The 116,719-nt window shown below is 43.2% G+C and overlaps 2 protein-coding genes across 2 annotated transcripts; both read left to right on the top strand.

The window, feature by feature from the left end:
* Nucleotides 1-15,669: 15,669 nt before the first annotated feature.
* On the top strand, nucleotides 15,670-31,742 carry RPL11 (ribosomal protein L11). Its single transcript, XM_082244726.1, has 6 exons — nucleotides 15,670-15,790; nucleotides 19,646-19,793; nucleotides 21,466-21,572; nucleotides 23,113-23,244; nucleotides 26,836-26,946; nucleotides 31,667-31,742. Exons 1-6 carry the CDS (start codon nucleotides 15,785-15,787, stop codon nucleotides 31,694-31,696), a joined length of 534 nt encoding a protein of 177 aa, XP_082100852.1. The 5' UTR covers nucleotides 15,670-15,784; the 3' UTR covers nucleotides 31,697-31,742.
* A 4,396-nt stretch (nucleotides 31,743-36,138) lies between these two features.
* Nucleotides 36,139-97,036, top strand: ELOA (elongin A; the record flags this gene model as incomplete). The annotated part of the gene is made up of 11 exons (XM_082248528.1): nucleotides 36,139-36,258; nucleotides 66,987-67,043; nucleotides 69,063-69,175; nucleotides 69,284-70,199; nucleotides 73,139-73,247; nucleotides 73,349-73,510; nucleotides 76,599-76,696; nucleotides 86,371-86,551; nucleotides 95,166-95,277; nucleotides 95,365-95,549; nucleotides 96,093-97,036. The coding sequence occupies 11 exons, from the start codon at nucleotides 36,139-36,141 to the stop codon at nucleotides 96,152-96,154; spliced, it is 2,115 nt and encodes a 704-aa protein (XP_082104654.1). The 3' UTR covers nucleotides 96,155-97,036.
* Between the last annotated feature and the right edge of the window lie 19,683 nt (nucleotides 97,037-116,719).

Here is a 116,719-nt window from a genome sequence, read left to right as displayed (position 1 = left end):
CTGTGTCTGGCAATGAACGATAGAGAAAACTGGATTTTTGACTTACAGTAAAAGTCCTTTTCTCTAAAGTTCATTGACAGACGCAGCACCTGCCCCTCTATTGCTGAGTGGATTGGGGTTTTTTACTTCTGACACTGCTTGCAACAAAACTGAATCCTATAGCAGAGTGAGTGGGTGTATGCCTTCAGGGACTGCCCCATAGGCGTTGTAAAGTTTTTTCCTACTCCTGTAGGGGGCAGCATAACCCAATGGTTAAGAAGAATAGGGAGCTGCGTCTGTCAATATGATCAGAATATGGTCAGAGAAAAGGATTTTACGGTAAGTCAAAAATCCATTTTTTATACCTTCTGCTATAAAACACAGCCAATAAAAAAGAAATTAAAAAATCAATTTTTTTCATTAGTTTAGGCCTATATGTATTCTGCTACATATTTTTGGTAAAAAACAAATCAAATAACCATCTATTGATTGGTTTTCGCAAAACTCTACAAACTAGGGGATAGATTTATGTCATTTTTATTTATTTTTTTAATGGTAATGACGAGGATCAGTGATTTTTATCGGGACTGCGACATTGCGGCGGACAGATCAGACACCTAGCTGACACTTTTGAGGGGACCAGTGACATTACTACAGTAATCAGTGCTAAAAATATGCAGTTACTGTTCTAATTACACTGGCAGGGAAGTGGTTAACACTAGGGGCAATCAAAGGGTTAAGTGTGTCCCTAGGCGGTGCTTTCTAGCTGTGTGGCAGATGTACTTACTAGAAGAACATAGATCCCTGTGTTCATCCGTGACAGAAGGGCGGTCTGCCTTGTTTATATAGGCAGACTGCTGTTCTGTCTCTATGGGGAGCAATTGCGGGTGGCCGGCAGACATCGTGTCCACCGGACCCGCTGATTGGCCAGAAAGGGAGCCAATCAGCGCCCCCACTGGCTATTACACGAAACGATGTACAGGTATATCGTTTCGCATAATAGAGCCCAAGTGTGGCGACTGGTTGGCAAGAGAAGGACGACTCCAATACTGATTAGACTGATTTGGGTGTAGTAGGCAGGAATTCCTTTGTAAATATAGGCAGAGTTGAAATGTGTAGGGTGGGGCTTGTGGTGATGTAACTTCAGCTATTTGGAATACAGGTGGAACGCAAACTGGCGTTCCTGCTTTTAATTTTTTGTGGCTATTTTGGAAGTGCAATACTAACCCTATGCAACTTTTAATAAAAATGACTGCACTATATACGGTATGGTTTTCCCCCATTCTCTCTTAATGGTGCAATGTCGGGCAAGTATTGAACACCTTTAACGGGACGAAGGCATCGCAAGACCTTAAAAGAGTGGGGCTCAGAAGCTGACATTTAAAGGGAGCTAATACCACCTTTGGTTACGCATGACAAACCGAAAGAAAAGCACTATTTAACTTTCCTCGGCACAAGGCATGTTTATATATTCTGTATGGATGGATGATGTGAAGGCGCCTTGTTCTTAGGGGATTTTTTTGGATTGTAGAACCTGCTGCCCTTTTAATTGAAAGATGCAATACAAGCTAGATTAAAATGGTAAAAAGGCGCTGGTATCCCTGATTATAAAATAGATATCAATGGTGCACCAATTTTCTGAAAATTATATAAATGTGTAAAATACAAATATCTGTGACAAATTAATTAATGTTATAAAATAAAAAAATGAATATAAGGTGCAATGCCTGAAAGGTGCACCTTTCAGCACCTTATTGGGTTTGCACAATATATTCTGTGGCACTAACACTTTACAAAAAGGTTTATGATGGTAAATATGATAAGTGGTTATAAGATTTAACCTACATATCTTTTACCATTTTTTAAGAATAAGTTACTATTTACCTTAATTTATTCCTTGTCAAAAACAAACACCAGGCATTGCACCTTATATTCATTTTTTAATTTTATAACATTAATTCATTTGTCACAGATATTTGTATTTTACATGTTTATATATTCACATGAGCACTTTAATATTGTTAATGTAAGTACAATACAGTACTGATTTTATTAAATCCCCCCCCCCCCCAAAAAAAAAATATTAATTACTACACTACAGTATATGTGGTTAAATTTTTCCATTCTTCCCTTGATGGTTATAGCGTGGGACAATACTGACTATCCCTAAAGGGACCGAGAGATACCACAAAAGGCCTTAAAGGAGAAGAACCCCAGTTGGTGATGCTTAAAGGGACTACATAACACACTGATGTAAAAGCGCTATTTGACTTATTTTAACTTAGAAGTCAGCAACATCTGTTGAGTGCGGTGTGAGTGTTTTATTTTAAAGACACAGAGAAAATGACTAGGTATTTAGCCTATGTGGGTCCAATCCTGGCATTTTAGTGCACCCAGGAGGCACAGGTGCAGCATCTAGCTTCACTGCTTGCAGCCTCTCAACATCTATTGCAGGCTGAAATACGCTGTGGCTGGACAAGGCTGAATGCTGTACAGAGTAGTACATGCATTTAGCAACGTAAACATTCAGGGACATATGCGGCTAGTGCCAGCATTTTGTATTCTGGGCATATGTCCCATAAGTCATATGGCCCTAAACGCGAATGACACTCAGTACAGCATTTAGCCCCATCCGGTTGCAGAGTATTTCTTCCTGCTGTATGAAAAACATCTGGGGTGGGCCAATGCACCAAAAACTACACCACAGTAAGTCTACATATAAGAATAGTTTTTTTTAATATACACCATTAAAAAGCAGGACCAAAAAGTTCAAGTAGTTTGAATAAAAACAAGTATGCACAAAAAAGATCATTAATGTGTATTGAATACCATCACACTACATCTATGTCTATTTTAAGTCAATTAGCCCAACGCGTTTCAACATGACATAAAGTAGGATGAATACATTTCCAAAAAGAACTCAAGATGTAAACTTAGTATGGCAGAAAGAATGCCCAAACTTACGCCTATAAGGAATCTGCCCCCCTAATGAGCAAACAGGATAAGTAAATAAACAAGATATATGCCTCAAAAATGAGTTTGGGTTTAAATAAAAACAATCAGAAGTTACTATTGACACTTAGAAAAAAGAAGTGATGTGGCCAGAGAATTCCACAGAGCAGGGTTGGTAAAAACTCTATCAAAAGAAACATGATACTGATATAAGTGGGGGCTCCTAAAAAAAATGGATGTGTGAATGTAAATAGTGCATGAAGACACTACCCCTATTAGTTATAGTGAGTAATTTACCATGAACAATGCAGACCCACACATCGTTATCCTAGGTGTGTAGGTCTAGATTCTTCCAGGTAAATGACTGATTATAACTAATAATTAATGTCTTCATGCGCTATTTACATTGACACATCGCTTTTTTTAGGTGCCCCCACTTATATCAGTATTATGTTTAGAGTTTAGAAGCTGAAAAACTTTTAGTATTCTTCTCCTCATCCGAATCATCAAGGGGTATGGAGGGGGAATGTGCTTCCTGCATGCAAGATCCCCCAGGCTCTATACTAAGAGGAGCAGAAGACTGAGGGATGAGTAAAGACTCTAAAAGAGTGGAGCTTGCAGGATGGGAATACCCAATAGCATGGTGCAAAAAGATTGAAATGCGTCAACGCCCATTCTTGATTGATGAAATCGGATCATTACACACATTCGAAGATTCCTCCTTAACAAGTAGAGCAATACAGTCTTTTCACATGTATCCCTCAGCTTGACCCAGTGGTGCTAAAACTTTCATCCAATTTCTAAATTGCTGTAAATTTGAAAAGACAGTATAAAGGAATAGTAGTAAATAGTGGTAAAAAAAAAAAAGCACTTGTGGGTTTAACAAATTTTTTTTGTTTAATTCTCCTTTAAGGGGGCGCCGCAGGGGTGTGTCCTATGACTACATACTTTTGCTAATAGATGTCCGTCATTCCCATTTCAAAAAGTTATGAGGTATGCCTACCTGGGCTTTGCTGGTGCCAGTGCCTGTCCCCACTGCTGCCAAGGATCCTGCTTCCTTCATCCTGCAGAGCCTGCAGTACAAATCATGGCTTGGAATGCCAGTTCTGGAGTCCTGATAGGCCACTCCGCCAGACCGAAACTGAAAATAGGTACCAGCCGGGTCTTGCCTCCTCTGCCTGCATCCTTGTTGCTAGAACTAACAACGCACTACTGACCCGGACATCCCACCCCTTCATAAAAGACAAAACTGCCGCCGTACATGGCCAAGACCGCACCTCAGCCACCAGAAACATAGTGCCGCCTCAGCAAAGAACTAGCAGTACCGTTTCTGAGACAAAATTGGGACAAGGGAACTGGCCAGTACAGGCTCTCCCCGAGCACAGAAAGGGGAGAAGGACCAACAATATCCTCCATAGGGGATGTTTGGGAAAACAAAGAAAAATGTATGGGCTTTGGGAGCGAGCGCGCGCCGCCGGATGCGCGCTCCCGCTCGGTCATGGACCCCCCCGCGCGTGGGCCCCGGCGGACCCGATGTCCGCCGGGCACTCGCGATCGTCCGTGACAGCGGGAGAAAGGCAGGTGGCTAGTGTAAACAAAGCCGCCTGTCAGTCTCCCCTGTGTAAGAATGGTGATCAAACGGTTCTACTATGTAGGACCGTTGATCACTGTTCTTACACATCAAGCCACAGTTAGAAACACGCCCCTAGGGACACACTTAACCCCTCCCTCTCAAAAAAAGTTAACCCCTTCACTGCCAGTGTCATTTTTACAGTAACAGTGCATATGTATAGCACTGATTACTGTAGTAATGTCACTGGTAACCCCAAAAGTGTCAAAAATGTCAGTCAAGGGTCCGATCTGTCTGCCCCGCCACAGGTGATCAAATACCACCAAAAGAAAGCTCTGTTTGTGGGAAAAAAAGGACACCAAATTCGTTTAGGCACAGCGTCGCACAACCGCGCAATTGTCCATTAAAGTCACGCAGTGCCGAGTCACAAAATAGGCCCTGGTCAGGAAGGGGGTAAAATCTTCCGGGGCTTAAGTGGTTAAGGGAGGAGCTACAATCTCTCAGGTGCTGTCCTGAAAGATGTTGGGATTTTTGGTTTACAATACTTGTAAAAACCTTTTCTTGGAGTGTGTCACAAGGACACAGGCTATCTTCATGTCCAGAAAGGTTGGTGCGCTAAACTTAAATTCCACAAATATATAAACAATGCATACAAATGTAAATATGGTGAAAAAATCAAAAGTCCATTCTCTTGTGACAACGTGCAAATGAATAAACTTTGAAGTGACTTGAAACGAATTGTGATTCCTGTAACTCGATTAAATGTGTATGACCACCACGTGAAACGATCCCCACCACCGACAAGCTGTTCTTCTTACCAGATAGACAGATATATACGTGAGTTGATTGATAATACAGCTACTCACTCCCCATGCAGCTTCACCCAAGGTGTGTGTGTAAGCCGCTTACCAGATATCAATATGGTTGAGCATGGGAATACAATCTCATCTCTTCAGAATCGAGGCTGTCTGTTGGTGTGGCGATCCCAATACAAAGTATAGTGTCTCCTTGTGACTCCCAGTTTTAGTTGTATATGTGGCCAGGTGACCATGGTCTGCCCAGCTGTGCACGGTCTCTGTCATTCCATGCTCTTGAAACACGGGCTGTAGATCTTTGATAATAGCATTTCCGTCAGCTTTACAATCACTTTAAGGAAATCTATGCATTCAAATAAAAAAACCTTCATTGTGGGGTTCCCCTCAGCCCCCGTAATACTTAACGTTAAGTATTACGGGGGCTGAGGGGAACCCCACAATGAAGGTTTTTTTATTTGAATGCATAGATTTCCTTAAAGTGATTGTAAAGCTGACGGAAATGCTATTATCAAAGATCTACAGCCCGTGTTTCAAGAGCATGGAATGACAGAGACCGTGCACAGCTGGGCAGACCATGGTCACCTGGCCACATATACAACTAAAACTGGGAGTCACAAGGAGACACTATACTTTGTATTGGGATCGCCACACCAACAGACAGCCTCGATTCTGAAGAGATGAGATTGTATTCCCATGCTCAACCATATTGATATCTGGTAAGCGGCTTACACACACACCTTGGGTGAAGCTGCATGGGGAGTGAGTAGCTGTATTATCAATCAACTCACGTATATATCTGTCTATCTGGTAAGAAGAACAGCTTGTCGGTGGTGGGGATCGTTTCACGTGGTGGTCATACACATTTAATCGAGTTACAGGAATCACAATTCGTTTTAAGTCACTTCAAAGTTTATTCATTTGCACGTTGTCACAAGAGAATGGACTTTTGATTTTTTCACCATATTTACATTTGTATGCATTGTTTATATATTTGTGGAATTTAAGTTTAGCGCACCAACCTTTCTTTACATTCATATCACATATACATCTTGGTAGCAGCTTTACGCACGTTTATCAGCGCACCTTTAATTTTTCACATATCTTCATGTCCAGCCCAATAGCTTTATGCTGCCATCTTCAGACTAAACACTGGCAAAAAGGAAACAGGAAATCCTCTCACAGGCATAACCTCTCCCTGCCTGGCATAGTCTCACTAAACGCAACAAAGGAAGAGGGATGGGGATCCCCGTCCTGCTGCAAGAAAAGGATTTTACAGATGAAGTAAAAATCACATTTTCTTTATTGTACATTCCAGGACAAGGGGTATCTTTGTTTTCAATACGATAGGGATGTCTCGAAGCACTGGTTATGAGGGAACAGAAACAGACCCCAAACAACTAAACCACAACAGGTTAGAACCTCATGCAGACACCTGCAAGACCAAAGGTAATGTTCTCAGAGGCTTAAACCCAGTACACACGCAACGATTATCGGCCGACCGATCGTCCGACTTTTGTCCAAGTTGTGTTTTGTTGGTTGGAATGTGCCTAGACTGCACACAAATTTTCTTGGCCAACAAAATTCTACTTTAGAAGTTATGTCATGTGTTGGTTTGCTTTGTGTTCTTTCTTCACTGAGCATGCCCAGACTTGCTCATCAGATTTTTCCCTGTCGAAATCTATACTGACTGCACGAAAATCGGCCGTTGTGTTGACGGCCAACAAAAATTTTATAGTCTGCACACCAGATTTTTTTCGGCCGAAAAGTCGGAGTTGGTTGTCAGAAGCATCATACTAACAAGCCGAAAATCGGCAGATCGGACGTTGGCCGAAAATTCACTGCCAATTTTCGACGCGTGTGTACAGGGCTTTAAACATCCACTTGGCCCTCACATTGGGTATACGCTTAAAGTGGAACTTTACCCATAACAACTTGATAGAAAGATGTTCTTTAGCAAGAAGCATACATTCCACATTAATAATTCTGCTACCAAAATGAGTGTGTGCTGTAAATTGCCTCCAGCATTTTTTCTGTTTCCTCTTGCTGGAGGCTGCCATTTTTGCTGAAGCCCAGAGCCCCTGAACAGCAGAAAATAATAAAGCAGAGCTAAACCCACCGAGTTAACTGTTTAAAAAAACAGTTACATTCCTCGAATGCCGGGATTGCTAAATGCCGGGACTGCTAACTGTCACATTTGCAAACTGTCAAACAATCAAATGGCTGGTGTCATAACTGATCACACGTGCAGCACTATAGCAGTTGCAGATCAAACAGCTTTCTTGGCTGTAAAGGATAGGAGGGTTTAATTCTCTACAGTGCCTAAAAATGCCCATAAATGGGGAGCAACTGAGCATGTGCAGAGCAGGGTGAGACAGTGTATTACTGGATTTTAAACAGTATGGACGCTTACTTTTAATGTTTTACATGTACCTGCAAAAGGGACCAGCTTGAAGTCATCTAGCAGGATTTCATTTTCTTACTAAAATTCCACTTTAAAGCTGAGTTCCGCCTCCCCCTCCACCCCCTCCAAAAATTAAAAGTCAATAGGTACACATACTGTAGCTGCTGACTTTTAATATTAGGACACTTAGCTGTCCTGGAGTCCAGCGATGTCGGCACCGCAGCTGATGTTTGCATCGGCTGTCGGGTGCTGCCCCCGCCATTGCCAGTAAGGGAACCCAGCAGTGAAGCTTTGCGGCTTCACGGGCGGGTCCCTACTGCGCATGTACGAAGCTTGCTGCGCATTTGGATTGGCCAGCCGGTGGGGGAAGGAGGAGGGGACCAAACTTCTGAGGGACGGCGCCATGGCGCCGTTCCCGGAAGTGGGGAAGGGTACCTGTCAAAAACAGGTACCCGTCCCCCCCTCCCACCTGAAAGGTGCCAAATGTGGCACCGGAGGGGGGGAGGAAGCAAAAGAGCGGAAGTTCCACTTTTGGGTGGAACTCCACTTTAAGTACGTTCATGTGACTGAGGGCTTAAAAAATTATTAGCATGTTGATGAGGGAGGAACCAGGGAAGTCAAAATATAGGCAGATTGCAGTTCAGTTTTAAAGCTTTAATGCGGTAGTATAATCCGCTTTTTAACTTTTACCTACAGGTAAGGCTTGCCGGAAAGTGAACTCCCGCGCGCAGAGGGAACATTTCAGCTCCCTCAGCGGTGTCTGGGCAACCGTGACGGGGCTTCGATCTAAGGTAAATATTTCAGAATGTGCTAGTATGTGATGCATACTAGCTCATTATGCCTTTGTCCTGCAGGGTTTGTTTTTTTTTTTTGTTTTTTTGTGAGGATAAAATCACTTTAAGAGAAGCCTCTGGTCAGATATAGAAGAAAAAAGTTAAAAGTATATACTATAAATACTGTAGCTGCTGACTTTAATATACAGACACTGGCCATCATAGAGATGCAGTGCTATCATCACCTGGGCCAGTTTTTTGCTGGTCTTCTCGTCCCCAGTGCTGCTATCTTACTTGGATGAAGCTCGCTGTGACTTCTTTCTGCTTCACAGCTAGATTCCTACTTCTCATTGGTCTTACATACAGTCAGGTCCATAAATATTGGGACATCGACACAATTCTAATCTTTTTGGCTCTATACACCACCACAATGGATTTGAAATGAAACAAACAAGATGTACTTTAACTGCAGACTTTCAGCTTTCATTTGAGGGTATTTACATCCAAATCAGGTGAACGGTGTAGGAATTACAACAGTTTGTATATGTGCCTCCCACTTTTTAAGGGACCAAAAGTAATGGGACAGATTAACAATCATAAATAAAACTTTCACTTTTTAATACTTGGTTGCAAATCCTTTGCAGTCAATTACAGCCTGAAGTCTGGAACGCATAGACATCACCAGACGCTGGGTTTCATCCCTGGTGATGCTCTGCCAGGCATCTACTGCAACTGTTTTCAGTTCCTGCTTGTTCTTGGGGCATTTTCCCTTCATTTTTGTCTTCAGCAAGGGAAATGCATGCTCAATCGGATTCAGGTCAGGTGATTGACTTGGCCATTGCATAACATTCCACTTCCTTCCCTTAAAAAACTCTTTGGTTGCTTTCACAGTATACTTTGGGTCATTGTCCATCTGCACTGTGAAGCGCCGTCCAATGAGTTCTGAAGCATTTGGCTGAATATGAGCAGATATTATTGCCCTGAAACACTTCAGAATTCAGCAGTCACATCATCAATAAATACAAGAGAACCAGTTCCATTGGCAGCCATGCATGCCCACGCCATGACACTACCACCACCATGCTTCACTGATGAGGTGGTATGCTTTGGATCATGAGCAGTTCCTTTCCTTCTCCATTCTCTTCTCTTCCCATCACTCTGGTACAAGTTGATCTTGGTCTCATCTGTCCATAGGATGTTGTTCCGGAACTGTGAAGGCTTTTTTAGATGTTGTTTGGCAAACTCTAATCTGGCCTTCCTGTTTTTGAGGCTTACTAATGGTTTACATCTTGTGGTGAACCCTCTGTATTCACTCTGGTGAAGTCTTCTCTTGATTGTTGTGTCTTTTAGGGTGTTTTCTTCACCAGGGAAAGAATTATTCGGTCATCCACCACAGTTGTTTTCCGTGGTCTTCCGGGTCTTTTGGTGTTGCGGAGCTCACCGGTGCGTTCTTTCTTTTTCAGGATGTTCCAAACAGTTGATTTGGCCACACCTAATGTTTTTGCTATCTCTCTGATGGGTTTGTTTTGTTTTTTCAGCCTAATGATGGCTTGCTTCACTGATAGTGAAAGCTCTTTGGATCTCATATTGAGAGTTGACAGCAACATATTCCAAATGCATAGCACACTTGAAATGAACCCTGGACCTTTTATCTGCTCCTTGTAAATGGGATAATGAGGGAATAACACACACCTGGCCATGGAACAGCTGAGCAGCCAATTGTCCCATTACTTTTGGTCCCTTAAAGTGGTAGTATACCGCTTTTTGCCACTTTTAACTACAGGTAAGCCTATAATAAGGCTTACCTGTAGGTACAATTAATATCTCCTAAACCGGCATGGTTTAGGAGATATTTGCACTGCATGCAGCCGCTCACACGAGCGGTGCATGCGCTCTGAAGGTCTGGCGGACCTTCAGGTTTCCTTGCCGGAAGCTTGCCGGAAAATGACTCCCGCGGGCATGCGCGGGAGTGACGTCATCGCGGCTCCAGCCAATCACAGCGCCGGAGCCGCCGAACTCGGAAGAGATGCCGAGGGAACATGTCAGCTCCCACAGCGGTGTCCGGGGGTCCGTGTCGGGGCTTCGTTCTAAGGTAAGTAATTCATAATGAGCTAGTATGCGATGCATATTAGCTCATTATGCCTTTGTCTTGCAGGGTTTTTTTTTTTTCTTTTTTTAAGTTTACAACCGCTTTAAAAAGTGGGAGGCACATATACAAACTGTTGTAAATACCCTCAAATTAAAGCTGAAAGTCTGCAGTTAAAGCACATCTTGTTTGCTTCATTTCAAATCCATTGTGGTGGTGTATAGAGCCAAAAATATTAGAATTGTGTTGATGTCCCAATATTTATGGACCTGACTGTATCTCCCAACTTTTTGAAATAGGAAATAGGGATACCTATTAGCAAAAGTATGCAGGCATAGGACACGCCCCCTGCCCCTTAACCACCTAAGCCCCGGAAGATTTTACCCCCTTCCTGACCAGGGGGTATTTTGCGATTCGGCACTGCGTGACTTTAACGGACAATTGCGCGGTCGTGCGACGCTGTACCCAAACGAATTTGACGTCCTTTTTTTCCCACAAACAGAGCTTTCTTTTGGTGGTATTTGATCACCTGTGCGATTTTTTGATAATGCGCTATAAACAAAAAAAGCGTCAATTTTGCAAAAATAACAATATTTTTCACATTTTTTTATATGAAATTCCCCAAAAAAAATGTAAAAATCAAAATTTTATAAAATTTTCGGCCAATTTGTTTTATGCTACATATGTTTGGTAAAAAAAATCGCAAAAAGCATATTTTGATTGGTTTGCGCAAAAGTTATCGCGTTTACTAACTAAGGGAAAGATTTTTGTAATTTTTGTTGTTTTTTTTTTTTTACGCGTAATGGCGGCGATCTGCGTTTTTTTTTGCGGTACTGCGACATTGCGGCGGACAGATCGGACCCTTGACTGACATTTTTTACACTTTTGGGGTTACCAGTGACATTTCTACAGTAATCAGTGCTATACACATGCACTGTTACTGTAAAATTACACTGGCAGTGAAGGGGTTAACTTTTTTGAGAGGGAGGGGCTATGTGTGTCCCTAGGGGCGTGATTCTAACTGTGATTGGCTGTGGCTTGAGATGTATGAACAGTGATCAACGGTCCTACATAGTAGAATCATTCATACACCGGGGAGAATGACAGGCGGCTTGTTTACATTAGCCGCCTGCCTTTCTCCCTCTCCCCCCGACCATCGCCGAGTGACCGGCGGACATCGGGTCCGCCGGTCACACGCGCGGGGGGGTCCGTGACCACTCGGGAGCAGGAGCGCGCCTCCGGCAGTGCGCGCTCGCTCCCTGGACCCTCACAGGCTAGCGACGTAGACCTACGTCACTCTGCCTGTGAGGGGCTGACCGCCGCAGTAAATAGTCGTGCGGCCGTCGGCAAGTGGTTAAAGGAAAATTATACCAAAAAATAACCCACAAGTGCTTTTTTTTTTACCACTACTATTCCTTTATACTAGATTTAGAAAATTTATAAATGCAGCAATTTAGAAATTGGATGAAGGGTTTAGCTCCCTGCTCTGTCCCCTCCTCACTCAATAAAGCGCTGGGCTGTGGAGGGGGCGGGGAGCAGCCGTGTGAGCCAGGTGTTGGTCCAGGCACCTGGCAGATCCCGACTTCCATTGTCGTGATGATGCCGTGCCTGGACTGACTTCTGTGAAGTCAGCAGAGAGCAGATTTCTGCCTGCTCTCTGTTGAAAATGGTTTACAGGAGTACAAAACGATCTGCACTCCTGTGATCCATAGGAGATGTACAGCCAAACGAGCTTTGGCTGTACATTTCCTTTAAGCCAGTCATACATAGATTAAAATTCAGCCGGTTAAGCAGGGAGTGGCTGAATTTTGATATATGGACAGGCTAGTTGTACAGATCTCTCGACTGACTTCAGTACAATCAGCCTGAAGTCCTTTTTGCTACATCAGTTCCGTTGACTATAGCCAGCAACCCTGATCATAGTATTCTGGCAGTAAGGAACTCTCCTCACTAACAGAATACAATATCTCTGTGTGAAGGATACACTGTGTTGATGTGAAAATCAAATCTTTTTTTTTCAACCTAAAATAATAATTTATGACCAGCCTTACTTCCTGTCCTGACAACACTGCACAGGTAAGGTTATAAAGCGGAGCACCACCCAAAAGGGGAAGCTCCCCTCATCTGCTTCCTTCCCCCCTCCGGTGCTGCATTTGGCACCTTTCAGGGAGAGGGGTAAATGGTTTCGACAGGTACTTGCTCCCACTTCCGGGTTATCTCGCCATGGCCCCCTCCTCAATGCCCCACCGCCGGGCCGTTTAAGAAGCTCAGTGCGCTTTGCACATGTGCGGTAGGGAACCGGCTGTAAGCTGCATGGCTTCTCTGCCCGTTTTCCTTAGGAGCAATAGCGGTGGCAGCACCTAATAGCCGATAGAAAAAATTGGCTGGGGTGAATGCACCGTGGGATCCCTGGACAGGTAAGTGTCCTAATATTAAAAGTCAGCAGCTACTTAAAGCGAAATTCCAGCCTGTAAAAAAAATATAATAAAAGTCAGCAGCTACAAATACTGTAGCTGCTGACTTTTATTATAAGAACACTTACCTGTCCAGTGATCCTATGATGTGGGCACCCCAAGCCGATCTGTCCACCGGACCCGGGTACAGGCAAAGACATCCTCATTAAGGGAAACAGGACGTGAAGCCTTGCGGCTTCACAGCCTGTTTCCTACTGCGCATGCATGAGGTGCATTGTGCTTTTTGAAGGGTCCCGCTGTCTTCTGGGAACTGCGTGTCTCCCAGGAGGGGCCAGAAATTTCGTAGATCGCCGGACAACAATTGCAGCGATCTTCCCCCCGGAAGTGGGAGCTGGTACCTGATTTTGACAGGTATCTGCTCCAGGGTTGCCATATTTTCTTTAAGCCAAACCCAAACACTTTAGCAGTGCACAGCAAACATTTACACTATAGGGTTGTAATAGACCTGGGACACCTTTGGGCCCTCCACAGAGAATAGTAATGCGGTGTGCATAGCGCCCCCTAACCCTCCTGTCAGAATCTGTTCCAAGTCATGTTCCTGTCTGAAAATTGTGTCCGGGTTTCAGATTCAAAACCCGGACTTCCAGGCGAATCCCAGACAGGTGGCAACCCTAATCTGCTCCCCCCAGAAAGGTGCCAAATGTGGCAGCAGATGGTGGGAGGAAGCCAACAAGCAGTGCTTCCTCTTTTGGGTGGGTCTCCGCTTTAGGCCTCTTTCACACTTGTGTGACCTAAAATTTGCGCGATTTTGACTGGACTCAAAGCAATGCCTGTGAAATCTTGAGGTCTATAGACTAGGGTGACCAGATGTCCCTGGACTGGGGACACTGTCCCCGGACCAAGTCTGTCCCCGATTTTGTCCCTGGATTCAGGGCCAGATTAACGTAGACAAGGCATCCCATGCTGGCTGAGAAAAAGCCTGGTGGCTTGGATGCTGACACCCCCTGATGGAAGATCTCTGTGTATTATGTAGTCCTGTGCCCAGCGCTCTGCGTATTATGCAGTCCTGTGCCCAGCGCTCTGCGTATTATGCAGTCCTGTCTGTGCCCAGGACTACAGTCTATTATGCAGTCCTGTACCCAGTGCTCTGTGTATTATGCAGTCCTGAACCCAGCGATCTGTGTATTATGTAGTCCAAAACCCAACGCTCTGTATATTATGTAGTCCTGTACCCAGCGCTCTGTATATTATGCAGTCCTGTACCCAGCGCTCTGTGTATTATGCAGTCCAGTACCCAGTGCTCTGTGTAATATGTAGTCCTGTACCCAGCGCTCTTTGTATTATGCAGTTCTGTACCCAGCACTCTGTGCATTATGCAGTCTTGTGCCCAGTGCGCTGTGTATTATGTAGTCCTGTACCCAGCGCTCTGTGTATTATGTAGTCCTGTACCCAGCGCTCTGTATATTATGCAGTCCTGTACCCAGCGCTCTGTGTAATATGCAGTCCAGTACCCAGTGCTCTGTATATTATGTAGTCCTGTACCCAGCGCTCTGTATATTATGCAGTCCTGTACCCAGCGCTCTGTGTATTATGCAGTCCAGTACCCAGCGCTCTGTGTAATATATAGTCCTGTACCCATCGCTCTTTGTATTATGCAGTTCTGTGCCCAGCGCTCTGTGCATTATGCAGTCTTGTGCCCAGTGCGCTGTGTATTATGTAGTCCTGTACCCAGCGCTGTGTATTATGTAGTCATGTACCCAGCGCTCTGTGTATTATGCAGTCCTGTGCCCAGTGCTCTGTGTAATATGCAGTCTTGTGCCATTTGCCAATAAAAAAAAAAATATGTCCTCGGATTTCATTTTAAAAATCTGGTCACCTTACTATGGACCTCAAAATGCATCAAAGTGCAGGGACTACTTTGAAGTCGCAGACATATGAATGGTACTCATTGGAAATAATGGAGTACGACTTGTCATGTGACTTCACAGTCCCAAGTCACAGAAGTGTGACCTTAAAGCGGAATTCCACCCATTTGCTTCATCCCCCCCCCCCCCTTCGGTGCCACATTTGGCACCTTTCAGGGGGGAACGGGTACCTGTTTTTGACAGGTATCCTTCCCCACTTCCGGAAACGGTGCCGCTGCAAAGTGAAGTCCCCTCCTCCGCCGAGCCAATCCGAATGCGCAGCTCGCTTCGCTCATGCGCAGTAGAGACCTGCCTGTGAAGCCGCAAGGCTTCACTGCTGGGTTCCCTTACTGGCAATGGCAGCACCCAACAGCCGATGGAAACATCAGCTGCGATGCCAATATCGCTGGACTCCAGGACAGGTAAGTGTCCTAATATTAAAGCTCAGCAGCTACAGTATGTCTAGCTGCTGACTTTTAATTTTTGGAGGGGGTGGAACTCCGCTTTAAGGGCTCTTAAGGAGAATATCTACAACCCCAGCAAAAAAAGTGTAATCTAACAGAGGTTCCACCTCCTGTCCATTCTATCCATCTCGTGCACCTGCACCACAATTTCCATTTTTTTTAACGTGCGCCTGCCACGGGAACAATCTTCAGGCTTCCTTCCACAAGCGAACCTATGCGCTATCTATTCTGAACGTTCAGCACAGCAGTGTGTTACTTGGATACCATAACTATCCCTACACCACTCAACTTCCTGTCAACTCTTAGGAACTTCCGCTAATCACGTGGTACTACAGGCTAACGAGAAGAGCGACTTCGCGCACTTACGTCACAGTGCGGTATAAAAGGTAGAATCGGAAGTCTCGCGATCTCTTCCCATCTCCCAACATGGCGGTGAGTGTACGCGGTAACGGAGGACACCGGCTGCTTTAATCCGCTGCAATCCTCCTGCTGTGATAATACCGGGCTGGTCGGCTTTGTGTTACTGCTGTGTAGTCTCCTGCTGGCCTCAGGCGCCTCGTTATTGTTTGGCTGGGAGTGAGGAAGGGGGTTGTAGTGAAGGTTGGGCCTAGTATGTCTCTCGCTCTGTATGTGTCTGTATATTTCACATCTCATGACACTGCACCTAGTAATGCCTCCCTATATCTCCTCTGTTCCGAGGCTGGAAGCTTGTCTTGTTGGGCTGCTAGCCTGGAATGAAGGCCTGCATTAGGTTTATTAGTTATTGGAACATGTGCTGGTTTTGTGATTTGTAACTTTAGTGTCTGTATAGATTGGGTAAAAGCTGAACCTTTAGACATGGGGAGACAGAATGATGACCCCCTTTATACATGGGGAGACAGAATGATGACCCCCTTTATACATGGGGAGACAGAATGATGACCCCCCCTTTATACATGGGGAGACAGAATGATGACCCCCCCTTTATACATGGGGAGACAGAATGATGACCCCCCCTTTATACATGGGGAGACAGAATGATGACCCCCCCCTTTATACATGGGGAGACAGAATGATGACCCCCCCTTTATACATGGGGAGACAGAATGATGACCCCCCCTTTATACATGGGGAGACAGAATGATGACCCCCCCTTTATACATGGGGAGACAGAATGATGACCCCCCCCTTTATACATGGGGAGACAGAATGATGACCCCCCCTTTATACATGGGGAGACAGAATGATGACCCCCCCTTTATACATGGGGAGACAGAATGATGACCCCCCCTTTATACATGGGGAGACAGAATGATGACCCCCCCTTTATACATGGGGAGACAGAATGATGACCCCCCCCTTTATACATGGGGAGACAGAATGATGACCCCCCCTTTATACATGGGGAGACAGAATGATGTGTTCTTGTATATGTGCTGTGGGCAGGTTTCTGATGTGTTGGTTGTGCTGTCCTGGTCCCCTGTTCTGCAGATGTGATGTTATCAGGACATGACCAGGCTTGTCCCATACTACAGTCTGCATGTTGCTGGAATCAGACACTTCCTCTGGAAGCAGCAGTCTCTGCTCAAGGCATAGCTCTGCTAGGATTGTGTCTGTGTTTTTTTATTTTGGTATAATGTATGAATTATTGCAGCTTTAGCGTCCTTTGACACCAGATGCAGTGGGATGTTTTGGAACGCATTCCCACTGCATGGATAGGGTAAAACACCGCACATAAAAGCCCAACCAGAGTGATCTCAAAGGAAATGCAAACAAACACATAAAGTGATTGTAAAATCTCGTGTTTTTATTTTTTTTATATAAAAATAACAAACATTCTTGTCTTCTGTGCAGTTGGTTTTGCACAGAGCAGCCCAGATCCTTGCTGCTCCTGGCCCCTCCCTCCTGTTGAGTTCCCCCCACAGTAAGCAGCTTACTCTGGGGGCACCCGAGCAGAGCCACAGCTCCCTGTGTCCATTCAGACATGGAGCCCCAGCCCCGCCCCCTCTCTCCTCATTGGCTAACTGACTGACAGCAGTGGGAGCCAATTGCACTGCTGCTGTGTCTACTCCAAGCAGATGAGTGTCCCGGATGGCCACGGCACCCGTGGACATCGCGGAAGCGAGATGGTGCTGAGGGAAGTATGAGAGGGCTACTGCACAAAGGTTTTTAATCTTAATGCAAAGATCGCATTAAGATATATATATTGCCTTTGCAACCACTTTAGGAGAACGCACTGCACTTGTGTGTCAGTGTGCACGGCAAAATGTGTAGTTTTTAGAGATGAACCAAAATCGGTCCAAATTGGTGTTTATGCCATCTCTCTCCGATGGAGACGAAGGTGCCCATAATGGCGCAGAGAACTCTTATTCATAGGTCATGTAACGGGTGTGTTATTGATGCATTGCTGCTTTTTCAATGAATTTCAGCAACTAGGTGTTTTGGGTGGGGTTTTTTTTTCTTTTAACAAAAATGCAGCAAGTTTTTTTTTTTTTTTTTAATGGATCAGTGTGAAGACATAGAATTTAGAGGGATGCATTTTTCTTGTGCTAAAGGTACTGACAATGAATTTATAGCCCAGTCCCAGCCACCGGTCAAAAAAGACATCTTCACTTTGGGCACCCGGCTGTGACAGCTTGCGGCTTGGCCACTGTGCATGCGTGAGTCGTGCTGTGCCATGTGAATGGTGGATGCAGTCTTCTGGGACCTGCCAGTGTCCCAGAAGACTGCAGGGGGAGGGAAGAAGAAAACTTGCGTTGCTGAGCACGAAGCAGGTACCTGTCAAAATCGGGGTCCCCCTGCTCCTCAAAAGCACTAATTGGGAAAGAGGAGCGGGAGGACGAGTCCTTCAAATTCATAAAATTGTCATAATACAATTTCAAATTTTTTTTTTTAAACCTTTTCGCTTTCGGTCAAATGCATCCTGAATTTTTGATTTTGGTACCAAATTTTCTTTTCAGGGCATCTCTAGTAGTTTTTACTCGGAATGGTCGCTTACCCTTATCTGTTTAAAGGGTATCTTCACCTTGTAAACAGCCAACTGCTTGCGGCTTCACAGCTGGCCACCCATTGCAGTCTTCTGGGACCTGTGACATGTCCCGTGAGTATGCGGGGGGGAATAAAGGGTAAGGTTTGCCCCGTCAGTGTGGGAGCAGGTACCTGTCAAAATTGGGTACCTACTCCCACCCACACAAAAAAGACAAAGTATGGGAATGGAGGAGGGGGGGAAAAAACGGAACTTCCTCTTGTGTAAAGTTCCGCTTTGAATAATTCTGATATTGGTGTTAATTCTAGAATTGCCTTACAGTATAACTAAAGTCATAACTTTTAGTTTTGGATAGAGTGGGGGGGAGTTAGAACACCTGTCAGTTTTTATTGTTGTCTGTGCCTCCGTTAAGGAGATTTGATTTGTCATGTTCACGATGATCATATTAGAAAATCCCACATTTCGGGTTGTCCCCAGAAAAGTAAGAGTAGAAATGTTCCAATGGGGACACTAGTTCTGGTGACCTTGGGGGGGGCCCACAGGATTTTATTTTTTTTGCAGGGATTTCCTTTCACTTCTTGTTTGGCTATGGGATGGGAAGTGAAGGGAAATCTCAGAAATGGAACATAGATGGCAAAAAAGTCTGAGGGGTTATAACCCTCCCTTACTCTGTCCAAAATAAAGAAAAAAAAAAATGTTTTGCCTATAGTTCTACTTTTAATTTGGAGTTTCGTCTAAAACGGGAAGTTCCACTTATTCCCCTACTCCCACCCCAACCCAATCATTGCAGACTTGTTCATAGGGAGCAGGTACCTATTTCTGACAGGTACCAGCCCCTACCTCTGCTCTTCTTGCCCTTGTGAGAAGCAGAAGTTTTGCCCCCTTTCCACCTGGGACATGTCACGTCGCAGGGGGCCATTCAGAAAGCACAGCACATCTTGCGTATGTGCAGTATAAAGCCTTTGAAACAGTCACAGCAGGCTTTCCACAAGCAAGATGGTGGCACCAGGGAACCAAAAACTGTTGAACCAGCCTGGGTGATGACGGCATTGGATCCCTGGGCTGGTAAGTGTCTATCTAAAAACTCAGCAGCTACAGTATTTGTAGTTGCTGACTTAGAATTTTTATATAAATGAATGTAGATTCTCTTTAATAGCCTTAATTTTATGTAGAGCAGACTGTTGAGATGCCTGGTATATTAAAATTCTTTATTGATCATGCTAAACGGATATAAGCTGGTTTTCAATTCGGTATATTATTCCACAGCTTGAGGGTAAAGTTGTTTTTTGTTTTTTTAATAAAATTGATATTCTCTTCCCCAGGACAAAACAGAGAAAGAAAATCCTATGCGTGATCTGAGAATCCGCAAGCTCTGCCTCAATATCTGCGTTGGAGAGAGTGGTGACAGACTGACCCGGGCGGCCAAAGTGCTGGAGCAGCTCACTGGGCAGACACCTGTCTTCTCCAAAGGTAAGCTACTTGTCCTGCCAGGAGGTCAGTTTTGCTAATTGCATGAAAATGCTTTGCTTCTTCTGGAGTGCTGCAGAATGGGTGTGCAATACTGTTAGCCATGTCTGTTCGAGGGGGAGCTATATGCTGTGGCTAACATATTTTTAGAAAAGTTTGGGGTTTACCAAAAAAAATAACTTTATACGCGCCTAGGTGGATGCGGTATCAATCGGATGCTGCATCTGTCCTCTGCCACCTCTGTACTGAACTTAGCAATTAAACACAGCTGATCACTCAATTCTCCCCTCTGCTCTGAGCAGAGAGCCGTGACTGTCTGTCACCAACTCTGTTCTGCATCTCCATGGGTGCTTGGGAGGGAGCGGCAGTGGCAGAGCTGAGGCTGATCTAGCTGCCGATCCAGGCATCTGGGTGAATCCCAACTTTGAAGTCTGGATCGGCTTGGTGACATCAGCCGACAGCAAAGCCTGCTGTCAGCTGAAAATGGGTTACGAGTGCAGAATGAATTGTACTCTTGTGAAGTACAGCCAAAAAGCTGTGAACATACTTCTTAAAAGTAAACCTTCACCCATGGAGTAAACTTCCTTTTTTTTTTTTTCTCTGCTTTGCCCTGGTCTGTATAATGATGCAGTGTTTCAGTGTAATTTATCATTTTAATCCTGTGTATACGCAGACATGCATCGGTCTCTGTCAGGGATTTGGCACCTATCAGAGACCTGTTAAAAGCATGAAAATCAGTAAAAAACATGAGAACATGAGTTTAGAGATGGTGTGGAAACGGGCAAGGAAGGACTTGACTCCATGAACTTAAGCAATTTGTGGTTTGATTTTGTTTTTTTTAATCTTGGAGGATAGCCATTTGAGAGATGATTGGCTCCACTTTTAACAGTAAACACAAGCACAGAAAAACTGGTTAAGGCTTTAATAACAACATATAGGCGTTTTAGATTGTGGGCAGAATTGCCGCGATTCTGCCCGTGATCCCGAATCATTGCAAGTCCCGGGACGCCCGTGCAATTCCCGTAAAATACAATGACACCCCAAACGTGGCGCGATTTTGCTGTGATTGTCACCCAACAAATCACGCAAAAATTTGCGCCACGTTTGGGGTGTCATTGCAAGTCAGGGGAATCGCACAGGCATCCCGCGACTTACAATGATTCGGCATCACGGCCAGAATTGTGGCAATTCTGCCCCCTATCCGAAAAAATCCGTTTTTTTCGTGTATAAAGAAATTTAGTTTATTTGGATAAAGTGAAGGTCTTCCTCTTTAATCAGGTGTAATAAAGCCACAAGAGAATCTCTAACTTCTGGAGAGGGATGATCTACAAATCTGTTATACAAAGTTGGGTGTATGGGTACATGAAGCCTTCAAAACGAGTTGCATCACATGAATACGAAGGTGGTAGTTCCATAATCAGTTGTATATGATTAAAGGGAATATACTAAGGCTTGCATAGTAGATCTTTGCTATTGTGGCATTCTGACACATGGAAATGACCCCGCCTACTAATTTCCAAAATGGGAAGATCATTGCTTAGTTTACCTGATTTTTTTTTTTTTTTTTTATGTAGTTGATGTTGCTATTGGCCAGACCTATTTAGTCATCTGCTGATTTTTGGACATGTTGCAGTGGCTTGAATGTCAGTGTTGACTTTTTTATTTTTTTCTACAGCTCGTTACACCGTTAGATCTTTTGGAATTCGGAGAAATGAAAAAATTGCAGTTCACTGTACTGTCAGAGGAGCCAAAGCAGAAGAGATCTTAGAGAAAGGGCTTAAGGTAAACCAAAATCAAAATTTCAAATAGGCTTGATATGATCTTGTGCTTTAGTGCAGTTTTCTGAAATATGTTGTGGTCATAACATGAAGCGTAACTAAAGGCAGTTTATACTCCTTTCCTAGAACAGTCCCGTCCCAAGCCGGTGTCTTCGTTGTTGGTTTTTGGCCATCTTCAATGGCTGGCATGGAATTACATCACTGTGCAGGAGCTGTCATTCTGGCACATAGGGATAGGGCCCGCAGCTGTTTAGATGCTAAGGGATGCTGCAAACAGGCAGATAAGTGTTTTTATTGCAGATGGGACATTACGTGTCTCTTATGCAGCAAACAAAAACCTGCCTGCAACTAGTGGAACTTTAGCACTCAACAGTTGTGGCTGAAGATGAAAGCACTTCTGACTTCTATACTTGGCTAATTTCCCATGCTGTTACCATACCCCCCCAAGGGCAAAACAAAAGGTAAAGCGGACCCATGCCTTTAGACCTGGTGGAAAAAGTATGTAGATATTTAAAGAGATAATAAAAGGATGATTGGGGTTGTGAACGACTTGAGTCTTTAAAGTGTCAGAGCTTGATTCTGGCACCCCACCAAAAAATGATTGGCTGAACGCTGGTGGGCGGTCTCAAGGGCCATATGTATTTGAGGCAGGTGTGGACAAATTTATTAACTACTAGGAAATTTATAGTGCTGAAAGCATATAATACTTGCCCTATGCTTATAAATGTGATAACACATCGTGCAATAACTATATAACAAAAGTCAAAGTGATCATGTGTGTCCTAAAGACAGTTAAGTGGTGAATGGAATAGAGGTTTCCACCACCAATTTTAATATGCAATCAAAGTCAAATAGTGAATTGACTCATATTTCCATCACCAAGTGATCTTCCAAATCATAAAGACTTTTTACAGTTTGTGCCCTTCACTGCAGTTAGTAACTGCTCTTCAAGGATTGCATGCATTTCCTTTTACAGATGATGCAAATGTGTCTCCCAGTAGGACTGTGCTCTCAGAGTAATGCTATTTAAATGCTTAGCTTAGTCTTTCTCCAGCTCCACACACATCCTCAGGTGGACATTTTGCACAATAGAGAAGCTTACATAGTGTAAACATCCCATTAAATGTATTTAACACCATCAAATATATCCACATAGAGTGAAGTAAACAGCAGGTAAAAGTCAATAATCCAAGGTACTGCTGACTGCCAGTAACTACAATCTCCACAGTGCTCCCTGCTCAATCCACAGCTCAGTAACATCCAAACAGGCTGAATGGAGATTTAACACAGGTTTCCTGCCTGCAGCCTTTCTCAGCCACTGTAGTTGCTGGGGGTTTCCATTACCTTACATCTTGCTAGTTCAAGACTGTCAGCTCACTTAGGCTTTACTGTTCCTTGAGCAGCAATCATAGAATAGTATGATTTGTAAAAAAAAAAAACATTAAATATGCTAGCTTTGCTATGCATGGGTGTAAAATGTGACATTTTAAGTCTTAATTTCAATGGTCACTTACACTTTTTTTTTTTTTTTTTTTTGTATACAGGTCAGAGAATATGAGCTGAGGAAGAATAACTTCTCAGAAACAGGAAACTTTGGGTTTGGTATCCAGGAGCACATTGATCTGGGTATTAAATATGACCCAAGCATTGGAATCTACGGGCTGGATTTCTATGTGGTATGTATAATTCGGTACACATCTATGGTCCTTAAAAACAGTTTACATTATCCCCCTTTTTGTGTATGGATGATGGCACTCTAGTTTTGATTTTTAAAAATTTACTCTCCCAGTTGATACAGCTGTCTTGTGACCCAGCTCTTTCCCAGCCTGTCTGCAGGGAAAGTCAATCTAAATCTGCTATTGTCTCTAATACTACTTTCTCCCCACATTGACAATGCTTGCTTGCCCAAAGGTATCTCTTGCTCCAACTAGAGTGGTGATGCCCTAAGATAGGAAGTGTTACTGAGGGCAGCCACCACATTAAGGAATAGCAAGCTGCAATCTTTTTAATTTTGGGTTTACTACTGATTTTAGCAATGGCAGCTTAGAATGTTTGTACACAGTACAGGGTTCTTTTGTGAAATCTTAAAGCAGAAAACTGAATCAGTTCGAATAGCGCTTGATGTACCCAGATCAACATAGCAGTTTCAGCTAGTTGTATACCAACCAAAGATACATAAAGTGATGGTAAAATGTCTATTGTATATTATTTTGGTTAAGTTTGCAGAGCATGGTTTGGTAGTTGACCCTGCTAAATGAATAATGCATTGGTAAATGGGATATTACCATCTTGTGCTAAAGTCCAGAGAATGGCTATGCAACGAAAAGGGGGGGGGGGGGGGGGAAGCCAACTTGCTATTTTATAGTATCTACATATTCAAGATTTTTTTGTCTGATAGTCCCCATAATGAGGAAGTTGTTAGTCCCCATAATGAGGAAGTTGTAAGAGTCAGTTATATGAATCTATTAACCACTTCAGTCATTAGGACATACCTGTACGTACTTGGGTTAAATTGGTTATACCAGGGTTGTGGCTGCAGCCATAATCCTGTTATCAAAATTTGTAGCCGGTGATGGGCTTTCATGTTAAAGTGATCTGAGAGGCTCTACAACCTCCCAATTCCTTTCACTGGGCTGGGGAAGAGGCCTCTGTCACCCTTTCTATGCTATTCTGTTCCACAGTGGAGCCCCGGAACCGCATTTTTTGTTTGCGGTATCTTGAGGATTAACTGCGTAAAAAGTGGACAGTCCCACCTGTAGTGTACTCGCTGGTTTCCAGGTCAAATTGAGTTACCTTCATCCTGGTTGAGGAGATCCCAATCTTTACAGGTACAGTTAATGAGAGGACGGATGCTCTGGCCCCGCCATATGTGCGCTGTGGCAGGTTCAGCAATTAGGCCGGTAAATACTATTGCCCTGGTGTCGCAAACTCTGACCGAGTGGGCTAAGCTTTTACGCCGGAACCTGGAGGGAGAATGGCTTCCCCCTGTCTTTGCAGGGCTGGCGGACCGGTTGGTCCAGGGGCTACAGTTTAATGTCTCTTTGGATGCGACTCCTTTGATTTCTAGGCTGTCTGTATCAGCAGGGGTCCTTCGGCATATTGTCTGGCTGAAATGCTGGTCTGCGGACTAGACTTCTAAGAAGGCCTTTTCTGATCTCCCTCTTGTAGGGGATTGCCTGTTTGGAGTTTCCTTGGATGACCACATTAAGGGCGTCTATCCTACATTCTAATATGTGCAGGTCACCAGTGCCTCCTCTGTTTTACTGTGGATGAGGAGCATTATCCGTTTGTGGCGCTGACCTTTAGTCTCACCTCTTGCACCTCAGGTCTTCACAGGCGTGTTGGTCCGGGTGCTGGCATTAAGTCAGCGGGGGATCACGTTACTGGGGTACCTGGATGATCTTCTGCGAGTGGAGTTCGGTTGGATCCTAAACATTCAGGAGTCTGCTTTGGTTTTGTCCACAAAAACTGGACTATCTGGGTCTGACTCTGGACTCAGCCTCAGCCAGAGTGTTTCTCCCTGGGGAAAAAAAATCCAGACATTGCAGGAGGCAATTTAGCTGCTGTTTAGCAGATTATCATCCCTCTGGGCTTGCATGCGTGTGCTAGGCCTGATGATGTCCACCCTCGTGGTGGTCTGTTTGCAGTTCCACACAAGATCTCTTCTAAAGTTTCCGGTGAAATGAAGTATCCACGGTCTCTAGAGGTGCTTTCGCTCCCTGGCACTTCGACAGGGAAAAATCCCCTCCCCCGTACTGGATGGTTGTCTCCACGGAAGCTGGCTTGTCCCGGTGGGGATGCGTTCTCAGCACAGATGTGCTCAGGGGGTATGGACTCTTAACAGAGCCCAGACTGACAATTTTAGTGTACTGGAACTCTCGAGTGATCAGACTGTCTGGCTCATTGGACTATAGTCTTCAGGGGTGTCTGGTACAAATTTATTCGGACAACGCCACGACCCTGGTCTGTCAATCACCAAGGGGCCACAAGAAGTGTCCTGGTGGCTTGGTAAGCAGCTGGCATTCTAAGGTGGGCTGACTGAGTCGTTCCAGCCCTCTCAAACTTCTGCCACTACTCCTGTGCAGGATTCAGGCAGAAGGGAATTCGGGTCATTGGCCAGGACTTGCTGACAGGCTCCCGCTTTGTACAATCACAGCGGGGGTGCGCATGCCTTCCCTAGACTGGAGGGAAGGGGGTGCTATTGAACTGGAGCTATTCCACCAGTGATCAGGCAGGAAACTGGGAAAGGAGGAGAGCTGGCCGGATCAGAGCGGGGTTCTCCCACTGTAACCGCTTGTATCTGAAATGCTGGTGATGTCAGTCCCGGCTCCTATGATGGACAGCGCACTGGTCCAATGCCAGGAAATTGTAGTGTGACGTCGTTCATGGGAGCCATCCAGGAGGCTGGGACTTTGACAGCAGCTGGCATTGGAAATCATTCTGTCTGGCCGCCTCTCCTCCCTGTGATTTCCCCCTGCACTGATAGTTAATCTTTTGTAACTTCTGCATAAAACATTTAAGTGTCCTTTCGTGAGATTTACAAGGGCTTGTTTAGGGGCGGAATTACAGGCAGGGTAGTGGTTGGGTCGGCCAACTGGTGGTGAGTAATTCTTAAGACCTGGCTAGTAGCTCAGGATTTTACATTTTGAGCTCTGTTCTAGAACATGTTTAACAGAAGCTAGGACTTGAAACCTTTTCAGAACAGAAGAGCCCAGGGTCCCATTTGTCTTAAAAGCAAGTATGCACCTAGTTGTGCCAGTCATTGGAACTCCACTTAAAAAAAAACTAAAAGTATAAATTGCTACCTGGTTCACAAAGTCCTGTTGAAATTTTTGCTTTTCTCAGAGCCTGTTCAGTAGTGGCTAGTGCCATTATATTTTGCAGGAATAATTTAGATTCTTGGAACTTCATAAGACTTTAATTCAGTGAACAGTGCAGGTTTTCAACCGAAGTACTCCCAACAGATGTTTCTTGGATTTTCTTCAATTTGTACAGATGTTTAATCCACATCAATGGCTTGGTATTTGACAGCTTCTTTTAAGGGAATCTCCTGAAACATGGCCCTATTGAGGGGTACCTAAAGGACCGATATTGGAAACCATTGCATGTGGTTTGTATAAGGTAGATTCCTGGTTGTTTTTTTTTTTTTTTTTTTTTTTTTTTTTGTACTGGGCTATGCTTTTGGTCCTTGCAGCTTATTTTTAATACAAAAAGCCTGTTTGTACACCACGCTTTAAAGTTCTTGGTGGTTTTGACTCTTCCTGTAGGTCCTTGGCCGTCCAGGCTTCTGCATCGCTGACAAAAAGCGCAAGACTGGTGTCATTGGTGCCAAGCATCGGATTGGCAAAGAGGAGGCCATGCGTTGGTTCCAGCAGAAGGTAAATTGTTGTAGAGATTTTCAAGTTTAGACTGCAAGTATTGTATAGTTCTTTTTATACATCTTATGTTTCCACTAAAGACTTTTTTTTTTTTTTTTTTAAATGTAGTCAAATATTGAAATGCAATTTTATTTTTCTGCCTGTAGATGGTGCTCTAGGCTCCCCTTAATAGTGTTTGGCTATCCTTTGCTACTGTGCTGAAATAACGATTTACAGAAATTTGTTAGTTGCTAACATTTAAACTCCTTACAATGAATATTGTAGACACGCTCCACATATGGGCCTATGCAAATTGCTCTGTGTAAATTTAAAACTGCAGAATGATACATGCTATGTTCATTTTAGAAAACCTATTACCAGGCTTTGAATAGAGGAATGTTAGGGGTAATTTTGATTTAAAGGGGGGTGGCACCCTATTATGTGCCTTTTATATCACACTTGGAAAAATCTGTATCTGCTTTTGAAAATTGTGTATAGTAGTAAATACTTCAAAGTAATGTATAGAATATTCAACTGACTTTTGAAAGAGGAACTCTGGAAGCTCTGCCAAAAAAACAGGCAAAGGAACTAGTCACCAGGATTACTTGTGGTCTCCCCTCAACTGATCTTTCTGACTGAATTGCCATGCTATGTGGCTCTGGAGTTAAATGGATTTACTTTTAAATAATCCCATGTCAGGTGAAAAGTCTTTTTAGGTAAATTCTGTTCAGTACACTCACAAGGTCACAATACCAAGCCTAAATTTTGTCCCCTATTAGTATGGTCCGGTATTGCCAAATAGAAACATGAGCAGCAATAATTCTGACTTAAAGTTAAATAAGCTACATAAAAGTATGGTTTATTTGCTTGGCGGTTTGTATGTTAGTTACTGAGAACTTTTGTCGCATTGCGTTGGTGGTTTGTGAAAATTTCCCATTTTAAACACAATGTTGGCTGCTTTTAAAAGATGCACTGAAAATTATAAAGATTTGGTCAGAACAGTGGAAGCCTTAGAGATGGGGAGAAACTACCTTACTTCTAGGCATGACTGCAATAAAGGGTGTTTGCCCCTCTTTTATAAACTTGTTCTCTTAAGCCCATGTTCACATTGGTCCGATTTGACTTGTCAAATCTGAGCCAATTGCACTGTCCAAATCGTTTTTTGCGGCACTGATTCCCAAAAGTAGTTTCTGTACTATTGGCAACTTCGGGGGACTTAAACATCTGTGCAGAAACCCGCACAGATGTCTGTGAAATCTCCTCTGAAGTCAGACTGAAATGCTGGGTTGAAATCGTGCGAGTTAATTTAAAAAACAGCCTTAGTGTGAACCTGGGCTAAATCATACTCTTAATAGAGGGCTGCTCCAAGAGTAATACTGGTAATCTTGGTTTCCTCGCTTTCAAGGCAAGCCATACATATGTTTCTGAGAGGCCATTCACATTGGTGCAGTGCAGTAAGATGTTCTCTCCTGCATCTACTCTGGTGTGTCATGCTTTGTGTGGCATCCCGAAGCACTGTGTAGGGCGCAACACACTACAGTGTACAACATGCATTCCTTGTGTTGTAGTGAGTTGCATTGTTAATGGGTAATGTGTTTTTTTTTTTTTTTTTTTTTTTTTTTTTGCAGCCTTTATCAACCAGGGTGCCCAGGCACCCTGGGGTTTCTTCGGGGGTGCATTTGCAAAATGCCTAACACTTGCCCACAAATTTTCAAGCCAGTGGGTGGCTCAAGCTTATACATTATACAAAGCCACAAGTTTTCATTGTGTGCCAATGTTTAGTTTCAGTTTTTTTTTTATTACAATGTTGAGGTACAATTTAATGCAAAACTTTTTTTCCAATTTGGATAGCGTAAAGCGGAGGGCTAGAACACCTCTAGGATTTAGTTTTGCCATGGGTCCCATTGGGGAGGTTTCCTTCACTTGTCAGAAGATCCTCTAAAACAGTGATGGTGAACCTTGGCGCCCCGATGTTTTTTAACTAAATTTCCCATGATGCTCATGCACTCTGCAGTGTAGTTGAGCATCATGGGAAATGTAGTTCCAAAACATCTGGGGTGCCAAGGTTCACCATCACTGCTCTAAAAGAAGGAAATCCCTGGTTGTGATGAGAACAAGTGCCCCCATTGGAAGATATTACTGCTATTCCTGTTCTGCGAACAACCCACAGTTTAGGTTCTTTCACTTTAGTGATTGTTAGCGGTGCTAAAGTGAGGGTAACACAGATGGCAATAAAAACCTGATGGGTGTTCCAATCCCTCTCCACTCCATCCAAAACTAAAGTTTTGCCTTTTTAGTTATACTTTAAAACTTTATGAGCAAGTGCAGAGCCTGAAATCAGGTAGTGTTTTCATTTATACGTTTTTTCCGTTTAGTTACAGGTCTTTAGTGCTGCAAGTCTATGCTGCACTTTACATATTGTACTTTCACATATTTAAAATTTCACCTTTTGTGAGAGGGTGTTAAGAGGACCCCCCTGCCTGCTGTCACAGGGAGAGGGGGTTGCAAGCTAAACATGTTACCTGTTACACCCTAAATACTTGTGTAACCTGTTCAGGAAGGTGAACCAAGGCTTTACCTTATGAATTGTACAGTATGGCTTTGTTGGTTTGATCTGCTTTCCAATTAAATTTTGGTAAGGCACACTAGGAACCAAATCATTAATTCAGGTTATATTAATCAATGAACTTTCATTTGTTAATATAGTTGGTCCTTGCACACAGCTTCAATTTTATTCTGGCATTGTGTTCATGCAAGTGTTTGGGTTTTTTTTTTTTTTTTTTTTCAGACCGCTTTAAAGATGGGTTTTTGCCTTTAGTGTTTGTTTTTTACCTTTTTTACATTTCTGTGAAGTTAAATAATCTACGCACACCCTCTCCACCCCAAGTTCCTGCTTTACTTATCTGAGGATGCTGAGCAATTGGAACCCCTGCAGCCCATCCAGTGGTCTGAGGATATGAAATCCCACTCTTCTGTGCAGCACTTCAGGACAGACCAGATAAATTGATTGGTTAGCACTGCCAGTGAATTGCTCTGATCTGCCCTGGAAACACTGGACTTTATGGGTGGGGTTTTTTTTTTTTTTTACAACCCTTTCAGTAACCTTTAACTTCAGTTTGGGGGTGTTGAATAGATCTTGATAATGGGACTGCACCTGGTCACTTTAAAAGCATTTAAAGTGTAACTGTGTACCATACCTGGCTAATGCCCCTAAACTGGAAATCACTGATGTAAAAAGCAGCTACTTCAGTGATCTCCACTTATCTCAAGTGGAGCGGGCCCTGTGTTGAGCAGCTGGCCTGATGTGTTGAGAACAGAGGTCAGCACAGGCACAATTGAGAATACTTTGCTTTTTCTGGCTGAAAGCAAAGCATTCGGTTTCTGATTGGATGAGGTGAAGCAGTGATGACACACCCTCTACCCCATCCAATTAGGGAATCTGCTTTTATTAAGATTAATGTAAAAATTTACTTTACCTGGAATTTGCTTTTTAGAAGGCTTCAGCACTGCTTGTAAAAAAATCCTATTAGCAGCTTGTTCCAATGGGGAAATAATTATTATTATTATTATTATTATTATTATTATTATTATTCAGGATTTATATAGCGCCAACAGTTTGCGCAGCGCTTTACAATGTGAGGGAAGACAAAAGGCGCTCCCTGTAAGATGTTTGACATCCCAAACTGGAGTAGAGTAGAATGTTGCTTTTAGGAAACCTGCTTTTGAAGGGTGTGCAAAATTAAATGTAAGGAATGCTCTTTTAAAAAATAGTTTGTGTGAAAGGTATTAATGATTGGGTTCCTTAAAGCGGTTGTAAACCCTATGAAAAAAAAAATAAAAAAAAAAAACCTGCAAGACAAAGGCATAATGAGCTAGTATGCATCGCATACTAGCCCATTATGTTTAACTTGCCTTAAAACGAAGCCCCGACACGGACCCCCGGACATCGATGCCGGCGCTGCCATGATCCCTCGTCGTCTCTTCCGGGTTCGGCGGCTCCGGCGCGCTGATTGGCCGGAAGAGACGGCTCCAGCGCGCTGATTGGCCGGAGCCGCGATGACGTCACTCCCGCGCATGCGCGCGGGAGTGATTTTTCCGGCAAGCTCCCGGAAAGTTAATTGAAGGTCCCCCTGGACCTTCAGAGCGCATGCGCCGCTCGCGTGAGCGGCTGCATGCACTGTAAATATCTCCTAAACCGTGCCGGTTTAGGAGATATTATTTGTACCTACAGGTAAGCCTTATTATAGGCTTACCTGTAGGTAAAAGTGTCAAAAAGCGGGATACAACCGCTTTAAGTACATTTGGGTACCCAGCTTACTGCATTGGCAACCCTGATTATGCCTATTCAAGCAGCACCTGAAATTGCCAAAAATAGTGCCGTAACTGCACCGCAAAGTCAGCGTCACACCAATTTGAACAGTTCCATTGCTGACAATGGGTGTGCTACTTGTCATGTGATTTGGTACTGTCAGATCGCATGACAGGTCGCAACGATGTGAATGGGGGCTAATGGGCAAAGACTTCTGATGAGTAGAATTTAACTACTGCTAAACAAAGCATCAGTTGAATAGCCAGGTGACTTCCATTTTCAGGCCAGGAATGGCAGCTTTGTATTTCTCATAACGGGTTTACTTAGTGTCTCCTATTGGTAATGACCTTTAATATCCACACACTTTAAATTTTGTTGGCAAATATCAAACCTGTTGATTTTAACAGCTTGTTTTTTTTGTTTTTCTTTCAGTATGATGGCATCATTCTCCCTGGAAAGTGAGCTGCTTCATTGTCTAAAAAATCAATAAAATTTCTGACAAAACTTACCGTTGTCCTTTCTATTTAAACCTCATTCTGTAAATGGTCGTGTGTAAAAGGATTTTTTAAACCGGTCTATACATTGTGACATTTTGATAATGTTTGTAGAAACATACATTTTACCTTTTCAAGGTCAATAACCACCAGTTGTGAACTATACCTGGGGACTTGCAACGTAATTATGAGTTGCGCTTGTTATAGTAACCAATCTCCCACCTGGGATGAGAATAGGAGAAATAATTGCGGGTCTTGAAGTGCTGCAAGTTTTGTCAAGAGGGCTGCCACATGTTGCTATGGTGTCTCTTTCCCTGATGATACAAGATGTCACAAACCACCACTAACTTTCAGCTTCAATTACTCGTGCCCTTCCATCGGGTTTACTGTATATTTGGACAGATTTCCACACTTACATTTTGTTAAAATCTAAACTGCACAGAATGCAAGGAAAGTGCTGTATTTTGTTTAACCACTTGCCATCTGGCTAATTTTGACATGCTCACACGTAAAAATCAGCTTTTTTTTACTAAATTACCCAGAACCCCCCCCCCCCCCCCCCCCAAAAAAAAAAATATTTTCTGGAAAGCAAAGTCCCCGGAGAATAATATGGTGGCGATTGCAGTGTTTTTTTTTTTTTTTATCTGACAATGAGCTAAAAGCCTTTACAAGTTACCAGTTTAGAAATACACAGGGTGTCTGCTAGAATTATTGCTCACTATGACATTTGTGGTGATACCTCCTGTTGTGCATGCAGGACCTGTGTTCTTGTTTGCACTTGTGTGAGCATGGGGAGGGGGGGGGGGGGTGATTGTAGAACAAAAAAAATCAAAATGCTCTCTTTTAATTTGAACTTTATTAACAACCCCCCTTGTGATGGCATGTGCTGTGAGAGATCCTCTTTATGAAGTTCAGTTTGGCTGCTTTATAAGCCAGTAATGGCTTGTAAACAAACCATAACTGGGAGTGACAATCCTTTGCTTCTGGTTTCTGACATCAGAGGGGGGAGGAACAACAGTAGTTCCTCGCACTTGGTGTATTAAATGCGGCGCTTAGAAGTGTGATTGAGTGGCAGCATAGCTGCTCGGATCATTTACTTTGTAAAGAATTGCGGACAGGAAAGTGACACCAGGGCTGTAGCTGCAGCCATGATCCTGATCTCATCTCCTGGGTGTGTGTATACCTATGGATGATGGGATGCGTTTGAAAAACACAACCGTAGAAGTGGTTCCTTGCCTCTATTGACAAACAGGCAGTCTTAAGACTCCCATCCTGAAATGTTTGCATGGGCTTATGCTGTGAAAACGGAATGCAACTAGTGCAGCCAGCTCCTGCTTTGCATACTTAAAGCAGAAATGTAGGTCCATTGCTCATACCATATAGTGCAAGTATGTTTATGCTTTTTATATTTGCAGACTTGCCTTGATGTTTGCTCTCCAGTACTTAAGGAATAGAACAGTTATTGGGTCTAGCTGCTTTTATCCTCTGGATTCCTGACACTCTTCTGCCATTGTGTGCCCACTTATAAACCTGCTGCACATGTGTACTCGGGGTTGTCATTCTAACAGATGCAGCATACCATTCCCATCCAATTCCTTGCATGGTGTGCGTCATGCAAATACAATGTACACTATTAAAATAAAAATTTCCCAGAAGGCACAGGTAAGGTTTTTTTTCCAGAGAAGTCTCAAGCTCACACCAGTCTTCTGCTAAAGCTTACACTAAAATTGCACTTTTTTACCAAGTTTTTTGTGGTAATGGTTTGTTGCATTTTAGAGGCACAGATCTCCTGTAAAGAGGTTTAATACTTTAAGTGTCTCTTTAAAGAGCAAAGCTTGCTGCTGAATACTTAGGCTAGGCATCCATTCTTGCCTAATTTTGGCTTGTGCCTGAGCCAGGGTGAAAAATTCTTTGCAAAGTGGTGGCTGCATCCATCAGATGCAACCACTGATCAGGTATTCAGACAGCTGCTGCACCCTTAACTGCAGTAAAACAAATTATTTTTGTGAGGTGGGGGTGTGGTTCCTGCAGGCAAGATGAAAGTTAGCCTTACACAGCTTGAACTTGTCAATTCCTGTTGACAGTTGATGAAACACTTTTACTGGCTCGTCTGATTTTTTTTTTTTTTAAACCGTGACTGCATCCTTTTTCAGTATTTATGCTGCTGTCTGAATGCAATATCTGGCAGTGGAGATTCCTCTGTCCATGTGTGGATGGAGGAATCTGACTCTTCCATTCAGCTCAGAGGCTGGGAAATCTAAAAGTGATATATTTATCATTCACACCTCTCAAAATACAGTTCCTATATCTGATTGAATGCACTAGCTGTTCAGTTGATGTTTGAGGAGATGGTACTACAGGGCCATCCACGGAGACTTTTGGGTGGCTCATTAGGAACTGGCAAAATAGGCTCAATGTTTTTCTAGCCTTAGCTGGTAAAGGTTAAAGCCCCGTACACACGATCAGATTATCAAAAGATCTGTCGTCTGTTTTTTGTGGCATGCTAGTCTGATGTGGAAAGTGAAGAGGTTTTTTTTTTCATACGAATTTTCCCGTACGACAGAATTCTACTTCAGAAGTGATGTTGTGCTGGATTGTTTTGTATGTGTTCTTTTGTCTCTGAGCATGCCTAGTCTTGTTCTTAAGATTTATTTTCCGTCAATCTGTACTGATGAGACGAAAATCGGACGTGGTTTTGACGGATGACAAAAATTAGCCTGCACATCAGGATTTGGTCAGCCAAAAAGTCGGGAGTCGGCTGTCTAAAAGCACCATGCTAACGATCCGAAAATCGACAGATCGGCCGTCTGAAGAATTTTCCCTACAGATTTTCTTATTGTGTGTATGGGCGGGCCTTTAGTCTACCTTTTTGTTACCAGGTATGCCTGTATTTGGGATGTAACCTGGTGCAAATGCTTCCCCTTTCTGCCAGCAGGCGGGGTACCTCCCCCCCCCCCCCCCCCCCCCCCACAGCTTCTGTTGCATTTAAATTGCAATGGCTATGTGGTGGTGCGCCTCCTGCACAGCAGTCATTCACAGGAATCTGAATGAATAATTACAAGTCCTGTTTTCCACTACTACAGGTATGGCTTGTAGTTCTTAGTGTGGTAATCGGCACACTTGTTCATTAAATGCTCCTCCAGGCCTTCAACTGGCAATCCATATCACGGTATGCCTGGAGAGCTGGAGGAAAAATGTGTAGGTGCCCAATGGTGCATCTGTTATCCACAGATTGTGGGTGCAATGATTTACAGGATCCATTCATGATTTGTGATCTTGGGCAGAATATCTGCGAATTATGACCTTGATCTCAAATAGTACTGCATTTGCAAATTGCATGTTTAGGTGCCTTTCATTTTCAATGGAGCCTAAAATGCAGTGCGGTTTTGTGGTTATTGCACAGCAAACCTGCTCTGCTTGAAGCTTGTCACCCAAAAGAAGCTCCTGCTCCTTTTTTGGGTGATGAGCTTTGTGTTATGGTTTGCTCCGATAATTTCAACAAAACTGCAACACGTTTTAGGTACCATTGAAAATGAATGGCACCTGAAGGTTTTATGATTATAGAGCTGTTTTGAGATTGTGGGGAGATTTGCAGAGATTTTGCCCCTGCCGGTTCACACTGTACCGACTTGTCAGGCGACTTGGTGGCCTGACAAGTCGTGCTCCATTCTGTGCAATTGGAACCGTTCTAATAGGAGTGGCTCAAGTCGCTCCGACTTAGAAAAAAGTTCCTGCACTACTTTTGGGTAACGCCGGAACGACTTTCATTGACTTCCATTATGTGAATTCGGTGCAAGCAGCGCCAAAGTCGCGGTGCACGGCTACTTCAAGTCGCCCTGAAGTCGTGTCACCATAGCGTGAACTGACACTAAAAAGAAAATGCATGTTTATTTACTTTTATTTTTAAGGTAAACTTAAAGGTTCATAAATAAAACTTCAACCTTAGATTAGCTGGCAAGCAAGCTCCTAAAAATGATCTTGATCTTGCATCAGAATGCCTAGAGGTAGAAGATACGGTTTCATTCTTAGACAGAAATGTCGTTTTTCCAAGTTCTGAAAAAAAAAAATCACATAATACAAGATCTACTTTTTGGCTAGCAATGAATGAAGCTGTGTGTGTGTATATTAAAAAAAAAAAAAAAAGTGTTAAACAGGCTGCCACCTCCTCTTCAGTGAGAACATTCATGCCCAAGTCTATCAAGTAACAAGGCTCCCTGCCAAAGCAGCTGTGTTTAAAATAAAAAAGTTAAAACAGGTTCGCTTTAATGCTTTCTGTCAATGAAAAGGCTAGGGGGCGTTTCGCCAGTACTAAATATGGCAGCCTGCACGCCTTCCCAGCAAGTCTTGGATCAGACACGTCACGTTGCAAGTTCCGGTGCCATTAACTTGGATAGCTGGCGATGCTGGGGAATGTGGATTAAATATAACTTCCGGTGTGCTTGCCTGCCAGTACTAAAGATGGCGGAATCCGTGATGGAAGTTGTGGAGAAGCTGCAGTCTAGACTCTCGGCCAGTGCTGAACCTAAGAAGGTAAGATTGGGGATATGGACGGCGGTCTGAGTAAAGGCAGAGAGAGCAGAGCAGGGCAGGAAGCCTGTGGTGTGCGTATATGAAGGATCGTGTGATCAGGACCTGTGTGTGTGTACAGATCATACACTGAGTGATCGTGGGAGCTCGGAACACTCTAGTCAATGGTGTGCTGTTACCGGGGTACTACATCCCTATCAGTGTTTGTGTGTGGGTGCGGAGCCTTGTGACTGCACAGGGATCCTGATCCGGCCATATGCTGGAGACTGAGTAAATCTAGAGCTTCTCCTATGTGTCTAGTGAGGGCTCACTTATAAAGTATTCTCTTATACTTCATCACAGCTTATCAGAACACACCAGTCATCATCCTCTCATCTCCTAAACTAGAAGATGGATGGCTCTGGCATTAGATTTCTAAGTAAATTCCCTGGTTTCATGTAAGGCGTTGGGGCTCATTCACACCATAGTGCATGTATGCAGCGACATGGGTTCCTCAACTTGCACTGTAATGTGATTTTACTGTGCAATGCATTGCTTAACCCCCTCATTTCTTTACTGTTTATGTATGACACGTTATAGTGTCGGAACCGCACACACTACTTGTCCTGTTTTATTCAGCGCACAGCAAAATGTTGCTGTGGGGGTCACTAAACTGAATGGATATGAGGCAGATTGCATTGGTGATGTTTGCAGATGTGAACATGTCCCAAAGCCCAACTCTAGAAAGAAATAAAGCATGTTTTTTCAACCTTATTTCAGTCAAGGCACCCTTTAAACTAGGGATCCTCAAACTACAGCCCCTCCAGCTGTTGTAGAACTACACGTCCTATGAGGCTTTGTAAAACTCTGACATTCACAGACTTGACTAGGCATGATGGGAATGGTAGTTCCTGAACTACTGGAGGGCCGTAGTTTGAAGACCCCTGTTTTAATTTAAAGACAGTCTCAAAGCACCCTTTAAAATTACGGACAGTCTCAACTCACCCTTTAAAATTACGGACAGTCTCAAAGCACCCTTTAAAATTACGGACAGTCTCAACGCACCCTTTAAAATTACGGACAGTCTCAACGCACCCTTTAAAATTACGGACAGTCTCAACGCACCCTTTAAAATTATGGACAGTCTCAATGGACCCTTTAAAATTACGGACAGTCTCAATGGACCCTTTAAAATTACGGACAGTCTCAATATGGCATTTCCATGATTCAGTGCAGAGCTGTTCTCTGCTCAGAGCTATAAAAAAAAAAAAAAAAAAAAGGCAGCCGGAAAAGTTTATCACAACATTGCTTATGCTGAGATAAAAAGAAACATCATTTGTATCATTTGTTTTTTTTTTTAGATCTTTTAGAGGGATGAACTTCAGTTTGTAAATGTGGTTAGTTTTACCCACTGAGAGTCGGTTCACACTGAGGCGATCTGACTTCGGGGGGCGACCTGTGAAGTCGCATGCACCGCTGTGCACCACGACTTCGGCGCGACTTGCAGGGACTTCACATAATGGAAGTCTATGCAAGTCGCTCCGAGGTCGCCCCAAGTAGTACAGGACCCTTTTTCTAAGTCGGAGCGACTTGTGTCGCTCCTATTAGAACGGGCCCTGTACTACTCAATGGACCGCGACATACCGCAACTTGTCAGGCTGACAAGTCGCGCTAGTGTGAATGGGCTCTTAAAGTTATTGTAAAGTCTCTTGTTTTAAAAAAAAATAAAATAAAAATAAAACAAACATGTTATACTTACCTCCTCTGTGCAGTTGGTTTTGGACAGGACAGCCCAGATCATCCCCGGGTCCCTCGTTCCTGCTCCTGGCCCCTCCCTCCTAATGAGTGCCCCCACAGCAAGCAGCTTGCTATGGGGGCACCCGAGCTGAGTTGCAGCTCCGTGTGTCCATTCAGACATGGAGCTGCCATTCAGCCCCACCCCCTTTCTCTCCTGAATAGAGTACTAACTTTGACAGCTGCGGGAGCACTTGCGGCTGTGTCTCAGCCAGTCTCAGCCAATCAGGAGAGAGAGAGTCTTGGGCGTCCGAAGGACTTGTGGACATCACTGGGAAGAGATGTCCTCAGGTAAGTATTGGGGGGGCTGCTACACCCAAAAGCTTTTTTATCTTAATGCATAGAATGCATTAAGATAGAAAACCTTCTGACTTTGCAACTCATTTAAAGACTAAGCCTTTTTTGACATTTGTTGCTTACAAGTTAAAATCAGTATTTTTTTTGCTAGAAAATTACATAGAACCCCCAAATATTATTTATATATACTGTGTGTGTATATATATATTTATATATATTTTTTTTAGCAGAGACCTTAGAGAATAAAATGGCGGTCGTTGCAATTTTTTATGTCGCACTGTATTTGCGTTGCGTTCTTTCAAAAGCAATTTTTGGGAAAAATTAAAAAAAATGAATTAAAATAAATGAAAAGTAAAGTTGGCTCACTTTTTTTTGTATAATGTGAAAGATGTTAGGCCGAGAAAAAAATTGTGTCATTTTTTCCAGAATTGTGCAGCTCTAGGACAGTCTCAAAGGCCCCTTTAAAACTATGGAGAGTCTCAAAGCTCCCTTTAAAACTATGGAGAGTCTCAAAGCCCCCTTTAAAACTATGGAGAGTTTCAAAGCCCCCTTTAAAACTATGGAGAGTCCCAAAGCCCCCTTTAAAACTATGGAGAGTCTCAAAGCCCCCTTTAAAACTATGGAGAGTCTCAAAGCTCCCTTTAAAACTATGGAGAGTCTCAAAGCTCCCTTTAAAACTATGGAGAGTCTCAAAGCTCCCTTTAAAACTATGGAGAGTCTCAAAGCTCCCTTTAAAACTATGGAGAGTCTCAAAGCTCCCTTTAAAACTATGGAGAGTCTCAAAGCTCCCTTTTAAAACTATGGAGAGTCTCAAAGTGCCCTTTAAAATTTTGGAGAGACTCAAAGCGCCCTTTAAAATCATGGAGGGTCTCAAAGCACCCCATTCTAAAATGTAAAAATGATTCTAATAGTTTTACACAATGCGGCAGCATCGATACATATAGGTCACCCAACATTGGAAGTAATTTATTCTTACAAAGCAAACACACTTTTGCACACTAGTACCGACTAGTATTCTAATGTTTCCCTTCCCTCTAAGTTTCTCTGAATCACTCAGCTAATGTGACCCCAGTGTTGACGGAGAGGGGCAGGGGAGGGTCAAACAAGGATGCTGTGCAGGTGATCAACACCCTTCTTATCCACACTGATGACATCAATGGTTGTTAGGATGCTGGTGGCTGGAAGGTTGAAATGGTGCACTATGACCTGTGGCTTTGTGTAACTAATAGGCATGCTTGATTCACCCGCTGGCTTGTATACATTTCTGGGCAATTTTTAGCAGGGTCGAAACAACTAATCGATTATGAAAATAGTTGTCAACTATTTCCATAACTGATTAGTTGGTCTGCATACAGAATACATTATTTGTTTACATATCAGGAAATACAGTGATGCACACATGCAGCTCAGTACATCGTCCATACATGTCAGAAGACACAGTGCAGCACACATGCAGCTCAGTACATCGTCCATACATGTCAGAAGACACAGTGCAGCACACATGCAGCTCAGTACATCGTCCATACATGTCAGAAGACACAGTGCAGCACACATGCAGCTCAGTACATCGTCCATACATGTCAGAAGACACAGTGTAGCACACATACAGCTCAGTACACCTTCCATACATGTCAGTAAGTGCCTGACAACTTGTGAATATAAATGTGTGAGGAGCAATGCCTCATGGGACATGTAGTCCTGGGCAGGAAGTGGGTGGTTCTAAAGGCAGAAGTTTTTTTTACCTTGCTATAGGGGCACTCTATACTATACTTTGCAGCTTGCTATAGGGGCACTCTATACTATACTTTGCAGCTTGCTATTGGGGCACTCCGAAGGCAGGAGGAGCCAGAAACATCAGTGGGGGACCCCAGAAAAGGAGAATCAGGGCTGCTCTGTGCAAAACCATTATACAGAGCAGGTAAGCACACTGAACAAAATTTATAAATACAACACTTTTGTTTTTGCCCCCATTTTTCATGTGTTTAACTCAAAGCTCCAAGACTCTCCTTTGCCGAGTTAATCCATCCACCTCACAGGTGTGGTATATCAAGATTCTGATTAGACAGTATGATTATTGCACAGGTGTGCCTTAGGCTGGCCACAATAAAAGGCCACTCTAAAATGTGCAGTTTTACTGTATTGGGGGGTCCGAAACCAGTCAGTATCTGGTGTGACCACCATTTGTCTCACGCAGTTCTACACATCTCATTCGCATAGAGTTGATCAGGTTGTTGATTGTGGCCTGTGGAATGTTGGTCCACTCCTCTTCAATGGCTGTACAAAGTTGCTGGATATTGGCAGGACCTGGAACACGCTGTTGTATATGCCGATCCGGAGCATCCCAAACATGCTCAATGGGTTATATGTCCGGTGAGTATGCTGGCCATGCAAGAACTGGGATGTTTTCAGCTTCCAGGAATTGTGTACAGATCCTTGCAACATGGGGCCGTGCATTATCATGCTTCAACATGAGGTGATGGTCGTGGATGAATGGCACAACAATGGGCCTCAGGGTCTCCTCATGGTATCTGTGCATTCAAAATGCCATCAATAAAATGCACCTGTGTTCGTTGTCCATAACCTACGCCTGCCTATACCATAACCCCACCGCCACCATGGGCCACTCGATCCACAACATTGACATCAGCAGTGCTCATCCACACGACGCCATACACTCTGTCTGCAATCTGCCCTGTACAGTGAAAACTGGGATTCATCCGTGAAGAGAACACCTTTGCAGTGCCAGACGCCATAGAATGTGAGCATTTGCTCATCAAGTCGGTTACAACGAGCTGCAGTCAGGTCGAGACCCCGATGAGGATGACAAGTTTTCAGATGAGCTTCCCTGGGACAGTTTGTGCAGAAATTCTTTGGTAATGCAAACAAATTGTTGCAGCAGCTGTCCGGGTGGCTGGTCTCAGATGATCTTGGAGGTGAAGATACTGGATGTGGAGGTCCTGGGCTGGTGTGGTTACACGCGGTCTGCGGTTGTGAGGCCGGTTGGATGTACTGCCAAATTCTCTGAAACGGCTTATGGTAGAGAAATAAACATTCAATTCACTGGCAAAAGCTCTGGTGGACATTCCTGCAGTCAGCATGCCAATTGCACGCTCCCTTAAAACTTGCATTGTACTGTGTGCTAAAACTGCACATTTTAGAGTAGCCTTTTATTGTGGCCAGCCTAAGGCACACCTGTGCAATAGTTATGCTGTCTAATCAGTATCTTGATTTGCCACACCTGTGAGGTGGATGGATCTCAGCAAAGGAGAAGTGCTCACTAACACCGACATAGACAGATTTGTGAACAATATTTTAGAGAAATGGGCCTTTAGTGTACTAAAGTCTTAGATCTTGGAGTTCAGCTCATGAAAAATGGGGGCAAAACACAAAAAACAAAAAGTGTTGCATTTATAATTTTGTTCAGTGTATAATTGTGAGTTAGGGACCTTAGATTGTAAGCTCCTTGAGGGCAGGGAATGCTGTGAATGTACAATATACAGTGTATGTGAAGTGCTGCGTAAATTGACAGTGTTATACAAGTACCTGTAACAAATAAAGCCTAGGTCACGTGATGTTTGGGTCCCAAGTCTTCTCTCCTGTTTACATGAAGCAGGTGTCTCCTTTGGGTGACTACATGCCTGTGTGATGTGGACACTTCCAGTGGTGGGGTCCTCTCACATCAGCTTCAGGGCAGTAGGGGACTGGTCACCAAAGAGATCACAGTCAGGGAAAAGTGACCAGTCCACAGGGCAGGAAATCCACTTTTCTAACAGGAAATTGTGAGCTTGAGATGTTAGTACCTGGGATCAAGGTACTGGGGTCAAAAGTGCTTTTTTTTTTTTTTTTTTTACAGTAATGATGGGAAAACATAATTTGCATACTTTGCACTGTCCAAAATGTAATTAAAGCCCAACTGTGGGCAGAAATGTACTACTGTACTTGCTTCCCAAGCCAATTCTGACACGTCTCTCCTACATGTAAAATGTATCCTTTTTTTGCTACAAAATTACTTAGATCCCCCAAACATTTTATATATACTGGTCACTGGTATAGTGACGTGTGTATATGTATTTTTTTTAAGATATGGTCCTAAAATGGTGGGTGTTGCAATATTTTATGTCACACAGTATTTGTGCCACGGTTTTTCAAACGCAATTTGTTAATGAATTTTAGTAAACACAAACACAATATAATACCAATATTTTTCGTAAAATCTAAAAGATAATGTTACACCGAGTAAATGGATACCATACATGTCACGCTTTAAAATTGCGCACACTCATGGAATGAGAACAAACTACGGTGCTTTAAATTATCCATAGGTGATGCTTTAAAAGTCTTTGCAGGCTACCTGTTTAGATGTACACAGGAGATCTGGTGCTAGAATTATTGCTCTCACTCTACCATTCGTGGTAATACCTCACATGTGTAGTGCGATCACTGTTTACATATGCTTGCGGGATCGACGTGTGCGTTCGCCACTGGGTGTGAGGACAGGGGCATTTAGAAAATCAGTTTTATTTTTTTATTTTTTATTTTTTTTTACACGGTTTCTTAACCACTTGCCGTCCGCCCGCCATAGTTTTACTGCCGCAGGCTGGCTCGGTTGCGCAAAACGACGTAGCTCTATGTCAGTCGCGCACGTGGTGCTAGGGAGTGAGCGCCCCCCCGGCGCGCTTCCGCCGCCACTAGACAGCGGGGTTGCCCATGCACGGGGCCGGCGGCTGACTGTTCTCTCTGAAATGATCACAGCGCGCCTGTGAGCGCCCCCCCGGCGCGCTTCCGCCGCCACTAGACAGCGGGGTTGCCCATGCACGGGGCCGGCGGCTGACTGTTCTCTCTGAAATGATCACAGCGCGCCTGTGATCCTGCTATACGTATAGGATCACAGGTCTCTGGGGCTATTTCACAAGCCCATCCCCCATACATTTAGAAAACACTCCCCTAGGCTCACACTTAACCCTTTGTTCACCCGTAGGTTAACCCCTTCCCTGCCAGTGTCATTATTACAGTAACAGTGCATATTTTTAGCACTGATTACTGTAGCAATGTCACTGGTCCCCCCAAAAATGTCAGGGGTCCGATCTGTCTGCCGCAATGTCGCAGTCCCGCTAAAAAATCGCAGATCACTGCCATTACTAGTAAACACAAAAAATAAATAAAAATTACATAAAACTTTCCCCAAGTTTGTAGACGCGATAACTTTTGTGCAGACCAGTTAAAATACGCTTATTGCGATTTTATTTTTTTGGGGTTTTTTTTACCAAAAATATGTAGCAGAATGAAAATTGGCCTAAAAGGATGAAAAGTTTTGATTTTTACATATGTTTTTTTTTGGAGAATGGTATATAGCAGAATATGAAAAATATTGTTTTTTTTTTCAGAATTGTCACTCTTTTTTTGTTTATAACGCAAAAAATCAAGATCGCAGAGGTGATCAAATAACGCCAAAAGAAAGCTCTATTTGTGGCAAAAAAAAGGACATCATTTTTTTTTCGGTACAGCGTTGTACGCCTGGGCAATTTTCCGTTAAAGTAACACAGTTCCGTGTCGAAAAAAATGGCCTGGTCATTAAGGGGGCAAATCCTTTCCGATCAGAACTGGTAAAAAAAAAAAAAATGGATTACTTTTATTGCTGTTAAAAGGAATGTAAACATCCCTTGTGACCACTACAGCAGTGATAGGTACTGTTTATAGAGAGATCGCCTATTTCTCCTATGGGCTCTAATGCAGCTGATCAGACACAGTTCAGCTGCTTCACTGGTCGCTATGCGGCCAGCAAACAAAGAGCTGAAAGCGACAAAGTAGTTTCAGTACTTTCAGGTTCTGACATCACACAGTGGGAGGAACAACTTCAGTTCCTCTCACTGTGAGTCCAGAGCTGGATGCCGTCGGTCACATCGTTACTGGGCTTCCTGATCGCTTGGGAGAGCCCAGTGAAGGTGGTGATGGCAGCAGGAAGGGGGTGGGACCCCTTTCCGACACCCATCAAAGTATTTCAGCTGCTGCCCAGCCGCTCAGATTACTTTTACATAAAAGAAAATCGCTGCTTGTAGCCTCAACCATGATCCCGGTATCACCGCTTCCCTACCGCGATGTATATACACTTGTGGCCGGCAAGGAAGTGGCTAAAGTGATTGTAAACGATCACCTTATAAAACAACCCATTCAGTTTAAAATAGAAATGAAAGGCAAAACATTTGTGTATAGATATAAATACCTTTTTTACCACTTTTTTTTTTTTTTTTAGTTAAGAGTTATCACATTACCTCTGTTCTAAGTGACATAAGAGCTGGGGGAGGAGAGGAAGCAGTAAACTGATCTTGCCCAGTGTAAAAGGCTGTGTAGTGGGGGGGGGGGGGGGGGGGTCAGGATAAGTCTGATCATTGGAGGAGAGCAGGCTTATCAGGATGTTTGATTACTGGAGGAGAGGTTCCCAGCACTGTTAGAGAACTGACCACAGTGTATTCTCCTGCTTAGTGTGGTCAGTTTTTAATAGAAAAGCAGAGGGACAGGCAGGAACATCAGGTATTTCACACAAAGGAAGCAATACAAAGAGAACAGGATCATTTCTCATACAAGTACATAGTGAATTAGCCTCATATCAGGAATATGAAGTGTTGGGTTTAAATATTCTTTAAATCCCAATCACCAAAAGTCTCAGGGAATTTTGGAAATGTATTCTAGTTACATTTTACATCTATCATTGTCAATAAAGTACCTGGTAATCTTTCCATGATGTTCCTGATTCAGGCACTTCCTTTTAAAGTGACAACGCTCTGTTCCTGCCTTCTAATTGCTCTCCTGCATTGTTACCTAGGCACATGCCCTCAGGGAAGGCTATAAGTAGCTGTGCAAATCCACATGCATGTTTAGTCTTTTTCACTGTCAGGAAGGCAGCCCTGAGAAATGCCATTCATCTGCCACTGGTGAATATTCTTGTAGGCAGAAAGTGGTTGCAAAGAAACTGAAAGAAATTGGCAAGACTGAGAATAAAAAAGGTGAAACCAATGTTCTCAAAAAGTAGAGGTGCACCAAACCGAAAATGCAGGATGCACTTGGCCAAAAACCGAAAATAACAGTTTCTAAAAACAAAATGATATATTTATATATCATTGTATTATATTCAACTTTTAAATTTAATATTACGAATTTAAATTAATTTGTCAGCCATTATCCGCACCCTTAGCGCAAAAAAAGCTGAAGAAAAATGCATCACTTTAAATTCTATGTATGTGTTCATACTGGTCTGTTGCGCTTCCGCTGTGGTGTTAAAAATTGTGCTTGCTTAATATTTAGGCAGTTAAAAAAAAAAGAAGTACCAAAAAACGCACTCCTGTTGAAAAGCAACAAGAACGCATTAATAACGCGCCCGTGTTACGTTTTTGATGCAGTTTTTGAGTCACATTACCTATGAAAAACAAACCATAAGCACAGTATTAATCGATGTGTGTTTTCAGCTCCATTATCGCACCTTTTTCTCTTATCGGCAAAATGCCGATAACACAATTTTCGGCTCATATGTTTCAGTGCATCTCTATCTAAAAAAAAAACACAAATTGTTTTTGCAAACTAAATGTCATGCACTTAGGGGGTGCCATTTTTAAGGCCCCCACATATGCTGAGCATTTAGCCCTGGTGCATGGAGCTCTGGCTTTTAGGCATAGTCAGATGGCACAGGTGCCCCGTCTAGCCCAGCTGGAGGCAAGCCTGTCAAATTGTGAGAGGCTGACAGCTGTTGCTACTGGATGGGGCGCCTACTGGTACGTACTTCTCGAGCAGTATGTGCCCAGGCATAAATGCCCGTAATGCAAGAAGTCTATAGCATCGATATAGTCAGGCTGCCAGCAGCAGGGCTGGGCTGGACACCTATGCCATCCGCCCGCAGCTAAATGCTCAGCGTACATGAGGCCTATGGCAGATGGTATGTTCATTGATAATCCAAAAAATAAGTACTGTATTTATGGATCATTATAACATTGACATACATATGCACACAGAGAGAGTTCTCTGGGAAGTTTTCTTGAGTTTATCCAAAGGACATAGCAATATAACAGACGTAGGAGTACAAAGGGGGTGGGCATAAGAGCCCAGAAAACCTCTAGTGTTTAGTTAGCTAATAATAGTCTGGCAATCTGTAGGTCTTGAGTAGGAAATCCAGGGTTGCCAAACTTTAGGGACTATTTACATCTACATAAAAGAGGAACTAAACCTACCAATTTACATGTGTATTAAAATAACATGATTTTGGGGGGGGGCGTGGCCGAACCTCGGATGTGAGCAGACGTGGGAACTGATAGCTCCGCCGAGACTCCTGCTTCTTATCCTGCTACCAGCCTGATCCGACGCCTTATGGCACTTTTCCACTGCAAATACCAGCTCGGCTCTACTCGGCCCTGCTTGGCCCGGTTTGCTTTTCCACTGCTGGTACTGCATGGTATAGTGTCGGAACGGTTCGGTACGGTACGGTATAGGTTTGCTTTTCCACTAAAGTAGTACTAAGTTAAGTGGGTGGGATAACAACGGGGTGGGTGGGATTCTCTGACCAATCAGTGGCTAGTAGTTACTGCATGCAAAGGATTGTGGGATATGGTACCAGTTTGGTACCTGTTGGAACCACAATCGAGTAGGTACTGTTTTTTCAGAGCCGTACCGTTCGGTTCAATGCAGTGGAAAATCAATCCTATACCGTACCATACCGAACCGTTCCGACCCTATACCATGCGGTACCAGCAGTGGAAAAGCACAAAAGCGTGCCGAACCGGTACGGTTCCATGCAGTGGAAAAGCGCCATTACTTACCTCGAACGGACCCGGTAACACCTTTGAACGTCCGTGACGCTCCAGTGAGTCACCCTACTTCCCGCCGCCATGCAAAAACGCCAGAAGGAGGGGAAAACTGCCGTGGCCGGGCAGGCCCAAGATGGCGCTCCCGCGTTGCACATCTCCCATAAAGAGACTTACCTGGAGGCTGCTCAGAAGCTCTTTGCTAAGCCGGCTTTGAGGGATCGTTCCTCTTCCTCTGGCGCCACACCGAGCGTATCACTGGGTTCTCCTTCAGATGCGGATGACACGGTGCCTCTGGGTGACATCTCTGGGCAGCTCCATGATTGGGAACCGGCCTCCACAGACCAGGCCCGGCTGCAATCCTCACCCTCTCCTGACACCGAGCCCACCCTCAGAGACGTTATGTGGCTGTGAACACTTGTAACACCTCTATTACAGCCCTCACTGCTGAATTGAAGGGGGTGAAAGCTGAAATCTTTCATACGGCATGACATGCAGAAGTTGAGGGAGAGAACATCTGCTGTGGAGGGCCGGGTTAGCTCCCTGGAGGATGACATGATTCCCCTGCAGAGAGAGGTCAAACACACTGCTCTACTGTCTGCACAGCAAGCTGCCAGACTGGACGACCTGGAGAACAGGATGAGAAGGAGTAATGTAAGGGCGATTGGTATCCCAGAAAGAGCAGAGGGGAAGAATCCTGTTGCCTTTATTGAACACTGGCTCATTTCCACCTTTTGGGCAAGACTCCTTTACTCCCAGGTTTTCAGTGGAGCGGGCTCACAGAGTCCCCATGTGCCCGCTTCCTACTGGTGCCCCCCCCTCGCACCTTCATATTCAAACTTCTCAACTACAAGGATAGAGACACCATCCTCTCTAAGGCTACAGGTATGCAGGGGAAACTGGTCCTTGATGATGCTAAAATCTCCCTGTTCCCGGACTACTCTGCGGAGGTGCAGAAACAGAGAGCTAAGTTCGGGGATGTGAAAAGAAGACTCAGAGATCTCAAACTCCAATATGCTATGCTGTATCCTTCCAAGCTTAGAGTTGTTGCAAGAGATGAAGTCTTATTTTTTGACAAACCCGCTGCAGCGGCCCAATGGCTGGATGCTAATGGCAGAGCGTTGAGAGCTGCCCCCTCTCCTAGGCGTGGGGCATCGTGAACATTTCTCTTTTGTCCTTTACATTTAACGTTGCTCCCCCCTTATGATTGAGGGGGGCTATTTCCTCCACACTCCTGGGCAGGCGGATGCCACCCTACCACGACTACTGCTATGCGTTTGGAACTGCTCGTGGTTCTTGAGGAGATTGCTTTACCAGCTGTAATCCCTCACTGGTTTCCCCCTTTTGGTCCTAGTTGGAACGCATCCTTATGACTTCCCTCCTCCTCTTCACGTGACCCCCCCCCCCCCGTGTCCCTTTTGCCCTTCTGAGTTTGTCTTCACTGGATTACATTTATTCTCACGTGTGAATCCCTGCAACGCAGATACATGGTCCTGCCCATTCTTGCTGTGTGCGTTTTTGCGGCTGTGGAGTGAGACTTCCCTTTTCCATGCCTGGACTGTGTCAATATCATGGGCCCTGACTACCTCACTGCCAATACATGGGAGATGCGGCGGCTGTCAGAGCCCCCTGCTCGCCGCGCAGGTCTCCCACTGCAGTTTCTCCTCTGGGACTATGCCTTAGTCTTACCCATGGCTGATACGCTTTGTGTACTCTCCTGGAATGTCAGGGGCCTCAACAACCCCGCTAAAAGAACTGTGGTTCTCCGGAACATTAAAAGGTTGCAGGCTGACATTGTGTGTCTCCAGGAGACCCATGTGGCTCCTGCAAGCATGTATTACTTTGCGAAGGGGTAGGGTAAGTTGGCGCTGCCAAATTATGTAAATAAATCAATGGGAGAAATGTGTTCTCTATAAACACCAAATAAATGCAGACAATTCAATGCAATTAATAGACGGTGTTGTTGATAAACACCAAATAAATAAGGATAATTGCACTAGATCAATAGATAAAAATTCATACAGTGATGAAATAAACTCTGATAAAAATACATATGAGTGGTGTAGTGCAAGATTAAAGTGACTGGTGACAGTTAAAGGAGCATAAAACTAAAATGCAGTTGTACGTGGCAGTGGTGGTGCTATGTGACTAATAAAAATTTAGAAGTATCCCAAGTGAAAAATAGATGAATATATATAAATAAATATAGATTATTTGATACCACGTGAATAAATTACTTAATTAAAATAGAGGTGTGTAAGATAATACTCAAATAGTGATATAAAATCCAAAAAAAACAAATATCAATAAACCAGTGATATATAGTGAATCGAAAAATTAATACGTGTATATAATTAAATCAATATATGTGATCCAGTAAAAAAGTCCATATAAGTTAATTTAGTATCCGAAAAAAGTCCATAGGTGAAATAATTATAATAAACCGCAGAGATAAAAACAGTCCTTCTTAAAGGAGAAAAGTGTATCCCAGAGGTGGCTTCAGAACGTGGATGCTGGGTGAGGAAATCGGTGCTCCCCTCTCAATAATTCCCGCACTCACCAGAGAGCGGCACCCATACAGAGGTAACCAGTGTTGGAACCTTAGGGTGGATCCCTCAGCCAAACCCGGTTACAGTCTCCACTCCTCCTGGGATTAGTCCTACTTTCTCTCTCCCATAGATATGTTTAACAACGATATGTCATCTCAGGCAACACTCCAAATGGTATATAGATGTCCGATGGTATGAAGAAAAAAACCTCTATATAGTGATGTACCGTTTGAAATCGTTGCATTTATTAACAAATATCAAAAGTACTCACATTTAAAACCAAATTGTAGTGACCGTAGGTGAGTAGGGGCCGCAAAACCCTCGTTCAGCGGCACTTCCGGGACACCGTGCGCCTCACCAACCGGTTATGCATCTCTCGAATACACTCGGGCGGAACTGACGTACCTACGCTCTACGCGTTTCGTCATCAACACTGATGTCATCAGGAGCAGCGTGAGGTTATGTGAGTTCCGCTGAATATATACCAAAAGGTTACCTGGCAACCGGAATGTATCATCCAATAGAAATAATGTGACAGTGCGTCATTAGTTGCTGGGCAGAATCCGTATATGCAAAGTTATAAGGAAAACTGAGTACCGACCTTTTCAGTTCGTTCGCCAATGGGTAAAAATTAAAGAGTTTGATCATTAGTTGCTAGGCAGAGAACTGATATGTAAATGGTACGGAACTCCAGCAAATCGCGCTAGTACGTTCAACTATAACCTTTCACTCGTTGTCAGGCGAAGAGAATCTTTTATTAAATTAAAAATTATATAATTGGTTTAAAATTGAGGAGGAACAAATGTTGATAAGTAAGAGGAATATTTGGTATATTATAAAATTTCATTGGAAGTAATTTATATGTTCTTAAAAAAATGCTAAAAAATCTCTTGGATATGGATATGAACTCGATATTTAAGGTTAAGTGTTATGAATTTAATAGAGCATGGTGGGAGGTAAATCTTTTAATGTTTTATAGGCACGAGTTAATTATTTAATAAAATGTTAGTTCAATATTAATAACCGGGGAATTATAAATATATATGGATAAAATAAGGATAATATACGGGACAATGTAAGAAGTAAGACCAATTAAATTTGAGGTGATTGTGTGGTAAATCATGTATACTCACAAATAATAAAATTATGTAAAAGTCTAAAATTTAAAGTATTCCTGTGGCCATATAACCTTTTGTACAGTAAATAATATTGACAAATACATATCTATTCATAACCCATTCAATAAATAGTCTTAAATTTAGACAGATGCATATCTTTTCATAACCAACAAACATATGTAAATCAAGTATCTTATAAGTACATAAATCTCAATCCTTTAGTGTAATGAAAGAAAGTATAAGTAAGGATAGGGATATTGAGCAGTAATTTCATTTACATGGTGTTCATATAGGACCGCAAAATTCTTAGTATGGAAAAAATTGTTTCGGAAAGGTTATATGTGAAATCTAAAAAAAAAAATGTCTAAAAAAAAAAATGTGAAAAGTACATATGTATAAAAAACTACAGAGGTATGTATAGATATAAATGTAAGGCCTTCTATTAGGATGTCGAACTTTAAAACTATATGGACCCTAAAAACTTTTGGTCCTAGTTGGACGCATCCTTATGACTTCCCTCGTCCTCTTCACGTGGCAAACGGATTACATTTATTCTCACGTGTGAATCCCTGCAACGCAGATACATGGTCCTGCCCATTCTTGCTGTGTGCGTTTTTGCGGCTGTGGAGTGAGACTTCCCTTTTCCATGCCTGGACTGTGTCAATATCATGGGCCCTGACTACCTCACTGCCAATACATGGGAGATGCGGCGGCTGTCAGAGCCCCCGCTCGCCGCGCAGGTCTCCCACTGCAGTTTCTCCTCTGGGACTATGCCTTAGTCTTACCCATGGCTGATACGCTTTGTGTACTCTCCTGGAATGTCAGGGGCCTCAACAACCCCACTAAAAGAACTGTGGTTCTCCGGAACATTAAAAGGTTGCAGGCTGACATTGTGTGTCTCCAGGAGACCCATGTGGCTCCTGCCAGCATGTATAACTTTGCACCCAGTATGTTCAGTTATGAATGCCATTCTGTTTATTCTAGTTACTCTAGGGGGTCTGTGTGCTTGTTCAGAAAGGTGTGCAATTTACCTGTTTACATTCTGTGTTAGACCCTGAGGGTCAATTTAAGTTTCAATGGTTTTTATTGAGTTTTGTGAGAAAAAGAGTTTACAGCGCACAAAAGAGCCGACATGGCTCAACCATATTCTTTAAAGACATTAAACTGCACGGAATACATAAAATACAGCGGTGCCAATTCAGAAAGTCACAATAGCAAAAATGAGAAACCAACAAATCAGTACAAGACATTGTATGCTCAGGCTGGTCATCCAGCAAATGAAGCGAAAACATAGAGACAGCGCCCCCTCCATATTACACTAAAGGGCAGGCGGTCCGGGCCCGAACCCCCCCCCGGCGCCCCTACGGGAACATACTGCGCCCCTGGGGGAGGACGGCCCCCGACCCCGACCCCAGTACCAAGCCCTCAACTAGTGGGGGGCGTAGCCTGTCATCCGTGCACTATCAGAAAGTACCAAAGGAAGAAAAGAAGAAACAGAGGGAACAGAACAAGACCAGGGAGAAAAGAGGAAACAGCAGAGGAGGGTAGCAGGAGTGGGAAAAGGATAGAAACAACAACGGCTGGTGAGAAAATAGAGGGTCGACACCCAGGTCCCGCTCACCCCTAAGGGGGAAGTTTCCCCAACTGAGGGTCAATTTAATGTTATGCTATGTTGGGTGGCGAGTCTGACTTGCGTACTTGCGGCAGTCTATGTCCCGCCCCCCTACTCAGCCGGGGTGTTCCGGTTGGTGCTGGACCAGATGGCTAGGTTTCCAGATATGCCTTTATTGATGATAGGGGATTTTAATACTGTCATGGACGTTACATTGGATAGATTTGCTCCGCGATCCGTTGGTCCTCTGCCCGCAAGGAGCTCTACTGGCAGGGGGAGCTCGGACTGACGGACGTCTGGCGGACGGGCAATCCAAGGGTGCGGCAGTTTTCCTGCTTCACGGCCGCTCATTCTGGCCTCTCCTGGATTGACATGGGGCTGGGTAATGATCGTCTCTTGCCTTTGGTGGTCTCGGCGGGCTATGAGCCAAGGATGGTTTCTGACCATTCCCCGCTCTGGGTCTGCCTGGCCCTCCCCGTTCAACAGGGTAGGCCTCTGTGGAAATTAAATGCTTTTTGGCTGACGCTCTTTCCTAGCCTTGATCCTCTCCTGACCCAACTGTCCTCCTTTTTTAGACAAAACTTAAATTCTGCTGACATTGGGGTCATGTGGGATGCTGCCAAGGCATTCATGAGGGGACACTTTATTGATATCATCAACTGAATAAAAACCAAAACAAAGGTTTGGGAAAATACGGTCCTGGCTGAGGTTACGAGGTCGGAGGCTGCCTACATTGCTGACCCCTCCGAGGCCACCCAGAGGTCATGGTTGGCAGCTCAGACCCTCTCTGGTACGGTATCGCTGCAGCGGGCGGAGAATAAGCGTTTCTTTCTGCAGCAGAGGTACTTCGAAGAGGGTGAGGTTGAGCGCCCCCCTGACGGAGGACGAGGTGCACACTGCTCTGGGGTCTGCTCCGAACGGTAGATCACCGGGGGCTGATGGCATCCCCTCGGAGGTCTATAGTAGGTATGCGGAGCAGTTGATACCTAGACTGATCCAAGTGTATAACTCTGTGCTCCGGGAGGGGAAATTGCCGGTGTCTATGACTGAGGCTATTGTTGTCCTTCTCCTGAAACCTGACAAGGATCCGACCTTACCTGACTCCTACAGACCTATTTCTCTACTTACGTCGGACGTCAAGATCTTGGCAAAGATTTTGGCATCTCGGCTTTCCCAGGTTATACATAAGGTTATTCATCGGGACCAATCGGGCTTTATCCCTGCTCGTTCGACAGCACTGAATCTCGACGCCTCTTTCTTAATCTTCAGATACCGGTAGACAATCCTGGAAATAGAGCGATTTTTTTCGTTGGACGCTGCCAAGGCGTTCAATAGCGTTGAATGGAAATACCTATGGGCAGTGCTTCGTCGCTTTGGCGTAGGGGAGACTTTCCTTCTTTGGGTGCAATTGTTGTACACAGGTCCCACGGCTAGGCTGCGATTTAATGGGGAACTGTCTGGGCCCTTCGGTCTGCATAGGGGTACCCGGCAGGGCTGCCTGCTATCTCCACTGCTGTTTGCCATGGCTTTGGAGCCCTTAGCGGCACGGGTCCAGGCCTCCTCTGGGATTGTGGGGTTCAGACGGGGTACACGGGAAGATGTTATCTCTTTATATGCAGATGACACTCTCCTTTACCTGGGGGATACTCAGGATTCCCTATGCACAGTAATGTCCCTTATAGACTACTTTGGTTTGCTTTCGGGCTTTGCTTTCGGGCTTTTCTATCAATTGGGACAAATCGGTGCTAATGCCTCTGGACCCGCTTCCTGCCCCTCTACCCTCGTGTGCGTCGTCGGTGAGAGTAGTGGACAGATTCAAATACTTGGGGATACAGGTATCACCCGATCCCTCTGTCTACTTGACATTGAATTTTAGTGCCTATGCTGCAGAAACTTCGCTCTAAATGCACGAGTTGGTGCAAATTGCCGCTCTCTGTTGCTGGCCGTATCAACCTTATTAAGATGGTGTGGGCGCCCCAATTGCTGTATGTTTTCCACAATACCCCTGTGTGGATACCTAAAAGATGGTTCCATAGAATTGAATCTCAGTTCCGGGAACTGATATGGTGTAAGAAGGTTGCCAGAATTAAGCTAGCCACTCTCCAGATGGGGAAGGATGGGGGCGGGCTAGCGGTGTCGAACCCCCGGGTGTATTTCCTGGCCTCCCAGGTTCAACACATGGGAGGCTGGGGGAAACCGGACCCACTGGATCCCGTTGGAGCCATGTTGGCTCTGGCGGGCTCCCCATCCCCTGTACTTGTCCATTTGGAGGCTGGATTTGCACACCTTCCGGCTGGTATGCCGACAATTGCTCTGCTTCAGATGGTGTGGCGGTGTGTCAAGGCGATGCTCCGAGTTGGGGGTTTCCTCCCTGAGACCCCCATCTGGGACATTCGGAACTATAAGGAGCTCCTCCACTTGGAGGGTGCAGAAGTCTGGAAGATGTCAGGAGTATGCTTCATGACGCAGCTGTTTAGGGGACAGGTGCTGAAATCCTTCCAGGAAATGCAGAGGGAATTCAATGTGCCACAACAGCATTTTTTTTGATTTTTGCAACTTAGACATGCTATTTTGGCTCATGCCAGACTCACAACGTTACAACTCACCCCTCATTGACTGCTGGGAGATGTATTTCAGGCCTCTGATAAGAAGGGTATGATCTCTGATATATATGCTGCCCTTCTGGGCTCCCTTCAGGACCCGGCCACTCTCCCTGCCAGGGCGGCTTGGGAGGAGGACCTTGGGCCCATCAATGGGGAAACATGGGAACTGTGCCTTTCCTCCGTTCCCTTGGTTTCGGTCTCGGCTTCGCAAAAGGTTTCCCACCTTATGTTATTCCACAGAGTGTATAGGACGCCTGTTAGGCTTCACTGTTGGGGCCGTCGGCCTACTCCTCTCTGCCCGAAATGTGATAGGGAACAAGGAACATTGATACACATGTTATGGCGCTGCCCCAAGCTGTTCAGATACTGGTCCACGGTTATAGCCACGATATCCAGAGTTTATAACTTTCAACTACTACGTGATCCGGTGATTTGCCTACTTGGGGCTCTGGAGGTGGAATCCTTGACCCCTAGTGCCCACGTGGCTGTCATTAGGCTGTTGTACATAGCACGTAAACTCATAGCCAGATACTGGATCTCCTCCAGGGTCCCTTTGGTACAGCAGTGGATTACTCAGGTTAATAGCTCCTTAATCAGGGAAAAATTGACATATCAACACAGGAAGGCACAAAAGAAATTTTACTCACTCTGGCAGCCTTAGCTGGATGATTCGGCCTTGGCCCCTCCACAGCTGGTTATGCACAGGCTTCTTGAAGTTTAATTTAGAAATGTTTGGAAGGTTGCAGGTGATTACAGATAGTGAAGCGTCTTTCCCTTCCCTCCCCTCTTTTATCTCTCTACTACCCTGTAATCAGTTTCTGCCTTCCCTTGCTCCTTCCCCTCTTTCCCTCCCCTCTATTTTTGCCTTTACCCTACTTATGTCTCAGTGCTTTCCACTTAGCACCTTGCGCATATGGAAGTTTATGTATGTTGGGTTACTATATAGTTTCTTATTGCTTTGTGGCTTATTATGGGTTCATTGTACTGATATATGATGCAACAAACAAGGTCTTTATTTTGCTTATGACTGATACGGTTTGTACAATGTTCGCTTTTATTCTTAAATAAAAGTTTTATTTTCTTGAAAAAAAAAAAACCCCATGATTTCTCTTTCGTTCATTGACAGACACAGCTCCTGATTCTTCTTAACCATTAGGTTATACTTCCCACTACAGGAGTAGAACACTAGGAAGGAATAAGCTTGACTATGCCTATGGGCAGTCCCAGGGGGTATACATCCTCTCTCAGCTATAGGCACTCAGATTTTTTTCTGCCTAGTCAGGAGTAAGGACCTCGTTCCTTGTTGGGATTTCTGGTCCTGGCAATTTTTTAATTTTCAATGGAATTGTTTTCCTCTTTTATTTTTTCGTTACTGTGAGAACTACAATCAAGTGCTGGACTTGGCAACGAACATAATTTTTTTCTGATGCTTTCCCAACCCTCATGGATAATATAGATCCTTGGGGTCCCCCCAGTCTGGCCAGCGAGCGCGTGCAGACCGCAGCTCCGCGCTAGGTCAGCCACGACATAGCCCCACTGGACTGGCACTGGCCTGAGAGTTAAACATCTAGCAAGGGCGCATATGAACTGGCTTCGGCCAGTCGCAGTGTTTCCTTCTGGCCGACAGCACCCGCATTACGATAGAGCAGTGGCCTGTCTGCAGCGGTGCCCACCCTGTTCCTGGTGTGATAAGTAGCTGTCCCCCCCCCCCACTACCCCTGGAGGGTTTTGGGGTGGACGTTGGCACCTCCCTGGGATGGTCGGACCTCTCCCTTCCCCCCAGCCCTTCTAAAATTTCAGTCACTGTGGGTCCCTGAGTGCTCAGATAGTGAGGATGTTTCCTCTGCTCTTCTAGCCGCACTTAAATAGGTGCTGGTCGATGCACTCTTTGTGTCTGTGCGTGAAACTTGAGGTTGCGGCCGGTGCCGTGTCAGAGGCCCCGGTTCCTTTTGGCACCCACAGGCCCTCCAAAGCGGCGAATATGTCCCTCTTTCTGCTTACCTTGACAACATTGTCACAAACAGTGAGGTTGTCCAAAACGCAGTGGTTGCTAGGCGTTTTTTTGCTTGTGGTATCCTTATGAGGATTGAGTTACCTTCATCCCGGTTAAGGAGTCCTCGACCTTCACAGGTCAAGCTAATAAGGGGGCAGATACTTTTCTTCCGCAGGCTACCATAGCAGGACCGTATAATCTCTGCTATTACACAGGGGAGAATGACAGGCGGCTGTGTTTACATTAGCCGCCTGCCTTTCTCCCGGTGTAACTGACGATCGCGAGTGAGCGTCGGACATCGGGTCTGCTGCTCACACACGCGGGGGGGGGGGGATCCATGAGCGAGCGGGAGCGCGCCTCCGGCGGCGCGCGCTCGCTCCCTAGAGCCTCACAGGCTATCGATGTAGACCTACCTTTGCCTGTGAGGGGCTGACTGCCGACGTAAATAGTCGTTAGGCAGTCGGCAAGTGGTTAAGGTCGATTTACTAAGGGAAAATAGGCTGTTTATTTTGCAAGGTAATTTTTCTACAAACTTTGTTAATGTGGAGAAACTTCACTTTGCAAAAAATAAAGAATCGTGCACTGAAAGAAAAAAAACATGGCATTTTTATTTGCTCATGATTGGATTATAGGTGTCAGCAGAGCTTCACTTCATTCGCCAAGCTCTGGGGAAAATCCCCTTGCAAATTGCAACTTCCCCTGCAAAATCTCCATTTGTCTTTAGTAAACCAAGCCCATTGAGTAACTCCCCTGGAGCAATTATGCCCATCGGAAAAGTCAGAGAATAGGTAGAAGGGTAGAGAAGCCCTTATCTGCATACTTTTTCAAGGTCTTTGGTTCAAAGTATTGAAGCCAGATAGTCCGCTTTAAAGGCAATCAACTAGATGTACAGAATGGAAAATGGCAGAGGCAACTTCATGGTTCTTTAGGAAAAGGAGGGCTCCCGCAAATACGGCTTTTTTTTTTTTTTTTCTCTTCTTTACCCCTTCTCTGGCTTGGGCAGTTCAATGCTGCTCTCTACTTTTAATACACTATGAATAAAGGGCGCTGTGGTCATGTTCTTAAGGGGGTGGGACCATAAAAATCTTTCATACAATGAACAAAATTATAAGCGTAACACACTTGTTTTTGCCCCATTTTTCATGAGCTGAACTCAAAGATCTAAGACTTTTTCTATGTACACAAAAGGCCTATTTCTCTCAAATCTGTCTAAATCTGTGTTAGTGAGCACTTCTCCTTTGCCAAGATAATCCACCCTCCTCACAGGTGGGGCATATCAAGATGCTGATTAGACAGTATGATTATTGCACAGGTGTGCTAAGCTTAGGCTGGCCACAATAAATGGCCACTATAAAATGTGTAGTTTTACTATATTGGGGGGTCCGAAAACCAGTCAGTATCTGGTGTGACCACCATTTGCCTCACGCAGTTCTAAACATCTCCTTCCCATAGAGTTGATCAGGTTGTTGATTGTGGCCTGTGGAATGTTGGTCCACTTCTCTTCAATGGCTGTGCAAAGTTGCTGGATATTGGCAGGACCTGGAACACGCTGTCCTATACGCCGATCCAGAGAATCCCAAACATGCTCAATGGGTGACATGTCTGGTGAATATGCTGGCCATGCAAGAACTGGGATGTTTTCAGCTTCCAGGAATTGTGTACAGATTCTTAAAACATGGGGCCATGCATTATCATGCTGCAACATGAGGTGATGGTCGTGGATGGATGGCACAACAATGGGCCTCAGGATCTCGTCACAATATCTCTGTGCATTCAAAATGCCATCAATCTAATGCACCTGTGTTCGTTGTCCATTAAATCTGCCCATACCATAACCCCACCGCCACTATGGGCCACTCAATCCACAAAGTTGACATCAGCAAACTGCTCACCCACACAATGCCATACACTCTGTCTACCATCTGCCCTGTACAGTGAAAACCGGGATTCATCCATGAAGAGAACACCTCTCCAAAGTGCCAGGCGCCATTGAATGTGAGCATTTGCTCACTCAAGTCGGTTACAACCATGAACTGCAGTCTGGTCGAGACCCCAATGAGGACGACGAACATGCAGATGAGCTTCCCTGAGACAGTTTCTGATTGTTTGTGCAGAAATTCTTTGGTAATGCAAACAGATTGTTGCAGCAGTTGTCCGGGTGGCTGGTCTCAGACGATCTTGGAGGTGAAGATGCTGGATGTGGAGGTCCTGGGCTGGTGTGGTTACACGCGGTCTGTGGTTGTGAGGCCGGTTGGATGTACTGCCAAATTCTCTGAAACGTCTTTGGAGACGGCTTATGGTAGAGAAATGAATATTCAATTTATGGGCAACAGCTCTGGTGGACATTCCTGCAGTCAGCATGCCAATTGCACGCTTCCTCAAAACTTGTGACATCTGTGGCATTGTGCTGTGTGATAAAACTGCACATTTAAGGCTGCATTCACATGTCAGCTTATAATCGCGGGCAGAACCCCCGCAGTTCCGCCCGCGATTCGGAGATTTATTGCAAATCGCGGGACGCCTAGCGTTGCCCGTTGATTTGCAATAGCCCCCCAAACGCCGAGCGATGTTGCCGCGATTTACGCCCGCCGAATCGCGGTAACATCGCGCAAACAAAATCGCGGGACGCAATACGCTCCAAAAAAGTACAAGAGCTTCTTTGGAGCGTATTGCGTCCCGCGATTTTGTTTGCGCGATGTTGCCGCGATTCGGCGGGCGTAAATCGCGGCAACATCGCTCGGCGTTTGGGGGGCTATTGCAAATCAACGGGCAACGCTAGGCGTCCCGCGATTTGCAATAAATCTCCGAATCGCGGGCGGAACCGCGGCGGTTCTGCCTGCGATTATAAGCTGACATGTGAATGCAGCCTTAGAGTAGCCTTTTATTGTGGCCAGCCTAAGGCACACCTGTGCAATAATCATGCTGTCTAATCAGCATCTTGATATGCCACACCTGTGGGGTGGATGGATCTCAGCAAAGCAGAAGTGCTCACTAACACAGATTTAGACAGATTTGGGAACAATATTTTGGAGAATTAGGCCTTTAGTGTACAAAAGTCTTAGATCTTTGAGTTCAGCTCATGAAAAATGGGGACAAAAACAAAAGTGTTGCGTTTATAATTTTGTTCAGTGTTGTATATCCACATCTTCTGGGTCGAATGACTCCATCTGGGATTCTGAGGACATCTTGTGGTGAAAGAGAAGCGCTGCTTTTTGATTTAAAGGAAAGTATTGCATTCTGAGCTGCCTTTATTTTTATTTTTTATTTTTTTTGTAGCTGAGTCTGAAACAGAGTATGTATCTATATTAATATTTTTCATTTTGGAAGTCTAGGTGCTCTTGCACATGTGTGTGTGTGTGTGTGTGTGTGTGTTTTAGGCTATCCCTTTCTGCTTTACTGAAAAAGTCTTATTTGGGGTGTTTAATAGCTCAGACCCCAATTAGCGAACACAACTGAATCTGAAGCCCCCCCCCCCCCCTTTCTGCCTGTTCTGTTCAGATGTACAATACAGTTTCAGTTGGAAAAAGTAAATTGTTGGCACCCTGCTCTCTCTTTAGAAAACCAATGCCTGCTATGTAAATCCTGTAAATGGTGCACACTGCATTTAAGGGTTATTTGTAAAACAACTTTTTGAGTAGAAATTTGTTGGATCTTAAACATCAAATTTAAAAAAAAATTGGCCCCAATCCATTATGGTTTTACTTTATTCTTACTATTCCAGCCAAGTGTGGGAAGGTAGGGAGGACTCTACTACTCTTCTTAGGTCACAGCAGAGCCTTCATTTCTCTGATGCGCATGGCTGGGTCACTGAAATCAACAGACTGCACATATAAGAGCTTACATTGTGCCCTTAGTTGCCTGAATGACGGCAGCTGATGGGAAGGCTTGGGCTTGCTCGTTCCCAGGCTCCTGTGCACCCAGTACACACTTTGACCATAAACAACATATATCTTAAAAAAGCCATGGGAGCATTTATCAGTGACACACAAAAAAAAATCATTTGTTTTCTTAAACAGTGCCCTGTCCTTGCAAATCAAAGAGATTTGAGAAAAAAAATTGTTAAAAAAAAAAAGTTTGTGCAGAAAAAAAAAAATGAAAAAGATTGAAAATGTATAAAACTTTAAATATTAATGGTTAAAAAAATAGAAATATTCATTAAAGAAAATCATCAGAAAAATAACAACACTGAGAAAAGCTATTTTGGAGCTAACTACAATCATCAGAGAAATAATAACAAAGAGGAAAGCTATTTTGGAGTTAACTACAGGTTAAAGAGGAAGTAAACCCTCCTCTGCAACTTTTACCTATAGGTAAGCCTATGATAAGGCTTACCTATAGGTACTGTAAATATCTCCTAAACTTGCACCGTTTAGGAGATATTTACCTTAAATGCAACCAGTGACGTCACTGGCGCATGCGCTCTGAAGTAACGGCCGCTCGTGCCGTTCCTTCAGAGTCCCGTGCTGTGACCGTCGGCTCCCGCGTGCGGGAGTGACGTCACCGCGGCTCCGGCCAATCAGATGGCCGGATGCCGCGATCCCATCATACAGGTAAGCAGGCGGCATGGCGGGGGCTCATTCTAAGGTAAGTATTTCATAATGAGCTAGTATGCAGTGTTTCTCTTTCAGTTTGCAAAAAAAAAAAAATATATAAATATATATATATATATATATATGGGTTTAAAACCTCTTTAATAAGAGGCTTATAAAAAAATTTTTCATTTTTTTTTTTTTTTTTTACTGGTTAGGATGGTTTGACAGATGACTTATAAAGCAAAGTAGGGCTGGGTTCACAAATGTGGTTTCCCCACATCAAATTCGCATGACATGCAAATGTGACCGGCTCTCATTGAAGCCAGTTCCCACAGGTCCAGGGCAGCCAGGGAGCATCCTGTGCATTCTTGGGTCCAGTTCAGCTTTGAATTCAGGGAAAAATTCTGACCTGAATCGCAACTGAACCAGTAAACAGACACACACCGGACCCCAGGCACAAACCCCCAACCACACACATGTGAACCTGGCCTAACAGTTATTTTCTTACATGGTATTTCTAACTGAAACAAGAGTAGCTTCTATACAAAAAATAGTGCACCACTAGAGCTGCATAATTAATTGTTGAAAAAAAATTGCGATCTCAATTTAACCCCCCCCCCCCTCCCCCCTCACGATCTTAATCCAGCATTTCCACAATTCATGTTAAACAAGTGCAGAGCCGTTCTCTGCTCAGAGCTATGAAAAAAAAAAAAATAATAAAAAAAGACAGCAGGCAAAGTTTATTACAACATTCCTCAGTGCTGAGATAAAAAGAAACATTGTATCATTTGGTTCTTATAGATCAAAGGGATGAACTTTGGTCTGCAAATGAGGGCAGTTTAACCAATTAAAGACTAAGGCTGGCCATACACTATACAATTTTCTTATTCAATTTCCTTTAGATTTACCTTCAACCATGTAGTGCAAGGGCCTGCCTGACTGCATACAAATTGAAAGTGTTTTGGTTTGACCTCATATTATATGGTTTTGGTAAATCTAAAGGAAAGTTGAACAAGGAAATTGTATAGTGTATGGCCAGCCTAAGCCTATTTCTGACACTTGTGGCTTACAAGTTAAAAATCAGTATTTTTGCTAGAAAATTACTTAGAACCCCCAAACATTATATAATTTTTTTTTTTTTTTTTTAGAAGAGACCCCAGAGAATAAAATGCAGGTTGTTGCAATATTTTATGTCACACTGTATTTGCGGAGCGGTCTTTCAGAAGCAGTTTTTTGGGGAAAAATACACTTCAATCAATTAATTAAAAAAATATATATATATGCATTAAAGTTAACGCAGTTTTTTTGTATAATGTGAAAGATGATATGCCAAGAATCATGAGAGAATCTTGATCTCTATTTTAAGCAAAATTGTGTTTCTCGTTGTATCCAGAATCATGCAGCTCTTTTCACCACTGTGTAATATGCAAAGTATGTATAAAAAAAAATTTGAGAAATTGTACATATGATAAAAGCACTGCAGTTCTACACATGAAGAATGCAGTCATTCCTGGCGAAGTGGTGGGCATATGCGATACACGTAGAGTTTTACTCCACTGGTACTGCCTGTCATACAGTTCACTTACCTGGGAAGCACCACCTTGGCTTTTGATAGGGTATTTATGAGACTTGCAGGAATTGATTTACATGCACTTTAATATTGTTACACTGCTTATTCCTTGTCTTGTTCATGTCCGTTTTTAGCTCCTTCATATACATGTGACCTGGGTCATACCACCATGAGATTTGTATTAAATCTGCTGATGCTGGTTTATTAGGCACTTTAGTACTGATGCATTGGCATGGCATTTTTCTTTTAATTATTTTTAATTTTGCATGTACATATTCTTTAATTGCATTACTGCAGTACTCTTGTACTCTTTTACTCTATGTACTATTTCTCCAATACATTTTTTATATATTAGTGGTGCATATTATTAGTTTATTTATTTTTTTGTATAAAAAAGTATTCTTTTGTTTCTGTGGGTTGTGTTTCCCTTTATTGCTTGCACAGCCAGTGGTGCAGATTTTCTGTAGAGATTACATGGTATTTCCATTTATACTCTACAGCCTGTGAAGTGTTCAGAAGCTCAGTATTACACAGCAGTGGCTGCAGCTGCTGCTGATATATAAAGCAAGTCCCGGCTGTTATTCTTACAGCTGGGAGTTGCCTGCAATAGTAGTGGAGGATAAGTCCCCTTTCACACAGGCGGACCGTTCAGATCCGCCTGTCATTTTTTTTGGCGGATCTGAACGGTCCCCCCCCCCCCCCACGCATTCCTATGGGGCATCGGATGTCAGTGGAGACATGTCCGCTGACATCCGATCCGTCAAATCTGGACGGATGAAAACCCTATTTTCCATCCGTCCAGCAGATGGGATCGGATGAGAACGGACGTACAGTCAATTCCCATCCGATTTCCCCCATAGAGATGCATGGGTAACTGACAGCTGTGTCTCCGCACACAGCGCGGAGACACAGCTGTCATCCTCCTGCTCAGCGGGGGATCGGCGGATCGAACCCCCGTTGAGAAAAACGGAATCCGCCTGATGGACGGATAGTGTGAAAGGAGCCTTAGGAAGAAAAAAAAAAAAAAGGTCCATGGGCTGCTTGTTGGATTGTTGGACAGCCCTGCTAGACTACTGAAAAAATGCAGCTGCAGCATTGTCACTTTAAACATTTAAAATAAATCTAAAACCAAGAAGGTAAAAAGGAATATACTGTAAGTCCTTAGATGTGGTGACAGCATTAGTTCGTCTTTGAGCCCTGGTTCACACTGCACACCACATGTGATTTGCACAGGAATCGCACCACATTCCTGTGCAAATCACATGCAATGTTATTTGAGCCCAGCGTTTTAAATGACTCAAATCACATAGCTTCTGCATGAAAATGGTGTGGGCAGCTTTTTTTATGTTTGAATTGGAACCGGATTGCAATTTGCGACTTGCTTTTGGGGTGTGTTTCACTTTTAATTGACACCCACAGCAGATCGCATGAACACAGTGCAGTTACTATGCGGCGTGGGAAACGCACATGAGTCTGCATTTCCTGCACCACATCAGTATGACCCAGGGCTTAAAGCGAAGTACATTTTTAGCAAGTACAGTACAGAAAATACCTGTTGCTCCTGTCTAAAATCCAGTGTTCTTTCTCTAGACTAAAAATAAATCTCAAACGATGTTGTCTGCTTTCTCCGCAATCTTTGACCTACAAAACAGTGCCCCTCCATGTAATAGTGATGAGGAAAGGATGGTGTGTAGTGTGTAGATGGTGTGTAGCAGTGTGGTGCTAGGGTGACAGCGCTACTCCTCCATAGAAACGGGGCAGTGAGTGATTGTCACCCTTGGACAATGTGTGCATTCTGCGCCGAAACACCGGTTGGAAGTAACATTTTGAAAACCGAAAATCACCATAGCAAAGGACTGATATATTGCAATGTATTACATTTATTTTTTGAGGGGGTTAGATATGCTTTAGGTTTCAAGGTGACCAACATTACCCCTCTGAGCTCAGGATCCAGCTATAATCATGGTCACAGTGAGTGAAGGAACTCGTAGTTTCCAGGCACCATGCATTTCACAGGATGAGAACATGCATGTGCCACAGGAACCACCTACATATTCATGCAGTTTAGTAAGCTGTAGTAGATTTTTTTTAACTACTAGGATATCTAGTAGAAAAATATTATTTAGGTATTTTTTTTTTTTACCAGCCATGCAAAAGAGCGGACCTTCCACTTTTTTAGCCATGCAAAAATGCTTTTTTAATGTATTGGTGTAACCAGTTACAACTGTAAGGTTATCTATGTATGAGGGGCCATTCACATGTTTACAGTTCGTGCGATAACACACCATTTTTATTGGCACATTGGCGCACTAACCCACACACCTCCAATGCACATGTGCACCGACACCCTTAGCAACAAACTACCATGCGTTGTGGTACACTGTGTTAGAAAACATGCAGCATATCCTTTTTTTTTTTTATGGCCATTATGGCACACTGGTAGCCCATATGTGAATGGTCTGCCTTAACGCTAAGTGCCAGGACGTACCAGGTTGGCAAAGTGTGACTGGGCCCTGTATGTTTTCAGCCATAACGTGAGGCAGTTTAACCCCTTCAAGCTGACGGAACGCAAATATGCGGCTTCGGATTCAGGGGGTTGTACCAGGGTGATGCCTACAGCTAGAGGCATCACACCAGCACCGTTGTTTAGAGCTGACGGTCGGCTTTCTTGTAATAACAACCAATGTGGCTGAGCTGGAGGGGACGCCTTCTGCGGCTCGCCCGGCTCTCCCATCCCACCAGGAGACCCAAACTACCAAACGGCACATCCGCCGGCTTGCCGAAGACTCGAACAAAGCCACATTCGGCTTTGATCGGGTCTCCGATGTAAAAACCCGGAAGCGATGTCATGACATCACTTCCGGGTACTGGAGCCTTAAAGGCACCAGATTATAAAAGAAAAAATGACAGTATTCAAAACCGCCAAACTTGGCGTTTTGAATGCTTTTAAGTGCAGAGGAGGGTGTCTGTCACTGTCACAAGGGGTGTTTACATTCCTTGTGACAGCAATAAAAGTCATCAAAAAAATGTATTTAAAGGAACAGTGTAAAAAGAAAAAAATAAATAAGAAAAAAATGTAAAGCCTCTTGTCCCTCCGTGCTCACGCGCAGAAGTGAACGCATATGTAGGTTGCGCCCGCATATGTAAACTGTATTAAAACCACATATGGGAGGTATCGCCACGATCGTTAGAGCGAGAGCAATAATTCTAGCACAAGACCTCCTCTGTAACTCTAATTGGGTAACCGTTAAACATTTTTTAAAGCGTCGCCTATAGAGATTTTTAAGTACCGTAATTTGTCATCATTCCACGAGTGTGCGCAAGTTTAAAGCATGACATGTTAGGTATCTATTTACTCTCTATTACTCGGTGTAACATCATCTTTCACATTATACAAAAAAATTGGGCTAACTTTAAAGTTTTTTTTTTTTAATTCATGAAAATGTATTTTTTCCAAAAAAAATTCATTTAAAAGACCGCTGCACAAATACCGTGTGACTTAAAATATTGCAACGATCGCCATTTTATTCTCTAGGGTCTCTGTTAAAAAAAAAAATATATATATATATAATATATAATATAATGTTTAGGTAATTTTCTAGCAAAAAATACAGATTTCAACTTTTAAGCAAAAAATGTCCGAAAAAGGCTTAGGCATGAAGAGGTTAAGAGCAAGTGACATTGACCAAATGCTAAAAGCACTCTTTATGCTTTATTTGCAGAACAGCTCATCATGTTGGAGAATCCCTGTGACTAATTTTGGATCAATCCCATTTCCATATACAGTGCATGGGCTAGCAATATTTCTTCATGATAATATGTAGAGATTGGTTATTTATTGTCCACTTAGCAACATCTAGACATTTGTAACAACTACTTCCATTTTTTTCATTTGCAGCTTCTGAAGACACTGAAGAGGTTAGCAGAACTGCCTGTTACATTTGATATATTGGTGGTAAGGTTTTTTTTCATATTTTATGATTGTTTGTTATGAAATATATACATTAGTAGATTAATAAACATTGCATTGTTTAAGTGAGTTATTAATACATGTATTGCTCTTCATACCGTTCAATTGGAACTGGCATTGCTGACCTCCCCTAATTCTTATGCTCTGGACCTCTGTACTTTCAGTGACTAAGAACAAGTATCCAGTTCAGGACTTGCTGCAGTTTTTTTTCTTAGGCAGCAAAGCTTTTAGACACAGCCAGTCAACTAGCCTATTTGCCAGTAAGGCAGGCCAAACACTGAGCAAATTTCTTGTTGCAGGAAAGAAAGTTTCTTGATTCCCTGATCAATACAGTGTTGACAAGAAAATCGCTCCTGCGGAGTCATTGTCTTCTCCCGGCAGAGGAAGCTGTCCCCACGGGGGGAAGACCATGATTATTGCTAGTGGCTATACCAGCTGCTAAAGATAATCGTATGTAAAATCCGCCAAGCTGGTTGTACTCACGTTGATCAATCAATCAACTTGGGTACATTTAGCCTGCCCATACATGGTTCGATATAAGTGATAGTAACAGCGCTTGCCCTCGGTTATATAAAGATATACTAACAATAACAACGATCTAAAATGTATTAAATAAAGTTTTCGTATGCAAAAAAAAAATTAATTGACATCAATGAAGTGCTCAAGTGTTCCAAAAAATCTCATAAAGTTACTGATCAAAGTGCTAAAAGTGCTCCAAAGGATCCAAAAAAATGTGCTAAGGTGCTTCAAGTAAAGTGCTGAGATGCTTCAAGAGAGATCATGCGGTGCAGGGTGCCTCACTCCCCTCCTGTATCCCCACTCACCAGATATAATGGACCCACATCTTTTTCAGTCTGGGGGTCAATAAGGCTTATAGCTGGGGAGATAAAAGCCAACTCACTTGCTGGATACCGCCACACCACCGCTCTAGACGGCGTTCCTGGAAGAGCCTCAATGTATGATACAAGCCGAAATCTTATCTACTTCTTGTAAGGAATATTTTATTTCCGCAAAAAACTTTTATAAAACGGGCTTAACTATGGAACCTGTGCGTTTCATTTGAGTCCCTAAAGATCCTTTAACAAGCCGGGGTACAGCGGTGGTGTGGTGGTATCCAGCAAGTGAATTGGCTTTTATCTCACCAGCTATAAGCCTTATTGACCCCCAGACTGAAATAGCTTTGGGTCCATTATATCTGGTGAGTGGGGATACAGGAGGGGAGTGAGGCACACCTTGCACCACATGATTTGTCTTGAAGCACCTTAGCACTTTTTTTTGGATCCTTTGGAGCACTTTTAGCACTTTGATTAGTAACTTTATGAGATTTTTTGGAACACTTGAGCACTTTATTGATGTAAATGAGCTTTTTTGCACGTAAACACTTTATTTAATAATTGTTTATGATTGTTATTGTATCTTTATATGACTGTGAGGGCAAGCGCTGTTAGGCCCCGTTCACTTAGCAGCGACGCTACTTCCCGGGGCGACCTCCGAGGTCGCGGCGCGCTGCTCGCCCCGCGACCTCGGAGCGGCCGGCACGGACTTCATAACATTGAAGTCTATGACGGTCGCTCCGAGTCGCCCCAAAGAAGCTCCGGACCCTTTTTCTAAGTCGGAGCGACTTGTGTCGCTCCTATTAGAACGGGTCCGCAGCTTCCCTATGGAAGGCGACCTACGGCGACCTGTGAGGCGACCAGGTCGCCCCAGTGTGAACGGGGACTTACTATCACTTATATATGTTTTTTTTACTTGGTGAACAGCGGCTGCACATTTTTGTATTGTTGATAGCTGTATATGGGTTAATATTTGAATATTTCTACATGGTTAGAATCTCGGCAGATTCCTGCTGAACTGTCTGAGATTTGAACCGTCTAACTGCTTCCATATTTATTTTCGTACAGTAAAAGTCTTTAACAGGGGACTTCATGTTTCTGTGATTAAAACTGAAGTTTGAGAGGAACATTTTATCCTAAATCTTGTCTTCTGTGTTTTTATTTAATGTAGGAGACTGGGATAGGAAAGACAGTTAATGGACTGCGGAAACATGAGCTTGTAGGAGAGCTAGCAAAAAACTTGGTTGCTCAGTGGAAGAAATTAGTGCCGCAGGAGATTCCAAGGTAACCCTAAACTATATAGAAAAAATACTATTCTGGTAGCTAAAAAATGCAATTTTATCATTCAAACTGTGTAATAATATTTACCGTTCTTTAAATTTGCATATATAGAACCGCTGAACCAGAGGAGCGGGAGTACAGTAAAAGCAGTTCCAAGAAAAGACCACGATCCCCATCGCCAGAAGAAGACCTTAATGAATATGAAAATGAATTTGAGGACAGTTACAGGTCACCTAGTGGATCAGAAAAAGAACAGTATTCCGACCAGGAGGATTCAGAAGATGGCAGAGGTTATTCTCCTGAACCCACCTATAATTCACCAAATGTATCCAGCGACAGAGTTCTTAACTATCCCCACAAAGTGAGCAAAGAGCAGAAATCATCCAATAAAGAAAAGCACAAGTCAGAGACTAAAAGTCACAATCCAGAAAAAAAGAAAGAAAAACCATCTTTAAAAGAAATGCCGGACTTTCCATCCTATTCTGGAAGCAGCCGAGAGAAGCTGCCATCTCCAGAGAGCAGAGAGCACAGCCATAAAAAGGAAAAACATAGGCACACTGTTTCAAAGAACCAATCTGAGGATGCCTTAGATAGTAAAAAACTAAAGTATCATGACAAAGCAAAATCTGATAAACATAAAATGGACCATGAGAAAGGCAGAGTGTCAGAAAAGGATCAGGAGCCAGCACACAGAGAAAAATCAGAGAAGAGTAAAAAAAAAACAAAGCCGGGTGAACAAGGATCTCAGGAAAAGAAATCCGTCAAGATCTCAGTTCCACCAGCAGAGCCAGACTTGGAGGATGTTTTTGAGCAACCAACTATGTCTTTTGAATCCTATCTGAGTTATGACCAGCCCCAGAAAAAGAAGAAAAAACCCGTTCAGAAACCGGTAGCAATCACACCTGAAAAGAGCAACAAGAAAGTTAATGATGGCAGAACAGAACGTAAGGAAGGTTCCAAACATAAATCAAAGCCGTCCTCTGACCGAAAGGACAGAAAGGAAGCCTCGTTAGCCTTTCTAAGCAAGGTTAGATATGTCTTCTAACATACCAGTTTGTTTTGTTTGAAAAGTACAGTATCAGAATCCGCTTTATTGGCCAAGTATGTACAGGCATACAAGGAATTTGCCTTCGGTTTAAAATGGCTCTTAGTGTATTTTGTATGTGTGTACCAACACACATACAGTATATACTCACATGCATATGTATACATATATACACACACATTGAAACAGCAACCTAATATGCAAGTCTTAGTTAACCGCTAACCGCTTGCCGCTTGTACTTGCGGTGGTCAGCCCCGTGCAGGCAAAGTGACGTATGGGTACATCACTCGCCTGCAAGCCGATATGGGGTGAGCGCACACTGACGGAGATGCGCTCCCGCCCCCGCTCGTTTACTGTTACAGAGGGAGAAAGGCAGGCGGCTAATGTAAACAAAGCCGCCTGTCATTCTCCCTTGTGTAACAGCAGAGATCATACGGTCTTGCTATGTAGGATCGTAGATCTCTGCTGTTGCATGAAGAGCCACATCCCTGCACAGTAAGAAGCACGCCCCTAGAGACACACTTAGCCACTGCATCATTAATAAAGTTAACCCCTTCCCTGCCAGTGTCATACGTATAGCACTGATTACTGTAGTAATGTCACTGGTACCCCCAAAAGTGTCAAAAATTTCAGTCAAGGGTCCGATCTGTCCGCCGCAATGTCGCAGTCCCGCAAAAAAAAATCGCAGATCGCCGCCATTACTCGTTAAAAAAAAAAAGCAATAAAAATGACAAAAATCTTTCCCTTAGTTAGTAAACGCAATAAATTTTGCGCAAACCAATCAAAATACGCTTATTGCGTTTTTTTTTTTTTTTTTTACCAAACATATGTAGCAGAAAACAAATTGGCCAAAAATGTTAAAAAATTTTGATTTTTACATTTTTTTTGGGGGGGAATTTCATATAAAACAATGTAAAAAATATTTTTAATTTTGCAAAATTGTCGCTCTTTTTTTTTGTTTATAGCGCATGATCAAAAAATCGCACAGGTGATCAAATACCACCAAAAGAAATCTCTGTTTGTGGGGAAAAAAAGGACGTCAATTTAATTTGGGTACAGCGTCGCACGACCGCGCAATTGTCCGTTAAAGTCACGCAGTGCTGAATCGCAAAATACCCCCTGGTCAGGAAGGGGGTAAAATCTTCTGGGGCTTAAGTGGTTAAAACACACAGCCATTACACATATATACATATCTCAATAATATACAAACAGACAATGTCTCAGTGTGAGATCTGTAAAAACCTCTAAAAGCTGAAGTAGTGCACACCATGAATAATGGCAAATGAGAAAACATAGGAAGTACATTTTATGCTGGATTTTGTCAACGTTAGATGTCCACTGCAGGTGCTAGGAAATTAATAGGTCCTAGAGATCTTAAAGGAGAAGTTTGGGTTTAAAAAAAAACAAATGTGCATACTAACCTCCGTGCTGCAGTAGCAGTCCCACGCTGGTGCATACTAACCTCCGTGCTGCAGTAGCAGTCCCACGCTGGTTCACATGACCACTGATTGCCCAGCTCTCGATCTGTTCAGATTGAAGAGCAGTGACTGTTAGTCACTGCTCCTCCGCTCTGCCCCTCCAGCACTTACTTGGCTGAGGAGGAGGTGGACGCAGCTGACTCCGGTTCTTGACCGTGCTCTAAAAGGCCGAGCCAGCTGTTATTCTGTTGGTCAGGCATCTTTCAGAGCCTAGACTAGCTCTGCCACATCAGCTGATTCTTGGTCACCAAAGAGCAAAAATAAATATACTCCTGTGACCCACAGAAGTATGGGCAAAAAAGCTTGAGCCATATTTCTGCTTTAGGGTCGACACAGTCATGTTGAGTATGGTAAGACAGGGGATATTACAGATTCTGTACATAGGTTTGTTTTTACAGTTTATGTAAACCCATACAATGAGCTCCTTTTATTTGCTCCCTTTTGGTCTGCTAAATATACGCTTGAAATTGTTTAATTACCTTTGATAAGTTCAAAAATGAAAACCAAACGAAGCTGATGTCCAGCGAGCTCCTAACTGCCCTTTCTACTGATTGTTATTAGTTTGTGTTATTCCTAGTTCTATCTGTGGACTGCAGAACACCCCCCCCCCCCCCGAGTGTTGTTGAGATAAGTTGTCCTGTAGTTCTAACACCTCCTGTCCTAGGGGGACACTGCTGGCTCCCTCCCTCCATAGATACTATTAGTGAATGTTGTCACCAAAGGACAGTAAGTTTGTTACCAGCAGAATCACTTGATGAAAAAAAAAAGAAAAAAACTAATGTAGCCACATTGTTAAACTGTTTATATTTAGTGTCCTGCTGAATCTGATATTTTTGTAGGTAGTTGCTTCAAAATACTCCTTTTTGCCAAACTATTCAGCAATCATCATAGTTTTGTTGTAGTGCTTTGCAGGGTTTGAGTTTGGTTTGTTTGTTCTCATACTTGTTAGCAAATTGGTTTTATTTTCTAAACCATACCCCCAGCCCCCACATAATCCTCTCTTAGCATGGTAATGTTACTTATGTTACCTGTATTTCCCAATCTGTTTGAGTTTAGTAAATCTATGTGATATTAAAAAAAACATAGTTTGAATATTGGACTAGCAAAACGCATCTTGAGCATCTGGTTCCTTCGATTTTCCATGTTATGCCAATGCTGGTAGGGTGTCGATTGCCCTAATAGTGTTGTATTATTTTGTATTTACTAATTTTGTATGTATTAATCCATATGCGTTGCTATCCAAAACTGAAATGTAATGTATGGATAGAATCAGCAGGTTCAATCAAATGCTCTACACTACAGCAAACCCAAAAGTAAGCTGACCATAACGTGTGGTCCAAATAAGGCTGCAAAGGGAGGCTAAACCAGTACATTTCAGATTTCCATATATCAAAATTTAACTTGTGTTGCTATAACTTATATTCTGTATGTATTTTAATGCAGATAGACGAGGTTCCGGTTTTACCTGACATTCCATTACCTATGATCCAGCCAAATTATCGTCCTCTTCCTTCAATCGAACCTATTCTGTTCTCACCTCAGAAGAGGAAAGGTAATATAGAATAATTATGTAGGTAATTGAAAATAAGTTTGTATTTGTAATTGGTATAAATGTATTACAAATCAAAACCTAATTTCTGTATTTCTTTTTAGCTCCACTTTTGTCTTTAAGTGAAGAAGACGAGGGTGCTGGATTTACTGGCCGAAGATTAAACTCCAAAATGCAGGTGTATTCTGGATCTAAATCTGCCTATTTGCCGAAAATGATGTCCCTTTATGAACAGTGTATCCGTGTTCTGGCTAATAATATAGACTGTGAGTACCGTGTGAGGTTATTTATGATGTATTGGAGCATTATAGTGAAGTCAGCATACACTATGGATTTTCTGGGAACGTAGATTATTTAAGTCTTGGAAATTGTGTTTTTTTAGGGGGACCCAGGGTGGAAAAAGGGGGTGCCGAGGATGATCGGGTAGCTCAAGGGTAGAAAAGGATGAGATCAGGATCGGAGCTCCGGCTTCACACGTCTGCTCGGCTTCACATCCCGGCCACTCCCCCCCGGAAATTGTGTTTTTTTGTTTTGTTTTTTTTAACCACTTAAGCCCCGGAAGATTTTACCCCCTTCCTGACCAGGGGGTATTTTGCGATTCGGCACTGTGTGACTTTAACGGACAATTGCGCGGTCGTGCGACGCTGTACCTAAACTAATTTGACGTCCTTTTTTTCCCCACAAACAGAGCTTTCTTTTGGTGGTATTTGATCACCTGTGCGATTTTTTTTTTTTTTTTTTTTGATCATGCGCTATAAACAAAAAAAGAGGGTCAATTTTGCAAAAATAACAATATTTTTCACATTTTTTTTATATGAAATTCCCCCCCAAAAAAATTTAAAAATCAAAATTTTTTTAAATTTTTGGCCAATTTGTTTTCTGCTACATATGTTTGGTAAAAAAAAATCACAAAAAGCGTATTTTGATTGGTTTGCGCAAAAGTTATTGCGTTTACTAAGGGAAAGATTTTTGTCATTTTTGTTGTTTTTTTTTTTTTACGAGTAATGGCGGCGATCTGCGATTTTTTTTTTTTTTTTTTTTTTGCGGTACTGCGACATTGCGGCGGACAGATCGGACCCTTGACTGACATTTTTGACACTTTTGGGGGTACCAGTGACATTACTACAGTAATCAGTGCTATACATATGCACTGTTACTGTAAAAATGACACTGGGAGGGAAGGGGTTAACTTTATTGGAGAGGGAGGGGTTAAGTGTGTCCCTAGGGACGTGTTTCTTACTGTCATTGGATTTGGCTGTTTGTGTAACAGCACAGATCAACGGTCCTACATAGCAGGACCGAGTGATCAGTGCTTTTACACAGGGGAGAATGACAGGCGGCTTTGTTTACATTAGCCACCTGCCTTTCTCCCTCTCCACCCGACGATCGCGAGTGACCAGCGGACATGCGCCGGCTTCTTCGGGCACGAGCGGGGGCGGGAGTGTGCCTCCGGGGTCGCGCGCTCGCCCCTATTCACTCCCAGGCTAGTGACGTACCGGTACGTCACTTTGCCTGGGAGGGGCTGACCGCCGCCGTATATAGTCGGGCGGCAGTCGGCAAGTGGTTAAGGCATGAGGGTGCCCTTACGTAAATGTGGTGATCTACAAACCCGATTCCAAAAAAGTTGGGACACTGTACAAATTGTGAATAAAAACAGAATGCAATAATGTAGAAGTTTCAAATTTCAATATTTTATTCAGAATACAACATAGATGACATATCAAATGTTTAAACTGAGGGAATTTATCATTTTAAGGGAAAAATAAGTTGATTTTAAATTTCATGGCATCAACACATCTCAAAAAAGTTGGGACAAGGCCATGTTTACCACTGTGTGGCATCCCCTCTTCTTTTTAGAACTGTCTGCAAATGTCTGGGGACTGAGGAGACAAGTTGCCCAAGTTTAGGAATAGGAATGTTGTCCCATTCTTGTCTAATACAGGCTTTTAGTTGCTCAACTGTCTTTGGACTTCTTTGTCGCATCTTCCTCTTTATGATGCGCCAAATGTTTTCTATGGGTGAAAGATCTGCAGGCTGGCCATTTCAGTACCCGGATCCTTCTTCTACGCAGCCATGATGTTGTAATTGATGCAGTATGTGGTCTGGCATTGTCATGTTGGAAAATGCAAGGTCTTCCCTGAAAGAGACGACGTCTGGATGGGAGCATATGTTGTTCTAGAACTTGGATATACCTTTCAGCATTGATGGTGCTTTTCCAGATGTGTAAGCTGCCCATGCCACACGCACTCATGCAACTTCATACCATCAGAGATGCAGGCTTCTGAACTGAGCGATGATAACAACTTGGGTTGTCCTTGTCCTCTTTAGTCCGAATGACATGGCGTCCCAGTTTTCCAAAAAGAACTTCAAATTTTGATTCGTCTGACCACAGAACAAATTTCTACTTTGCCACAGTCCATTTTAAATGAGCCTTGGCCCAGAGAAAACGCCTGCACTTCTGGATCATGTTTAGATATGGCTTCTTTTTTGGCCTATAGAGTTTTAGCCGGCAACAGTGAATGGCACGGTGGATTGTGTTCACTGACCATGTTTTCTGGAAGTATTCCTGAGCCCATGTTGTGATTTCCATTACAGTAGCATTCCTGTATGTGATGCAGTGCCGTCTAAGGGCCCGAAGATCACGGGAATCCAGTATGGTTTTCCAGCCTTGACGCTTACGCACAGAGATTGTTCCAGATTCTCTGAATCTTTGGATGATATTATGCACTGTAGATGATGATAACTTCAAACTCTGCAATTTTTCTCTGAGAAACTCCTTTCTGATATTGCTCCACTATTTTTCGCCGCAGCATTAGGGGAATTGGTGATCCTCTGCCCATCTTGACTTCTGAGAGACACTGCCACTCTGAGAGGCTCTTTTTATACCCAATCGTGTTGCCAATTGACCTAATAAGTTGCAAATTGGTCCTCCAGCTGTTCCTTATATGTACATTTAACTTTTCCGGCCTTTCATTGCTACCTGTCTCAACTTTTTTGGAATGTGTAACTCTCATGAATTCCAAAATGAGCCAATATTTGGCATGACATTTCAAAATTTCTCACTTTCAACATTTGATATGTTATCTATATTATATTGTGAATAAAATATAAGTTTATGAGATTTGTAAATTCGTTCATTCCTTTTTTACTCACATTTTTTTACAATTTTGGAATTGGGTTTGTACCATCCTTATGTGAACATGTTCTTATCACTGTGATGAGCAGAGGTTACAGTAGTTGACCTAGGCTCATGTATTAGTAGACTAATACTGCATTCATTTCCCACATAAACTGTTACATATTGCAAGTATTTTCATTACTCACATCATGCATTATTTACACTTTCTTTTCCAGCTATCTACGAAGTAGGAGGTGTACCATATTCAGTGCTTGAGCCAGTTTTGGAGAAGTGTACCCCAGAGCAGTTGTATCGGATTGAAGAATGTAATCACGTGAGTGTATTCTTGAGTAAATTTTAGATTGTACTATGTAAGCTCGTAGGTTCTCATCTGAAAAAAATGGGAAAAATACAGTCACATAGAGAGAGCACATAGAAGAATGGGTATAGTGGAAGCTATTGTTAAGCCTTAAACAATGAACGCAAAGGAAACAGAAGTCTTAAAGATAGCAAACAGGTATGAGATGTACTGTAATTTATTCGTTTTTTTTTTTTTTTTTGGAATGCCAGGGAAATCAATACATGCACACAAAGTCTCTGTGAGGAGTAGAGCTATGGGTTGCTTTATTTTAATAGACAGCTTAGAGCAACAAAAATGCCTTGACATGTTCAGTAGTATGGCGCTTAATCAAAAAGCTGCCTTATGATCTTCAGGTCCGCTTTGTAACAGATGAACCAATATTTCTAGCACCATTCTTATTTCTTGATTTCTAGTTAATCAAACTCTTTTCTACATTGCTGCTAGGGCTGATTTCTCTGATTGTATCTATCCAACGTGGAAATTCTCAGCATGGCCTTTTTGAGCGTGAAGCTCAGGTCCTGCTGGAATGAACATTGCAGGGATAGTCTAAGAGTGACCTTCGGGCATTGGGTTCCCCTTAGGGCATTCACTAGACCCTGTTCTGGTAACACATTAGCTGCTGAATTTTTGCAGAGCTATAGGTATTACCTCAGTGGTTGCCCTGTATTCGACTTTTCACTTTGTGCGTAGGCCGGTCGGTCTGAGCACCGGGAGCTACAGTAGATTATTAAAAGAATTGGGACACCTGCCTTTAAACTAGGGATAGACCGATATGTTTTTTTTCAGGGCCGATACCGATATTTTGGTCACAAGATATTGGTATCAGCCGATATGGGCCGATATTTTGTACATTTTAAAGTTTTGAAAAATAAAGACAATTTATGACACAAATCTGGTACTGAACATGTTAATTTTTGTTTAATACTTAATGGCTGGCTGTCTGGCACCCTGTGGTGGGTGGCTGGCTGTCTGGCACCCTGTGGTGGGTGGCTGGCTGTCTGGCACCCTGTGGTGGGTGGCTGGCTGGCACCCTGTGGTGGGTGGCTGGCTGGCACCCTGTGGTGGGTGGCTGGCTGGCACCCTGTGGTGGGTGGATGGCTGGCACCCTGTGGTGGGTGGCTGGCTGGTACAGGGCCTGTGGGTGGCTGGCTGTCTGGCACCCTGTCTGTGGGTGGCTGGCTGTCTGGCACCCTGTGGTTGGTGGCTGGCTGGCACCCTGTGGTGGGTGGGTGGCTGGCAGGTACAGGGCCTGTGGGTGGCTGGCCGGTACATGTCCTGTGGGTGGCTCGCTGGTACAGGGCCTGTGGCTGGCTGGCTGGCTGGTACAGGGCCTGTGGATGTGGGTGGCTGGCTGGCACCGGGCTGCTGTGGGTGGGTGTATGGCTGTGATACACTCCTAGACTCCAGACGAGGCTGTCCAAGGCGAAGGAGGCGGCCTAAGAAGGCAGAATGACGTCACAAAAATATAGACCAGTTCCAGGGCCAATACCGATATATCGGGGAAAGGGCATATCGGCCCCCGATATATTGGCCTTGCTGATAATCGGTCTATCCCTACTTTAAACACACATGCTGCTATAATTAGTAGATACTAGATAGTACGTACTTTATATTGTCAAAAGTATTGGGACGCCTGCCTAAACGCATATGAACTTTAACCTCCCTGGCGGTATTTCCGAGCGTGGCTCGGGGTGGGATTTCACTGCCATAAGCGGTAACCCCGAGCCACACTCGGGGTACCACCAGGGAGCGTTGCTGGATCCTTGTAGAGGGTTACTTACCTTGTCGCCGGGATCCAGCAATGTGTCCCTTCGGCATACGGCGGCCGGATCTTCCGCCCGATGCTTGTGAGCCCCGACTTCCGTCTCCTGCAGGGGGGTGGAACCAGCGACAAATTTGAAAAGTAAAAAACACAAACACACTGATTTCATTACAAAATAAAATAAATTGATATTAGTTTGCCCCCCAGTGCCCTTTCCTGCAGTTTTACTGTACTATATAGGTATATATATTTACTTTAACTTATTTATAGTTATTTATTATATTATAATTTTTGATTTTGTTTTTCAAACTTTATCATACCCGAGATGTTATAAAAAAGAACGCACAGTAAAAAAATCATATGTAAATAGTTGGTTTGGGCTGCTCGTCCTTAAAAATTACTAGCAAAATAATTGTACCGCTTTCAGCACCTAAAATTGGAAAGAATCATACCGCCAGGGAGGTTAATGGCATCCTAGTCTGTAGGGTTCTTAATTGAGTTGATCCCCCCCCCCCCCCTTTGCAGCTATAACAGCTTCAACTCTTCTGGGAAGGCTGTCCACAAGGTTTAGGAGTGCGTCTATGGGAACATTTGACAGTTTTTCCAGAAGCGCATTTGTGAGGTCAGGCACTGATGTTGAATGAGAAAGCCTGGCTCTCAGTCTCCAATCTAATTCATCCCAAAGGTGTTCTATCAGGTTGAGGTCAGTACTCTGTGCTGACCAGTCTAGTTCCTCCTCCCCAAACTATTGCGCTTGCAAAGAGCCACGTTGAACTCTGATCTTCTGTCTATTCCTGCTGCCTGCCTACAGTTACTTTGGCCATTTTATTCTCATCTGCTACCAGATATTTGGATTTTGTGAGTACCTGAGACCTTTCTTCGTAATATGAGCCTTAAAGCCCAACTCCAGGAAACTTACAAATTGCAAGGGTTCACTGCTTGTTTAGTCTAGGTGAGAGTTTTTGCATTTTTCCTGATCCTCCACTTCCCTGGCAGATGGAGCTTCCCTACGCTTCAGCAATGGACTGTCTCTCTGCACCCATCGTGTACAATGCAGAGCTATGGCCCTCTGCATTGATCTCAATGCAGTCAGGACCTTAGATCATTGGAGCATGGGGTAGAAGATGCTGTGGGGATCAGTCTAGAAACATGGAGGATCAGGTAAGTAGATCTTCTTCTTTTCTATGTCCCCTAGACCTAAAGAAGCAGAATAAATAACCCTTGCAGTGCGGGGACATGGGGGGAGATGGGGGGGGGGGGTGTAGTCCTGTTGTAACGCTTGCCCTCAAGTCACACTCTGTTTGCAGCGTCTCCTGATGGTGCCTGCATTTGCAAGTAAATTAAATACTGTTGCCCTCTGTTGCTGATGTATTCTGTCCTCTGAGTGCTCTTGGGCTCTATCAAGTATGGCCATTTCCTCTGCCCTTTCAGATGAGGTTTTCACTACAGCCATGCAGTACTTTATGGCCCAAATCCGTTTTTTTCTAAGTCTGCAGAGGCCGCAAGCGCACTCCCTTGTCTTCCTCTACAAATTATTTTTCTGATTTAGTTTGGCACAGAGGGCCACGTTGTCCCTGATCTGGTGGCTCATGAATCCTGTTCTGCAATTGAGAAACTCCTTCTGCCCAATCTTCTGTAAGATTCTCTTGAATGATGCCAGCCTCTTGTGCTAGGGATAAAGGAGTCCTGGGCACCCTGTTGGTGCAGGGGACTTGATCATCAGAGGAATCTTGCTTCCTGATCAATATTCTTGAACTTTGGGCAATTTGTCTGTCTCTGCAGTTTCGGACTATTCCACTGAAATGTCATCCAATCCAAATTCAATCAGACAGTGCCATCAGAGTCAGAAGATGGATAAGATCCTGTCTTGAGTAGAACTTCACATTTCTGCCGTGTACATATTAGGCAGCCATGTACATCTCAGGCATGGATAATTGACAGGCAGACTCCCTCAGTGGATAGCGCCTTGACCCAAGAGGGTGGTTTCAGGAACCTAAGTGGGGGAAACCAGACGTAGAACTCTAGGCTTCCAGGTTCAGCAACAAACTGGAAGGGTTTCTCTCCAGGTATGATCCTACAGCAGAAACCATAGATACACTGGAAGCTTTGTGGGATCAGTACACACTGTGATCTTTGCTTTTCCTTCTATGAAGTTTCTTCCTCATCCGCTTTGCAGGATTGAGATGGAGGGCATTCTGGTAAATCTCATTGCTCTGGACTGGCTCAGGCAGGTATAGTATGCCAAATTGGCAAGAATCCTGACCTAATACTCTGTGGGCTTTTGTGCTTTAGGGAATAATTTACCATCTTGCTTCATGGTTGCTGGCTTTATTGGCATGGATGCTAAATCCCAGCTTTTGAAAGACTTCTCTGATGCTGTGATACTTACAATACTAAAATCTAGGAGTGTGGGTCTCCTGTTTTTTTTTTTTTACCTCTGTGGGATCTGGATCTGGTTCTCTCTGTGCTTCAGACTGTTTTAATCCTTTTGAGACATCCGTCTCTCTATTCTCACCCAGAGGTTGGTTTTCTTTTGTAGTCATCATTTCTGGGAGGTCTGAACTGGAGGCCTTATCCTACAAGGAACCCTTTGTTTTTTTTTTCATAGGGTCAAGGTAGTGTTAAGGTCCAGAATATCCTTCTTGCTGAAAGTAGTTTCTGCCTTTCACTTCATCCAGGATATCTTCTTCCACCTCTCTGTCCAGCACCAGTTTCTCCAAAAGGAAATTTCACTTCATTATCTGGATGTGATATGGGGCTTTTGATCTCCCAATCACTACTTCCTTTTAGGAAGACTTATCCTCTTTTTGTAATCCTAGTTAGATGGACTTGTGTCTTTTTTCAACCTGACTATGTAACTATGTATGTAATCCCAGATGGACCCCAAAAGGGTGCTCTGACTTCTTGTTCTGCTATCTCTAGGTCGCTGAGACAGGCCATAACCCAAGCTTTTGGTCTCAAGGGTGCAGTTCCACTCTTTCTGTCAAAGCTCGCTCTACTAGATCTGTGAGTGCCTCTTGGGCTTGTTTGGCATCAAGAAACTATTTCCCAGACTTGCAACACTGTCATCTAGTACTCAGTTCATATGTTCTTAGTTCTACCAGGTGGACGTGGTCCAGCTTTGGGTGTAAGGTTTTTCACAGGGTTCATTGAGCTGCAGGCATTCCACAGTTCTCTGTTCATAAATGGGTCAATTTGCACTGGTAAGCATGCTTGCTATATATTTGATGATGGATCACTGATTGGATTTGGAACTACAGATTTATCATCTACACACACAGAAATACACTTATCATCCTTTCTTGGAGTGTTTATGCTGGTGTGTCATATTGACCTACATGACCATTGTGTTTGCATTTAGACACTTTGGACTCCTCTTTATATTTTATATCTGTATAGGTGTTTATTCACTTTGACCTTTTTACATTCTATTTACACGTATTGTTCATTGCTTTATATTTGCTGATTTTGAGTAAACGATTTGTATGTATTTAAATATTGTTGCTCTTTAGCGCTGCACTATGTTTATGTACTCTATCTTTGGACAATTTATGTCAATATGCAAGTGTTAACAGCTACAGTGGGGGGAAAAAAGTATTTGATCCCCTGCTGATTTTGTACATTTTCAGTGACGAATAATTGATCAGTCTATAATTTTAATGGTAGGTTTATTTTAACAGTGAGAAAAAGAATAACAACAAAAAACAGTAAAACGCATTGTAAAAAGTTATCAATTGATTTGCATTTTAATTAGTGAAAAAGTATTTAACCCCCTTGCAAAACATGATTTAGTACTTGGTGTCAAAACCCTTGTTGCCAATCACAGAGATCTGACGTTTCTTGTAGTTGGCCACCAGGTTTGTACACATCTCAGGAGGGATTTTGTCCCACTCCTCTTTGCAGATCCTCTTCAAGTCTTTAAGGTTTTGAGGCTGACATTTGGTAACTCCTATAGTAAGGTGATTGTCAGACCATTGTTTCTAATTTTAATGGATAGTCTACTGACGGAATGGTACCAGCTGATTGGAAAAAAGCCAAAGCGGTACCAATATTTAAAAAAGGGCCGAGATATATCCCTGGGAACTACAGGCCGGTCAGCCTAACATCAGTAGTCTGTAAGATCTTGGAGGGGATGTTAAGGGACCACATACAAGACTTTAGTAATGAAAACGGTATCATTAGTAGTAATCAGCATAGATTCATGAAAAATTGCTCTTGCCAGACCAATCTATTAACCTTCTATGAAGAAGTGAGCTGCCATCTAGATAAAGGAAGGCCTGTGGATGTGGTGTATCTGGATTTAGCAAAGGCATTTGATACAGTTCCCCACAAATGTTTACTGTACAAACTAAGGTACGAAGGTATGAACCATAGAGTGAGTACCTGGACTAAAAGCTGGCTTCAGGGGCGAGTCCAGAGGGTGGTGATAAATGGGGAGTACTCAGAATGGTCTGTTATGGAAAGTGGAGTCTCCCAATGATCTGTCCTGAGACCAACCCTATTTAATTTATTCATAAACAGCCTAGAGGATGGGATAAACAGCTCAATCTCCGTATTTGCTGATGATACTAAATTAAGCAGGGCGATACCTTCTATGCAGGATGTGGAAAACTTACAAGAAGACCTGAACAAAATAACAGAGTGGACATCTACGTGGCAAATGAGGTTTAATGTTAAAAAATGTAAGGTAATGCATTTGGATGCCATAAATATGAACACAAGTTACTTACTAAAGGGGGGGGGGGGGGGCTTTGAGGAATCTAAGATGGAGAAGGACCTGGGGGTCCTAGTAGATGACAAGCTCAGCAATGGCATGCTCAGCTGCTGCAAGCAAAGCCAACAGAATACTGGCATGTATTAAAATAAAAAGGGGATTAACTCCAGAGATAAAACGATAATTCTCCCACTCTACAGGACTCTGGTCCAGCTGCATCTCCAGTATACCATCCAGTTCTGGGCACCGGTCCTCAGGAAGGATGTGCTGGAACTGAAGAGAGTCCAGAGAAGGGCAACAAAGCTAATAAAGGGACAGGAGGATCTCCGCTATGAGGAATGACTACAAGCATTGAACTTATTTTCTCTGGAGAAGAGACGCTTGAGAGGGGATTTCCATGTACAAATACCGTACTGGCGACCCTAGCATAGGGAACAAACTATTCAGCGTAAGGCAATATAAAAGGACTCCTGGCTATTCGCTAAACTTAGAAGAAAAGCAATTTAACTTTAACTGCATAAAGGGTTCTATACTTTCAGAGCGGTAAGGATGTGGAATTCTCTTATACAAGCAGTGGTGTCAGAGGGGAACATTGATAGTTTTAAAAAACTATTAGATGGGCACCTCAACGACCACAACATACAGGGGATTACAATGTATTATTGACATAAACACTTATACCCACACTCATCATAGGTTGAACTGGATGGACTGGTGTCTTTTTTTTTTTTTTTTTTTTTTTTTCAACCTCACTAACTATGTAACTATATAACTCAAACCTTCAGCTCCCTCCACATATTTTCTTTGGAATAAAGGTCTGGAGATTTGCTAGGCAACTCCAGGACCTTAAAGTGTTTCTTCTTGAGCCACTCCTTTGTTGCCCTGGCCATGTGTTTTGGGTCATTGTCATGCTGGAATACCCATCCACGACCCATTTTCAATGCCCTGTTTGAGGGCAGGAGATTCCTTAACGACCACAACATACAGGGGATTACAATGTATTATTGACATAAACACTTATACCCACACTCATCATAGGTTGAACTGGATGGACTGGTGTCTTTTTTTTTTTTTTTTTTTATAACCTCACTAACTATGTAACTATATAACTCAAACCTTCAGCTCCCTCCACATATTTTCTTTGGAATAAAGGTCTGGAGATTGGCTAGGCAACTCCAGGACCTTAATGTGCTTCTTCTTGAGCCACTCCTTTGTTGCCCTGGCCATGTGTTTTGGGTCATTGTCATGCTGGAATACCCATCCACGACCCATTTTCAATGCCCTGTTTGAGGGCAGGAGATTCCTTAACGACCACAACATACAGGGGATTACAATGTATTATTGACATAAACACTTATACCCACACTCATCATAGGTTGAACTGGATGGACTGGTGTCTTTTTTTTTTTTTTCAACCTCACTAACTATGTAACTATATAACTCAAACCTTCAGCTACCTCCACATATTTTCTTTGGAATAAAGGTCTGGAGATTGGCTAGGCAACTCCAGGACCTTAATGTGCTTCTTCTTGAGCCAATCCTTTGTTGCCTTGGCCATGTGTTTTGGGTCATTGTCATGCTGGAATACCCATCCACGACCCATTTTCAATGCCCTGTTTGAGGGAAGGAGGTTCTCACCCAAGATTTGACGGTACATGGCCCCGTCCATCTTCCATTTGATGCGGTAAAGTTGTCCTGTCCCCTTAGCAGAATAAAACTCCCAAAGCAAAATGTTTTCACCTTCATTTTTGATGGTGGGAATGGTGTTCTTGGGGTCCATTCCTCCTCCTCCAAACATGACGTGTTAGTTTGATGTCAGAGAGCTCGATTTTGGTCTCATCTGACCAGTTCTCTTCTGAATCATTCAGATGTTTATTAGCAAACTTTAGACGGGCCTGTACATGTGCTTTCTTGACCAGGGGGACCTTGGGGGCACTGCAGGATTTCAGTCCTTCACATCATAGTGTGTTACCAATTGTTTTCTTGGTGACTATAGTCTCAGCTGCCTTGAGATCATTGACAAGATTCTCCTGTGTAGTTCTGGGCTGATTCCTCACTGTTCTCATGATCATTGAAACTCCACGGGTGAGATTTTGCATTAAGCCCCAGACCGATGGAGATTGACAGTTATTTTGTGTTTCTTCCATTTCCGATTAATCGCACCAACTGTTGTCACCCACTCACCAAGCTGCTTGGTGATGGCCTTGTAGCCCATTCCAACCTTGCATAGGTTGGTGGTTTCTGACATCCTTGGACAGCTCTTTGGACTTGACCATGGTGGAAAAATCGGAATCTGATTGCTTCTGTGGACAGGTGTCTTTTATACAGGTAACAAGCTGAGATTAGGAGCACTCCCTTTAAGAGTGCTCCTAATCTCAGCTCGTTACCTGTATAGAAGACACCTGGGAGCCAGAAATCTTGCTAATTAATAGGGGATCAAATAAGTATTAATTTACCATTAAAATTATAGATTGATCATTTCTTTGTCAGTGAGCAAATGTACAAAATCAGCAGGGAATCAAATAATTTTTTCCATCTTGTTTTTTACACAGTTGTCTGTGTTGTCTTTGGCCTCTTGGCATTTGTTTTCTATGTTGCCCAGCCCTCAGTTGGACTGGTTTTGCACGTCCCAGAGATTTTAGAATTTTTTTGTCTCTCAATGGAAATTTTTGTGCTTGTCTTAACATTTTTTTTCCTGGAGTGCAATGAGGGACACAGATCCAGCCTCTTTGTGTTAATGACCATGCGGTTATGTTCAGCTTTAACTAAACTAAATTGAGGCATGTAGGAGAGTGTTTTTTCTTTTTCTTTTTTTTTTTTTTTTTTTTTTTTTTTTTTAGATCAGGTGAATAGCCTGTTAAACTTTTTTATGTGGTCTACATCTCCACTGGAGAGATTTTTCCTTACTGTCCCAGTGAGAGGAAGTGATGGGAAATCTCATCTCTAGGGTCTGTAGTAGTAGAATGGTAAAGTTTAGAATCTGACGTTTTTGTTGCTGAATATATCTTCCTATTTTGCGGACGTCATTTTCTTGATTTCTTTACTGAGGTCACAGGGAGAGGAAGTGAGTGTAAATCTTCATATGAGTCACAGACTGCAATAAAAACTTGATTTGGGGACTCATCCTTTACCTGCTTTTTTACTTCTGTAAGCTGACTGTTTTTTTTGTAGGTATTAGTGGAAGATACAGATCAACTCTGGAAGAATCATTGTCAGCGAGACTTCAAAAAAGAGACTCCACAAGAATATGAGTCCTGGAGAGAATTGTACCTTCGATTGCATGAGGCCCGAGAAAGGAGGCTGCAAACCTTAACTGAAAACATTCGCTCTGCCCATGCAAATAAACCAAAAGGTAATGCAGCTTATTCTAAACAACTGCATTTAGATTATGACACTTTGCTTCTTGCAACTTTTACTAAATAAGCCCATGACAAAAGAAGTGTTTGCATGCATTTGTGCGCATACAACAACAAAATGCCAATGCTCAAAAGGACAAAAAAAAGTATTTGAAATACACACAACATGCATTTTGACAAGGAATAGCTCACATTTTATCATTTCAGCTGTGCTTTACTGAAATTCCAGTCCTGTCAATTTAAAGAAAACAAGCCAGAAATAAAAAGTGTTCCTTTAATTTTTTTGAGCAGTGTATTGGAAAGAAGGGTTATATACTGTTTAAAATCCAGTACTACACTGTCCCACCCTACTCTGTGCATGCTCAGTTGCTCTCCATTTTTAGGCACTGTTGAATCTGTAGAGGCCAATCTACTGACAGCCTTAAAGCTGAATGAAACCCTCCTATTCTTTACAGCCAATGAAGCAGCTTCTGTTTGATCTGCAACTCTCACTGCTGCACATGTGATCAGTTATGAGCCATTTCATGGTTTGACAGTTTGGTTGAGGAAACCAGCAAATGTGACAGCATTCCAGGAATGTAACTATTTTTTGAAACCATTAAATCGATGGCTTTAGTTTCTCTTTATGATTTACTGCTGTTCAGGGGCTCTGGGCTTCAACAAAATAGTGGCCTCCAGCAAGAAGAAACAGCTAAAGGCGATTTACAGCACTCACAAAGTTTAGTTGCATAATTATTATTGTGGAATGTATGTTCCTTGCTAAAGAACATTATTTATGATCGAGTTGTTATGGTTATAGGTTCAACTTTAAATGCTAGGAAGTTATGATCGTTGAAAGTCAGGCACTTCTTGTAGAGTCTTATAAAGCTTGCATGTGTATGCATGAGATATAGATATATATATTTAGATATTGTGAGCGGGGCGAGCTCAATTGATAATGACATTGTTAAACCATGCACGAGACAGGGATGCCAAGGAACAGTCCAGGCAGGTCTGTCCTGCACTTTTATTCAGCAAGACCGTAAACAAACATAGTTTCAGTGCAGGAGGGCTTTGTATAGCAAGTCCAGAGCATAAAACAAAACCTCTGCTCTTCTGAGCCACTAACTAAACACATACCTGTTTCTGATTTAAGCTGGTCATAGATGGAGGAATCTGTTTATCAAACGAACCATCTACACAAACAAGATGAATGGGGGTTCCCCCTACTGAGACATTGTATTCCATCAGAAAACACAGGGCTGCAGCCACTCATCAACAAAAAGTTTTCTAGCTTCTCAGTTCGGCAGAAGTCCATCTAACAGTTGTATTCTGTCGAACAGGGACAGCCACACACTGATCCTATATTAGCCAGTCTCTGCCGAACCGGCTAAATGACAATCTGTTTATAACCAGACCCTTAAGGGGTTCCCCAATAAAAACAATTGGGAGGGAGAGGTAAGAGTACGAGGTCTGGCCAACAGGTAATATGTGGACCTAGAAATGGATTACAAAGCCTTCAGGCTCAAGGACTTCGACCAGAACCTATTAACATCTGAGAAAACAAAATTATTTCTTAATTGTACATCCCAGGCTTTATATTAATGATGACTTTAGTTATGTTGCCACCTTCAGGTGAGTGGGCATTTGCCAAAAAAGACAGGAATCCCATCCAGGCATACCCCTACAGCTCATTTAAACTTCAATAATTAGCTGGCGTCCATACGTGATGAATGCCTACGGATGTCTCTGAACAGCACCTTTCAGGGACTTAGGAATATGCCAGAAAATCAGGAACTAACATTCCTGCTGGGGTAGGGGAGGGCTTCACTGAGGTTGCTTGCTACAGTCAGATGACCAAAGAGCACTGTACTTAGACACATCATTCAAAAAATGGAGATGGCCTGTAATTTTGCCAACACTCACTGGCTCCTGCAGGCAGCAGTCTCTGAGGTAGTATATTTAGTGACTTTGCTGACAGGGTGCTTTACAGGTCCAGAGCAGTGATCCCCCTGAAGGGAAGTAGAGTGCCTGACAGCCTTGCAGGGCATGCTTTTTGTGAAGGGTGAATATTAGCCTTTCTGGCCCTACAGCAGGACTAGTGAGTGCCTCTAATATAGTGGAGCATGTAGCAGTTTTTACCCAAGAGTTTGTTGTGCAGAGTGATATACAGTGGTGGTGTAACTCAACAGGGAAGGACCGTTGTGGGTACTGGTCCTCAGGCCATAGAAACATGCAGTCACAGTCTCCTGGTATATCAGGGGTTCCCTGGCTGTTGACCTAGCCATTTTCTACTTAAATAAGACCCTGATGGTCCTGCTGGATGAGGTCTTTAAAGACACCACAGATGGGTTTGAAAGCCCTCTTTAAGGCATTCTCTCTGGTGGGAGCAGCTCTCCAGCTTGTGGTGGGTGTTTGCCAGACCCTTCAGAGAATCTGACCCAAAGGCAATTGAAAATCTTCCAGGAGCCCTAAATTCCTCGGACTCTAAGCAAATGCCTACATCACAGTTCTATAAGGACTACTGGACGCCCTGTCCTCTGGTTCCGGAGGCAAACCTTCACAGTGATAAAGGCTACTCATTTGTTGGTCTTTGTGGCTGCCTAGACCCAGGAAGTTACAGATGACCAGGTCACAGTGTGATAGGGAGAGTCTACAAGCTAGAGTTACTTGCTTTACCCTTCCAAACTTTACGCTCTCGGGTATCTTTGGATTCACAAAAAAGAATGATCTTTATTGTTGCTGCTGAACTAAGGAGTCATTGCCATGTATTGGAGGGGAGTTGTCCAATAGATTCCAATCTATTCATGGTTTTCTTGCCAAACTGAGATGCCTGGCCTATTCTGGACCTCAAGGGTCTCAACAAGTTCATGAAAGTTCAGAAATTCAGGACGGAGTCCCCCCCAATTGGTGGTTGCTTAACTTTATCAAGGGGACTTCCAGGCATTCGTAGATATCAAGGATGCTCACCTACATGATTTTGTGGCCTTGCCAGCGGTTTATGTGATTCTTAGTGGGTTGCCACTAACAGTTTGCCTTTTGACCTGTCTATGGCCCCCGGGGGGGTTTACCAAGTGTTGGCTACCATTCTGGAGTTGTTGAGGACCCGGGAAATGCCCATTGTGTTGTACCTAAAGGACCAAAAGGAGCTCCTCCCGCGGTCTGGCTCTCGCTGTGTCTAAACACAGCGGGAGCGCGAAGCGCACTGCAGAGACCGCGTGCACACAATCGCGTAGATTTACGTGATTATGAGCTGCCGAGACGCCCTGCCGCAGTAAATCTGCTTGGGCGGTCGGCAAGTGGTTAATGTGAGCACCTGCTTGATTTTATATAGAAATATATTTTCAATTCTACAGCTTAAAGTGGTAGTGCACAGGATCCTCCTTGTATAGTCTTCCTTCCTACTTTCCATTCACTGGCTTTGAAGCATGGCATGGCTGTTAAAGCCAATATTCATAGAGTGTTTCTGACTCTGTGATCCCTACCATTCTCAAGGCAAGAAGGTTGACCTCCAGCATGGTGTAACACTGTACATTGAAAAGCTTTTTGCCCGGTGGTAGACTTGTAAGTTTCATCCCCAACAGCATGTCGTGGGCCACATTTTTGATTTTTTTCAGACGGGTGTAGAAATGTTTCTGCCTTTAAGTACCATTAAGGAACACATTTTGGCCTTGACTGTTCTATGTCAGATGAATCACGTTTCATTTCTTGTCTCTGTAGGACCATTACTTGGTCTTATCTGTTTTGTAGATTTCTCCTTTTGAACCTTTTTTAAAGATTCCCTTGTTGTTCCTCAAGCACAAGGTTGTCTTTTTAGTTGCGTTCACTTCAGCTCATAGGATCTTGGCGTTGGCTGTGTTTTTCTGAAAGGAGCCCTTTTTGGTTCTTCTCTAGGATAAGGTGGTGTTGAGGTCTCCGTCCTCTTACCTACAGAAGGTGGTTTCTTTGTTCCACCTGAATCAGATTTTTTGTTGCCATCTTTGTGTCCCAATCCTAAGAACCGTAGGGAGAAGGTGTTTTTCACTGTTTGGAAGTTCATAATTCTGTTGGAATATATCTGAAGTCTACGGCTTTGTTTTGACAGTATGATTCCCTGTTAATTCTGTTTGAGGGTGCTTACAAGGGTCAGGCTGCTTTGTCCATCCACTATTTCTAGGTGGATTTGTCAGCTTGTTTCTAAGACCTGGTTGCTGCGTTGCCCACCAGTCATGTTTAGTGCTTTGGGACATCCTAAGTAGTCATAAATGTTAAGTCCTCTATTGTTAATAAAATATGAGGATTTTTGGTTTACCTGTAAAATCATTTTTCTTGGACATCGAGTACATCACAGGACACAGATATCTTCCCTCTTTGAAATGGAGGGAAAGGCCCACGGGACTTTTGAAGAGACGCATACCAAATGTTAAAAATATACAAGTTTATTGCACATCATAATGTACATTTAAAATCCAATCATGACAACATGGTGAATTCATCAAAGGAAGCAACACAAAAAGTAATGAAACACATATTCATAACATCTACAACTTCATATATAAATAGCAGTTTGTGCTGTATAGATCTCGTTGTGCACAATATCATGTAAGAACAACAATCTGTGCTGCATGGATCTCAACGCATTTCGTAAAATCTTTGATTCACTTCATGAGAAGCACAGATGCATATAAATGATACAGCAATATAAATGATACAGCAATTCGGATCGTTGCAAGTGACCAAACAAGAGTCTGCAGCATCCAAACGATCATCCCATCAATGAATATTATCGACAAGGGTGACAAGTCGCCCCCCCCCCCCCCCCAAAAGAGGTGTATAAATCTTCCCCCCAGGAGTTGGGGAGAGGAGAAAAATCCAGTCACAGGTGTGTTATCAGCGTCTCCTTAAAACATTTTGGGGGGACTTACCTGTCACCTTTGCCGATAATATTCATTGATGGGATGACCGTGTGGATGCCACAGACCCTCGTTTGGTCACTTGCATCGATCCCAATTGCTGTATCATTTATATGCATCTGTGCTTCTCCTCATGATGCAAATCAAATATTTTGCAAAACGTGTTTACATAGTTACATAGTTAGTGAGGTTGAAAAAAGACATCAGTCCATCCAGTTCAACCTATGATGTGTGTGTGTTTGATGTTAACCCTACATTGTATACCCCTGTATGTTGTGGTCTTTAAGGTGCCCGTCTAATAGTTTTTTGAAACTATTGATGCTCCCCGCTGATACCACTGCTTGTGGAAGAGAATTCCAAATCCCCACTGCTCTGACAATAAAGAACCCCTTACGTGTTTTAAGGTTAAACCGTTTTTCCTCTAGTTTTAGTGAGTGGCCACGTGTCTTATTGTATTCCCTTTCTCTGAAAAGTTTTTTCCTTATGCTCGGGTCACCAGTAAAATATTTGTACATTGATATCATATCCCTTCTCAAGCGTCTCTTCTCCAGAGAAGTTTAATGCCTGCAGTCTTTCCTCATAGCTGAGATCCTCCATTCCCCTAATTATTTTTGTTGCCCTTCTCTGGACTCTCTCCAGTTCCAGCACATCCTTCCTGAGGACCGGTGCCCAGAACTGGACGGCATACTCCAGGTGTGGCCAGAACCAGAGTCTTGTAAAGTCGGAGAATAATCTCTTTATTTCTGGAGTGAATCCCCTTTTTTATACATGCCAGTATTCTGTTGGCTTTGCTTGCAGCGGCTTGGCATTGCATGCCGCTGCCAAGCCTGTTGTCCACTAGGACCCCCAGGTCCTTTTCTATCTTAGATTCACCCAGAGGTTCCCCCCCTAGTGAGTACCTCGTATTTCTGAAGCCCAAGTGCATTACTTTATATTTTTCAACATTAAACCTCATCTGCCATGTAGTTGCCCACCCCATTATTTTGTTCAGGTTTGCTTGTAAGGTTTCCACATCCTGCATAGAATTTATTGCCCTGCTTAGTTTAGTATCATCCGCAAATACCGAGATTGTGCTGGATATCCCCTCCTCTACATCATTCATGAATAAATTAAACAGGATTGGTCCCAGGACAGAACCTTGGGGGAACCCACGTTCCACACTAGCCCAATCCGAGTACTACCCATTTATCACCACCCTCTGGACTCTCCCCTGGAGCCAGTTCTCAATCCAGGTACTCACCCTATGGTCCATACCTACGTACCTTAGTTTGTACAGTAAGCGTTTGTGGGGAACGGTGTCAAAGGCCTTTGCTGACCGGCCTATCGTTACCCGGGGTATATCTCGGCCCTTTTTTAAATGTTGGTACCACGTTGGCTTTTTTCCAATCAACTGGCACCATTCCCGTCTGCAGACTATCCGTAAAGATCAAGAATAATGGTCTGGCTGAGTTCCTTAAGAAACCTCAGGTGCAAGCCATCCGGTTCCGGTGATTTATTTATGTTAAGTTTTTCTAGTTTAGTTCTAAATCTATCTTCTGTTAATGATAGGGGTACTTCCTGAGGTGTATTATTTAATTTATTATTACAAGCTGGGTTAGTGTAGCCCCCCAATTCTTTTGTGAAGACTGAAGAGAAGAAATTATTTAACACTTTCACCTTCTCTCTGCCCTCTGTGGCCAGATTCCCTTTGTCGTCTTTTATGGGGCCAATGTGTTCTGGCCTCGCTTTCTTACTGTTTATATACTTTGGGGATTTTTTTTTTTTACCCTCTTCCGCTATATGTCTCTCATGCTCTATTTTAGCCGCCTTGATTTCACCTTTACATTTCTTATTGCACTCTTTGTAAGGTTTGAATGCTGCCAATGACCCCTCAGCCTTGTATTTTTTGAATGCCCTTTCTTTAGTATGAATATGTTTTTTTATGTTAGAGTTTAGCCACCCAGGGTTTGCTTTTGCTCTTTTAAATGTATTCCCTTTTGAAATGCATACTCCCTTTGTTTAGTATGCTCTTGAAGCACTCCCATTTTTCCTCCATGTTCTTTGTTCCCTGGGTTCTATCCCATTTGATATTTTCTAGCAAAGAGCGCAGTTTTGGGAAATTGGCTCTTTTGAAATTCAGTGTCCTTATATTACCCGTGTGTTTCCTATTACTATGATTTATACTGAAACTAATTGACCTTTGGTCACTGTTTCCTAAGTTGCCCCGTATTTCTATATTCATGATCAGGTCTGTATTATTGGTAATCAGTAGGTCAAGTACCGCATTGTTTCTTGTCAGTGCGTTTACCATTTGACCCATGAAATTATCCTGCAAAACATTTAGGAACTGCCGAACCTTGGATGAATGCGCGGTTCCTTCTGCCCAGTCTATATCTGGATAATAAAGTCCCCCATTATAATTACATTTCCCATCCTTGCTGCCATTCCAATCTGTAAAAGAAGGTCCGCCTCCCCCTCCTCCCTCTGGTTTGGGGGCCTATAGCATACAACCAATATTACTTTCCCCATAGTGCCTTCCCTTTGAAGTTCTACCCATAGTCTACCCATAGGGATTCTACCTCCTCCTTAGCGCCATTATTAATATCATCCCTCCTATTTACCTGTACACTGTTCCTAATATACAGACATACCCCTCCCCCTTTTTTACCTTCTCTATCTCTGCGATAAAGGGAATACCCCTGAATGGTCGCCAGCCAATCATGAGAGCTGTCGAACCAAGTCTCTGAAATCCCCACAAAATCTAAGTCCTCCTCATACATCAGCAGCTCCAGCTCTCCCATCTTGTTGGCCAGGCTTCTAGCATTGGTATACAAATCTCGTCATTTTGTCCAGTTGCATACTATATCCTCGTTTGATGTTTTTAGGCTGCTCTTGCGATTTTCCCCCATACCCACCTTGAGTTTATGAACTCTTAACACCCTACCGCTAATGTCCCCATTTGTGCGCGCTGAACCTTGCTCCCCGCTGGCTAATTCTACATCTGTGTTGAGATTCATGCAGCACGGATTGTTGTTCTTACATGATATTGTGCACAATGAGATCTATACAGCACAAACTGTTATTTATATATGAAGTTGTATATGTTATTAATGTGTGTTTCATTACTTTTTTGTGTTGCTTCCATTGATGACTTCACCATGTTGTCATTATTGGATTTAAATGCACATTATGATGTTCAATAAACTTGTATGTTTTTAACATTTGGTATGTGTCTCTTCAAAAGTCCCGTGGACCATTCCCTCTGTTTTTGTGTACAGATTTGGGACTGAGACACCTACATATTCCACATATATCAACGCTCTCTCCTTGTATCTTCCCTCATTGCTTGCTACAAAACTGAGGCTTAGTTGAGCTGGGAGGGGTTATGTCTGAGTGGAGATTTCTGCCTTTTTCAACCAGTGGCCATTCATCTGAAGGTGGCAGCATAACCAATGTTGTCATAAATATGAAGTCCTCTGTGTCCTGTGATGTAGTCCAAGAAAAGGATTTTACAGGGAAACAAAAATCTTACATTTTTTTTAACATCAGTCAAGTCCCTGGAGCCCCTCACCATGTGTAGAAGAGAAACCTTCTGTAGATGACACACATACCTAGGTGTCCACAATACTGCATGCCAGTTTCTCACACCTATACATACATGCACAATACAGTAATATGGAGTCAACTGCATGTAATTCTCTGGGCCTCACAGTGATTTTGGCGGTAGTCATAATGCCCCCTTTATTGTTTCTGAATACAGTACGACAAGCAAAAATGGCCTTTGTAAATACAGAGGTGAAACCCCCACGAGATGTGCGCAGAAGACAAGAAAAGTTTGGAACTGGAGCAGCAGCTGTCAATGAGAAGATCAGGTATGGGAGTAAAACTATTAGGTGACCTGATGTACTCCCACAGCATAAAGTAAAATTCCTTACCATGATCTGTTTATCTCACTTTAGGATTAAGCCGTTTACTCCATTTAGCAGCAGCAGCAGTAGCAGCATCAGCGCTAATAGTAGTAGTAACCATGTGTCCTCTGAGGAGTCACGCTCATATGAAGAACCTAGCACCAGCTGTACTGTGCCACCACCACCACCGAGCAGTGTTCAGTCTGGATATGATTCACGTAAACCACAAGTCAAGAGTAAGTTCCTATGAGATAAGTAGTGAAAAAGCAAGTCCTACGTCCTTTTTCCTGTTCGCTCCTATTTCTAAGCAAGAACGCATCTTTTTAGATTAAGGCCCTGTTCACACCTGAGCGTTTTTCAGCTAAAAAAACACTCATCTGTGAAAATCCAAAACGCCCAACAATCAAAATCCCATTCATTTCAATGGCCCCTGTTCACATCTGAGCGTTTTGTCCCCTGAAGCAAAACGCCTGTAGCGGAAAAAGTACAGGAGCTTCTTTTTGGGCTGATGTTAGATGTCAATGCCTGCCTCCAAAAACGCCTGAAAAATTGCGGTAAAAAAACGCGTGAAAACGCTACGCTCAAGTGTGAATGCAGCCTAAAGGTGTTATCATTGTTTAGATTCCTGAGAAACAAAGTACTGCCTAATCAAATGTACAGTATATCCTGCTCATTGAAATTTATAGATTTGCTTTGATTTCTTTTCAGCTGCTTTTTTGTTAGATTGTTTAACTCTTTAGTGTGTACATTGTAACAATTTATTTTCTTTTGTTTTTCAGAAGTTGCTCCAATGATGGCCAAAACAATAAAAGCTTTCAAGAACAGGTTTTCGCGGCGATAAAGTACAGGGAAAAAATGAACTTTGGTGTTGTGATGGGGGAGGGATAACGCAGAATAGGGAGCTGTGTTGCTTTTATAAGATGGAGCTCCTGGAACAGTGCTTCCCTCCACCCTACCTTTTCCTTTCCCCAATTGCCGAATATTTTATGTCTTGGTGACACTCATGTGTTTTACTACATGTTTCATTCGTCATATGTATAGTTCTGCGGAGTATCCAATTATTCCATTTTATTGACTCCTGTTTAGACAACTTGTCCCCTCCTTTGATGTGCAGAGCACAGCAATAGCTCCTGTTTTTATCTGGATTTTTTCACTCTTGGGCTTTACGAAGAGGGTACAAAGAGCGGTTTATGTCCTGTATCATGTGAAATTCATTAGTGTGTCCCCTCAAAGCTGGGAATATCTTGTTGCTCTGGATTACTGCATAACATTTCCCAATGGCCTTCGATATAAGCCCATCTGTGATTGCAAACTGTATTTGACAGAGATTCACATGTTGGACATTAGTGTCAAACGTTTATTGGCAATGTCACTTCAATTTTAAAGTCTATATCCCTTTAAGATAACTAATTTAAAGTCAGTTTTTGCACTAACTGAAAAAAAAAAAAGTTTTAATAGTTAGAACTGTTAAATCTGTTTGAAATTTCTTCATCCCTGTAGATGACTTGACCTCTATTTTAGGTTCCACAAATTATGAAAACAGATGTAGCTCACTTTTTCAAATGACATTTTCTGGATACCCATGTACCGAGCGTTCTTGTCATGAAACTGATGTTTCAGTGTTGCAGTGTCATGTAATAAGAATTATTTTGCAGAGACATTTTCAGTGACATAGGATTTTTATGACATGCATCTAATACATACAGTTGTATGAAAAGTTTGTGAACCCTTCGAAAGTTCCTACATTTTTGAATGGAAGGATCTTAAAATATGTTGTGACTTTTATTTAAACAAAAATCAGTTTACATGTAGTATCATTAAAGGGATTGAATTGATTAAATGGATAAAAGTTACTCTGCCTCTTAAAAAAAAAAAAACACTGCTAACAAATATAAAGTACAGGCACCAAGAGATACCTGGAGCAGCTTTCAGTGTCTCTGCTGTGGCTTGATGCTAGGCTGTTCTGATTATTTTTTGGACAAAGCTTTGGGATTCCTGGTAATGCTGGAGCTTGCCTGTCAGTTGCAACCCATTATGGTGATGGGCCAATAGGAATATAAGGGTGGGAACTTTTCTTTGTTCTCTCCTTTCTCTGCTATCTGCATGAGTCACTTTTTGACAGTTTTTCCTGACACCTCGGGCTCCCGGGAGACAGTCCACCCCCCCTCCCGCACACAACAGGGGACTCATAGCCATAGCTCTGTGTATTTTTCTATGAGCCTGTGTAGAGGGGGATGAGTAACTTCCCGCCAGTCAGTTCTCAGACATCGGGAACTCTATGATCTAGCTCTGCAGTGTGTGGCATCAGATCCCCGCCCCCCCCGCTGCTGGAGTTGAGAAAAAGTCATCCTTTAAGCTGTGTGTTTGAAGTACAATCTACAGAGGAAATAGCTGCAGATAATCAGGTACAACATATGTAGGAAGATTTGTATCTGTGTATCATCTGAGGCCACTCACTTCAGTGGGTATATGTAAAGGTTTACAACCACATTAATATTTTGGCAAAGTGATGGGACTGAAAGCTGCTGCGTCAATTGTTTCAGACAAATTTTTGAATGCGTGGTTCTCTGCCATATAAGAACAAAACCCTCAACATTTTGGTTACCTGTGCTTGAAAACAGTACATTTTTTTTTTTTTTTTTGTTTTTTACTAGTTATATGGAAATGTTTTATTTGTTCACTAACAGGAAACCAAGGTAAAATGTGTGCATTTAAGACTTTCAGAAATACAGAACATTTCTAGGGGTTCACAATCTTTTTATAACCTACTTCTTTCCCGAGGTTTGTAGCTTAAATAGACTTCAAATTTTTATTTCAATATTTTACAGAATTTTTTATATAGTTTCCATGTCTCAATAATTTATTTTTACTGAAATATTATTAAAAGGTATTGTGCACTTTGCATCAGCTTAAGTGCAATCGTATTTTCAAACAAAAAGATTTTAAGGGCAGTTTAACTACCATTTTGAAGCCCAGCAACTACTCCTTTGGCCTTAGCATCAGTAAATATACTGCAACTTTGTAGCTTTGATATGTCAATAACACAGCTTCCCCCCTGCTGCCTTCTCTACATAAATGCACATCAATTTACATTTACATCAATGAGACACCCCAGTACAGAAAGGCAGTTACCCTAGAAAGTAATTAGTCCACCCAGTTCCCATGCTGAAGTGATGACAGAACTAACATTTGTTTATATGGTCTTTCCTCGCAGGGGAGGGCTGGCAGCCTTAGGCCTGTGGGGCAAGTCCAGTCAAGTGGCCCATTGAACCATCGAATCAGCTCACCATCCATGCCCACCTGGTTTTATAACGGATATTGATGTTATGAAGCAAGACACATAACGCAATGCAATGTGGTAACATAATTTAAGGTTAATAGCAACAAAGGAGGTTTAACAAAAATACATGACATCACGCCAGGCGGGGCCTAGGAAGCTCCTGTCAGGCAGAGCACTCTGCCTGACAGGGAAGTGACTGTGTTAGTATTGTACCGGCCGGGTTCAGGAGCGTTCTTTGCACACTCATACCACTCCGCTGCAGCTATGCAAATATAGTATTGTGTATTGGTGACTGACAGCTGTATACAGTGTCTGGCTCCTGCATTAATCCAGCCCTGAGTGCAGCCTTTTTACCAGTTTTTAGTGGCCCGGGGGGCAATTGCCACCCTGCCCCCCTTCCCAGTCCTCCCCTGTTTCCTCGTCTGCATTGCCATGCATTTTCCATGCTGAATTTTGTTTTTTATAGAGAGTAGGCTGAACTGAGCAAACCAAGCAATGTAAGAGGTATCTGTGTTCTAGGTGAATGCATGCAATATTGATGCAGAGGCCATGGGTGGAGTGGTTGCTGAGTTTTATCATAAAAGTGAATCTGTCCTTAAATAGGAGCATTGGCCAAAACATATTTTCAAGCATCTATCATGGACACTGCTTGCCTGTATAACTTATTTTTCTGTGCATCAAGTCCTTGGCTCTGTCAGTGTTCTGTGTTTTCCTTATCTTGCTTTCTGACATGCCTGAATGCTTTCCGCTTCCTACAGCCCCTCCCTCATTTCTAACACTGTTTAAGTTTTTTTTTTTTTTGGGGGGGGGGGGGTAGATAGGCAGGTACTAAAGAGGCCATTCGATATCTTCTCTCTTCTTTCAGCAACCAAGACAATCCTTTCCACTATAAATTAGATTTAAAAAAAGAAGTTGATGTGCAGGGGATAAGGTTAATTTATTACAAATAGAATTGCATGTGATTACACAGTACAGTGTACACATATGTTCTCTTTATTCTTCTTTACTTTGTATTCTAAACCCAAACTTTGGAAGTTCTTGGTAATATTTAGCCATTGCTATGCTTACTTCTCCTCTTAAACAACAGCAATTTCCAAGACATAATTGGTCCATTAACCTAGGTCAGCTGTGAATTGATTTTGGATTCTGCAGTTTTTTCTTAACATTAAATGAAATCTATAGGGAGGGGCTGTAGAAGACTCTTGTATATCATGTGAGCTCTTGCTTTATGTAAATAAATTAAAAAAAAAAAAAACTTAAGAAAAAAAACTCTGGTCTATTGAGGAATACAGTAAGTCTTAAACCGCTAGGTTCACTGTCACCTACAAGAGATTGGTCACTGGCAATCAAAACTTCAGGGCAGCACAGGATAACCTCTCCCACTACCAGCATGCCTCAGTTTCTTGGTGTCCTAGGAGGATGGATGTATTTTTTTTAGCTCTGTTTTGTAACTTAAATTTATTACCATATTTTTTTTATCAAGACTCTCTGCATCACTGCTAGATTGCTGGTCTTTGTGATGCAATTATTCAGTGCAGCTGTCCTTAACCTGATTTTTGAAGTGCTGCGACCGGACCCTGCTAGACTGCATGTTGGGTCGGGGGTGGGTTAGTCTGGAAGGGACCTTTTGGGTACTGGGTTCTGTGTAAGGCAATTTTTAGGCTCCAGTCTGGCACAAGTTAGCTGCAGAGCCCTTTCCAGATCCAGAGCTGTTGGCACTGCCCAGTGCTTGGCCTGTCTCTGATAACCCACTCTGAGTAGACTGAACATGCTGGGCTCCAGGGGCTACCCCATTTGCTTGGATTGCTGGGTGCCTTTAATCCACTTATTGCCAGTTTCTATAATGGAAAGGGTTAATGCTGAGAGACTGAGCACAGAAGTTATCCGCTGGGTGGAGTGTCAAGGGAGCATTCCCCACTCTTTCCCTCAATTATGTGCCAAGGAAGCATCTCCCAGCTGCTGCTCCTGCATTCCATAAAGACATGTGGAACTCTTTCCTTTTGGTTTGGTTTGTTCCTGTGGCCTGCCTTTAAAAACCATGGTCACCTCCAGGTATTTGACCCTCATCTGCTACCAGCTGTTTGGGTTTCGTAAGTACCTGAGACCTTGCCTTGTACCCTAAGCTTACATTGCTTAAGCGCCACATGGTCACAATATTTCTGATTCTAGACACAGGGGGAAAGGTCTCGCTGTCCCAGGTGCCCCAAGCTCCCACTCTACTAACAGCTCTGGTGCTGCTGGCAGCATACCTAATGTTGTGGCCAATATCTGCAGCCTGGAATCATGTTGCCTTCTGCTAGAGTATGTCCCATCTTTTGAATCTTCCCTAGCTCCATTGCATGTCTTAAGCTTCGCCACCCTTTCACAAGAGCTTTTTACTACAGTAATGCAAGACATTATGGTCCAAATCACCCAGCTACTTACTGTCTGTGAGGGCAGAGGCTATAAGCATGCTGCCGCACCTTCCCCTGTAGACTCTATATCTATTCTGCCAATGGCCTCTGAACCATCAGCCACTGAGAATCTTGATTCCAAGTCAATCCAGTCCCTACTGGACTAGCTTGCTTCAGAGCAGTTGCAATCTTTTGCTTTAACTCACCAATAGAAGACGTTTGGGCTCTTATTGGTGTAGTGCCCACCACTCTGGAACTAGAGGACCAGCCTGTTTCTTTGCCACAGCTATTCCCAATCTTGGGTCTGGGTCTTTTAGAGCCACCGAGACCACAAAAACTTTTCTTGTGCATCTGATGTTCCAAGTCTTCCTCTACGGAAAATGTAAACATCCTGACTAAGTTGAAGAGGAATTTTTTTAAAAATCAGTCTGCAATTGCTCTGTGTGGATCTGGCAGTAGCCACTTTAACAAAGCAACAATTGTTCTGCAATGAGATGCACCTTTCTTTAAAGGCCCAAATTATATGCAGTTGAACACCTTCTCTAAAGCTTTTGTTCTCACAGGCAGGTGTTGTCCTCATCCTGCCTTAGTTTTGACTTTGAATTGCAAAACTTTGTCTGGTTAAAGCCTTTTCAAAAAGGAGCTGGTCTCTGCTGTTAGTGTCTTGGTCATAGAATTATGGAACAAATGATTGTTGCCTAAAGTTGTGACTGACTGTTGAAGGTTTCCTAGCTCATCTCCACCATAGTTCACATGTCAGTACACCTGCAGAGTAACCCAGGTCTAAAAAGCACCTGCTCCACATGGCCTTCAACGGACAACATCTCTTAGATCCACTCTGGATGCCAGTATTAAGAATACTCCTCAGCCAGAAAAGACTTAAGGCACGGTCTAGGACAGTGATGGCGAACCTTGGCACCCCAGATGTTTTGGAACTACATTTCCCATGATGCTCATGCACTCTGCAGTCTGCAAACCTAAAGGACTCTGAGTCCTTTAGGTTTTTAGGAGGTTTTCATGGGCGTTTGATGGAATGCTAACATTTTAGGCCTTTGGCTTGTTTACACAAGTTGTGGTATTATTGATTGTGCTGTGACTCCATTGCTGCGTCTGAACTGCCTTTTCTATGTTACAGTATCTGTATACAAAGTCTGTAAAACCCATGTCTTTTGCTAAATAAATTTTTTTTTAAAAAATTCTGTTTTTGCATGAAAGTCCTGGGTCAGATGCCCCCTTTAACACTAGACTCCTACAGGGCAATAGTCTGTTGTTATGAGACAAGTCAGTCCCTAAAAAAAAAAACTGATTCCTTTTGAAACTGAAGACAAGGTTGTCCCTTGCTCAGGAAACTGGAAAGTCCTTCTATCCCATCTTTTGAAAGATTCTCATGATCAGGGCCAACCATTTGGCCTGGAGGAAGTCCTGGGCACCCTGTCAGTGTAGGGGACTTGGTCATTGGAGATCAGTTTTGGGACTTTTAGTGATTTCACTGTCCCCCTACGGTGTTGGAACACCCCGATGGAGGGTCACCCAATCGTGATTGTGTGGAATAATGCCACAGTAGTGGCCCACATCAGTCATAAGGAATAAACCAGAAGTCTCACTGTGACAGGCAGACTTGCTGAGTCAATAGTGTCTGGACCCATGGCAGTGGTCCATACAGCTGTAGGTGTTCCAGGACATTTCACACAGGTGGGGGGCTGTATTAAACCTCCTTGCCTCCAGTTTCATCTACAAAATGAACATGTTTGTCTCCAGGCACAATGATCCTCTATTGGGAGCAATGGATGCTCTGGGTTGCTTTGTGGGCTCTTACAGATTGACCAGAGTTTCTATCTCAAGGACTGATCTACCATTCTGATTCAAAGTAACTGGCTTTAAATGGTATGATTGTTGAAGCCTGAGTTCTGGGATACCATAACATCTCTGAATTGGTGATTCACACAATGTGTAGGAAGTATACTTCTCTCAAGGTTTATCATTGTACATGGAAGGCGTACCTCCCCTGGTCTCTGGGATTTAACCTTAGGAGATTCTTCATTAAATAAATTATCTCCTACCTACAAATGAGTCTGAACAAGCATCAGGCTCTTAGAATCATCGATGGTCAAGTCTCTTCTCTTACTGTCTTGTTTCAGAGACTGTTACCCTTTTACTACTTGATTAAAATATTTGTAGAGGGAGTCTGTTTGTTCTACCTCATTGTTTCCTATTTTACTCCATAAGATTTTAATCTGGTTCTCCCTGTGCTTCAAAAATAGCCATTTGAAGCCATTAGAGACACTGGTCTCCTAACGTTCATCCGCATGGTAGTATTATGTAGCCCTCAGCTCTGCATGGAGGGGTGTATGAACTGGAGGCTTTATCCTGCAAGTACCTTTTTCTGGTCTTGCTCAAAAGGTGGGGCTGAGGACTTCCTTCCTACCTAAGGTAGTTGTGGCTTTTCACCTTAACCAGGACACCCATCTTCTGACCCTCCCTCCCTCCCTTCCAGCTCTAGTGCCCCAGAAAGAAATTTCTCTACATTGCATGGATGTGGCTCAGGCCATGATTGTCTATTTATGTCACTGCTTCTTTCAGAAAGACTGACTGATTCCTTTTTGTCATCCCAAATGGTCCTGTAGGGGTGCAACAGATTCTCATTATACCATCTCAAGGTGACTAAGACACATCATCATTCAAGCCTATGGTCTCAAGGATTTGGGTATACCCTTCCCTATCAAGGCACACTTTACCCCTGCCTCTGCTAGATCTTTGAGTGCTTCTTGGGCTTTTCGGCAGCGGGCAACTTGTTTGAGTGCAAGATCCTTTTTATATGGCTTTTTAAGCTGCAGGCATTCCCCAGTTCTTTTTTTTCTTGGGCCTGTTAGCATTTTTTTTGTGTGTTGCCCACCCCTCAGTTGGACCACTATTGGACACCCAAAGGGTTGGACTTCCTGTGCCCCTCAATTGACAAGAAAGAAATAGGATTTATGTACCACTGTAAAATCCTTTTCCTGGAGTCCATTGAGGGACACAAGTCCCACCCCTCTGTGTTTATGATCATGCTTTGTTACAAAAACTGAGATATGCTTGAGGGTTAATCATGGGATGGCCAACAGTTGTTTTTGTTTGCAAGTTGCCAGTCCTCTGCGAGCAGCAGTAAAACCGGACCGTATAACACTTCCTGTGTTCTTTAATAGACTCCAAGAAAAGGATTTTTACGGTTAGTACAAAAATCCTATTTTTGTGGTTTTAAGGAGATTAAATATTTTAATTAGACTTCTGTATGCAAATAATTTTATCTGGCTCTTAATAAAATGTGAATACTGCAAAATGTATGTGTCTTTATTGTTTAGTAGCTTGAAGTTCGATGTGAATACATTTCTTTCTGTACACAGAACAGACCTGAAGTAAGAACTTTTGGTGCTATTTATGTAGATCCTGTAATTACCTTATGTGACAGGCCAATCCAATGCAGTTTTTGCACCTTAATATAATCAAGAATAAAGGTGCCTATACAGCTGTAGACTGGTCTACCTATGGCATCTCTCTTTTCAGTGGTGTATGGTGTGCATCAGAATTTACCTCTCCTGGTTATGGCTACATTTAAGATTAATGATTTTTCCGTTTAGTTGTAGACTAAAAGGTGTAAGGCCTAAGGTGTAATGAGAACAAGAGGAATGGTATTTGAGAGCTGCATCAAGTTGCAAATGCAGCCTTTAAACTGTTGCGCCTTCCATCCTACTGAACAATATCCAAATGAATAGCTATCATGCAGAAATGCATTGTGATGTGTAGTGTGCATGGCAGGGATCAAGCATTAGGTTGAAATTTTCAACATTTAGCACACCCAGTTTAATTAGCTCAGGAAGAGCTTTTAGAAGCTACGTGACATGTTAGTTCACTTGGGTATACTTTGGGACAGATATGCTTTAAATGTCAGTCTGTTCATGTTGCATACCTCTCTTTTATTACATGGGTCTGTCCTGTAGTGAAGCTATATTGATTGGATGTCACTAATTTTCTCTGAAGAACTTGTTGGTCTACCTGCAGTTTGTTCCTTGTATTGGATGCAGTCCACTATGTCACTACAGGACACAGCTTGACGTGGTGGGCATGGCTAATGGACCCACAGCCCATGGTGGGAAAACAAATACCCAACAATATTATATGTGAAGTTTGTTATAGGCCATAACGCAGCGATCAGAGGATTTGGTGGCAGGAGAAGTGAGTATTAAAGAGACTCCATCACCTTGCTTATGTAGGGAAAAGTGACAGTGTTTGTGTAAAGACCTTGAATCCTGATTCCCCCTCCCGGGACTTGCCTTGCCAACCCTGCTTTTGTTTTTGCCATTGACTGCCAACAATTCCTGGTACTTTCTGATATAGGGGCCATGTGACCTCCCCAGGACTAGCAGCCATTTGTTAGACCTGAGCACTGTCACATGTCTGAGGAAGTAACGTCACTGCTTGCCTTAGCATCCACCCCACAGCAGCCATTAGATATTTTAGTGCCAACCCCAACACAGGCAAGGTGAGTTTTAGTTTATATCAGCTAAATAAATTCCAGGTTCATCAAAACAAAAGTTGTTAAATATCTTTACTGTTTGTTTCTGGACCTTTGCAGAGAGACCCCTGATCTTCAAGGGTTCTACTCAGCAGCATGCTAGCAGGACACAGGCTTTAGCTGCTCTAGGAAGAAAATTAACTGTAAGATCTTGAACATCTGTTGTTATGATGTACCTGGGATGTATTTAGCCATAAATAGCTGCGTAATTACTTACTATACAATATGTGTTAGCCAAAATGTCTGTAAAAATATTGTTATCGTTGTCCAATTTATACCATAAAACTGCACAAGGAAATGTCAACAAGACAGGATATGCGCAAAGAAAATGCAAAGATACCAGCAGTGTTCTGGATTGGAAAAAGTAAACAGATCCACCATTTTGACTTTTCTGAGCTGCAGGCTTATTGAAGGTCTGTGAATTGGAAGTGTTTACCCCTTTCTTAGCGATATTACGACAGGAGAATGTGTGCATCAGAAATATCTGTACTAGCTATGGTAACTGCGTATTCATTTACAATAACCTACAGAAAAGTGACCTATACCTATTTTGTAAAAGGTATAAAACTCCGCGCTAATGGTCTATCTGGATAAAAGGAGGATATGTGCAAAGATATATGTGTAAAATGATTGGGTAAAAAAGTGTAAAAGTGGTGTAATAAATATAAATGTAGTATAAAACTAGGCTGCAGCCTCCCTAGATTATAGTCCGAGGACTATAAATGTATGGTATAAAAAAGGTAGGGTGGTGGCGCTGCCTAAAATTAAAGGGGCTAAATGTAAAAGTGCAACAGGATAGTATACCAGTGGTAAAAGCTCAGTGTACAAAGATAATTGTCATATAAAGTGATATGTGCATATGGGTATTAATAAACAATGTGATACAATATGATATAAAAATCTATGTAGATGCCAAACATAAAAATTATAACGGATATAGATATATAATGAATTCTATATAATCTTAATCGTGCATATCAAAAGTGCATAACAGAAAAAGTGCTCTAGTGCATATAGAATCCCCCAATTATACCACACACTGTGGTATGGAGGTAAAATAAAGTGCCAACAAAATATATAACGCAGCAAATATGCACACAAAGTCCAATATAAGTACTAGGTGTCTATATGCCACATGCAGTGACCAAATACAAGGTGTAGAGTTCCAAAATAGATAATAGGTGACCACACTCTGATGATGGCTATAAGGAGTGACCCCGTGGTGGGCAGTGAGGTGCTGGGTGATCCTTCTGGTAAAAAAACTCACTCACCAGAAACACCCACCCCACACAGGGGTATATAGCGGGTGTATTTATATATCCAGCGACCAGAGACTACTGATATCTTCACCTACTCCTGGATGAAGGCGTCCTAGAAGTGGTCTGAGAGGTCCTATATGGAAGGGTCCCCTGGGGTATATGGAAGGGTCCCCTGGGGTAGTGGTCGGGATCTACTGGGCTCCTATCAGTAGGAAGTGGTCCGGGATGTCCGCGGGATATCACTCGCGATTGTATACCAGGGAATAATAAACAAGGCACATAGTGTGATACCGTAAGGGCAATTTAATGTAGCAAAGATAGAGAGGTACTCACATTACAGGAGAAAAAAGCAGGCATATAATCGTATATAAACGTACAAAAGATACAAAAAATCTCTAAAATGTGGGTGTACCACTCGAATCTTTTAAATAACATATTATACATATACATAAAGTTTATTGTGAATAAAAATAAATTTAGAAGAAGAAAAGTTCCAAAAGAAAAGATTAAAAAATATATATTTGGAAATGGAGTTGCACTTTTTTCCCTTTTTTGTATATACACCGATCAGCCATAACATGACCACTGACAAGTAAAGTGAATACCATGGCATCAGAAAGTAGGCGAGATATTTTAGGCAGTAAGTGAACGTGTTGCCCTTGAAGTTGATGTGTTGAATGCAAAAAATAGGCAAGCGTAAGAATTTGAGGGACTTTGGCAAGGGCTAAATTGTAATGGCTAGACGACTGGGTCAGAACATCTCCAAAACTGCAGCTCTTGTGGGATGTCCACAGTCTGCAGTGGTCAGAACCTACTAAAAGTGATCCAAGGAAGGAAAATCGGCAACAGGGTCATGGGCTGCCAAGGCTCATTGATGTACATTGGGAGCGAAGCAATAGAAATTGCTGAAAAATGTAATGTTGGTTTAGATAGAAAAGGATGTCACAGTGCATCACATTTTGTTGTGCATTGGGCTGTGTAGCCGCAGACCGGTCTCAGAGTGCCCATGCTGACCCCTGTCCACAGCTAGAAGCTCTTTCAATGGGCATGTGAGCATCAAAATTAGACCATGGAGCAATGGAAGAAGGCCTGCTCTGATGAATTCAAGAATGGTTTGAGGAACACAACAATGACTTTGAGGTGTTTACTTGGCTTCTAAATTCTCCAAATCTCAGTCCAATTTAACATTTGTGATATGTGCAGGAAAAAGAAGTCTGTCCATGGAGGCCCCACCTTGCAACTTACAGGACTTAAAGGATCTGCTACTGATGGCTTGATGCCAGATAATATAGAATACCTTCAATGGAGTGTATGCCTCAATGGGTTATGGTGGGTGGTCATAATGTAATGGCTGATCAGTGTATAATCCTTTTCTAGGGCCAGGACTAAAATAAAAATTATTTTTAAGTCCACTAAATAAAAAAATTTGGGATATTAATATGAGGCGTTTGTATACGCTGTCAGCAGGTGGAGCTTAATGCACCATTTCACACTTTCAACTCTCCCCTCTTCTCAGTTCTAAGTAAGTGTGTTTAGAGAGCTCATAACTCAATCTAAAATGTTTAAAGCCAACTCCTGTCTATTCCCACTCACTACAGCATCGCCCACACATTATTGCTCTGGGCTGACTTACTGATAGTGACAGTTGTGGACCATGCCTCCACAATCCAATTACCCACTAAATACCAATGTAAAGGGGCAATTCCAATGAAAGCCAAGGTAAAAGGGTGGTTCCACTGAGCACTCATTTAGGAGAGGCAATTTCACTAAAATCCAATTTGAAATCAGTATTTTCACTGAATGCCACTGAAAAAGGGGTTTGCAATAACGTTCAAATTTAAGGGGCATTTCCTCAGCCTGCCATTGTGAAAAGGGATTTTCACTAACCATTGATGGATTTTATTTAAAGGAAAAATAGTCTGTGTGAGATCTGGGTGTAAGATCAAAACACTGAGACTATGTTTCACAATGAAGGGAAGGGGAAAAAGGAAAAGAACAACCTAAAGAGAGACAAGTGTAGGAAAAGAAGGACGGGTAGAGGGAGAGAAGGGGAAAAATAGGAAAGGTGGGAATGAGGAGACCTGGAGCAATGGATGAAAAAAGGGGGGGAAAGAGGGGAGGGGGAAAAGGAGGGGGAAAAGGAAGGAGGGAAGGAAGGGGGCGTGGACAAGGGATGGGGGAAGGGAGGGGGGAGAGGGGAGGGGGAAAGGGGGGAAAAAAGGAAAAAGAGGGACAGGAGAAGGAAAAGAAAAGGAAAAAAACGGGTGGGAAAAGGGGGGGAAAGATAGGGAAGGAGGGCTGGTGGGATTTTGACGGTACAGTAAATCTGAAAAGTATGCAACTAGTATATATAAAATATAAGTTTATTTAGCATATTTAAAATCACAATAAAACATGTAACTGAGACATACAATCAAAGTACAGAACATACATCACTGTATCATATGTAGACATACAGGCAAAGGTACAGGCAGTTTGAGATAAACACATAGGACAATAACCGGTGGTCAATTGAGCACCTGGCATCAACCCAACATGTTTCGCAGACGATTAGATCCGCTTCTTCAGGGGTTTGGTACAAGATATATTGTTTTGCCTTGAGAATCCTGTGTAGCAGAAAATATACATTAAAATACAGCAAAATGAATTAATGCTTCAGGGAGTCACTTAAAGCACATGCACACCAGTGTTTCATGCTCAATCCGCCCCATGCAGGATAGGCCACCACCCAATAAACGCCTCACCAACGGATGTGGAGGGGATATAGGCATGCAATAGGTAGTAATGGATAGTTTGATAGAAATACTAAGATTTGAAAACTTAAACAAAAAAAAAAAAAAAGGGGGTTTTTTTTGCCCTTACAAAAGTAATACCTGTATATAAACAATGAAGGTCAGTATTACTGCCAAAAATGCTTGCAGAGCTGTAACTCATCAGCGTGACATAAATGGTGCGGCTCACTATAAAGCAAAGAGGTACTTGATTGGTATTGGTAAAAGGCGGCCAGACCCTCATAGTTAACAACAGAGATTATGGGGCTGAGCTTACCAAGCCTTGGAGGATATATAGTTTATCAGGCCGGACTAAAAACGCTTGAAGTTCAGACTCGATTTTGGGGTGCCTGGAACCTTGATCTAAAAGTTGGATCTGTAAGGCAGCTTTTTCTCCCAAAAGGAGGAGGAGGGAGAGGGGGGGGGTGGAAGAGGACACAATATCCCCCTATCGTCACCAGCACTGCGTAGCCTGAATCAATAAAAAGGACACGGTCAGGAACTCAAGCTGAAATTGGTGTTCAAAATGCGGCATATAGGCTCCCCAACCTCTATGTCAAACTGATGGCGGGAACAGCGGCATCTGTAGTACTGATGCCGGTGTCTCGCTATAAATGCCTCCCCTCAACTCGGTGGGGTGACGCACATCCGGATGGATGTGACGTCACTACGCCGAGCCAGGTCCCTAACGGTGCAGTCCGAAGGACGGAGCATGCGCCGTGCTATGCAATGTTCAGCCACAACAGTAGCTGTGCACAGCCACCAGGCCGGATGTGGGCGGGAACGATGTCCCGCTATCTCGGCCAGCCCAGAGACCACACATCCGTTGGAGGTGTTGGGTAAAGGCGACCCCTGCAGGGGGGGCGGGAAATGACATGAAACAATGCATGTGCAGTGACTAACAACCGAACAGCATTAAGGAAGAAGTACAAAGTTACATTGTATCGAAAAACAAGTAATCAGAATACAACATATTAAACAATAGATAGCAATACGTTAGATGTCGATCACCCTTTAAATGAATAATGGTATATGTTATACAGCTTACAGCCACTCGGACATAAAATGCCCATCTGTGGCTGTCAGAAGAGATATCAACAATATTTAATAGGTTTCCTGTGTGTAAAAAAAAAACGCACAGGTTGCATAGTTAACCATAAAAAACTGTTGGTCACTGACATAAACAAGACATATTCAATAGCGTTCATGGGAACAAGAGAGGGAAAGAAATTGGATGAAGAAAACTTGGATATGAAAAAACAGACTTAAGACCCTGATCCCCTGACTGGACCAATGGAAGCGCAAGACACTAAAAGTGTGCCCTGCCTGTCCACCTTTCTGCACAAAATAAGAATCAGCGTAGTCATAGACCAACCTGGAGCCACCCGGAAGGAAACCCATCAGGCTGGCATTGATTTCATTGCATGTACATAACTAAAGTACTAAATCCAAAGAAAGGGAAATAGGCCCTAAAATTAAACCCACAGGGATACCAACAGGAGCTGGACATCAATCTAGGAGGAATAATCAGGGGAGAATTAGCCAAGGGACACCCACTGATGTTAGATGGGTCTCATGGCTGTAAGATTGGGACTCGTTTAATTATCCTAGGAAGGGTTTATAAGTAACCATTTCATTAATTCCTGGTGGTCTAGTAGCATCTAACGTTTCAATCCAATATGACTCCTTTTGGAGTATGCGCCTATCCCAGTTTCCGCCACGGGGGTCTGGGGGCACGACCTCCAGGACGAAAAAGGATACCACCGAATTATCAAATTTGTGATAGAGATTAATGTGTCGGGTAACACTTGTCTGGTATGTGCCTCCCTCAGAATAGTACACATGGTCCCCTATTCTTTGTCCCAGTGTGCGTATTGTTTTGCCAACGTAATACGAGCCACATTGGCATGTCATCAAATAAACTAGTCCTTGTGTATTACAGTCAGCATATTGTTTAGATTTTAGCCAACGGCCATTGGGTAAACGAATACCTTTACCGGTGTGAATCCAAGGGCACCTGTTACAGGAGCCACAAGAGTATGTACCCCTTTTGGTGTAGTGGTGGGGGGCTGCCGTGATGTAATGGCTTTTAGTAAGGCTGTCTCTGAGTGAGACCGCCCGCCTAAAGACTAAATTTGGCTTGGGACCTAAATATTTGTTGAGAGTGTGGTCTTGTGTCAGAATGGGCCAATGTTTGTGAAGGACATCACAAAGTATTCCTTTATGCGCCGAAAATCTCGTGATGAACCTCACATTTGATTGGTCATCTTTGATGGTATGTGTGTATAGAAGCTCAGATCTAGAGCGTGCTAGAGCCCGATTAAAGGCTTTTCTGAGGAGACTTCTGGAGTACCCCCTAGCAAGCAACCGCTTTTGCAGCTGGTTGGCCTGGATATGAAAGGTTTCATCTGTGGAGCAGTTTCTGCGGAGTCTTAAATATTGAGCATATGGGATGCTCTTTATCAGGGGGGTGGGATGGGCATTGATGGATATGGAACTTTTAATACCATTGATGGATATGGAACTTTTAATAGGGTGCAAAAGGCCAAAGGTTAAAAAAAAAGGCTTTTACTATTGCTATAGAATAGGCTGCTAGCGCCATTTTGCCAATGTGCTGGTTACTGCAGAAGGAGATGGCTGGTGGAATGGGGGAGGGGTAAGTTTTTCTAGGACCCTGTGGCTGGTTACTACTGGTTACTGCAGAAGGAGATGGCTGGTGGAATGGGGGAGGGGTAAGTTTTTCTAGGACCCTGTGGCTGGTTACTACTGGTTACTGCAGAAGGAGATGGCTGGTGGAATGGGGGGAGTTTTTCAAGGACCCTGTGGATGCAATTGCATCCTTGATTCCACTGGCAGAGTGTACAGCAAGGGAAGACCAGAAGAGCAAAAGGGAAGAGTATCTGCACAATGGCACAGTTTCAGAATGTGGAATAGTGAGTGTGAAAAGTTGCTTGGGGAATGTTTACTGAATGTAGGCAAAAGTGACTCTGGTAATAATAGTGATTGCCTATGGTTGTAATTGGTTTGAATGCACTTTTGCTATTGTAATTATTAATAAACAATAGCCTTTTAAATTGAACTCATATGTGAGCTCCACCCTCATTATCAAATATTCTTATATATTTGCTTTCTGGCTGTGCACCAAGAAGCTTGGCCTTTATCATATGTTACAAAGTGCAGCAATCAGGATTATGTAATATGCAGCATTTAGAGCACTGCAGTCAGGAGCATGTAGAACAGGGTATAGAGTGCAGTGGTCAGGATAATCTACAGTACAGCACAGCTTACAATGTGGTTTAGTCAGAGTTATGTAATGCAAAGCACAATTTACAGAGTTCAGTTGTCAGGAGTATATCATTTACAGCACAGCTTACAGAGTACAATGGTAATTTAAGGCGTTTGTGCTCCTCGCAAGATTTCTGTCGGAGGAGTAAAAAGAATTATCAGAAGAGTTGTCCAAGAGCCAAGGACCACTTGTGGAGGGCTTCAGAAGGACCTGGAATTAGCAGGTATAATTGTTTCAAAGAAAACAGTAAGTAATGCACTCAACCGCCTATGGGTGTATGCACGCTCACCACACAAGACTCCATTGCTGAAGAAAAAGCTCAATTAAAGTTTGCTGCACAACATTTAGACAAGCCTGTGACCAGGGCAGCCATCAGGGGGGAGGCAGCCCATACACATGTAAGGGGCCCATGCATCCTGAGGGCCCCTGGCTACCTGGGCCCCAACCAATAAGACCAAGTAAGTAGGGTGGCCGCAGAGTGAGCAAATGTAGCTCACTTAGTTCCGGATGCAAGTGGAAGGTGGAGTGATATAATTTGCACTCCGCTTCTCCCTGCAGACCAGATGCTGGTTTGGGCACCATGCCAGTCCCAGCTCAGCCACGTGTAGCCTACAGGACTGCTTAGTGCTCACTATGGACTGGTCTGGGACAATTTGTTAGATATCACAATGGTAAATTGATTGATAATGTTTATGGATGTGGGCCTGTGCTGTGACTGTCTTTATCCTGAATATATGGGGACCTCTCTTTGCAGGATTGGATTTATTTTCATATATTAAGTTGCAAGAGTTTTAAAATAAAAGAGGGTGCACTGAAGGACACGGAGGGATGGCCAGTGGGTGGTTTCAGGGGGACAGCCAGTGGGTGGGCCCTGGCGAATGTTGGCGGTCAGGCCCGGGGGGGGGGGGGTGCCAGGCCCAAGGAGGTCTAAGGGGCCCCAATATTTCTGATGGCTGCCCTGCCTGTGACATACCGAGAGAATATAGTCTGGTCAGATGAGACCAAAATTTAACTCTCTGAATGCCATAATTCAAACCATGTTTGGAGGTCAAATGGCACTGCACATCACCCCAAAAACACCATCACCATACCAACAGTGAAGTTTGGAGGTGGGAACATCATGGTGTGGGTGGGGCTGACAAACTTCATATTGTTGAAGGAAGGATGAATGGAAAAATGTATTAAGACGTATCTAATAACAATCTGCTGCCATCTACTAGGATTATGAAGATGAAATGAGTGTGAACATTTAAGCAAGACAATGATCCCAAACACAAAGCCAAGGAAACTCTCAACTGGTTTAAAAGAAAGAAAATAAAGCTGCTAGAATGGTTCAGCCAATCACCTGACTTCAATCCAATAGAAAAGCTATGGAAAGAACTAAAGATCAGAGTTACTAGAAGAGGCCTACGGAACCTTCAAGAGTTTAAGAAAAATGGGCCAAGAGTTTCTCCATATAGGAGGCGTCTTGAAGCTGTCAATACCAACAAGGGATTTTGTACAAAGTATTTAATATGTTTCAGATAGCGTGTTCAATACTTTTTCCCTGTGTCATTCCATTTTATTACACATAACCTAATTTCTAAACGTATTTGTTTTGGTTTCTTTGTATGTATGGATTGCATGGGTTGTTACCGACATGTGGTGACAATTTTATGTCAATAGCACCTTTAGAAATATATTTACCTAAAAAAAATGGTGGCATGTTCAATACTTATTTTACCCGCTGTACATAACTTACAGAACAGTTTAGACAGTGTGGTAGTCAAGAGTATTTAATGCACAGCTTACAGAGTTTAGCAGTCAGGAGTATGTCTGGTGTGTGCATTGTGCAGAGATCCACACTATATTGATGGTTCTGTGGTATGAGCACCCTGTGGGCCTCACAGTGAAATGCACAGTCCCTCCCTATCTGATCATTAAACGAGCATCCTATATCTTCATCCACCAAACTTCACAAGCAAAGTGTTGTCTAGTAAAGAGGGAGCAGAAACGGGAGTAAAATACAAATCAGGGGACCCCATAACCACAATATTGTTCAGTGAAATCTCTGCAGGATCTTGTTCTGCACCCCTAATAAGAAGCATACACCTGCTGGTGCTCTGTGGCAGTCTTCACACCCTTCCTTTTTTTCACCCCTTTACAGTGGCAGTTGGTGAACAGGCCCTCTTATCCCCATATACAGTGGTTTCCGGTAAAAAAAACAAAGGATAGACATCCCTAATCCAATTTACATTGACAGACAGTGTACATACACCCATTGCATCAGCGGTCACTTTAAATGCCCCAGTTGGTGGTCAAAGTTATTGCCCGCATTTTTTTATTTGTATTTTTAGAGTTGATTCTCCTGTTACATTAATATCTACTTTACAGTGGGGGGTCAATAGAAAATGCTGCCCTATGTGGGTAGGTAATATAGGAGTACCTCCTGATATTGATGGTCAGTATAGTGCTCTTTACATTGGTGGTCAGTGACAGGAAGAATGACACCAACATCTAAGATCAGTGGAAGAATGCCATCATACATTTGTGGTGGACAGTGGAAAGCAGAATGTCCCCTTAACCTGGCAACAGTCACAGAAATACTAAATATCTGTGTGAGGCAACATTCTAAGGGAGAAACCAGAATAAAGAGGGTTCGCTAAGTGTAATATTTTATCTTATTAAAGATAATAGTATTCAGCTTATGGGGGCAAGAGGATTCCAGGTGTCTGTTGGGGGTAGGTATTGTGCAAATTGCGAAAATAAGCCTGGCCCTGGACTCACCCTGCCCTCTATCTTACTATTCTTTTGGGAATCTTCCAAGTACAAAGAGGAGTGTTTTTTGCTTGTGTAGCAGGATTTCCAGGCATTGGGCCTGATGTGGGTCTGCCATGGTTACCGTTAACAGTTACAGTAATGACAGCATGCCACTCACTCCCATCCAAAGCCAAGCCCCCAACATGTTTCACCAACAGCAAAGCTTAATCATAGGTATTTCTCTGTCGCTCATTGACAGACGCAGTCCTCTTGATTCATATCAAATCGGGTTATACTGCCCTCTACAGGAGTAGGACACTAGGCAGAAGGAAAATGTTCTGGCCACACCTTAGGGGCAGTCCCAGAGGGTATATCCTCTGTCTCCCTGCTACAGGATGTCAGTTTTTTCTGTCTAGTTAGGAGTAAGGACCTAAGTTCCTTGCTGGGATCTTTGGTCCTGGCAAGATTTTATTTTAGAAAATTTTTTTTTAAGGCAGCTTTTTTCTCCAGTTGTTCCTGTCAGATCTTCAAGCAAGTATGCTGAAACTGGGCGACGGGCTGGATGTTAATCCAGTGGTCACCCCAGTCAGCCTACAAGCGCGTGCAGGCCCTAGCTCCGCGCTGGGTCGGCCGCGACATAGTCCCACTGGACGGGGACTGACCCTGCGAGTTAAACGTCTCGCCTGGACGCCGACGACCAGTTGTAAACTGAGTCACGGCATCCGTATTGGTCGACAGCCCCCCCACCTCGGTGGAGAGGGGTTCTGTCAGGAGTTGGCGCCGCCTGTTCCGGTATGGTGAGTAAAATGTTCCCCCTCTCCCCCTGTCGGGTTTGTGGGTGGACGCGGGCCCCTCCCTGGGATGACCGGACCTTTATAATCCTGGATCCCCCCTCTATCCTATAACAGGTGTCACAGATCCCCCTCTTGAGGGTGATTTAGTGAATAGGAACCAGAAGGCTTGGTTTGGGAGCTGACAATCGGAAGTCACTGTATGAGGGGCACTGTAAGAGACCATGACTGAAGTCAGTGGCTGGCATTACTATTAGGATGGCCATGTAAGAGGGTGATAGCATCTTACCTGATACATAAGGTGCAATACAGGCCGATGCCTGTGCCTCACTACCGCC

The sequence above is a fragment of the Pelophylax lessonae genome, assembly GCF_965119305.1.
Source record: "Pelophylax lessonae genome assembly, chromosome: 2".
Classification (NCBI taxonomy): domain Eukaryota; kingdom Metazoa; phylum Chordata; class Amphibia; order Anura; family Ranidae; genus Pelophylax; species Pelophylax lessonae.
The sequence above is the reverse complement of the archived record's forward strand: the minus strand, read 5'-3'. Positions and strand labels throughout refer to the sequence as shown.

What these genes read in the sequence shown, in the direction of transcription:
- RPL11 (XM_082244726.1), top strand. An exon ending in GACACCTGTCTTCTCCAAAG is followed by an intron (nt 19,794 to 21,465) that starts GTAAGCTACTTG and finishes TTTTTTCTACAG; the next exon opens with CTCGTTACACCGTTAGATCT. An exon ending in TCTTAGAGAAAGGGCTTAAG is followed by an intron (nt 21,573 to 23,112) that starts GTAAACCAAAAT and finishes TTTTGTATACAG; the next exon opens with GTCAGAGAATATGAGCTGAG.